The sequence below is a fragment of the Toxotes jaculatrix genome, chromosome 3 (genome assembly GCF_017976425.1).
Source record: "Toxotes jaculatrix isolate fToxJac2 chromosome 3, fToxJac2.pri, whole genome shotgun sequence".
Taxonomy (NCBI): Eukaryota; Metazoa; Chordata; class Actinopteri; family Toxotidae; genus Toxotes; species Toxotes jaculatrix.
The window spans coordinates 4,293,327-4,421,263 of NC_054396.1; the positions used below are offsets into that span (position 1 = coordinate 4,293,327).

Genomic DNA, 127,937 nt, shown 5'->3' on the forward strand with positions numbered 1-127,937 from the left:
GTCTTTCAGGGCTTTTGACCTTCTCTACTTTGGCTGTGGCTCTCCAAACCCCATGAGGGTGTACATTTTCATGAATATATAGTTTCATTTTTAAAACAGCTCGGCACTGTAGTTTTTAGCCAACAGTAATTAAATAGTCGTAAATAGTGCATTTACTGGGGACTATTTTCAGCCGTGGATGAACACACACTTGATGCTCTGGTGTGTTTTTACAGGTTTTACATGTGTTTGTGGGATTAACTAAATATAAACTTTTGAAGGAATATTTAATTGATTTGTTTTAAATAGTTTTTGGGCAACAATGGCAAAAATGGAGAAAAACAAGACACATCAGGACATGGCTACACAGACAATGCTTGTTAGTAAGATCAATTCATTATTGGTTTTGCTCTTTTTTTTAAATCAAATTTCATTTTTTTTGGGTTAAGTCCAGCAATTTGCATTGTCTTTCTCGCTTCAAGTTACGAATATGAACTTCTACCTAGAAAACAAAACGACATCATTTCTATTGGAAACATGTTTAAATATAGTACCTTATGGCACCAGCAGAATCACCTGTTTTATGGAAACAAGGTTTTAGGACAGCTCGAGTGGCCGAGAGACCTTTGAAGAGATTAGTGGCAGAGGTATTTCCCTGGAGAGAGAGAGAGAGAGAGAGAGAGAGAGAGAGAGAGAGAGAGAGAAACAGACAGAGACATGAAGAAGACAAAGAGGAGGCTTGAGGAGCTTCTGAGATGAGGAGACATAAGATGCGTTGAAATGCTGGTGAGCTACAGGCTAGCTGATTGAGAGGAGGACACACACACACACACACATCGACACTTACAGGAGATTTAAAGCCGTTCTGCTACACTTTCTGCTCTGAGGCAGGGCGCCAAATCTCAAGTAACGAACAGGAGACCCTTCAGAGCCTTCACCAACACATACACGCATAGATGGTCACCTTAACACATTTGACACACTAAAGACACACACATACACACAAAACCACAAATGGAACAAGAGGGACTCCGCTTCAGTGGGACCCTTTTCATGTTTTTTTTTTCTCTCTTTTTCAGCCACTACTTTTTTCTTCGGCTGCATTTCATTATTCACCCAGTCTCTCTCTCTCTCTCTCCCTCTCTCCTCTTCACCTTCCCGCTCAACCACACATTTCCCTCCTCCCTCTCTCCTCCTCCTCATTCTCCTCCTCCTCCTCCTACTCCCGCTGCTTAGCTCCATCCAGTCCAGTCTCATTGTCCTCATACACACCTCGCCGCTGAGCGTGCACGCGCGCGTGCGTGCATGTGTCTGTGTGAGGACGCGGGTGCAGCGGGTCATTTCTCCACCACCGCACGGCTGAGCACCAGGTTCCACTCTGAGGTGAGTGCATGTTGCCTGTTTATCTGGTAAACGCAGTTTTCACTGTTGTTAGTCTCTCTTTGAGTTTTAAAAGTGTGTGAATGCTGTTTTATTTCAACTGCAGAGACAGTGAGGATGGAGTGTGAGTGTGAGTGCATTACTGTGTGTGAGTGTGTTGTGTTAACAGGGGTCAAAGGTGCTGGTGGTGACATTTGGATGGCTGTGGCATCGGATATGGAGCTGAGATTGCGGCTGAAGCTTGTCCAGACTGCTGGTGTGATTGTGAGTGAGTGTGTGCTGATCCGCAGTTATGTGTGTGTAGCCAGAGGGTGAGCTTGGCTCAGTCTGTACGTGCTCTGCGTATGAATTACTGACCACGGCTTGAGTCTTACTCCCCGCTAGTTCACATTGAGCCTCCCTCCTTTGCTCTTTTCCTTCTATCTATATCTATTTTTTTCTCTCTCTTCCTCTTTTAACATTCTGTCTGATTTGAGTTCAGTGACTTAATTGGCATGCCCGCTCGTAGGAAACCACACTTCCAATGCTGTGTACTACATGCAAATTCTCAAACAACCAGCCAACAGTTTATATGTTCAATTTATCTCTTCTTCTTACACTCTCTTTTCCGTTCTTCGTTGCTCTTTCCCTCTCTCACACTCACACATACACGCACACACACACACACACATTCCACGGCAGATTTAAATATTTCCCGGCGGGGTTGGAGGGTGAACAGAAATAGATCTAATTCTAAATCAGGACGGAGAGCTCGGCTCAGGCAGTCTTGCCACCCTCCCCCCCGCCCTCCCGTTACAGCCAGCAGCTACAACACTTGCACTCAGAAAGAAAGAAAAAAGTTCAAAGATTAGCTGTAAATTTACCAGTTATATTATATGGAGTGAATATGCTGTGGCAGTGAGAAATAGCAATGTTGAGCTGCTGCCAAAACCCAAACCACTTTGGCCTCAATGCTGGACATAAGAGGCGCGAGGACAAAAGGGGTGTCTAGGTTTCGGAGATTTCGAAACAATGCAGCTTTCGACAATGAGGTGTTTTTTGTTTTTTTTTCTTCTTGTTGTTGATTTTTGCTGCACCACCCACAAAATAGCAATAAAAATAAACACAAGAGACGTTAAAGTGCCTGATTAGGCTCATAAAAAGTTGACTTTCGAAAGATGCTGAGAGTTTAAGCTGAATGGATTTGTTCGTTCCAGCTCTTGGATGCTACAGTAGATGGTTACACTGGGGAAAGCAGCCGGATTAAGCCCCTAAGACAGGAGTTAAGATACAGATCTGGAGTTGATGAGTTCTTAGCTGCCTGTCTATCTGCCTACCTGTCTGTCTGCCTGCCATGTCTGTATGTTAGAGCTGACTCCAGAGCAGAGATAGGAGATAGGATAGGTCACAGCCCGTCAGCTGCCTCTAGCGGTCCTGGAGAGGGAGGGAAAGACGGAGATGTGGAAGGGGGTAAAGGAGGAGGAGGAGGACAGGGGAGCAGGTTGAAGGAGTGTGTGGCTTCATATGTCAAAGAGTGAGTTTGTGGTGGCAGTGAGAGCGATAAAGTGGGTGGGGCGGGAGGGTATGGTGGGGGTGGTTGGATAAGATGTGCTGAAGGCTGGATAAGCAGCACCTGGCTTGGGAGAGAAAATAAAAGATAAGGATGCACAAAGAGAGACATGGGGATGTGGGGATGTGAGGGAGGGGGTTGTAGAAGTGGGGGACGCTTCCATTATCTACCTACAGTCAGGACGGACGTCATGTCAAGCCCCACGCATCCTCTACTCACCCCCCCCCCTCACACCCCGCCCTCCGTCTCCCTCACTAACCGCCCTCTTCCTCTCAACTCTCCTGTTTTTTTTTGACAATGAGCCGACAGCAAAGAACAAAAGAAGACATAATACATGCAAACCCTCCTCTCTCTGCAGTCAGGAAGGAGGAGGAGGAGGAGGGAATGGGATATGGATGAGTAAGGCATAACATGTAAGGCGATTGCAGTAATCAAATTATATAAAAAAAATAAAATAAGCAACAGTGGAGTTGCTCCGGAAAACTCAAACCGCTGTACTTTTGAAAAGAGTGGGTGAAATTTGGGATGCAAAATGGCGTTGAACATTAGCTGAAATGATTGATAATTACATTCTAAATTGTAGACGTCCAGATGAAGCTTTTAATGAGCTGATACATGTCAGTAGTTGTATTTCAGGTTCAAAATGTAAAAATAATGAAAGTATAATAAATATATAAAAGTATTAATAACCTCTTGGCAAAATGGCTGTAAAGCAGTTACATCTAAAACAAAAAAAAATACAATGTTAACACTAATACAATCAATTCAGCTATTTAAAAAAGATCTCTACGTAGTGAATCAGGTTTCACTGATTAACATATCACTGCAAATACATGATTCCATCAACTGGTTTGGAGTGAATAAACTATGCTGGGTAGCATTGTCAGAAGGTGGCAGTATACGCTACATTATTGTAATAAACAGAGTAGAAGTAGTAGAGGCCGTGAACTGAAAACAAAAGAAATTTCCACCTGCCATAAAAAATTTTTAAGAACAAGGCTGTGATGTCCTCATCAGGGCACATGTACCTGTTGCTATCAGCCATGTTCTTGTTCTTTACAGGAATATCTGCCGGAAGACCAGCTTCTTCTTCTCTAGAAGGAGAAACGCCTGACAAGCTTTAACTAGCTTTTTTAAAAAAAAAAAAAAAAAACTAAAACCACCTTGAGCAATCATAAATCTTTTTTGATCAGTTGAGGAGGTTTTCAGAAAAGGCTGATGCAAATGGAAGAATTAAACTTCCTCACAGTGAATGGTGGTGGTGGCAGGTGTTCTGTATTCTGACCATTTGTAACTGTTGCCCCATTGGATCTTAGCAATGCTGCGATTTTATCAGTGTTATCATAAACGATAGAACCAATGGCCGGAGCAGCAAAGATAAAGCCCAAGCTGTAATATATGTGATTTCTCCTTTTAGATTCAGATCAGTCTTTTTCTCTTTTTATAATGAAAAGATGGGTCATTTTGTAAGGCACTGACATTTGACCTATTTAGTTTGGAGGACTTGAAAGTAAAAGTTTACTTACTATTCAGTCTGATAAAGCAATATGGCAATTAGCTGCTATGTGATCATCATTATTATTATGTAAATGTTAAAAAACTATGCTCCTGCTCTAGCTGTAGAGTGGAATGACTATTAAAAAAGGGAAAGCAATTATGTTTACATACAATTTTAAATGGGTAATTTGCGGGTGCTGGGATTATATAGCATCTACAGGATTGCTTGGCTTGTCCCTTTGGCTGGCCTCACTTATTCAGTGTAGTTGATAATTAATGGTTGCTGTGCATTACACAAAGTAGAGCCACACACACACACACACACACACACACACACACACACACACACACACACACAGTGATCATACTCAGGCAGCGATTTCAGCTGTGGTAATTAAAGAAGTGTTAGCGGTGAGTGAATAAAACATGCATCAATCGCTCTTCCCTTCATTTGAACTCCCCTCCTCCATTCTCTCCTCTGGTTGTTTTTTCTCCCTGTTCCCTTCTCTTTTATCTCTTTTCCTATTTTTCTTCTTTTATGCTTTTAATCATCCTCCTCTCGTTCTTCTTCATCTTCTCTTTTTCTCCTGTTGATCCGCCTTTTCTCTTCTTCCTCCCTGTCCTATTATACTGCTTCTTTAGTCCCCTTTTCTCATTTCTCTCCTTTGTCACTCTTCCTCCCTCCTTCCTCCATTTCCTCCTTCATCATTGTGTCCCTCTTCTAACTCTTCACCTCCTCCTCCCCTCTCTCTCCATCCTCTCCTCTCCATCATTCCCCATAGGTGAGCCAGTGTGTGCAAGCTGTTGCAGCAAGGGCAGCGCTGGCGTAGATAGAGCGAGGATGAGCTGGGATGAGATATGCAGTGTGTGTGTGAGTGTGCACACTTGGAAACACACACTCTTTCTAGCACGCGCACACACACACACACACACATGCCTTGTAGACACTGCAGGTGCTGCATCAAGATAAATGAGCCGTCATTAGCCAATCAGGTCAGCCGGTGGGAGGGCGATGGAATACCAAGGAGCGAGATCAGCTAGTGGAGGTCAAGCCTCTGTGTGTTTGTGCTCGAGTGTGTTTCTGTATGAGTGTGTGTTGCACAGAGAGGTTGAGAAGGAGGGTTCCCTGATTAGATGTGAGCTCTCACAAAGTTTCTCCTCCTCCTCCTCCTCCTCCTCCTCTCTGCACGAGCTTCCCCTTTCCTTCCTTCCTCCATCGTTGTTTCTTCTCTTTTTCCCACCAGTGCTCCTCTGGGAAGCGGAGGAGTGCTGAAGATTGTTGTGCTGCTGTTTGATGGCCTAATTGGTATCTCCGGCCCGTTGTTTATCTCTTCATTGGCGATTCATCAGAGTGAAGGAGACAGAGGTTGAGGAGGAATTAAAAGTGTTTCAGTAGTCTAGTTTTCCAGCTCAGAATTTCGGCAAGAGGAGAAGGTAGATGTCATATTATGTTTTTTTTTTTTCTTTTCTTTAAGTTCCCTAAGGCACTTCCTCAGGGATAAGGCTATGAAACCAATTAAAGAGAAAGTTAGACTGGCATATATTCTCATTACAGCACTATAATCAATCAATGTGTGTGTGCGTGTGTGTCTGTGTGAGTGTGTGTTTGCCCTCTTAACATTTACACTGGGGCTAATGCAAATGGCTTTATGCATAAAGTGCTCATTCTCACAGCCAAGGTGCTGCTGGGTAGGAGGAAGGTAAATGATTAACACCATGGAAAAAAACTCTAATCTCCCTTGCTCTCTCCCGCTCTCTCTATGAATGTGTGTGTGTGTGTGTGTGTAGAGAGCTTTCAGGATGGCCGCTGGCTTTCTTTGATCACTAATCCCTTCTCTGGCCTGACTTTCTGTCCCTCGTCCTTTTTTTGCCTCTGCCCATCTCTCCGCTCTCCTCTCATCTCCTCTTCGCACGGCCCGTTGCCATGTCTGCATTGTGAGCAGCTTACAGGCAAATATCTAGGGCAGGGTGCCCTATCTCCCTCTCTCTCTCCCTCTCTCTCTCTCTCTCTCTCTCTCTCTCTTTCTGTTTCTTCTCTCTCTCCCTCTTTTGTTCTCCCTCTGCTGCTTGCTTCTGCTTTACTTTCCTCTGCTTTCCTGAGCACTTAAACGATAGGTTCATTTTATTTTCAAATCTGTTTAATGTGATACTGTTGTAAGTTGTAAGAGTTTTTGGTCACTACAATCATTCCTTCTCTCCATTCTGGCCCCGGAGCAATCCTCTCCCAACAATAACTTCACTGTAAAGGTGCGTTTCTGAGTGCAGAGCACAGAGCAGGTGTTATGGCTATTATGGAAATCCAGGGAGTCCAGAGATATGAGAAACTCATGTGTGAAGTTTGACTTTGTCAACATGTTGTTGATGTGCAAACAGTGTGTGACTTTGATTGTCAACTTCACATATTTCTGGCCTCTTTGGCCTTCAGTGTATTACTGCCTACAAAGTCTAATGGAAACCTTGTGGGTGCTAATAGGCTTAAAGTAGTTCTGTTATATTACTTAATTTAATTTAATTACTATTTTTAATACTGAAGTGATTAATGGAAAGAATAATCGAAAGGTAAAAAAAAGAGTCTGTGCTAAAGTTTGGTTGGAGCTATAACGTTTTCAAAGTTACAGTCTTTATCTGTGACTGTGTGACGAGCAGCCTCATACAGGTTTGTGGAAAATAATCCTATACGCTGAAGCCTTACATTAGCTTTAGCTGAACTGTAGCATCCTTGCTTTGTTATTTAAACAAAGCAAGGACGGTGGATTTTGTCCTCCATGTCTCAGAGTGTCGTCCCTCTAACTGACTCGAAATTTCCGAACCTTTCACTTAAAATGTATCTGCTGAGCCGAACATCCTTATTCAACAGTCTTTATTTCTCTCTGCTGACACTCTTCCCATTCCTCTTCCTCCCGCTCTCCATCCCCATCCTTCTTTCTCTCCGCTGCTCTGAGATCACTGTGACCTTTCTGTCCTCTTTTCTCTTGCTTTCTCTCACTCGTTTTTTTTTTCCTCCTCTCAGTTTCAGGTAATCTGTCCAGCCAGCTGAGGCGAGAAATCTCTCAGCTGCAGCGCACAAACACACACACACACACACTCTCTCTCTCTCTCTCTCTCTCATTCTGTCTCAGTCCTATCCGTCGCTCTCTCTCTCTCACGGTACACAGCCCCTCTAAGGCTCCTGCCAGTGCCTTACAGCGTTATTATTCAGCACGTTCATAACTTCACAGAGGAACTCAATGGTTGGCCAGACAGTTGTGGTGCTAGTGAGACCTCGTAATCCCTCTGCCTTCTGCCCGGGCTTCGTTAAGCCTTATTCCCCACTGGGAACCTGGAGGTTATAATTAACGTACCTCTTGTAGACCTCAGTAGCGCCTCATTGGCTCTCTGTAGGCCTGATATCACTCCAGAAGGGCGCAAGAGCAATAGTTACAGAAGCCAGCAGACAACACAAACTTTATTTGTCATCAGCCTCAGGGAAGTCAAGAGACAACTTTTCTAGTGTAGCAGAGATTCTGAGACTGCAACCAAACAACTCTATTACTGTGCCTATTTTTTTTATCCATAAAAAATACTTTAATTTACAGTGGATGTCCATGGACGGTAAGTCCCCACAAACTTCTTGTCAGTTTTGGAAAATCTGAACGTATCCCTCAGTGTTTCAGACATATTTCAAAGGTCCGACGAGCGCTGTGTTTGAAGCAGACTCACCCCATTACTCATTCAGCCCACACACATCAGTGCAGCAAGACTTTTACCCTCCAGATCCAATTTCTCTTTCACGCTGAAACAATTAGTGGATTGATCAGGCAGTCAGTTGACAGAAAAGTGATCAGTAACTATTTCAATAATTTGTTTGTGTCTGTAGCAAAAATGCAGCACACTGTTTTTTTTTTTAACATTCGAACGCGTCACCTTAGCTTCTGGGAATTTGTCATAGCCTTTTTGTGACGCTTCAGTGAATAACCCAAACCTTTTCTCTCAACAATAAAATACTTTTCACTGTCACTTCAGAATCAACGTTCAGTATGATAGTAAGGGAAATGAGTTTTAAAAATAGCTTTTTTCTCACATCACCTGTGACAAAATGGACATATCAGTGTTGAGTACTGGAGTCGTGGGGAGAGGGCAGATAGACCCAGGCGCACGTGGAATAGTGGCGGTTGTGGTGTATGTGTGTGTGTGTTTGTTGGGGGAATTTGGAGGTGTATGTGTGTGTGGTGGTGGTGATGATGGTGGTGGGGGGGACAGGCAGGCACAAAGCACTGGCCTGTGGAGAAGAGAGAAAGCTCCTGTGTGTGGCGTAGTCAATAAGCTCTTTGTTCTCTGGGCCTGGGAGACAGTTAGCCATGAGGACAGACTGAGACTCCAACGCACCGCAGTATACCTGAACACACACACACCATACCTAAGCCTGACAGGACATCATTCACTCCTCAATGTTCCTGCTTCACCTTCTTTACCACCTTTATCAGTTTTTCCCTGGCTCTCTCCTTTCTGCTCCTTTCTTCCTTCCTCTCTCTTTCTGTACATACATCCATCTTTCCCTCCCTATTCATCCATCCCTCTACTTGGCGTCTTTGTGTAGGAACAACAGAAACCGTTTCCCTGTTTTTTTCCTTTCAGCCCTCTCGGTTATCTAGGCTGGGGGGTTGGTGGTGGGTGGGAGTTTTTACCTGAAATCCAGACAGAGGGCATTTTGTGTTGAACAAGGGAGCGAAGGACAGCGAGAAGGAGAGGAGAAAGAGAGAGCTGGGAGAGGAAGGTAAAATGGGGGGGAGGGGGGACAGGAATGCAACAGATAGAGGTAAAAGCTTTGTGCAGGTAGCAGAAACAAGTGCAGGTATCCAGGACACACACTGGTTTTAATGTGAGTGAGAGTAAAGAAAGGAACTGGGTCTTAAAACCAGAAAAAAAGGATATGGAGACGGGAAAAAGAGCAGCAGACGATCTATGTATTCGACTTGAGCAGATAAGAGGCAGAGAGATGGTTTGTGTGTGGCCACCCAATGACAGACTGAAGGAAACTCAGAAAAATGCAGGATCGCTTCTGATACGGAGAATACAAGATGTAAGTAAAATGAAATCTACAGGCATTTCATCTCATCGTTTCATTTTTATGAGCTTTTCCTGCTTTTAAAAAGTAATCTGTGAATTCTGTGAGCTGTAATATGCCTCTAAAGTGTACCCCCTGCTTTTAATGACCTAAAAAAGCTGTGCATGAAAGCAAGTGCTTTGGGATTTGACATATTCGAGGCCATTGCAGAGCAGAATTTCTGGTTTATACCCCATTTAGAGTGTGCTTGTGCCTGCTTGATGGGTAATGTTCTGGACAGAGGTTTCTCAGTGGATACTTATATTCCATGAGAAGAAGTCAGGCACATGTCAGCATGAATCATGCTCACATACAGTGTTTCTGCTTTGTCTGTGTGTCCGAAGGCAACCATAGTATAAATAATGGATAAAGGTCTAATAAGCTTTCCGTGGAACATCTCTGGGCTGTTGACCATTGGGATCAGCGTTAGGATTCTGTCACTCAAACTCAAAGGCACAACACTCAGCTTATCTATTCCTCTACGCTCACACACACACACACATGCAAGTTTGAGTACACACACACACATGCACACACTCATATGTTCTCACACGCTCCCGCAAACATTGATCGCCTTATCTCGTCGTCCAAACAAGAAGATAACAAATAAACCGCATTGTCTGTTTCCACAGAGGATCTCGATAAGACACAAATCAGCTTACGCACACATACACAGACAAACGCACACGCGTGCATAAACATATACAAGTACATACAAGGAGGCAGAGTGCACGTTCACAGGGATGAGGCTGAAAAAGATGGATTAAAACAAGGATGGATGACTTTGACATTAATCCCACCTGCTTTAAACTCTCTCCGAGTGCCCCTCTTGCTTTACTCTCAAACTCTGCTCCTTTATCTCTCGTTTCTTCTTATCTCGGCATGTCTTTCCGGCCCTCTGACTTTCCCATTCCCATGCCTGTTGCTAGAGCAGTCTCTCGAAAAGAAGGGATTGCCCTCCAAACTCTAAAGCGGCTCTTTGTTCATCAGAAACCGGAAATATCCAGATATTGGTCTATATGTGTGTTTTTGCCTTTGATCTTAACAATCTTCTAGCAATCTTCTCAGCTAGCTCTCTCTAGTGATGGCCTATTCCTTTAATGGACATTCCCATAAGTTACACATTCTGTATACATTTCCCATTCCAAGAGGTGCATGGTATGCCAGTATCAGGCTGCTCAGTATCAGCCCAGTTATGGCCCGACAATTCAGAGACTCAAGGCATCGGGAATGAAAATGATTATTTGGCATGAAAATTGCCTGTTTAATTACGCGTAATGTGACATTGTGGAGAGCAATCAAGGCAGCATCTGGGACGCCTCACGACATTCAGACAAAGGTACCAGTGTGCCAGAACTTGTTTGCCTTCTCCTGCCTTAGTTTGATGACTTCTATGCAGTGCTCTGTGAATGGTGACCCCCTAGGATCTCTACAGAGCACTATCCTGCCAACAGCTACAAACACAGAGGAGCAAAATAGGGATGATGTTACTGTTGTTGTCAGGTAGAACAGTGACGTCGTTCTCTGGCACCTCCTGACCAATCAGCTGCGTACATCATGCAAGTCATGAAAGGTTGCAAGTCAGTATGGTCAGGGTCCAGTGTGTAGTCTCCCATGTCCCTTGGCTAAGTCACAGCAAGACTGTGAGTCTTTGCATGTCCAAAACACATTTTCCAGTTCTGTCAGGGCAGAGACAGCTCAGAAACAGCATGTAGACCACACTGTGACTAGAAACCATCTTATTAGAGAGAGCCGAATATAGTCGGTGCAGTCATAGGTTTTGGGCTGCACGCAGACAGTCCATCCAGGCCATAGCAGCTTGCTGATACTAAAAGTATAATTTGGGCACTAAATACATATCTTTGTCATATCTTTTAAAAACACTATTTAGGAATAAATATCAAAAATATTTGTTTACAATATTTATTTATGTAAAATAACATAGGCTGACCTATTAATCTGATCTATAAATCAGATTTTTTTTCACAGAAATTTCAAACTATTCAACTGATAAATAAGTAGGGCTTTTCTATGTCCAATTTTAGCCTATCACATATAGGCTAAAATGGCGTGCCCACACATCCTATCTTTCTGATTTTATGTTTTATAGGCTGCATTTCTATATATTCAAAACTTATTTACATATATAGATATATGTTTCTGTTGTTTATAGTGACATTAGTTGGCAGTGAAATCTGATTTATTTATTTTTCAAATGTAAAATGTACACATGTTGATCACAGCTCTTTATCGTCATCAGAAATGTTCATTCATGTGTTGGTGTTATACAAAATATCGGCCAGTACAATGTTATGGGATTATTTTAAACTCTCAAACATTGGTATCTGTGCCGGTCTAAATATCTAACACCGGTTGGGCTCCACATGGGACACTGAAAATCTCTATTGCCACCCATTTTAATACATTAATTGCAGGAGTGACAGCTTGTTAGAGCAGAATGAGCCACCCAGCCATTCAGTGGTGGGGACACTTGGGCATATCACTGCCTTGAGATTAATAATTTAAAGCAAAACTTTTATCAAAGTGCTAAATTATTCAAATCACTGATTTCCTTTTTCATTAGCCTGTATCATCGACCAAAAATATCGTTCTAACCCGAGTTTGGATCCCACCATGGTTGGTTCATACATGGTGCCATGCTGTACTCTGGCCTGTGGTTGTTCATTTATGTGTGTATTTGTGGATGCACGTGGGCTGCTTTGCCTCCCTCTCTCTGTTAACGTTGACTCATCCATTTTCAGCCAGTTAATAATTCAGAGGGTCTGCAGGCTGTGTTTTCATCTGTCTCATCTCTGCGCTCGCCTGTGAAAGAACCCCTAGTAATTACACACCACCAAAACAAGACACTGACTCCGATGCCTGGCAGCGTGGTTGGGGATGGAGAGCCAGCGAGTGGAAGAGGGGAGAAGAAGAAGGGAACAGGGTGAGAGCGAGAGAAGGAGAGATCGAAGGACAGGAGGGGAGGGATTGGAGAATACACGGCAGACAAGAAGGATACACAGTGGAGAGAGGTGTCTCAGCACTGTTGTAAATCCTCTGCAGGGCCTTGTAAGCTGTCAGACAAGCTGAGGGTGTTAAAGGCATGAAGTGAGAGGGCTGCACACACTCGCGGACACACACGAATCATTGTGTGGAGAGAAAAGTTTACTCCTGCCACCAGCGTGACTGGCTCGCTGCTGTGTTTTATGGCTTTCTATTCCTATGTGATTTTCTCTGGCATGTCACATAGGGTCTAAAGCCATTGGGTACAGAGTGGGAGATCTGCAGACGAGGATTAGATGGATATATGGAATGACAGAGGAGAGATAAAAGAAGAGCACATGGAGGTTTCATAGCATATATGTGCGCACACTCATGCCCGTATACACTCAGTGGCCTGAGGCGTTTTTGTCTCTGCTTGCAGGCAGCCCACAGTCTAGCTTGGCTAATTGCCCCCATATGAGACAGGTTGAAGCGCACATCAGTCTCTAAAGCCTCACACACACACACACACACGCATGAATGCAGACACTTTAGGTTTGGTCTGTGCCTGTGTTTTTGTCACCTACTCTCTCTCTCACTTGCACACATACACATACACACACACACAGACACACACACTATATACTCCCTAGCCAGGCCTGCTGGTGCTGCTGACTCAGGTTGGTATTTAATGAAGCTCTCAGTTTCACCTTGCGTCTCTTAATCTCAACACTCATTTGTGATTGGCTGCTAGCGCGCTAGCGAAAAATGTTAACGTTCGGAGTTTAGCAAGCCTTAAGACTACTTCTGGCTGTGGTGTGTGTGTGTGTGTGTGTGTGTGAGTGCAAGAGAGAGCGAGAGAAGGAGGCAGGGGAGGAGAAAGAGAGTGATTGAAGCACAAATATGGATTTGAAGAAAAATGTGAGAAGAAGTGTAATGGTAAGGGAGTTTTTCTCAACGTTGAGTGACAGAGCTCAATACACCGCCATGCCAGTCTTTACCGCAGCGTATGTGTGTGTGTGTGTGGACTGACCTATTGACTGGACCTCAGTAACTTTCTCTGCATTAAGTTTCTTTCCACGAGCACTGCAAGATGTGAAAGACGAGCACACACAGACCCTGTTCAGACCTGGCATTAACATGCGTCTCAGGTGATCCGATCACAAATTGACAGCTCCAGGTACATGGTCAGAAACGTGTTACCTTAAATTATAACCCTAACACATCCAACAGACCTTGTTCCCAAGCTGGCTCCTTCAACACCACAATCTGAAATTAAGTTCACAACTCAACTAGACTTGTGTAGTTTGAAGAGTTATTTCCAGGGTTAATAAAGTAAAGGTCATGTTCGTTTAAAAAAAAAACGTTAGCTAACAGACAGTTGCAGTGGTGGCTGAGGCTCATTGATGTCGTAGCATTAACAGCCATCCCCCAAACCAAAGTGATGGGAAAAAAACCCTGACTGTTCAGAAAGCTGAATTAAAATTGATGGCTACATAAACATAAACTTAATCAACATGTAAACTTAAGTGTAAGTGGGGAAAACTACTTAAAGAACTACCATGTTCTCCGAATTAGCCATTTCTATTACAAATCAAACATACACAGATGCACATTTTAAACGTTTTCATCCCAGAGATTTTTCACTAAACAGACCACTATCACAGCTCAGATTTTTATATATTTGGCTAATCAGTGTAACTAACCTATGGCTAACTAGTAATTAAGAAGACCAGCTCGACACGCTAAGCAGTTCAACTCAAGTTAAAAAAAGAAGTATGTCGAAAAAGTATGAATCAGTTTTAAAAATAGAAGACAATGGCACTCCATTAAACCCATTAATTCCTGTACAGATTCATGTTTTATTGAAATTTCAATGTTTCAACAAGAGAACAGCTACATACAGAGCAGCTGTTCCCAAGTTAATTTCATAACTCGTATGCATGTGAAGTCCTCATATATGTAGTTATTCCAGTCTGACATTTGTGTGTTCAAGTAGCCACAACAGCAATGAGCTCAGGTGTAAACACTGATGTCTGTATTGTACATCGAGGCACTTTTGCTCAAAGCATCCACTTGTCAAGTCAAGTCAAATTTATTTATATAGCACCAAAATCATAACACAAGTTATCTCCAGGCACTTTCACTTTAGGTGAGTTTTTTTAGGCAAACTGTAAAGGAAAGGCATTAAACCAAATGGGTGGAAATCTCCTCATCACAGGGTTCAGTTAAAAGTTTGAATGAAAGTGAAAATTCACTTTGCCTCAGTTTGCATAAAAGAATGAAAATCTTCTTTGATTCCAGATTTCTATGTGTGTTCAAAAGACTTTGGGAGAGAAAGAACTCCCCACGAGCGGTGTGATGTCTCGGCAGATTGCCAGATAAAGAGAAATGGAGAAATGTGTTAACACCTCCCCTCTCCTCCTCTTCCCCTTTTTCGCTTCCCCTCTTCTCTTCTCTTCCCTCCCCTCCCCTCCCTCTCCCTCTGCAGGTTTGCGTGGATGCTGTGCGTCAGATAGGCCATGCCCTTCACCTGTGCCTGCTTCTGTGGCCTGAACGGCTTCTGCCGTCGACGGAAGAAGAAAAAAAAGGAGCAAGAGGAGGAAGAGGAGGGTGAGGAGGTAGAACGCTACAGGGATCAGGAGACAGAGGTGTGACAGCAGTGCTGTCGGCCACACTCTCTCTTCTTTCACCGGGGCTTTATCCTTTAACAGACTGAAATGTACAGCCCAGGTTACTGTGCTCAGTACAGACTGTCTGATATTATATATGGGGGCTCTACAGTATAACAGGGATTGTAAAGGGGCTTCAGCATGCACAGACTTTTATTCAAAATTCTGGATTTATTGGACATTTTTGATTCGCCGTGTTCTCTCTCAGTTGTTGAAATCCTTGAACCAGATACTGTGTATTTTACAATAGTATCTGTGACTAAGGCTTCAGGTTTAGCTCCTTTTCTACTTTTTAAACTCTCTAATTCCCTAACTCAACAACCATAAAGCTGTCTTGAGCCATACTTCTCAAGATCAACCAGACTGATGAGCATAAAAGCCTGTGAACTCTTAGCTCATCCCCATCACCCATTTCTGCAGCACTCTAATTTTCCCTTGGCAGCTGACTGGGAACTTTGCTTCTGCTGATGTGATTCCAGAAAAAAAAAAAATTCTTATCCATTTGATTCATTTCTTGTCATAACTGTACTGTATAAGGTGTGAAGAGGCAACAGACTCTAGAAATCCATTATTTCTCTCAGTCACACCTTTCAGCAACGCCCCATCTTTTGCTTCTCCTCCTTAATCGCAGCTTCTCCACAGAGGCTGAATTGGAACCAAAGCTCGGAGGAGCTCTGCACCTCCCTACCTACCTGCTCATGTCAGATCAACTTAGTGAAAACTTCAGCCAAGTGAGAAAGTGTACAGTAATTTCCAAAGTCACCCATGGAGGGCCAGAGCCCATCTCGCTTTTCACGCTGAGCTGGGCCTGATCTAAAGCCGAGCAGCTGTCCAATCAGCAGCTTAGCTGGAGTGTGAAGATAGGAGTCAAGGGTCAGAATGAGCAACAGGATTTGTGAGGAGTCCCTCTTCTGATGCCATAGCATCTCTGTCTCATTAATAGGCAGACAAGTAATTACAAAACACACACGCACCGAAGCAGACCCATCAATTAATGTCCCCCGGTGGGAGTGGAGTGTCTGTCCGTAAATGCCACTGCGGTGCGCTTCCAGCTGTCACCTGTGTGAGTGTATGACTCCATAAGCGTGTGTGTATGTGCTTGTCTTTCTTCTTGGCTGCAACAATAGACTTTCAAACCTGAAACAAGTGGTTAAGATATCTATTCAGCTGCTGTAGACCAGCCTTTTCAGAATGCACATCGAGACACAAAGACAAAGACACACACAAACACACACAGGTCTCATTAGCGTGTGTGATTATGCATGGCACGTCCAGTCAGGCAGTGGAGATGTAATTAACCTTTTCCAGCAGGAAACAGATGCCTGGATGTCACACACAAACACACACAATGACATACACACACAGCACACACAGGCTCTCACACACACGTCTGCTGTCAGGGAAACAAAGCCAACGTCACGGTGTCACGGAAACAAAGCCCCAAAAGCGTCGCCTGGCACTCTGTGATAATCCCCTCACGCATATTTACATTCAAGGCTTAGAATACGCCTCGGTGCTGCCGTCTCCACCCCCCTGCCACACTCCGCTCCAACCCCTCCACGTCCGCCCATCCATCTTCTCTCTCCTCTCCGTCTACCTTTCGGCCTTCCACCTCATTCACCCTTTTCCTTCCACTATCTCCACTTGTCCTCCATCTTTTACATCTCTCCCAAAACTCTCCTCTTCAACGGGTTCACCTGTTTATTATCGGTGGATAGTACATGGCTTTGCATGGCAGCTCCCATAGATTAGCCCCCACTATCTCTTTGCTCTGCCTCTGAATATCAGGGATTTCTTCAGGCGGGCAAAAAGCTGCTTTACGACAGATTAATGGACGGCCCTGATTGTGTCTGTTGGTGTGTGTCTGTGCCTACGTGGAAAAGATTGTCTGTTTGCTCATTCTCCTACTACAAGCGGCGAAATGAGACAAAGCTAAAGCCATTTCACAGTGTAGAGCACCTATTATGATTCACTGTGTTACGACGCAGCACTAATGAGAAAGAGAGAGAATGAGAGGAGGGGCTGGAGGAGGATAGGAGTGGAAGAGAGAAAAAGACGGTAATGAGAGCGCGAGTTGGATACGGAAGAGGGGGGCTAATGCTAGACAGAGCAGTCATGCTAATTGGCTACAGTGGATAACTTTCTGAGGAGGGGGATGAGCGTGTGTGGGAGTGTGTGTGGTGGTGGGGGGCAGAGAAAAAAAACAGCCTGATCTGTTGGCATTATTCTCATTTAACGCTCCCTCCATTTCACCTCTTTAATGAGGGGAATATTCGCTCCAGTAATGGCGAAAGACTCGAAATTGGTAACGATTTGTTGCTCCCACACACACACACACACACACACACACACACACACACACACATACTTGGAGGTGGTAAAGTGGGGGGGGGGCTAGAGGGAAATGGTGTTGGCAGGGGTGGGTGTGTCTTTTCCCTCAAGCACCACAACCCAGTCCTTTATGGATCATGGCAATTTTCAGGGATTGTAACTCAAGGACAAACAGCTAAAAATAGAGGGGTGGTGCACGACTCTTGTGATGGAGGGGAGGGGTTGGAGGGAGGAGGTGTTTGGATGTGTGTGTGTGTGTGTGTGCATATGTGTGGGTGGGGACGGCGAAAACGAGTCCTGTCGCATTAGATTTGGGTCAGAAACGAGGGAAGAGCCGACGAAGCGGAGAGTGTTACAGACAGCGGGGAGATTCATCACTCGCTGCTCCCTGTACCTCTCGCTCGTCTCCTTCAACACCTCACCGCCCTCCCCCCTTCTCTCCCCCATTTCACACACGCACCTGCAGGAGAAGGAGCGGGGAGGGTGATGGGAACAAGGACGCCAGGAGGGGGGTGGGGGGTTTGGGGATTGGTGAGAAAAGATGGTAAACCGCTGGAAAGACAAAGGAGAAGTAGCAGGGCAGAATAAAAGAGAGACGTGAATGTATAATGTGAGAGAGCAAGAGACTGAACCACTGCTAGGTTAGATAATATTCTAATATTAATATATGCCATTCTATCCAAGGCTCTTTGCTGTATAATGAGTGCATACATAAATTCATACTATGAATGGTCCCAGTAGGGGATGAACTCTAATGGTAGAGCCTTGCTCTTACTTCTGAATTGAGTCAGAGGGTGTGTTCTCAGTTTGAAGGAACAGTTGTCTGTCCATAAGAATAGACATTTTTTGAAACATGCTAATTTGCTTTTCTGTTCAAAGTTAGATGCGAAGAACAAAACTACTCTCAGACAAGTAGAAATTGTTTATCTTAGCATAAAGACGGAAGCAGACGGAGCTCTTGGTGAGACAGCAAATGAGTTTATTGCCAAACTTTGAAACAGTTCCTTTAATTCAGAGGGTAGTGTGTTGGTCTACCCTCTGTATCACTTAAGCACCAAACTGAACCACCAAACCATGTCCATGATAGTTACTTGCTAAATGAAATTAAGGTGAAGGCCAATTATCATCAACGTATGAGCGGCAGCTACCCAGTCTACAGTTAGACAATTAGATTCATGACGGTGTTCGTGCCTTGCTTCAGGGAGTGGAACCCTCAACGCACACAGCTCTTTTTCCTGTCAGCACCTTCTCTCAGGCATCAGGCCCCCACCACCGAAGCTAATTAATGAAGACTGAGATGCAGAGCACTGATAGAATGGCGATAGTGTCAGGAGGGAAGCACTAACGCCGGCCGCTTAGACCTCCCAGCAGGCAGGGAAAAGGGTAAGGGAAAAGGGAATGCTGAGAGAGGAGATAAAAATGAGCGGAAGAGGAGCAGGAGAGAGACATATAGCGTAATTGAGACTGTAATGGGTTTTGCCAGGAGCACCTGTCAGGGTCAAGTTAAAATGGCTTTGGTGAGAGAGGAAGAGAGGGATGAGAGGATTGGAGGGGAGAGAGGGGGCCAATTGGAGTCAGGATCCCAGTGAGGAGAGGCCCTCATCCATGCCAGCCTCACCTGATTGCCAATTTGTGCCAGTTTACAGACATCAAACGCCAATACGAGCCTCTCGCAGACACACAAACGGCGCTGATTGGAGAGTGCTAACCAGCTAAAAGCGCCCATACACATTCAGTCACACACATGCGTGAACTCACGCTGACAACCCACCTACGCTGGCTGATTGGACACATCTAGCCGCTTAACAAGGTGTCCGCGGTGCAGACCTAAGCTGTGTGATTGGAAGATAAAACTGCCACCGTTAAATATCTAATTCTCCCCCATGTCTAGATGAAAATAAGGTGCAGCACTGATTAGATTGCAGCCTGCTGTGCCAACCTCGGGTCTGCGCCATGTTCATTACCAGCCCTCACCCCCTCTCCCCTCAACCCCAACCAATCCTATCTCTGTTCATGGTCTCCTGCCGGCCCCAAATGCTCTATTTGTGATAGAAAAGCAATTCTGACACCCTTGAGAGGTCGATGCCTGAGGAGTGATGAAATTAAGTTGAGTAAAATTTATTTATAAATCGATGTTAAAGCTGCACCTGGAAATTTAAGATGTTGACAGTTCCAAATGGCAGCGAGACATAACTGATTGAAATTTAGGACCTCACTACCAAGAAATTCTGTTGAAGTGGTGTCAGTAAATGTCCCACTCTTGGTCTGGAGAGATGATGAAGGGGTTCAGCCATCATCTCGGGCACAAAGTTCTCACTCGGTGCTGTTTAGGATTTCGTAGAAAACATTTGCTGCCATCAAACATTTTGATGCCAGAATTTCAATTAAACAAACAGTGAAAACCTCAACATTTTCACCTTGGCTGATTGGGAAGGTGTATGTGTGCGCCATGCAGCTTTAACAAATGTCCTTCTTACAAATCAAAAGCCATACATCAGATGGACAGCTGGCTTTTCTAACTACTGCGTGTTAAACCACAGTTCATGCTTAGCGCTCAACGGGGCCGTAGTCGTGGGGGACACTGAGGACGTGTCCTCGGTATTTGAGGGTTTAAGTAACCTAGGGGAATGTTACACTCTACTTCAGTGGATATTTTATAGGCTGAATCATTATATCCCATTTTGACTGGCCAGTCAATAAATAAAGCACTAATTATTTCTCCACCAGATTTTTTGTTCATGGGAGTGACTAGAATCAATAGGCAGTGAAAATCATATATCTCCTACTTAATGATTTAGCATTCCCTTATGGGCTTAGAATATAAATAAATCATTTATAAAATGCTTGTCATGAAGGTGGAAACATATTTTTCTTAGCTAATGAAAATGGTGGCGATGGAGTTAGATGGTTTTCATAGATCAAAGGCGTTCATGCTGGGAAATAACATTTACAGACACAAATGGTTTACTAAATGAGTAAAATGTTAAAGGGGCACTCAGCCGTTTATTACGTGACTTGTATGAGACACGCCCCCAAAACACTGGATGCTTCAGTTCCCATATTGCAACCCCACTATCGCAAGAGAGGCGTTTTGCATTAGACCCTTGTCTTTTGAGACCTACACCCCCAGTTTGACACTTTCTGTTAAAATTTTAAGTCTCAGGCCATGATGACATCAGTTGTAATCTTCATGAGTGCCCCTTTAAAAAAAAAATAGATTTTTTAAACTGTATTTTTGGTGTCAGGTCAGTTTCTTCTAGGAGATGAGGGATTTGGACCCAGATCTCAGTGTTTTTTTTTTTTTTTTCATTTTAAAATCATATGACCCACAGCTGAAAGACCACGCTTATGTCTGTGCTGTGTAATTAACCTATAAGCACAATCCCAACTCCGTTCACCAATGTCTAGTGCCAATTTTAAGTTTGCTGATTGTGAAGCAGAGTCTGTAAAATACTCAAGGTCTCTTTAATATGTTTTGCAAGTACAAATACAGCATCAACGCACCAAAAACGAACTCTTGATTTAAATCCCTCATGTCTCTGCCTGGCCTTCACCACTGACTGGAAAAAAGGAAGAAGATCTTCAAATAATTTGCAGAAAGGCTGTGGTGGTGTTTGCTGTATCTACAGTATTTAGTCTTCTGCACAAATTAGTGGGATATTACACCACCTCCATTACCTTGGAGTAACAGAAGGCTGCATTTGGTGGAACATTTGCTATTAATACTGGGGATATAAGATTTTTTTTTAATATTTCTGTGCACCACTTAAGCACATCACTGTAAATACTCACCAGGAATGTTACTGGGACACTTTGTAATATAACCTGGTTCACTGCCACAATTTGGGCTTCAGAGCAGTTTTGCTTAAATAGTATTTAGTGTCACAATTGAATTGGAGTAATGACAACATTTAAAAAAAAAAAAAAAAAAAAAAAAAAACTGCAGCAGAGCCAGCAGCAGCTCTGCCAGAAAAAAAGATCCAATTCATATGCAGTTCAGATGCTGAAAATCTCTGGGGGTCTTTGGCTCTAGTGGGCTGAAGGTTAAAGGAGATGCGCAGTGAGATGGACATTATATTTTTCTCACCATCTTTAACAGAATCCATAACTCTTAACTCTTACAACTGCTCCAGGCTATCTGAGCTCACACACCACTTTCAGCCACTGTAATGCCATTTTATATTTACCATGTAGCCTAGAAATGGAAAGAAATGGGTGTATATTGGGCTTGGATTTCAAGAAGAAACTAAGAGAACTTTTCTAATTGGTCAGGAGCTGTAAACAGGTCAGGTGTCCCACATATCTGATGCTGAATCGCCATCATCAATGGGAGATAAATCAATTTCTGCCCCCTTTTTTCCTCAGTCTTTTCACTTTATCCTGCTCCACCTCCTGTTCTCTCTCACACTTTCTCATCCACACACACTCACACACACACACACACACACACACACACACACACACACACACACACACACACACACACACACTTCCACTGAGCTGGTCAATACCGGAGCGGGTATTGAGCAGTAGCTGAGGTCTAAATGAGAGTTTGATTTCTCGGGGGGTGTTAGCCCCTGTAACCATGGTGTTGAGTCACCATCAGAGACCTCTTCGCCAAACGCTCATTGATGAAGTGCATGTGTGTGCTGTGAGTACAAGCTTTAAACACCTTTTGATTTAGTTGTGCTCAAGAACAATACTTTTCATTAGGGGCTGATAGGATTCATTAAGAGCAATTCAGCAGGGCTACTAATGAGCTGATCTGCTCTTGAACACTTCATTCTCCTTGAAAAACAATGAAGCGTGGCGTCACACAAACACACACATGCACAGACAACACTCGTTCCGATTGCATCTTGAGTCAATTCTGGAAACCGTTAGTTTCCATCAGAGCTCAGAGTAAGTGAAAACTATCTGGTCGAGTCTTTGTTTACGAAGCTCTGGCTTTGCTTTCTCTGGCATTGAGCCTTTCTGCTCAAACAGCAAATACACTTTGTGTCATTTGAGCCTATTCATAACATTTACTAAGCTACTGATATTGTCTAAACCAACACAAAGCCTGTGCCTTTGATCCAATGTGTGGCCAAAGCCACTGAGCAAATCACTCTGCGTTTTTCCGAATCCAGCCATTAATGCTGCTTCACTCTGAGTGTCCAGACTTTGAGTTAGTTTGACAGGATTTGTGTTTGCTGTCTGTAGCATCTTGCAAATTCTTTCAACCCCGTTAACCCTCTGCGCTCGCTCCCACCTAACATGCAATATACAACAACTTGTTTCTTTGGCGTCTGAGTGTGTGTAATGGAGTGTGCGTAACGCTATCTCCTTTTTCTGTGGAGGTTTTTTTTATTTTTTTTTATCCATATCTCTGGGCTTTTTCGGCGGGAAACAGGCGAGGAAGAGATGGAGAGTGACAAACTGAGAAGGAGGGGAGACCTTTGACAGAGTAGCATTGACAAACAGCTCGATGTAGTGAGATACATAAACATGAGGTCAGAGAGTATCGCAGTGGGAGACGGAGGAGGAAGAAGGAGAGAGGGCAAGAGAAAGAAAGTGTGTGAGAGCCAGCCGAGGAGAGACAGATATACTGCCTCAGAAAGGTTGTCTCTCATTGACAAGCTCTCACTCTGTTCAGGAAATCCACCAATCCATGCTTTGGCATGGCAGGGCATACACTCACGCACACACACACACACATATCAACCTGTGTGGTATTGTGTGTCTGTGTGTGATGAAGGAGAGGATGTGCTAGTGGTCTACGTGGTGCAGGAGAGTGTGTGTTTGTAATGCAGAGCACGTCAAGAGTCCTAGGGAGCTCCTTTTGCAGCAAAGCCTCATTAAAGAGACACTTGCCTTAAAGCGAGGATATACTGCCAGACCACACACACACACAGACAGACGCACACATACACACACACACAGAGGCTCAACACCAACACTAGAGATTCACTCAGGCTAACAGAAACTGACGCACACACAGAAGCAGCTTTGGACAAATCAAATAGAAATCTCAGAGAAGAAATAAACGTGGAGCAAGTGGAGGAATAAATGCGATGCAGTAAATGTCCTCCACTCCGGTCCTTTTTTCCATTTCCTCTCCTCATTCTCCATATGAATAAAGTTTAATTTATCCACTGGCCGCCCCTCCCCCCCATCTCTCACTAATATTATATTCATGTATATTTGATTGTGTCAACTCTGTGGAGATTGGCTATACTGTATCTTGTGTGCCTTTTAAAAATGCATCTATGAATAAATAATGTCTGTATCTGCTGATTGAAAAAGCCATATTGCCAGAAAGCCATGATGAAATGATAATGTAATATCTGTCCCTGTGTTGAATAAAGCAAAGCACCCTCCTTCCTTTCCCCTTTTTGTATTTCTCTCAGTAAATGAAACCTAAATCTCTGCAACTGCACCTTACACTGCCTGATGACATTCTCTTGTATGGTTTGCACTGCTGCTCTGAGTGTGTTTTAATAAAGAGAAAGCCTCTTTCTATACATCTGAGTGCCATGTGGTTGTTTGGCGATATTAATAAAGAGAAGCAAGCCGTTTCCCCGAGTGGCTCCCCTGCTAATTGACAGTGATAGCAGAGACTCGTCTCTTGGGCTGATGTTGGGAGCCTAATAAAGATGCATTACTACCAGGCTGTGAGAATGATGCAGATCGTGTGTGTACCCCCTCCCTTCACCCATCTTCCCTCTACTCCTTCCCCCCCTCCTGTCCTCCTCTTCATCTCCCCACACAGGCTGGTTAAACTGATAAACTGCGCCAAAAAGAGGGAGAGAAGGGGATGTAAATAATGAAATAGGAGCAAGTAAAAGGAAGAGTCGGTCAGGGAGGTGAGAGGAGAGGTGGGGAAAGAGACACGGCGTTGGGATAGAGAGAGAAATCCCATTAGGAGCATCTCTGTGCCTAATGAATAAAATGTTTGATAGTGCCTGCTTAATTTCACAAATTCTTAATTGGCTTGACATTTCAAGTTAAAAGCTCTAGCCTCTCTGTGACCCTGTGGTGTTAGACTGTAAATAAAACACACACACACACACAGACGTACACATGCACTTGACAGGCAGCCGCTGCCGCTCGTGGCTTTTATATACTCTCATTAGCATAGCAACAGTGAGCTGACCATCCACAAGGGAAACAGTAACCCAGGCAACCAGAGCTGGCCAGTCCAGCTATGGGAACCAGAGGCACAAATGGAGCTTTCCTCCCAGTCTCCATCCTAATGTATCAACACTCGCAGGTCTGAGCAAACACACTGCAAACATTTACACCCAAGGGTGGAAAGTAATGATTTGCAATTCTTATCGTAAGTGAGAAGAGGTTTTTTTATGTGCAATTCTAGAAACTTTCTGAATTTCATGTTGTAGTTTGATGAATTTTGAATAGCGTACAGTATCTGCGGGCTCTCCACAAGACAACAGAAAGTTATAAATTTACATATGATTAGAGAGGGCAAATCCCAAACTCACTTCGTACACTTTATTTCTTTATGCGCCTTATTTTGTTGTAGTCAGAGCTGGGTGTTGAATCTCATCAGTACTGTCCAAAATGCATCTGAACAAGTGAATTTCTAATATAATAGTATGATGTTGAATTCTCTAATGTTTTTGTTGGGTTTTTTTTTTATTACATCAAATTCCAACATTTTTGAAATCTTAAATATACTATAGCTAAGGTAATGTATTAACAGGAGGCAAATTTCTCTCCTTGGCTCTCTACCCTCCCCAGTGTCATCACTTGTGCTTTCTGCCTTGCCACTTATCCTTCCTGTGTCCTTCCTGGCACTGAACAATGATAATGGAGATAAATCCTGACATGTGGAACTGTCCAATATGCATGTAATTCCTCAGGATGCTGGTCTATGCGTGCCTGACAAGGACCTCCAGAGGCCATCTTGTGACTTTTGTCTCTCAGGAACAAAAGTCACAAGATGGTGTGATGTTGTTACAGCAGTGCAAAACCTTGTTGCATGGAGGTTGGGATGGATGGACAAAAGGATGTGAATTTGACAGGGAGGCCATTGTTCATAGTTTTTTGTTCAACACAACTCGGTTTGTGCTTGAAACAAACTAGTTCATACGATGTGTCGTACAACTGTCTGAAAGAAAAAAGCATTTCTACCTGTTCTAAATATCTATTTTCTTCTAAGGTCTTCCTAGCGTTGCACTCATTCCAACATGGTCTCCTAAAATTTAGGTTCACATACAGTGGAACTGCAAGAGCACATAGGTTTTTAGGAAACATATTTACTGGCTGGATTGTGCTCTGAGTGACCTGAAAGTGGATGGAAGTGATGGTGGGTGTAACAAGAGCACAACTACCAGACCAGAGACGGGTTCACATCCACAGTCCTATCTGTGGTTAGGTTTAGGCAACACAACAGAACATAATGGCTATGTGGTGCATAACAAATGTAAGGTGCGGGACTTTTTCTTGACTGGGGGCTGTGACTTTCTGAGGTTGCCAGGGACCCAGCAGAGGTATCAGGAAGCGCCTGATAAAACAAATTCCCACAAATAATCCTGTGCAAATGCACAACTTGATGTTGTTGTTTGCTCTCTTTTTTTGATTTTGAATGGTTGAAAGAAATGAGATGTAATGATTAATTAGTGAGCTTTAGAGGTCCTGGTAGGTAGATTTTGTTACCCTAGGCTAGCTGTTACCTCCTGTTTCCAGTCTTTAAGCTTAGCTAAGCTAACTGGCTGGTTTGGCTGTTAGGTTTGCATTTAACAAACCAGCATAAGAGCGGCACTGATCTTTTCATCTAACGCTTATCACAAAAGCTTCTTTCCCAAAATCTGATTGAAGAAACAAACTCCTCTCTCTGCTGTTCCTTTACTGTATAACTTTTGACAGTTAAGGTGTATCAGGGTATGCTCTCTCTTTTTTTTTTTGACAAGCTTTTCGTTTTGAGGCCATTTTGAAAGAGCCACTTCCTACTTTTCTTGAACAGAATTTTTCACCACTTTTGACTCCAGTGTTATTTTTATCGCCTTCTCAAGGGGACATTCCAGCCAACAACCCTTCGAATCGAGTGGGACATTGTAATAATCTCTCCACCCCTGTTTATACCCATACACCTCAAATATAGACTCTGCACTGGCAGATGGAACAGTGTCAATCTCTCGCCATCATTTGGCATGGAAACCTTGCAGAGTTTTTGAAATGCATATGGTGGATCCTGCACAGATGGATACCTCGCACTGGCAATTTTATTCCACCTGTCACTGTCTTTCCCACCTGCCTGACACATACACACACACACACACACACACACACACACACACACACACACACACACACACACACACACACTCACACACACACACACACAGCAGTGGAGGCGGTAGTGCTGTAGTTAATTAGAATTTAACATATCAAAATGCGTTTTCTCAGTACCTTGGTGTGTGGGGGGGTTAATTGTGTGGGCAGAGTGACTAGCTGCATGGTTGTTTGTGTTAACTCAATACAGAAACACAGGCTATGTATGGGAGATTCTAATAATAGAGACATGGACAGATTGGAAAATCCTCTGCACAAGCAGAATAAAAGCACTTTAACTACATCTCTGAGTAAGCAAAGAGGCAGAGGGGGAGAGAAGAGGAGGAGGAAAAGTTGAGAAAAAGGAGGAAGACGGAGAAGAAGAGAGGGTTTGTTTTTCCTCTCTGTTAGCTCTTTGTGATTGTGAAAAGTGGTGCTGCTCAGTTTTGGACGGTGTTGTGGTGATATAGCAGGCATTTTCAGTGCAGCGTTTCAGTGCGCTCTTTGTGTGGAGCCTTGTGCAGACCCTCCACGGGCCTCCCAAAGACACAACTCTTTAATGAGCATATCGATCAGTGTTTCTCACACCTTCATTTCCCCCACAGAGAAAGAGAGAGAGAGAGAGAAACAGGGAGGGAGGAGAAGAAAAGGATAGGGGAAAAAAAGCAATGAAGAGACGAAGCTTTAGAAAAGCTTTAGACTCACAAAGTGGGGCTTTTTTTTCTAAAGACCACAGGGGAGTCGGCTTTGTGCCTGTAAAATTCAATTTACCTTTTCACAGATGGGCTATACTGCAGCTGGTATTGAGGTGCAACTCATAAGCCGCTCTGAATGTGTGTGTGTGTGTGTGTGTGTGTGTGTGTGTGTGTGTGTGTGTGTGTGTGTGTGTGTGTGTGAGAGAGAGAGAGTTTGAGTGTGTGAGTATGTGTCTGTTTCTATTTGTACTGTACGCGTGTGCACACCCATGAATATGCATGCTTGTGTGAGTGTCTGCGTGTGTGTGTGTGTGTGTGTATACGCAGGTGTTCATGTGCTGTGTGTGTGTGTGTGTGCTGTGTGTGAGCAGAGAGTAAAGCAGGAGTGTAAGCCACCCTGGTGTGAACCAGGGTTTTCTTGCGGAGCTCCGTCTCGCTCCAGTCACTTCTCTGCATCACATTACCTCTCCACCTCCATCCACCCAGCACAGACAGAGAGGGAGGAAAAGAAAAACATCAAAGACAGCCAGTGAGCCTGCTGTAGCTGCTTAAATTGCTGGAATATGACTTCTTTGTTGACTTGAAGGAGAGAGCAGTTGTAATACTGTACAGTTTTCTGGAGTTAGGACTGTTGTTAACAATCACCCCTGTGTCTCCTGGGTGCAGCGGTGCACTTTAGCAAACACCACATTCAGTGATAATACGCTGTGTCAGCGGAGCGTCCAGCTCCACTTTGTATGCCACAGTAGCTCTTTCAAGTGACACTCTGCAGCAACATTTCCTCACAGAATCAATTCCTCTCAACACCTGACAGGCAGAAAGCGTCTGTGAATCACACGCTTCTTTGTGTTGGTAACTTACATGAGTAAATTAGTTGTTTGCACCAAAGAAGGGAAACTTTTCTGCCTTATTGATGAAATATATATAGATGCAGAGAGGTAGTTGTGTTCAAGTCCCACCCTACACTGTATGAGGCCACATGCAGAATAACTAACTATGAAGGAATTTAAAATACTTTGTAAATCTGCTTGATGAAGACGATCTTAGTCCAATAAAGTCTTGCAAGCTTTAATCTAGTCTTCACTATTTCACTTTGCAATAAATGTACTCATTGTATTCATAATAATTTCACCCTGCACATTGCAACTGGATTACAATTAGATTACACTTTATTGTTACATTCCTCGGAAAACTGTTTTGCATATATTAGAAAATAAAAGCAAGTATCCAGGTACACAATATTGCAGAGACAGGTCCATATAGCCAATCTTAGAACAATCTCACCCTTAAAGGGAAATTCCATATTTTTTTTTCCAATCCGCCCTGAAAGAATATTCCAATAGTGTCAGTTAAAGTCGTTACTGTCCACACTTACTGTCAGTCAACATCAAGACAAGAGTTTGAAATGATTTACGTAAAACTAGAATGTCCTGAACATCGATATACAGTGAGGTGGTGAGTGCAAAATTAGACTGATGCATAGTCAGAATGGCCACGAAAAAAAAACAGACAATTTCCTTTCTATGTTGTAGTCTGATGCTTTATGACACCACCTGTTGTTTTCTACATGTTCACACAATCAGACTGGTCAGCATGTCAGAATTTGCTATTGTCCTGTTTATCAGTGTCACCTCCTGGAAAGCAGTAGCTTTATCCCATTCACGCCCCGGATCAGCACATCCCAGCTCCTTCACCTTTGCTACAGCTTCTGTCTGTATGACACTTTTGGTGTGTGCTGAGGGCATCGAATGACAAGATGCTACATGACAACACTGGGGTGAGTTTGTTCCTTTCCATTTCCTACCTAACTGCACATTATCACTGACATACTGGGAATCCACTTTTAACAGTGTAATGAACTGAGTAATGTTTAAGTTATTACCTTGCTAACTTTTTTATTAGATGGCAAAAGCTAATTCCCAAAATGGCAATTTAATGCTATGATACAATGCTGTGATCTATGGTCAACATCTGATCAACAATCTGCATATATATTTGAATTAGTAACTAACTTTCACAGTGCTCCAGCAGTGTTATAATTTCCAGACACTGAGTTTTGCATATGTCCATCTTTGTAGCACGGTGCAGCGCAAATGAGCCAGAAAACAAAGAAAGTAACTGGTCACAGTCTCTGTGGCCAAGAAGTACAGTTTCACACTTACGTAGTTAAAATAGGGCTTTAAGAATAAAATAACTGCAGGTGTTTTTAGACATTGTCATGGCACACATGGCTATTCCTCCATGGCACACAACCTTTAGCAAAAGTCATAATGTTATAGCGTAGGCCTACAGCACGCTGATGCTGACCTCTCTTCGAGCTTTGGGGCAGCCGTGGCACAGCAAGTACAAGAATGCGGCTTTGGACTGGCCTGAGATCAGAGGATCGCCGGTTTGATCCCTCAACTAAGCACAATGGAGATGGTGCAGTGAGGGAGACACCCCCGCCCCCCTGCAACCACGGCTTTGGTGCCCACCGATCCACCCCAGCACCCCTGGCACCACGGTAGGCAACCCTCTGCCCCAGCGTCTCTAGTGCATGTGCATGCTTTGGGTGTGCGTTTCGTTCACTTGGTGTCAACATCCAAGCTACACTCATCATCTCACTTTTTTATATCAGTTTTTTTTTTTTTTTTGGTCCACAAATCTGTGATTGCTAAAGCCTCTATAGTTGTATGATCACATGGCTTGATTTATACTCCATGGTCTCATTACTTAAATGGAAACAGTGCAGGCGTTCTTTTAATAGTTGCAGTTTGTGTCCATTTTTCTCAGAGAAAAAAAATGGTAAGAAAAGTGGATAAAAGGAGCAGAGGTTTGACATAGCTGTGGAGGAAAAAAGCAGGAATGTAACAATGAAAAAAAGGTGGAAAATGGTAAAGAAACTGAGAGGATGAAGGTGGGAGGGAGATGAAGCAGAGATGAGATGAAAAGAGAGAGAAAGAGAGAGAGAAGCATGTGTGTGACTCTGATTGCACTGTCAGGCTCCGTTAGCTTGACTTAACCTTCAGTGTAGCTGCGTGTTTATGTTTGTGTATTCATGTGTGCGTGTGAGTCCATATCTGTGTTTGTGTGCACCTGCCAGGCTCTGCTCTTCTTACAAGGTTTTTAATGAGGAGGAAGATTCTCTCCTCGGCATCCCGAAGTCTCTGCAAACTCAAATATGAAAAGAGAGGAAGAGAGAGAGGAGTGGTAGTCTTCACACTACAATTACAGTGACATTCCCCCTATTTCTCTCGTAGTAAAGATACAGAGCAGCTCTGGAACAGCCACAGCAACTTCTTTGACGTTTCAAAAACAAAAAGTAGCTCACTCACGTCAACAGAGCAAACGTCACAGTTGAAAGGGAGTTACAAGAGCAGTGGAGAATCTGTTCCCCCGGAGTCTGCCAGTCTGTGTGTGTCTGTGGCTCTACCTGTCTGTCTTTTTATCACACATTGTCTCTGCACATTTGTGCTCCTATACCTGCAGGAACTGCCCACAGACTGTTTATTTCTAAAATATTTTAACCATATTGAACAAAATACCGATGCATTTAGTATGACACTTATGGTGTTAAAAAAAAAAAAAAAAAGCATGATGAAGGACACTCAGTGTCTCATTTTGAGGTACTCTAAAATCTTAATTTAAAAGAAGTGCATTTCAATAAACCATTTTTATGTACATTTTCAATTTGCACATAAAAAACCTGAGTGGAAATGTGAGGAATTCAAAAAAGAAAAAGAAAAAAAAATTGAAATATCACAAAATCGTTTTTACGCACGGCTGAGGTGGAAAAGTTGGTGGGGTGATAAAAACAAAATATGACTCAGCGCAATGGAAACAGACTTTACCGAATAAATCATGGCGTATACGAAGCATGTGACTTCGTGTCACTCATCACTGAAAAGAAGAAAGATGGCGGCAGATGAAAACATAAAAACAAACATTAATTATGTTATCCATCATGTTTTCCACATCTTGTTGCGCCTTCTTCTTCTTGACAAAGAACTTTACTAATGACTCATAACAGGAATCATTTTTACTCTATCGTTCACCAGCAGAAGGACACTCTCACAGAGGAAGCAACATCTTTAGCAAAGGATGGCACTTCTTAAGAATCTAGGCAGCACAAATTAACGTTGCAGCCATGCTGAAAGTTGTGGTTTTTCATATGCTAATAAAGTAAATATAGCATAAAACAGTTAAGGTGCGATAGCTCTGAAGATGCTCATTTATCTCAGAACATGGATAGTAGACCCAGGAGCAGGATATTTTAAGAAAGATCAATGTAAGAAACCCAAGATAAATGAGAAACCATTTTTGACAAACTACTAAGTTATGGTTTGGGAGGTTTTAGCTTTGTATAACAAAATTTTATAATATACAGTATAAAAAAACCCTTTTATTCTTGTGTTGCAGCATGACTTAACTCTACCATTTAGTTTCTCTTATTTTCCCAGAGACAGCTGTTAATTTAATGCCCTATGTAGATATTTTGACCAAAATGTATTTGAATCTGCCACAAGTCGTATTTATGACTTACAGACTGGGATGTTGGAACATACAAGCGGCACATTACACCAGCAAGACTCCTCCAGTAAATCACTCATGGGCAGCTTGAGGTTTGTAAATGAGGAACACATTTAGGACAATTTAATAAATACTGGCATTTTGGACTCACAGTGCAATCGTTTAGCTTCAAGGTGTTCACATCATGTGTTTGCATCATTTTTATTCACTCTTTGCCTTGAATAGAACTCCAACAATAAAGGACTTGACCATTTCTGGCTAAGAAACTGATACTGCACCAGATAATTTGACCTGTTTTGACATGAGGATGATATCTTTATGTTGTGAGATTGTCATCCCCAGAAAAACACAAGAATTGGACATTTGTTTAAATGCTGAAAACAATTTTTCTTGACAAGTGACTTCCTGCTGTCTCGTGATTAATGACTATCTTCTGTCAGCAGCAAAGTGAAAAGTCATGGGGATTGATGGGCACAGAAAGGGGCTTGACTTTAACACTAGAGACTGACGTCGAGTCTTCAACCAGAAGTCAGTGTTGGTTTCTGTTAATCATTGATCTAATGAAAACTGGTGTATTTGGCCACTCATTTTGTTGTGTTTCTGGCCACCTGATAAATGAAAGTCCAATGTTCAGTGTCTTTTTAGCTCTGTTTTTGGTCTCTACCAGCTCCTGAGGGAAATATCCGGCTCTCTAGCTGCTAAATGCACCACTAGTTTGTAACTGTGTCTGTCTACTGTTAGGTGCTGAGTAGGTAGTGTACTAGAACTTGACAGAACTTTTTCACTAAGAACAGCTGCCTGCTGCATCTGAAAACGATGATCTGAACCAGAATAGTAGCGTTGTGGGCTGGACAGCTACACAATAAGATGAAACTCACTATAAAGCTCCATAAAGCTGAGGGGAGCTGCAGATTCAGGTGATAATTGTCTTTAGGTTCATTAATATGAACGAGCCCTTTCATACTGTCACAGACAAGCTGTAGACACAATACTGACAAAGCTGATATTGCTACCATATTAATAAACAGTTCATTATTTTACAGTTAGAGTTAGCTGAAAGACTCCACATAAAGCTGTTCAGAAAGTTTGAACCCTTTTACAGCACAGCCATTTTATCCATTGGTACAATAAAAATATTGATTATAGCAGCTTTAACCAAATACTTTCATATATCTTCATACTACTGCTCAGGGCCATTTGGGATCTCTGTAACCTATTCTGTCGTTTAGTTGTGACAGCTTGTTGCCCTACCGGGGTGCTTGGTCCCCGTGATGATGGAGGTCCAAACACATACAGAGGAGAGGAAAATAAATCAAAAGGAGAGCTGCTGGGTTTCATTTAGACTTCCGGTCCATTCACCTGTTCCTCAGGCATACCAGGAGCAGAATGGAGAAAACCCCAACAACAGAGTCCACAGACATCCTGTTGATGTTACTGGTGGAGCAGGGACACCCAATGGCAGCTGGCAGTACTGCAAGTGACTCACACTCAAGATCCTCACACTTCACACTCATGTAATCAGGTTGAGTTAAACCTTCTGTGACTCGGGTTGAATAAAACATAATTGAAACCTCAAACTAAACCCATTCTTTGTCCTTACATAATCAACCTGCTTTTATCAAGCTTCTGATCAACTGTGTGTGTGTGTGTGCGCGCGCGCGCGTGTCTGAATGTCTGTCGAAGTCTCTTTGACTGACAGAAGTCATATTCCAGCCCAGGCTGCCTCTGTTCTCTGTAGGCTGCGTTAGCCGCTTGGGATTTTGGACAGACAGTGCTGTTACGTAGATATCCAGACATCAGGACTGAGGGTGTTCCCCTTGGGAGATAAGGGAGCTCGATGGGTGACTGCATCGCAGCAAGGCAATGGCCAGTTTGCAGCCACAGATAAGACGTCTGGCTGCAAATCGCTCTTCATCTGTAAAGCTGAAGGTCAAAAACTGAAGTTGTCTAGACTCACAGAGGGAGGTTTAACCAAAACGTGACTGACATGCACAAATTTAAAGCTGATTCAGCTTACTTCATTTTGTCCACTTATTAGACATATGGAGCGGAACTAAATGTACATTACATATTACTATACATGATCCTGTAAATGTATGTCTACAGTCAGCATATTCACCTAACCTTGTGCCGTAGATGTTGAATGTGAAAAGCATTTTGAGGAATATGTGATGGAAAATTAAATGGACTGGAATGTGTTGGCATATAAACACCATCTAATTTTCAGCTAGTGGTGTGGCCTAAGGACTCTCATTATCAGTCGGTCAGTTGGTCCACCTCTTCAGTACAGACTGATATGTCTCAGTAACCACTGGATGGACTGTCACGAAATATTGCTATAGACGTTCATAGTCCCCAAAGGATGAATCTAACTGACTTTGGTGATCGCCTGACTTTTCATCTGGTTCCACCGTGTGGTTCACGTTTGTGTTTTAAAGTAAAATGTCTTGACTTGTGGATGGATTGCAATGAAATTTGAAACATTTTCCCCAGTGGACGAAATGTAATGACTTTGATGATCCTTCATTTATACATTGTACCAACAGGACGTCAGAATTCAAATTTGTCCAATGCTTCAATTCATGATGAAATACCAGTTAATCTAATGCCAATCCCATCAACCTCAGAGTGTAGCATGCTACACACTGTGATAGGTACTAAAATACAGTATTTTTGAAGCCGATACAAGACTGATATTTGTCAGTTGAAAAATATTAATCAAAACATTTGCATATAGACAAATGTATTGTTTTGTGTTCTGTTTCCATGGAGTCATGTTTTTTTTTTTATAGCTAACACATTAAAATACAGTAACCATCAGACATATACAGGTACATATGTGCAGAAATTTGTACCCGGTCGCTTAATCTAAACATCAGATCCTCGGTAAGTCTACAGGCTGAGGACAAGGCCAATATTTGGATTTTATAGTGCCGATTCTCTCAGCATTGTGCCTACTAGATTTATTGGAATGTTTCACCACTCATTACACTGTGAATTCACACTTCCAAGGACATAAAAAGACGGAGCTGATAATGATACATCCCTAGTCTCACGGCAAGCAGACAGGAAGGAGATTTCACTGTCTTTCCAATTCTGATGCAATGTCTTATTCATCACAAGCCTATTGCAGCCTTTGGAGAGTCTCTCCCTCTTCTTTTTTAGACTCTCCAGGGAAATGTACATCTGATGTGGACTGGAATTGGAATTAATTTTTTTTTTTTAGGAGCTGACTATCCCTTGAATTGGTGTGTTGTGGTGTAGCGCGCATTTAATGCATTAAAATGATAAAGCTCCCTATGGAAGTAGGTGTGCACCAATACGCACAAATCCCTGGTGCTTCCCTCACGCCTGCTGTTTGATTTTCTCTTGTTTTTTACTCTTTCATCCTCCTGTCTCTGGTTCATGGTGTGTACCCCATTCTTCCACCCTCATCTCTGTTTGTTCTGATAACGAGCGTAGAGGCACACACGGCCTGCCCACAGAGAGAGCGACAGAGAGACACAGACACAGAGAGCAAAAAGAGAGAGTCGGAGAGTAGAGAGAGAACACTCTGTTTTCATAGGAGACTCCTTGTGTTCCACTTTTGCCATAATGGCCTATTTGTGTATGACAATCTCACTCCAACACCTCGCCTCTGAGGCCTGGTTTATTTTAAACAATGCAGCGCATGCTTCCCCAGACATAATTATGCGTATATATATGTGTGTGTGTGTGTGTGCATTTGTTTTAAAGCGTGTATGCATGCCTGCATGTGTGTGTGTTTTTCCAAATATGTGGGAGGCTGACTCCCGTGCCTCTCATCTGTCAGCTCAGCAGGGTTGCTATGGGAACAACAGAGGGCCCACAGAAGTAATGAAGATGCTCTGTATTGTTGAGAGATGACCTTGAAAAAGCCAGAGTAGCTTGATCTGAAGGATAGATGCATTACATACAATGCTGTTGATCCTTTACATGCTTGTAAACTTTTTTGAAAACATCACTGCTCTGAGTCATCGCTCCCACAATGCACCGCGATGCAAAGTGTATCTGTTGCTTGTCAACTCGCTGAGCTTACATACTTAAACTACCTTTGAAACACTCCAGAGACAAGTCAAATCGTCTTTTTGTTGGGAGCTGTTCAGTCATCACCAGCAGATGCTTTCTTCAAATATTCAAAATCCTCCTTGCTTCCATCCCGATCTGAGGCCCTGTTTTACACACAGGAGTACTGCAGATCACCAGAGTGCTGGTATTAACACTCGGCTTTTAATCAGAGGCTGATGGAGTGGCATGGAAGCCAGGTGGAGGCTCTTTCTGGGAAATTAGTGCCATTAACTGATCAAGTAAAGCAGGCAAAATGCACGACAACAGCAGCTGTACTCCCTAATGGAGAGAAACTGCTAATAACTCCCTGTCTGTGTGCATGTAGGTGTGCGTATGTGTGAGCGGTACGAATGTGTTGCAGTGTATATGTGTGAGCACATTCAGGTCTGTGTTCATGTGTGTGTGTGTTGGCAGAGGAAATGAGGAATTGAGGTCAGAGGGAGAGCAGACCTACTTTGAGAGATTCCTGTTCGTTTGTTAATGTCAAGCAACAACCATTTAACACCGATCCCACCTCCTCATTGTCTTCTTCAGGTTCACCTCCATGACACTGTCTGTGTGTGTGTGTGTGTGTGTGTGTGCACATGTTCGTTTGTGTGTGCATGCACTCGCTGCCTCCACACCAATCAACCACAGAACCGTTATTGATTGCGCTGCACTCTGTTCACCTTTCCACTTGTTTACTTGTTTTAGTGATTAGCCCGGCCCCCAACAAGCTGAAGCTCATCACGACTGCTTTCCAATGGAAATAAGGGGCGATCACTCCTGATAGGAAGGTCAGGACAGATGTGATGAAAAGAGAGGAGACAAGGTGATGAGGAAACAAAGAGGTGAGGAGATGAGGGAAGGAGACGTAAAATCCCATGATGGGTTCTGCTCAGCATCGTGAGGATTACCGCAACATCCACATCCACCGGTGCAGTGTAAGGGAGCGTTCCTGATATACACACCAGCGCTTTTCAAAATGAAATATCCAGCACTGGAAAGAAAACAGATGCTGACTTTTATATGATAATTACAGCATTTACATAAACCAAGGTTATATAAACACCTTACAAAAATAGTAGAAAATAGTGTGATCAATAACGGTTTATAAATATATTTGGAAGCTGTGGATATATGACACTTTGTATCAACTGTTCACTACTTTAGTAAGGTATGAAACATTTGAAATTGTGTGTACAGGAGTTTGAAGGGTTATATCGTTTTTTAGTGTTTTTCAAAATAAAAAACACAAGCAGAAGTGCAACTGAACCGATTAAACAGTTTCCATCTACATTCAGCGCACATTTTGACCAAATTTCCATAAAATCAGCAAAATAAAATGTGAATTAACGTGTGTTTCCATTCACTGCTGCTATGAGAATACTAGGAATTTGGCACATGAAGATAAATGGTTGGTAGTGTTAAATCTCCTGTTGGGTGTCATTATACTTAAAATGTGTCATGATTTATTCAGTGAGTTTATTTCCATCCCATTTTGTTTTGATCGATCGATCCACCAACCTTTGCAGCTCAGCCAAGCGTAAACACTTTTTAGTAATAGTTCACTTTTTTTTCCCCCCTCAAATTTCCATTGTTTCCACTCTGGTTTTTATGCAGAAAAATGTGCATTAAAAAGATGGATGTGCACTTACTGTGTTCACCTTGTCCAATTTAAGTTGCAAACATTAGTATGTCTGGCTAACTAGCTTACTAAATGCAGTGGTAGTATCATAAAAGTGTTACTTTTTTCCGTGTAATTGTTCGTTCATATTTCCTTTAATCATCTCCCTAAATTATGGTCTAATTTTTGTTTCAAAGGTTTTTCAGTTATGTTATTATTATTTTGATTTATTTTTTCCTAAAAACATCTCATTTTAAGCTAGACTGATAAAATATCAGAATATGTTTTAAAAAAAGAAAGAAAGAAAGCATGTGGAACGTGTTTAGTTGTGTAATTGTCCTCTTCATGTCACTGGATGGACATGAAGAGGACGGCCCTGTTTTGACATAGATTTTGTTGAGAAATATTCAGTGAACTTTATTTAACACGCAAATGAGTGCTTTTGAAAGTCGGGATCAAGCCAAACAGCAAAAAGACATACTGATGTTAGAAAATACTGTACATTGAGTACAGCTTCCGAAACACTCACTGATGTGGAGATGTCCGCTCTCTATTTTGCTCTTTACTTGATTCATCACTTCTTGTGGGCAGACAAGAGACCTGACATCAGAAATCTGAATTGGACAAGCAGGACGGTGAATTTCATAACATGTCATTCAGTAATAATGGGCACTCCTCTCTGTTGGAGCACCTCTTTGAGATGCAGGCTGATATTTTTACACGATAATCTTGTCTTGTCCAGTAATGGCAGAGACTGCGGTTACATGGTGCATGTTAAAAGATCAAGTAAAAAGTAGAATTGTTGCAGTTTATGAGAAAACAGTGATTTGAGGAAAAGGGGGTCAGGATGAAGACAACAGATGGTGACCAATCAACAGCACTGCATCAAGCTGTTTTAGTATGGAGTGCACACTAATGGGTTGAAGTATGATTAGGATGTGTGATGAAGCATCTTGGTCATTTCAAGGTAGCCAAGATTATTTCTGCATGCTGTGAACATACATGAGCTTGAAGGGGTTGCTCATAATGGACACTCTTGCGGGTACCCCACTGAGATCAGTTCTGCACATGACCAGCTGCAAGGATTAGACCTTCCAGTTAGGCAATGACATGATGGTGATGCACTGTAAAGACTGGGTGTAAGTGTCGATTGCTCTTGGTGAACAACACCAAAAAATGTAAATCTAAAGCCAGTTAAGTGCTACATTTTGTGCACTTGTCTATTGTGAAGTAGTTTTAGTTCTTTTCTCTCTTAGTCGTGGCCTCTTAGAGAATAACACTACAATGCTGGAACGTACCAGTCTTATAGCTGCGCTGTAACTACACCATCATTCTTTGTCAGGTTGTTTCTTTTTGCCTGTTTATTATATTTATTTCATTTTCTCAATGCTAATGTTCTAATGTATTTCTTATGTAAAACATTTTCAATTGCATCTTTGTGTGAAAGGTGCGATACAGATAAAGTTGCCTTGTCCTCCCTTGCCATGCCCTCAATGTCCTAAAATGCCAAATTGAAATTGAATGAAAACAGCTGGCAGACACAGTCAGAGACTGACTGGTGAACATAGCGAAGAATTTAGCAGCTAAAGAGAGAGACATTTCCTTCAGGAGCTGGTAGAGACCAAAAGCATAGCTAAAAGAAAGTGAATATTTTTCACCAGACTCCAAAACTGCCGAACATGTAAATAAGCAACTGCCAGCAAGCTCACGATATCAACCTGAAAGATGATGATATGCCAGTGTTGTGCTCACAGCTTGTTTCCACTGCCCCCAATTGGCCCAAAAATCAGTTGTCACAGCTTTTAGTATTTGAACATACAGTTTGAATGATGTAGATGTTATGTCATTCTGTTGTATTCTACTGTAACAATTATAGATTATGACAGATGAGTTATGAGGCTGTGTGCTTCCTCATACCGCCTTGTGAGAACAGCTAAAATCTCTGTGTATGCTATATGAAAGAGGTGTAGACAGCCAGACGGCTGCTGTGTAATGGAGGACATCAGATCCTCACAGGGACAAGCAGAGCAGTCTCAACTGTCAAATTACTTTCTCAAGTCAGATTGGAACAAAAGCTGTTTGACTCAAACTTGAAGGTCAAAGCTGAGGAATTTACTCTTTGTTTCATCTCTGTCTGGGACAGAACAGTTACTCCTGTATATTCTAATCTTGCTATGCATCCATGTACACTTCTGGCAAACTTCAAAGGATTCCTTTGAAAAACAACCCCCCCACCCCTCCCACCTCTATAACAAATTACCATACAAAAGTCTCCCAGCACACAACGCCACACTACAGTGAATCTCTTCAGACGGAGCTCCACTGGATGATTGAAGTCGAGCTCTCCTGAATTTCCTCAGCTCGCCTGTGTGATCAAAGTGGATGAAGGCAGGCGGTTAGCAAGATGGGCCCAGAAGTAAATCTCTGCCTGGGGCTCACTCTGTTCTGAGCATTCTCTGCCTTGTACCCTTCACTCTGTAGAATATGCATTGTCTACAGTTCACACATTGCATCCCTCGCCTCTCTCCATCTCACTTTTACTGATTGCTGTGCTCAGTATAGTTGAACTTCTATTAGTGTTTTAATGTTGCCCACACAGACAGATTATATATAGTGTATGGTGCTATAATAAATGTCTGAAGTGAATACATTATGAGGGGAGTTTAAAATGCAGAAAGCGGCAGTAAGGTGCCCCCTCCTGTCTCATTGTGGTTCAGCAGTGGTCCCTTCTGAGACATGAAATGTGGCTCTAACGTCTTTAAACATTTTATGATATTGATATTAGCATTCTACAACTTTGCAAACATGGTTTTAGCTTCTTGTTTAGTAATATATGACCTTTACTAACTAAATTAAGTGTCTTTTTCTACACTGCTGGATCTTTATTCTGTTCTGCAAGTTACACCACATGACCCAAAGTATGTGGACACCCACATACTTTGTACACCCACATATGATAGTTGCTGTAGCACAACTATAACAGCCTTCAGGCTCCTGGTTTCAGGATTTTCACCAGAACCTAGCTGCAGGAATTTACTCCCATTCAGCCACATGAGCATTAGTGGGGCCCACCACTGATGCTGTGTGATAAGACCTGGCTCACAGTTAGCGTTCCTGTTCATCCCAAAGGTGCTGGATTGGGTTGAGGTCAGGTACCTGTGCAGTTGGAATAACAGTAAAATAAAATCATAAGAATAGCATGAAAGCTCGGGAAACATATTTTGCTTTTAGCAAACCACCAACCCATTCAGCCAAACACACCTGTAGGAACTGCTTTGATCCAGTAACAGAGAGTACCTGAAGATGGAACAGGAAACACTGGCACAGACAGCTTAAGGTATAGTGTTTGTTGAAGTGTCAGTATTCGAGCCGGCGATTTGTCAGGGATAGATGGATCATTTTGTTTCTTGAGATCTCATCATTTAACAGGTAGGTTGACCAATGGAGCATTTGCTCCAAAACTGAGTTTTCCTTTGTCTACGTTTTAGCAATTGGTTTGCACAGTCTGAAAAAAAAATAAAAAATCAGCCTTGGCCTCATTACTGCTGCTGTTGACCTGGTATGAAACAAACCCTGCTGTAACACTTCCTGCCAAAACTCATACCTGTGCCAAGTACTATAAGCTGTAAGTTTTGCCAAGCAAAAACTGCTGGCTGTAGACAATTTGAGTCTCAGTTGAATTATAGATGTAGCAGTGGATTTCTGTCCCCGAGACCAGTGTTCTGCTCCAACGGAAACATCAGTGATAAAGAGTGACATGTCGACAAGCCAATTATGTGACTGGCCAGCTGTCATTGACAACAATATCTCTACACTCATCTCTTTTTCAGGCTCCGAGCCTTCAGAGAGCCCGAAAATGCAGTGACAGGAGACCACACAAATTCAAAGCTCTTAGAAAATAATAATGCAGTTGAAAAGGCATATTCAATGAGCTGCAAAGTACAGATGTTCATCGAGAGAGCATTGCCCCACACACGTGTGTGCGTGTGTGTGTGTGTGTATTTCTGTGTGTGTGTGTCCAGATCTAAAAGAGAGAGAATGATGGTGCTGTAATCAGGCTAGGTCCCTGGAGGGCAGAAAGCAGTGCTGACAGCAAGTTGGTACCCATCTTCAGAGCTGGATTTCTGGGCCACATTCCCTCTGTCTGGCTTTTAAAAAATAGCGGGGGGAGGAGGGGGGGCAGAGGATGTGGAAGCGCAGACAGGAGGCAAAAAAATGACCCGGGCAGAGAAAATAAGGGGAGCATGATTTTCTAGAGGCACTGACAGTAACACAAAAGCTGGACTGACAAAATCACACAGCCTAATTGACACAGTGTAGATTCTGGACTTGGAATGATGTGTATGGGGATGATAGCAGTCATTTCTCACAAGGCACAGAGCAGTAATTACAGACAGAGTAAAGTTCAGAGAAAGAGTTTGAAGTTGGACAAAGTGCATATATATATATATATATATATATATATATATATATATATATATATATATATATATATATATATATATATATATATATGTACATATATACATATATACATATATATATATATATATATATATATATATATATACACACACACATACACACACACTACTTGTTACTGAAATTTACATAGTTTAATGTCTCAGTGTTTCTGTTTCTGAAATAGAACAAACGAATACATAAGATCTTTAGAAAACAAAACCAAAAAATAACCAGGAATCATGGAATATTAAATCCTAAATTTAATCTAAATCTTTGACTCATTCACCCGCTGAACACACTCGTGACTTTCTTTCTACAATGGAAATAAAATATTGCTCAGAAAGTTCAAAACACTGCTGCAGGAGTTCTTATAAAATGTGCTGTTCTTTCAGGTTGCTTTGCTTTCACCTTCTGTCCAGTTCATCCCAAACCAGCTCAGTGGGGGTTTAAGTCTGGAGACTGTGCTGGTCTTCATCATGTTTGGGTCATTATCTTGCTGTAGGATGAAGCCCTGAACAACCAGTCTGTCTCCTCTGTTACTTGTCTTTGTCTCACTGTTCTGATAGAAACATACAGAGCTACTTCCTGTGGTACAGCACTGTTCTAATAATACATCAGAGGGTGTAGTAACAGTTTGTTCCATCACTGCCTTTGAACAGACAGAGGGTTTGTGAGTCATCAACAAACGTTGCTATTAAATTTACATGATTTTTCATTTTTTTGGTGACTCAAACGTTTTTTGTTTGGACATTGGACAGTTCACAACTGACCTTTGTACTGTTAAAGGTTATTTACTGGACTTGAACTGATGGAAATTTCAATAAAAACAACAAAAATTGAGTTGTTTTGACCAGTAGTATGTTAACTGTAAAAATGTTATACCGTTTTGGCTGATCATAATCACTGTCACAAACTTAACATAAACCCTGAATGGATATTTGGATACTGAAGACTCGAAAAGCAGTGGGGAAAGTTTATTCCTTTATATATATAAGAAATATGTCTCATTTACTCATCAGGTACTTTAATTAATTAAAATTTTAATCAGTTATTATTAGTGTCTCAATACATAGCCTTAACTAGCCAGAGTGCAGTCTGTGAAGTTTGGTTTTTACCTCTGGTTTGTAGTTCTTACAGATTTGACATGCCCCCCCCCCCAAGAATTACACATTTCTGTGGCCCAGTATTTTTGCACAAAATATGTAGTTTCTACATTTTGGCTGTGGCTGAGAGTGATGTGGTCCGTGGTGGTGGTTTGTAACTGAACAGAGCACAGTCTGTACAGCTTGTAATGAAATGTGTCGTCCTTGTACATTTATTAATCATTGCACTTGTAATGTTGTAAATGAATTCTTAGTAAAGGCCTACTTCCTCCTCCTTAGTCTGTTTCAATGAAGAATTCTTTCAAATAACAATATTAAGACTCTTATAGATGTTTTTCTAGTCATCTAATGAATAATTCATACGAAGGTGAGACTCATCAGTTTTGACTTATTCATAAACATTTTTTTGGGTTAATTAGGTCATTTTAAACCAACATAGTCTGTATGGGTAGGTAGATAGAGATACAGATATTCACAATAAATGATGGCATTGAATTGCAGGGAAAGGGATCATAGAAGTGAATACGAGGAAGTAGATTTTTAATAGGTTAGGTTAGGAACAGTAAACACCATCTGCACCATCACCTGCACTGTGGCTGTACTGGGCACATGGTAGTTTTAAGAATAGACAGTCTACCTTTAAAACTCTTTCATACTAATCGACAAGCCCACTGTTCACACTGGACTCTCTATGGGGACTCTGTATTAAGGGCTGATGCTCATTGTCATATAAATGAAACTGCTGGCTGTCACCTCTTTTGTGATCCAGTTTTTCATTTGCTCACATAGATGTGTATGAATCATACGGAGATATGAGCGAACAGGTTTCTTATCTGACATTTTTGCAGGTATGAATAAAACCAGGATAAGTCATAACAGGTACTCTGGTGTGCAGGTTAAGGTAGTAACAGACACTTTTCTCAGCAGACATTTTGACTTGTCTTAGCAGGAAAAGCACAGCTGAAATAATTAACACTAACAATGGCTCTGTGAGCCAGCTGTACAAGAACAAAGCCTGGACAAATTAATGTTATGAACTCACTGTCACCTGCGCTTTTCCTGCCATGACATATCAGAATATCATCTTTGACAGAGGACTATTGACAGACTATGTGTTGTTGACACCTAAAGAAAATATTAAATCATTATGACAGTTGTAAAATATCACTATTAAAACACCAGTCCTAATATGCATCAGTGCAGGCCCATGTCAGGCCGAAGACAACAAAAATAATTCTCTGACAAGATCCATAGCTCTGTATTGAACAACTAAGTCAGAGGAGGATATGCAAATCTTCTTTTTCACCTGGATTTAGGTTTAATCGTGTCAAACCTCCCTGTAACGCTATGGGCTTGAAATAATCTTATTTATAACACAGCCTACGTATTGGCACTGCCACTTCAAATCAACTGCAAGACAAATAAAGATCCATTTCATTTCAAAGCATACCTATTTCAATTCAAATACATGAAATAGTGTCAGTGGGCTCCCCTTTGCCAAATATAGGTTACCACAACACACAGGCTCTCTCCATCTCTCTCCGGATTGTACCATCGCAGGGATGAATTTTAACTTGTGCGATGAAAGCAGGAGATGAATACTTCATCTCTGACCCACATAATGGCGATATATCAGGCTCGGTAAGCGGAGCCCTGTCGCGTTACAGCCCGCTCCTCCGCCGTGCGCTCCCGGTGCGGCGGCAGCTTCTAGCAGCGCGGCTCGCCGCCCATCTTCCTCCGCCTGGATCCGACTCGACCTCCTCTCTCCATCTCTCTTCCACAGAGGGGAGAGGAAGGAGTAGGAGAAGCGGCGCACACCGACGGAGGGGCGACGGAAAGGGGGAAAAGTAAGTAGCTGGAGAGGGGAGATTCAATGGGGACGTACGGCTCTCTGTGTAAGAGGCGAGGCGCTGCATCGGTTTACCTGACTCCTGTCTCGGCTGAGAAGTAATGCTGGTACTTTAGCTGAGTATTTCGTTACTCGTTACATGAGGCTGCACGGTGGCTGGGAAACATCGAGAAAGTTGGTGTTTAAACTCTAAGTTCAGCCAGTTAATGAGACTGATGTACACGTACAGTTAAGCTAGTTATGTAATAAGGTTACTGTACTGCTAACATGAAAACTGCTGTTAGAGAAGGTGACTGTTTTGCCTTATTGCTAACTGTGGTCACATATTATACTAAACCGTCACTGTATCATGAGGCCAGCCACTATTATAAATGTTACTCCATTTATTGGCTTTGTATGTAACACTGTCATAATTGTATCATAAAATAAGATGGACTTGTCTGAATGGTTCTGTCCATTCTGAGGAGCATGGACCTACAATAACTATCAATTCAATCAGTTAAACAGTTCAGAGTGATGGAGATAAATGCTTGAGGGAATATCTGTGAAGTGATAATGGACAATACCACAAAGACCCAGTGAGTGACACACACCACAGCTGCCAGTGTATTAGGTCCACATAGCTAAAACTAATGCAGTCCCTGCAACATCCGTGCTATAAATCCTCCCCTCACAAAGGTTCAAATGAGTACTTTGTGCGTAAATTGTTTAATATTTAGTACGTCCTTACTGATATAAATGGGGTCGACAAAATATTAGAATCGTCTCTTAGAACAAAACCACACATTTTCACAGCACCACAAATTTCAGTGACCATCTAGTTAAATCAGTGCCTTTCTAAATAGTTTTTGCAAAAAAAAAAAAAAAAAAGTGGGCATTACTTTAAGCTTCATGGAGGCAGGATTGTTGCATTAGATTTCATTAGTTTAAGCTTGGTCTTCCTCATGAACTGGCAAACGAGTTGAAGTCTCTGCTTGAATAGTTCAGTAGGTTTTTAAAGTCCTTCCCCAGCCCGTGGAAGGATGATTGATGATGATGGATCTATTGTTACAGTCTTATGACAATGATGACAGGGAATGTAAAGACCATTCAGGCCTTATCTGAAAGGTCACTCACTCAATATTCACCACAGTAGTCTGTCTACAGTCTGTCTAGGGTTCAGGCTGAGCACAAATGTTCAGGAGGAAGAATGACATTTCCTTCTCCTCCCTTCTCCCTTAGGGACTCTGTCACTCTCTTCTACATTCATACTTTCCTCCAAACTTGGAAATTCTCAACCTAACCTACACTTGCATTACAATAGAAGTGCTTCAGTGGTCCTCAGCAGTAAAACTGAGAGAGAAACATGGACTCCAGACTTTGCTCAAGACACAAAATGTTTCATGTGTAACAACAATTTTGTCAGTGATATTTGGTGAAGTTAGCTAACTATTTATTTAGACTTTTAGCAGCTAAATGCAGTTTGTTTTAAGCTCCATGAATCCATTTTTGGCCACTAGTTGGCGGGCATGAAGTCCAAAACAAGATGACAGACACACAACCAGCTGTTACTGCTGATGTGTTGGTAAACAGTTGCCTAATTATGCATGTGCCTGACAAACAGCTACCTTTGCATTCATTTGATGTTGTGTTTCTGGCCACCTTATGACTACAAGTCAATTATTCACTTTCTTTTGGTCTCCTGAGGAAAGGGAAATATTTGTTTGTTTATATGCTTGATTAGATTTTTTTTTTTTTAAGTTAGCGTATTGTTAACGTTGTTGTTCAGTTCTGTGCAGGTATGATACAGTGGTTTTATCAGGATTTTTTTTTTTGTTTTTTTGAACTGCTTTTTTAAAAAAAGCATTAGTGCCAGTATACACCTCAGATCCTGTACCACTCCAAATGTATACTTTGAGACATATGAACACATTTTTCTACAACACCCTGTCTGAAGACTAGCATCCATACAAGACATACAGCCAAAATTAAATACATTTATTTATTTAAACAGGCAGAATTCTGGTTTCAATGAGAAACAGTCTGATCAAAGAATAAATAAACAAAAACAATCTGATGGCAGCTTTACTTGACAGATATTGATATGTGCTTTAGACATTCTGTTCTGTACCAAAAAAGAATTGAGATTCTGTAATGAGCCAATATATTGAAACTGCTGGCCACCAATCCAAAACAATGAGCTAAACGAGGCTAAAAATCTCTGTAGAACTGCTGAGTTGGGTGGTAAATCTCTGTGGTGTAGAGTTTTAGTGCTTTCTTCTTGAATTCACAGGTAACTGAATTACGGGGCTGAGAAATCATCTCCTGCCTGGGGACTCCAACCTGAAGGTACAGTGGTGTCATTAATTTTCTTCTACACGAAGAGCCTCACCTCCTCACCTCCTATCCCCATGCTTTCCTTTCCACTCCCCTCCTTCCCATCTCTGCTTCCTGCCCTCATCCTTTCTTGTTTCAGCAAGCATTGATTACTTCCTTCCACACACACTCTCATAAATACCATTTTAGTCAGGTGCTATGCATAGCGTTCAGCGGCTATGTTAAGTCGATGTGGTTCGATGCCGGCCTCAGTGTAGCATTAGCCTTCTCATTTGCTTGTAAGACAAACAGAGGATGGAACTCCTTCCTGTCAAAGTTAGGAGGAAGTTTAAAACTGATATAGCACGTGTCTGTCAGTCAGGGCTGTTGGGATGATGGACCGTCTCCTTCTGACAAGGCGACTGACATTTTAGGATTTTAAACTGACAGCGGTGCTCCAAAGTAACACTTTGATTGGCAGCTGGTGGCACACACTTTGTATTGTTTTGTCTCGGTACAAAACAGTGAATTATATACATTTCTTGTACACTAACTAAGGTGCACTGTTTGTACATTGTGTCTACTTTATAGCAGTGGCAGGCAAACAGCAGCTTGTGGGCGTCTGCAATAAAAAACACACCAGACAAATAATATGAAAAAAAGTACCCTGTCAATTCAAACACATTTTAATTCCACTTCTTTTTAGCCAACTCCACCATAACAGATTTGTTTCTCACAAACACAAATACATGGCAGTCTGACAGAAATGGTATGCATGAAGGACAACAACAGCCTCACTTTCGTTCAACCGTACATGGAACATGTTACTGTTTGTTATGCATGGATGAACAATAAATTACATCTCTAGTCTCATCTTGTAGTGCAACACAAAGCATAAATTCATATATATAAATCATGTTTTGCCAAATGAGTATTGACACAAACTGCTGTAACTCTGCTTTTGGATGTTATCCTAAAACAAACAGTTTGCAAATCCATTTAATTTTTCAGTAAATTGAAAGAAATAAACAAACAAAACGTAATGAAAACACAAAGACCTACATTCCACTGCACCTGTGCAATGTTGACCCCAAATAATCAGTGCTGAAAAAAATGGCCCATGGTTCAACCTAACTCCTGAATCCAGCTTCATAGTGAGCAGCTCTAAGAGTAAATATTCTGAAACAGCATGTGATGATGTTTGGTACAGATAATTCATTGTACAGATTTCTAATGGCAAGGTTTAAAAAAATAATTGTCTTCATTTGAATGATCCAATATCGATTAATAAAATCACAAAATCAATCATTTCATATTTACCTTTTACAGTATATGGCCTTTTGCCATGGACGTGTGAGGCTTTAACCATGTTTGTCTTGCATAACCAGATCTCATTGTGCAAGAACATGACGGGAGCTGCTCCACTGAAGGCCTAACTTAAAATCTTTATAATAGCCTGATACGTGGTTAATATGTTGGATTTGTTTACGTATTCAGGGTTGTTGTTGTTGTTGTTATTGTCTTATCTTGACACAGTGTACTGCCTGTGCACTACACCCTCTGCACTAAAGAAAGCAGCTAATTTCAATAATGCACCAGGTTAGAGGGTTCCCTATACTATTTACAGCAGTAGTTCTCTGGGAATCTCTTTTATATCAAAATTCATATCATAACTGAAATATCCCAAACTAACTGAATGGAATCTTAAATAGAAATGGATTGCATAATCAGTCCTAATGATGATAACAATAAACTTACACTAAACTACTCGGATGAGGTGCTGAGGTAGCAAGAACTAAAAATATATATGGAAAATATGATACAGATACTGTGTAATGTCCTGTTTTCCGAGCAGGGATTACTTTCATGTCTGTACAGAGAGCTACAGTGGAGGGCTGGGGCCTCTGCAGCTAAACATAACTGAATGGCTTAGAATTTTTTGGTTGCTCAGCAGGTCCAAAAATAGGCCTAAAGTCTTCAGGTCATTCCACTTAGTTTGGATAGTCCCAGTGTCTTGCTGTTGTTTAACACATTGCATGCTAAAGTGTTAGCATGCAGCACTGGATCTAGTAATGTACAGGGACACATAATGTTGGTGTCTCTCTTCTCGTTGCTTAACAATGCGAATGTTTTCATAGCAGAATGAAGGCGAGCAGCCTGGGTACTGCGTATCTGTAGGGTGGGTAGATAAAAGCAGCCTGCCTGCTGTGCTAAAGGCCCGGAATACACTGTCCAGACCTCCTGCTGTCTTAGGATCCGCACACAGAGCAGGGAACCACACATTTTATGTATTCTAAGAAATCCTTTATTCATAAACACACCTCCGAACCTTAAACTAGCTCTGTTATAGACATGAAGCCGGGGAGAAAAAACATCATAAGGCACAGATGCTTTCGCTCTGAAAGTCCACTGCTGAAATCTTAAAAGGGTAGGAGTACAGGAAACACACACACACATACACACACACACACCATTTGGCCACAACATTAAAACCGGTAACTGGTTTTAATGTAGTTGCTGATTGGTGTAAAAGCATGGTGCAGGGAGGGAACCGTTAGGGAGTTAATTCCAATTCTGCTGACAGTAGATAGGTCTTACCGTTCTCTCTCTCTCTATCACATAGTAATTACTTATAAGGCCACAGGGATTATGATGTCCCCAACTCCCCTCTGTAATAGAGCCTGTGCTCCATATAACCCTTTAGTTTTGCTACCCAGTCTCTATCAGCCCCTTCATTAAGCTGTCCCTCCCTCTCATTATCCCCTCTATGTAATATCCTCCATCCATTCACTTAGCCCACTTCTCCCACTCCTCAGCATTACTCCCCCTCCTCTTTCTGCCGCTCCTCCATCTTTCCTGCCTTTCCTTACGCTTCTTCCTCCTCTGCTCTTTTCTCCACTCAAGCCTTCACAGCACTGCCACACTGAATCAGCTCACTCTAATTTGACTCCTACACAGCAAGCAGTGAAAGGGAGCAGAACCACTATGCACTGAATATATGGGTGTTTGAGCTGGAGAGGGGGGTATGCTTCAGGGACACAATACAGTGTAGTCGTATGGTGAAAATTGAATATACATTGTTCTCATGCAACCAGGCATGTTCTTTGTTGCCGGCACATCATGTCCGTGCATACATCCAGCTTCGTTTTCTCAGCTCTGCTAATGTTTGCTTTTTCCCGGACGCCAGTATCTATTTCTGTCTCGTCTCCATGGCTCCTGGCACAGCAACATGCAAAATGTAACCACGGCTTCTGATTACCTTTTCTATGGCTTCCACTGCCTCCAACTCTCAGATGAAAACTCAAGATGTTTGTGCATCAAAGAGCATGTGTTTGTGTAGGTGCACAGCGTATAGTTGCTTTTCAAAAGGTGACCTACAAACACAAGGTGATTAAACTTTGACCTTAACTCCGTGATCAGCACGAGGGCCTCTCAAAGAGAGACAATCCGATTCTATTCATGAAAAAAAAATTGTGCATTTTCTTCTTAACCTATAGCACATATAGGCTTCATACTCGTAATGCTGGGATCAGCACAACAGCGTTCTCCTGTGACTTTAGAGACAGATGTCCCCTATATCTGATAAAATCACAAACATAAAAAAACAAACAGTGCAAACAGGAACTGCGAGTTTTCATGGTGCACTTTCATGGGAGTTAATTCAGATTTCACAAAAAATAAACAATAATAGCCAAATATTGTCATAGTCCACTATCTGACTGCATATTTGCTGGAGCATCTCACAGTCTCTCTGAGTGGCTGGATTTTGCTCAGCTGTCTTTGAGATATCTCACTTGTCATCATGCGATGACATGATTTTTGTTTTCTTCTTGATCTTTCTTTGGCCATCCATTGACTTCCAGTCAATGACCTTTGACCTTTTCCCAGTGGATGCTCTGAGTTGTTTTGACACAGCTGATGTCTATTTCCACTGTTCATTCAGTCTCTTGTCCAGGCGCCGTAATACAGAAATTCCCTGTCTTAGGATAAGAAGAGCATGAGATTTAGATACAAGATATCCGCAGTTCAGGAGAGATAAAAGAGAGAGTGGTCTAATATAGCAGACACAGCATCACTGCCATTACTGCGGAGGGCACTAAACACTGTTCAACTAAACACATTTACTGTGGAAGCACAAACTCCAGCCTCCATGATGTTTTTGCATTGTATATGGATGACATCCTTCATTTAATAGAAATGGGAAACACACAATACTGATCAGGAAGTGTAAAAGAGAACCAGCTAGCAAGAGATATGTGGGGTGGTCGCTGCATGTTGGCTCAGTCACTTGGACTGATCCTCAGTCTTTAGTGTTCTCTCATTGGTCCTCTGTCAGCATCGCGTGAGACTGCAGTAATGGTGACTTGTTTACTTATCTATAAGCTAAGGGAACTTGGCTCAGGTGTTGCCAACAGGTAACTGAGCAACTCCATAGCAACATTACACTTCCATCACCCAGTGCATGATGGGTTTGGAATTGTAGTGCTAAAATTCAAGGCAATTCATCCCAAATGAGAAAACACAAAAACAAAAAACTGACACTGACATGCTAAATGATGGCATTTCTGAGCAGTCTAAGTTAGGCTTAGTAGGATGTCATACTTTCAGATAGCTTGTGTGAAAGCCTGTTAAACTTTTTAAAAACTTGTGAAGAGCTCATCATTACACACAGCAACTTGTTGATTAGAAATTCACCTTTTTTAAGTAAGATAAAGACATTGAACTGGTGGGTCATCTCAGATTAGGTGTATTTTTGCCAGTGGGACGTCTTTGTGCTGAGAGGTGTAATGGGCTGACAGAGTGACATGAAAACCAGAGCAGGGGAAAGAAATAAGTGCTCTGTTCTTTCTTCTTTCACATGACGACACACTAGAGTTGCTACGGCGACAATGTTCTCACTTTTACAGCATCTGTCAGCTGAACACACAGAGGCACACAAATAGAAGACACACAAACACACATAAGGACATCCACGCCACGCCAGAAGGGGGGGGGGGGGGGGGGGGGGGGGGGGCAGAGTGAGTTGTTTGCCTTTTAAAGGCAGATAAGAGAAACGCCAACTGCTCCGCAACAGCTTCAGCCAACAATCAGCCACAACCGATTTATTCTCAGCTCTCTCATTACAGGACCTGGACCCTGTGCTGCCAGATTTAGCCTGCTAATTTACTTCATCAGTACCAACACAGACACAGGAACAGCTGGGCTGGAGCATTTTGCCATTTCAATCTTGTGTAAAATATGTAAATGACAACATTCACAGTGAGGTGGCCACCAGCAGCAATGGAGCTAAAAGAAGCTCTGGTGACAGCAGCAGGTAATATTGGTGCTCCAGGGTTGTGGCAACATTATTTGTCTGCATTGTTACTTCTCCCCATAGAGTCTTTTTGTCTGTTGAGGGTGATTTATTATAGAGAGCACACGCTGTGTTTATGTGTGCACAGTAGAGATAAGATTAGCAGAGAGAGCAGCCATTGGCTCTCTCTGCTCTCTGGAGGCTGAGGGATGCCGTCTCTCCCTCTGGCCTATTGATCCAGAGGTCAGCTCAGACTCAGAGGAGAGTCTTGGTTGTGCAACTTTCTGCAGCCCACGAACCCTCAGACTTTAGCTTACTGCCCTGCTCTGTTAAGGCAGCACATGCACCTAATCCTGCCTGGACCATTAGATCAGTCAGAGCTGGGCAGCCAGGTAACCCAGAGCTTCATTTAATCTTTGAGCTGACCGGCGGCAGGATGTCTGCAGCTGCTGCTGGGAACAAGGTGGTGATTCAGTCAGGCTGAGTGGAGCTGAGCTGTAGATCTGTCGGTCAGAGAGGCTGAATGTGTTCACATTGGAATGTTCTCAATGTTCACATGGCGGAGAAGAGCTCTCGTGCCTTGAGCTGTTCCAGCTAAGAGGCCGTCTAAATGTCAAGTACAGTGTATTGTGTAAGGCTGAAGTAAAGCAGAGAAAACGAGGGCTGCTGTCGTGCAGGTCCTACCCAAAGCAATCCACAAGTTCCACCTTTACTTTGTCTCCAGCTTTTGTGCTCCTCTCCCTTTGTTGTGGTGTTTCTGCTCCGCACTTTGCCGAGATCACCTGTCAATAATGCTGTGTGGGTAGTGCTTCGTTTTCTTTGCATTTTCTTTAGAAGAAGTTTGAGCTTCTTTAGGTTTCTTTACTTCAGCCATGGTAGCCCTCACTCTCTGTTCTTCTTCTGTTAATTCCAAAGAAGCCACAAACTTAAAACTATATATAAGTATAAGTTTCTGTGCTTGGGAAAAGAAAAACGTGACTATATCTTTGGAAAAATACTTAAGAGTCTAGAAGCTTTTAGGGACTGACAGGTGTGGTGCTGCAGTTGAATGACAGGGAATATGTAACACTGCTGGCTTCATGAAGTGCTAAAATGATGGCTTATTGACATTTAGAGAGATGTGTCCATTACTCTATGTAAAAGTTCCTTATGACTTTATCCAGACATGACAACATTTACACAAATGACACAAATTACAGATGATGCTTGTGCAATATTTGGCAGCTAGTGTGTTAGAGGAAGCAGAGAGAAAGACGTGTGTGGAAATTATGTGAAGGAACAAAAGTGTTTTCCATTCTTTCACAGGCTGCATCAGTGATCGATTCGAAAAATTATTTTTCTGTGGAAGCATTAATTAACGAAAATCTCAAGCATGAGGGACACTCCTGCTTTTCACAGTGAATCCCCTAATATATTTTCCCTCATCAGTTTCAGCACTTGTTAGGCAGAGAGTTCTGCTGCTTACTTTATAATGTCAGACAGTGTATAAGCATTAGACACCAGATGTTGAGTTGGGATGCATGTGTTACCTTGTCCAGCTGTAGTCTTTGTGTTAGGCTGGGGGCATTCAGTTCAGACTTGTGCCGTGTTGAAAGTGATGCTGCTATGTTGGACCTAGTGTGGTTATGCTAAACAATGTGTTTGACCGATGTCTCTATCAATTAAACAATGTCATGCTCAAGCTCACGTCGGGATGGTGTAGACCTTTTTCAAAGCAGACTTTTTAATCTCTTATAGCACGAGAAACATTGGTATAATTAGTAACAACAAGAACGGTTCAATTCCATTAACATTACATTACATTCATTTGGCAGAGCTGGAGCTAGATGTCATCCAAAACTGGAAGTGTATCTCTTCTAAACCACTGACTAAAAGCATGTTCAGTGCTACAGTACAAGTGCTTTAAAGAGATGAGCGACCACAGGGTCGTCTGAGTGATGGGATAGCTAAGGCGCCCAGAGGCAGATGAGCACAGTGGTCAGTCTGCTGCGCAGGGTTTGACCATGGCTCGGAGGTAGGAGTGAGCAGTTTCCTTCACTGCCATTTAGGCCAGGAGTTTTAAACTGGATGCAAACTGCAACAGGGGCCGTTGTGGTGAACGGAGAAGACGTGTGGTGTCGGAAAACTTAGGAAGATGACAAGCACCAGGATGACCACATGGACAGTCTCACTGGTGAGGAAGGGACGTGTCCTCCTGATGTTGCAAAGGAAGAGCCGACAGTTCATCATCCAGGGTCACTCCCAGGTTCCTCACTGCCTGAGCTGTCACCACCATGGCGTTTTCAGTGGTGATGGACAGGTCTCGGTGAGGGGACGCTTTCCCCTGAAGGAACAGAAGCTCAGCCTTGTCAGTTACTGTTAAGCGTTCTCAGCGAACTATTCCAGCGAGCCATCAGGCACAGTAGTGAAATGTAACCATCATTAATGTTATTGAATACACCTGTCTTTTTTCCTGCTATGACACGTCAACATGTCTGCTCTATTTGCTATAAAATTACTCACGTCAGCTAATTAAGAAACAGATGGTGTCACAGTCTGCTCCCTCAGCTTCCCTTCGGCCCCTGTCTCCAGCCCCTGCTCACTTCACCCAGGCCACGTTTACCCCTTCATCTCCCAGACCTGTTTTTCTCCATGCACCCACCAGATGTCCCCGGACTTTCTTCCTGTCCCCATATCCATCTGCTCACCTGTTTCCCATCTTTAATTACCTGAGACGTTAGCTAGGTGCTAGCTACACACCTGTGGACGGAGAAGCCGCTGTTCCCCACCTACTGCAGAGCATGCAGCTCAGACAGCTGTGTGGCCTATGAATGGGACATGCTGGGTCTTCTTCTGCAGTGTGGACCGACGCTGTGTCTCTCTCCATGTTGCAGGAGAACCTGTGAGCGAGTGGGGTGGGGTTTGCGTGCAGACACAGATGGAGAGTGGGTTCAGGGTTGTGCGGAGAGTGTGAGAGAGGAGAGATGCAAACGCTGGCGTGGCTTCACAGAAGAAAGGGATTATATAATGCTGCATCAAACTATATGGATATAAACAGTACTGTCTCATCCTGTAACTCATCTGAAAATATATCGAAATACCTTTAAAAAGTCTAAAAACCACTCATCCCTGATTTATACAGAAGAGAGGTGAACACAGCAATGGGTAGTTATTTTATCTGTATGGTTTAGTTTTCTTTTTTCATAGAGGAAAGTAATGAAACATTCATTTACATATAAATGTCGCAGGTCATTGAGGAAACTGTAGCGATAAACTGCTGCATCCTCACTTTCCTGTGTATCTTTACTTTGCAAAGAGTTTTCTTTTTTTTTTCTTTTTCCTGGAGTTAAATGGATCTGTATCAATAGCAGGTTGTTGCCATGAAGTAGCCAGCCTGTGCTGAACTTTACCAGATAAGGCTTGTTTGAGCCAAAACAGTAGTGATTGTATCAGACTCAGGGAGGTGGAACTGCTATTGGAAGCTCTGGGGGACGAATTCAGCACAGTTAAAATCAGGCCGGTGTGAAAAGCTGTTAGTCTGATAAAGCTCAGGCACCTTCCTCTGCATTTTTATACACTTCTGCACAAACACAACTAGATAAGGGTGCACATGCCTGCACACACGCATGCACACACTAAAAAAATTTGGCAACTTTGGTGTACTGAAGTCAGCTACAGACTGCGGCACAGATGCGCTATTTGAATACTGCAGACTAATTAAATACGAGTCAATAAATGATCCCTTGCTGATCAGGCTGCATTCACAGAGAGAGAGAGGGGGGGGGGGGGGGGTCAGCTGTAGACCAGAATAAAGCACACCAGGCACTTTTCCCAACCTCTAAATAATGAAAAATAGGTTACTGCACTAAAAACAACCTGGTGCAGGAGGTTACTGAAGCCTTTTACCAAATCACAGCCAAACCTGGAGGACAGACTTGATAGGAGGATTAAAGGAGAGATACAGGGAAGGAGGATGTTTTTAAAGGACTCAAATCACAGAGCTGCTGTATTCATAATGTGGTGGTAAAAGCAGTTGGCAAGATTATGGTCCTTTTCATCAGTGATTTCAAACCTCAGTGTATTGTTGAACACTACAAGCTCAAACAAACGTGTTAATGCAGATTGGGCACAGGAACGTCATCATTTTGGCTCTTGTTTTGGCATCACATCTGGTTTTCACATACTCAGACCAACTCTTCTCGCAGACCAAATCGCAAACAGCAGCTTTTTGGATTTTGTGGGATGTAGTGCCCTCACTGACCTTTCCAAAATACCAGAAAGCCTTTGATGTGCTGTGTATTGAGTTTTTCCACTTTCTCTTTGGCAAGCATTTTGTGGTCTACATAAGGTGTAATCCAGCGTTTTTAGTCGTGCACGTTCATAAAGCTAGGAGATTCTCAGGAGTCCAAATAAAAAGAAAGGTCAAAATTGAATCTGCAGGGGGTGATATATTCTGACTTTTAGTTTCTGGACTTTATGGCCAAAAATTTGATCATGATGAAAATTTTCATACCAGTCGATATCGATAACTAACACGATAAATGTCAAATCATTATTATTATCTCCCAAGTTTAAAGGCTGATTTTTGCTGAAAACCTGATGGTTAATTGAGGGTTTTAAACTATTAACTACTCTTTATGCTCAGAATATGACAAATCAGCGATAAAACATTCAGAACAATTGTAATAATAAAACCTTTTTTCAAAATATGCATTGGTGTTCAGGACCAAGCAGTCAAAGGACAAACAGGCACAGGTCAGGAGGAGACATATAAACTGGCCGAACAGACCATTAGAAAAAAAAGGGGAAAATAACATAGTAACCAAAACTCAATACAGAGTAACACCCCCATGCTGATACAGCTTATGGTCTGGTCCAATTCTTGGTCCTCTGGATTTAAACGGGCTCCACCCTCATCCACCTCCTTTGGGCAAACCAGGAAGGAGGACTGCCACAGGCTGTGGCCCACACAGTAGACACGGTAATTCAAAAACAAAGAAAAATGTATTAATGCAACTCATCCACAATGATAATGACAGAACAATGCAAACCAAATGTTTCTGCCTCATTTAGAAAACAGTGAAGTGTCAAAACGTAGCTATACAGTTCTCAGTTGAACAAACAGTTGCTTTGTTTTACCTTAAACGACTACAAAGAAATCTAACAAACACAGTGGTCATGATGTGAGAGAGTGTGTGAAACCATAAACCTGTCTTTTGGAGTTGCATGTGGTAAGAGTGTGGTGAGACTGGATGAATACCGCCTCATTTCTAATTCAGTTGTGTGGTTGTGGCTACAGTCATTACAGCATGAGTAAAATTTGGCAACAAAACTTTACATTCACAACCCCAAACCTTTTGTACAGACAGTTTTGAACCATTTTGTTGGATTTTAAACAAGCAAAGCCATGACCCTACAAGTTACAAGCAAGAAAGACAAGTCTGTCTAGTCTCAGGTTTTAAAGCTGCCCTGTGACGGCTCACAATGTTCCCTCAGAGCCAAAAAAAAAGTCCTCTGAGGGGGAAGCTGGAGGCAGGGATACACAAGTTTCAAATACAGCTTCATCATGCTTTTAATCACTGTTTGACTTTTAAGCACAAAGGACTTAAACAATAAAGACAGTCGTTTATTTGATTCTTCTTTGATTAAATTCTCTTTATTATCATAGTCATTATTGTTAATACAGCTTTGGCAGTTCACTGTAGGACTTCATGCCAGTAAAGCTACATTTAATTGAATTGTACTGAATTAACGATACAATAAAGTTGGCCAAAATAACGTAATTTACTCTCCTCAAGAACGCAGGCCATAACTTACTATGGCGATGTCCAAAACACTGAAGCTGTCTCCGTTTGTTGAGTGGAGTGGCCTTCACTGTGCTTAACCCACTAGCTGTGATACATACCTGTCAGTCTTTACTCGGCACCCAGGAGCAGAGCGCTTCAGTCATTCCTGGGGTAATAACTTTGTCTTTATGGTCTTCAGGAAAGTAAGCTGCTTGGAGGTATTTGCTCTGAAGAGTCCATTCTTTGTCTATAAAGTGAATAGCGAGGCTCATATAAGGCTCTGATGTGCTACGAGACCATAAATCAAAAGTAGTGGCGAACATTGAGACAGTTTGCAGCTGACGCTCCACTGTCTCCGTACCCTCTGCATACAGCTGGGGAAGTGCAGTCAGTGAAAAATGTTTCCCAGCATGTAGCTCATATCTGGGGTCAAGGACTCTGATGAGCTCCTTGAATCCTTCATTTTCAACAGCGCTAATGGGAAACACGTCTTTTGCAATGCAATATGCAGCTGCATTTGTGATGTCTTTGTTTTGTGTGTTTTTTGTTTGTTGTAAGGCACAGTGTTGGACAATGCTGAACAACACTTGTTTGGGCTGTAATTTCTTACTGTTTTTGTTCTAACGGATGATATTGATTCAGATGATGAAATGGATTTGTGCTGTGCCTGTTTTTGATGACATGTCTTTGGCACAGTTTGCAGTGCACCCTGCTGTTTTTTGTAAAAACTACTGTAGTCGAGAATTTACAATCATAGGCACTGCTTTTTCTTCTGTGTTGCTAAAACCCCATCAGCTGACAAAGAGGTAAAAAATACTTCTCATCGCCTTCTTCTCCTGTGTTTATTGGCGGATACCAAGCTGCCAAACCACCACCTACTGTTTTGCGGAGTATATGTAAACAATGGCCTGAATTTAGACCTCTCATGGTGCAACCTAACTTGTGCTAAGGAAATTAATTATATCAAACATTTGTTATATTTCTATAGAGGAAAATTATATCTTGATAATTGTCGTTTCATTGCAGTGCTGCTCAGTAGGCTCTTTCATTAGACCCCTTCTGCTGGATAAATACCCACGTCTCTCAGACTATGAGCAGTTTTTAATGCAGGCTTTTTCTTATGAAGTCTCCAAGCGCAAACCAACATTAACAGGGTTTTTTTTTTTTTGACTTGCAAATATTTGTTGATCACACCTTTGTGCTTTGTCATTGTTCACCAGTGATTACACTTCTGTACAGTTTGAGGAAATTACAGGCTTGAGACTGGCTTCAGACTGTGGGCAAATCTCCTTTTTCGATTCCAGTGTATTGGTCTGGCTTTTCTGATTGTTGTGTGATCACATCAGATTTGGTTGTTCAGGCGTCATGTAACTATCTACACTGGCTGCTGTGGTAATAACCTAGATGTGTGTACGTAGTCGAACTGTTGGTGTAATTTTCTGACAAAGAACAGAAACAACAAAGCTGCTGTCTAGATGGAAATGTGTCCTCTCAGTCTGTGTCACAGCAGTATTTTATCACAGTGCAGGAGTCCTCTACTGAAACAGACAACATCAGGGACAGAGGAGACGGATACACTGTGTTCACCCATGTTTTAGCAGTAATTTATGAGCTAACTGCAACCTGGATGTTAATGTTGCTGTCTTTGTGTTACAAGTGATGCATGGGCAGCTTTAATAGACACTGAGTGACCAGACTTGGGGAGCTGTTATGTCTAACCTGTTAAAGTTACAGTCTGTTGTGCCCCATATATTTGATTGGTTTATAAATAGTCTGTATGAAATTGAACCGGGCTAGAGCGAAAATCCAACAATGTCTCACTTTTTCCATTGGTCCGAACAAAATGCACCAAACTACAGGTGTGGCACCCTGAGACACATCTCTTGAAATTTCATTTGAATCACATTTCAAGTTGCATATGAATGTGGATTACATTTATTTGCATATGAATGCAGTTTGTCGTACCAGCACCATGCTCACGTTATGTTGTACAGTCCATAAATATGAGCAACTATGTGGAGAAAAAACCTTTTTGTTGATGTAGGTATAACTACAGTCATGTGATACAATACTGTATCTCCAATGTGGCAAAACGAATCATGGAAGTGTCAAAATGGAGCTTCATGTTTGTTCAGACAGTGCACTGAAGCTGTGCTTTCATTAGCTGATTGACATCAGCTGCTTTATTCATGCTTCACAACCACAGGCTCATTCATGAGCTGATAGGCTACCACATGACTAATAAGGTCTAATCATATTTGAACAGCTCTGCCATTACAACCTTACTTCTGCTGGTTAGCTCAAACCTACGCTCCACCACCTGTGGGGCCACAAAGACTGGCTGTGTCTATAGTATATGTCTTTTTTTCCATGTGGTAGTACCAAAGGCGCATTTATCCTTAAATTCTTTCAGTGTAGCTAATTCAATAACATTTTGAGTCAAGAACACGTATTTGGAAAATGTTCTTCATGATACATCTGAAAACAACAACATGAAAAATGAATAATATGAAACTATAATTGTGAGTTAATTCAATCTGACTCCCTAATGTGAGTTTTTCCTGAGGAAGAGTAAAGCTGGATTTCTTCCTTCCAGGTCTGATTAATAAGGGATTAACTCACATGGCAGTGCAGTTGGATCCAGTTTAGTCATCTCAAATATTCCAATTTGTTGTATCAAATGTTATTACTGCCTGGATTTGTGCCTTGGCTTCAGGTTAGCTTTTGCAATCTTACTATTTGCATATTCATGTGTCTGAGGTCCATGAGCAGAAGAACCAACAGACTGAGTTCAGATGTTCCACCTCCACTACAACCTGTTTATCATAAATCATGGTTATTGTCATTCAGACTTGGAAGGTTGATAAGACACTAATCAATGATAAGACATGATATGAAACTACCATTAATTTCGTTATGTTTGTTTTAATGAATTTATGTTTCCACTGCTTTACACTTAGAGACGGTCCCTGCACAGAGGGAGCAGGGGGAGAGTAACTACACAACCTAATTAAAAGTTTCAAGTTGGAGGCATGCTGATTGTAAATGACTTTAGATGATGCTGGTGGGTTTACTGTTGATCTCAAGCTGTTCATGCAGTTAATTAAAAAAAACGATGTGGCGAACCAAATCGGTTACAGATTGCAATTAATGCACTTTGTGAGCCGGGCCGGGAGAGAACTATCCTGCCTCGTTAGCAAGTGCATGCCTGCCGGGGTCAGCCTATCGGAGAGCAACTGCTTTTATTTGTTTTTCATCCTTTTTCATAAGCCATTATTAACAGCAAACCAAGCGATAAGCAATCATGTGCAAAAGAAATAAGAAAAAAAAAACAAAAGCTGTGCCTCTCGGGAAAAGCTTAACTGTTGCTTGGCAACCAACCCCTGCACATTAAAATGGGGGAGACTTTGTTTGGAAGGACAGTCCTCTCTTTATCTTCACCCTCTGTCTTTTATTCCCCCGTCTGTGAGATGATCAAAGGTGTGACAGGTAGATAAAGCGTGGCAGTGAAACGGAGGGAGACGGGGAGAAAATGGGGAAGGGGGGGAGGTTCGGGAGGTGGGAGGGCACGTGTTAAAAAGAGATGTGAAGCTTAAAAGGATAAACCGCTGATCTGCTGGCTGTTAAATCACAGCTAGGTAATTTAACAACAGTCCTATTTTCACTTAAATCTACTCCATTTGACCTCCTCAAAACACACCTGACTTTGGCAGTAATGGCAAGTGTTATCCCTCGCTGTGTGATGCATAAGGTTGTGATACACGGTGCATTTAAGGTGATTTGGTCTGTGATGTAGCCAGAATTAGGTTTGCAGTGCATCGTGGGTTTATTCTGGATGCATCCTCCCCCGTTCCTCGCTTGAAACCGTGCGCAGGCAGGAGAAGTGGGTTACACGTAGGAAACAGAAAGCTCCTGGGGGATGACACAGGAAAAAACAACAGCGGCGCCCGACATCACAACGACAAGGATGGAAATTTAGACATGAGAGATGCCGCATCCGTTCAGTTCCACTAGACTACAGCTGCTGCTCCTCAGAGGAGAGCGTGGAAGAGGAGGCTGTTTAGATCCAGTTACAGCGCACACACTCAAAGTGATGTAGTGCTGAAAGGTGGATAGACTGTAACTTGTAGTCAGTGATTTTTCATACTGCGAAGGTGTTTCATGAGAAGCATGTTACTTTGTGGCGTTGCACTTATATAACAAGACAATCCAGTGTGTTCACAAAGCAATTAGCATCATTCTCTAAGTCAGAAGAACTTATGTAGCTTTAAGGCTGGAGGATTCATTTTAATGAGACACGCATAAACCTGCCAGATCTGTTGAAGACTCTAGTTAAACAAATCTGACCAAGCAAATGAACTTCAGTGATATAAGAAGTGAATATTTCCATGTAATTGGATATACACTGTCATACACAGAGTATTCGCAGTGTCAGCTAAACTTTCAAGCTATTGATTTGTACTGGACTTTAATTAGGATGATACAACTACAATTTATGAATCTTCAGCCCTGTGAATTCAGTTTTATTTATGTAGCACCAAATCATGACACGCATGATCTCATAGCACTGAGCAGAGTAAGTTCAAGACCTTACAATATTATAGAGAGAAACCCAACAGTTCTCACCTTGACCAGACACTTGGTGATCACGGAGAGGAAAAACTTTAACAGAAAAACTCCTCAGACAGAACAGGACTCAGGGTGGGCGGCTGTCTGCCTCAGCCGGTTGGGTTGAGAGGAGAGAAATGGGGGAGAGAGCGCTGTCAGACTGGTTGTTATAATGGTAATATTAATACTGATTCTTATTAATAGTGATACTTGTAGGCATGATAGAATTATTGTAATAACAGCAGCAATGATAGCACCAATTAATAATAATAAAAAATGGTAATAATAATAAAATGAATTGAGATCAGGATGAGTGTTGAGTAGTCGTGGCAGATCTTGGTCCTGCACTTCCAGGGTCAGAGAGACCTGCAGAATGAGGACAGGAAGAGAGAGGACAGAGAGGAAAAACACAAACTACAGGAGAGAGAAGACTCAAAGTTAATGAAATGTAGTAGTGTGATATAAATTCATGGGGAGAGAGAACAAGAGAGAAGAAGTGCTCAGTGCATCATGAGGGTTCTCTCAACAGCCTCAGCCTATAGCAGCACAACTCAGGGATGGTTCAGCGCTCACCTGAGCCGGCCCTGACTGTAAGCTTTATGAAAGAAGAAAGTTTTAAACCTTATCTTCAATGTAGAGAAGGTGTCTGCCTCCTGGACCCAAACTGGGAGCTGGTTCCACTGGAGAGGAGCCTGACAGCTGAAGGCTCTGCCTCCTGTTCTACACAAACTATAGAAGCCACAAGCAAACCTGCAGTTTGAGGGCTGAGTTTTCTATAGGGATAGTAGGGAACTATGAGCTCTTTAAAATGCAGTGTTTGGTCAAGTAAGGTCAGGTAAGCATTTTGTACGTAAGGAGAGGGTTTTTAAATTCTGTTCTGGATTTTACAAGCAGCTAATGCAGAGGAACAAATATGGAAATGATATGATCTCTTAATCTAGTTCTTGTCAAAACTCTGCCACATTTTGAATCAAGTGGAGGCTTTCCAAAGAGATAATTTGACATCCTGATAGTAAGCACTTACAGTCATCCAATCTATAGGCAACAAATGAATGGACTAGTTTTTTTGGCTTCCTTTTAAAACAAGATGTTTCAGGTTTTCTCAGCAAATGATAGCATGACTAACATTTGTGCACATGGAAGAGTCATTGTAAACGTGAACTGGAATCTATCAGATGAATGCGATATAAACCAGCCTAGCATGATCCCTTTAATTCCAATGGTTTGCTCCAGTCTCTGTAATAACATCCTGTGATCAGTGATGTCAAATGCAGCACTGAGATCACCCCCAGGACAAGTACAGAGATGAGTCCATTGTCTGAAGTCATGAGAAGACCATTGGTTGCTTTAACCAGTGCTGTTTCTGTGCTGTGCAGTGATACCCTCTACATCCTGACTGAAAACCTTCACACATGCCATTCCTATGCAAATAATCACAGTTTGCAACAGGTTTTTCAAGGATTTCAAGGATTTTAAATAAAGAGGAGGTTGGATATAGATCTGCAATAGAACATAAAATAAAAGTTGATTGTTTAGATGAAGAAACTGTTGAAGTTAGTTCAGAGAGATCTATAGAATAGAAGCAGTCTAAATATGAATCATACGTTACAGCTGATTCTAAGACCACTGTACTGGACAATACATCTGTTGTGGGAAAGGAGGTGATGTATTTTCTTTCTTTATTAGGCACAATTTTATTTGTAAAGAAGCTCATGAAGTCATTACTACAGAGAGTTAAAGGAAAACATGGCTCAGTAGAGCTCTGACTCTGTCAGCATGGTTACAGGGCTGAAAATAAACCTAGGATTGTTCTTATTTTCTTCTATTAATGATGAATAATAGCAGGTTGTGGCATTACAGAGATATTTTTAATATTAGATGATCTTTTCAGGCTTGCTGAAATTCTTCTAGATTGGTGGAATACCACTTCCTTTCCTGCTTTCATGATGTGTCCTTTAAAACATGTATTTCTGAATTAGACCACAGAGCTTCCTCTGATTCCCTGTCTTCTTTTTTCAGAGAGACAACAACAGTGGCAAAAGTCAAACTCAGAAACCAGTACTTTGGATGAGTAGCATTTCCTCATATTCAACTTGCATCAGATTGATATTTACTATGATTTGAACTCTAAATGAAGTATTGTTAAATTGGTAGGTAGCACTGATTTTTCAAATCAGCTGCAACGAACGTATTTATATTCTCATCCCTATTCCTGCCTGTGCTATTATTATGCTGATGAGGTGTTGCAGAGGAAGCATTCAGAGTCTTGGTTCAGTGTCTCTGGCTCATCTCTGGTTCGATGCCGGTACAGGAGCATTTTCAACAAAACTGAATAGAATTGTCTGCAGAAAACTCTTTGTTTGGTTTTAGCAGCTTTGACAAAAGTGAAGCCTCTTATGATGATATGTAATCATGCAATTAAAATTTTGTATAGAGATAAAATCTCATCACAGACACATTCTTACGGAAGTAAATATATAATGTTTTAATCACTTCTCTGATGTTTTTTGTAAATTTGTTCATAAATCCTCCTTGAACAGGCTTCTCTTACTGTTCGGGGGATCAGTATCTAGAACTCCTCACCAACAGATCTCAAAAAAGAGTTTTGTAGTTGTGAATGAACTGATGCTTGTCATTGAACTTCATAGTAATGTTATTGTATAATTGTTTGTGTTATATGTATTGTCTTTTTGAATTGTGTGTATTTGGATAATTGCCCATCTACAACACCGTAAACTAGTGGTGTGTGGCACTGGCCCATTTTACATACTTGCCCCCATAAAAATAAAAATGAATCTATATAAAAATAGATTATCAGAATAGTTGCCATCAGCTCATCAGTCAATTTTAAAGTTGTATAAAATAAAAATACTCTAGTACCAGAAACTATACTGAAATACTGGAGTAAATGTCCCTGAAAATGTACACACAGCTCCTCACTGAAATTCTTAAAATCTGATAGACTTCTTCATGCTCTGCTCTGCTGTATTTTTCACTGCTAAACTCATTTTCACCTCATATCTTCTCCAGGGCCCAGCTCAAGGCATCACGTCGTCCCCAGGGAAGGAGAGTTCAGCTTGGACTTTAACTGATCCAACACTCCCACGGCTTACCTCCACTTCACCCTCCCAATAAAGAACTTCCTCTTCACCCTGAGGCCCTGACTCCACATTGTTCCAGCTCACTTACACCTCCATCTTCTCAGCTTCCCTTGATCCATCCACCTCCAAAACTTCCCTGACTCTGGGCCTCCGCCTCCCTTTTGCCTCCTCTCCCCAGTGAGTCTCTCTTGGGGTGATAAGGCCATGGCGGTGCCTTCAGCCCATGAGTTTCACTGGCAGAGCTTGGCACGACTGCCCAGCGGCCGCGTCTACCACACTCTCTCTGAAGTTGGGGGGCAGATGTACATGCTGGGGGGCTGCGACACTGCAGGGAGGCCTTGCCCCGGTCTGGAGCTCTATTCTCCTGAGGTACCAAGCTAATCCAACCTGGACACTGTATCTGATGTTTAATTTTTTCACAAGAAGGAACAGACAGTGCAGGAATGACAAAGTGCTGTTAGAAGTGATGTCAGTGCAACAATAAACTGGTAAATCATTACTGTAAAATCACAGAAGAAAGTTTAAACAGCAAACAAAATGTTTGTCAAAGGTTTAAGTCCACAACAAAAAAACTAAACTAGGACACACATGATTTTTTAAAACATAAATTAAATTTAAGCTCCCTGAAGACATTGTCACAAATCAGTTGATTTATATCAGAAATAAACCTGCTCTACATATAAAGCAAATCCTGGCACTTTTACAAAGATGTAACTGAAACATAACCAGATATATTTTGGCATCTGACCTGTCCTTTGTGGGTTCATATGTAACTGCTATGTCTGAATGCAGCTCCTTGTCCCTGTTTGCAGGGGGACCGGTGGATAAGTTTGCCTCCAATGCCCACCCCTCGTGCTGGGGCAGCTGTGGCAGTTCTTGGAAAGCAGATCCTGGTGGTGGGAGGAGTGGGAGAGGACCAGAGCCCCCTCAAGGTGGTGGAGATGTATAACACAGAGGAAGGGAGGTGGAGGAAGAGGAGCGCTCTGCGGGAGGCCCTGATGGGTGTATCCATCACTGTGAAAGGTATGGATTATAGCATATTAACTCTTAACACTAAACCCAGGGCTAATAAGTTGTGTCCTAATGGCACTCTAATACTGTAACATTTAACAGCTTAAAAGCTGGTAATAATTAAACTGAAAAGGTAGAGCTAAATAAACGTCATTAGTTATTATTAGTTTTATTTTACTTACAACGTTTTGTATGGCATTCTGGGTGAAGAGCAAAGTAAGAATTTCATTGTACAGGGAAACCTGTTTCCTTACTGTGCAAATGACAATAAACCCTTTGAATCTTGAATCTTGAATCTTAGTGTATGTGATAAATATTAGTTTGGAAGAACTTATCTGTCTCTTATTTATCTACAGCTCCAGACAGAACTGAGGAGAAACAAAGAAATCTGTCCACTGCCCTGTCAAAGTATCTGATTTTACTCAGTGGCTTATTCAACAAACTCCAATTTCATATGCATAAAAATATCAAGCTTTAACATGAACTTTGTTATTGCAGAATATATTTTATTTTATTTAAGGGCCCCAACGGACATTTTTTGTTTAAGTGTGCACACTACTTTTTATTTTTTTTGATAGTTGCGTTATTATTTTGTATTCTGTACAAATCAGGCAGTCTGTTCACTGTAAAAGAATATAAGAGTGGCTACTCAAGTTATTTTTGTGTCCGCCTCATCGTTGTTGCTCAGTGCAGTGGCTCCTCACGAATCCGGTGCCTTCTGATCCTGGCCCAAGTCTTGTTATTAGTTACAGGAGATATTTTACTGTAATTCACTTTTATACCTCTAAAATTGGTTACAGAAGTGGCGAGCAAGCCAGGAGCCATTCGAATTGAGCATCAACATTGACGTGATGACCAGTATGGATTTCATACAGAAGTCTGGTGTCAAAATTCCAAATGCAGTTATTGTCAGTGGGACAACTCAGGTAGCTGAACAAGATGAGCAGGTCATTTACTTTCTTAAAGAGTATGGTAAAATTGAAAGGATCCTTTTAGTTGATGATTCACTGTCCGAGTTCTACCAAAACCTGATCGTTGAATATCCCAGTGGTTCTGCTTTAGAAGCTTTAGAACCTCACTTGCCATACACGTGCACAGCACGAGGTGACCCCACCATTGTCTATGAAGTTAAGACACTCAGTAGCGTGTACGCTATCAACGTTGGAAGTAGTGTTACCAAGACGTACTTAGCTGAGCTCAAGCAACTAGCTAAGCTGAGTGGTAAAGAATATGGTGAGGTGTTAAAAGAGATGATGACTCAGATTGGGGAAGATGTTGAGGCCATGCAACCTGCAACTGGAGACTGCTCTCCCGCACTTGTGGAGGCCGCTGACTTACCTTCACCTGCTCCGAATGAGCAACAGCTTCACACCTCCTTTCCTGAGGCCCCACCAAGCAACCATAGTGCCACTGATCCTGTTCCCCTCACTAATGGAAAGAGAGCACCGTCCCTTTCAATGAGCGACATAAACCCACCTGATATTCAGGTCGTGGTCAAGCATATTGTACTGAGGCAGGACTCTGTTTCACACATGCAATCCCAGGTGAGACTCCGCTCCTTCTCCGGCAAGACTCCCATACCGAATCATGAAACTGATTACGACACATGGTGCACCCACGTTGAGTTGCTCCAAAATGATCCTTGCATGTCTCCCCTGCAAATTTCCAGGAAGATTCTTGAGAGCTTGCTTCCACCAGCAGCTGATGTAGTAAAGGGCTTACAGTCTGAGTCACTGCCTGCAGCTTACCTATAACTCTTAGATTCAGCTTTTGGTACGGTGGAAGATGGAGAGGAGCTTTTTGCTCAATTCTTGGACACCCTTCAAGACCCTGGTGAGAAACCATCTACTTACCTTCATCGGCTCCAGCTAGCTTTAAACCGAGCCACGAAAAGGGGGGGAGTTACACCTGAAGAGGTAGACAAACATCTTCAACCTCAATTTTGGGATCTCTTGCTGATGATTCACTCTGAGGAAGATCGGCAGCAAGCAAAATGCAACCGCATGAAAAACCATATTGGCGCCACCAAGCAAAGAACTCAGGTGCAGTTCCATGGTGCATATGTTTGTGAACCAGAGAAGAAGGATGAGAGCAGTATCAGTGCTATTGAGGATCTGAGAAAGCAGGTGGCAAGTCTGCAAAGCCAATTAACCACATTCATGTCACAGAAAAAGACAAAAGGGCCTAGCACCAAGGGATCTGCAGGGAAGCCCAATAGCAGAATGTCAAAGCCGGGTGATACAGATACAAGCATGCTAAGACAGACCAAAAAGAAACTTATAGACTTATAAACCCAAGCCCTGGTACTGTTTTAATTGTGGCGAGGATGGGCACATCGTGCCATGCTGCACCGATCCTGCCAATCCCCATCTAGTGGCAGAAAAGAAGAAACAGTTAGAGGAAAAACAGCACCAGTGGGAAGCACAGAATGGTTCAACCTTACCTTTAAACGGCTAACAGCTCCTGTTGAGGGACAAACAGGGGCTGGGGGAAGTCAACAGCGTCCCTCAGACGTAAACAATGAAGACAGACCTCCTGTTAAGCTGAACGAAGTCAATACACCAGCACAGACTGTTAAAGCTCAAACATGTTCCAGCCTACAGCATTCAATCAAGAACCAACCGTTCTGACTCCCTAAACAGCTGGTTGGGACCAAGAGCACAGCTCAAGTGACCGTGGGAGGTGAGGAGGTCAACTGCCTTTTGGACTCAGGCACACAAGTTACCACTGTACCTGAGTTGTTTTACAAGCAGCACCTTTCAGAGCAAGAGGTTGAGCTGCTCCATGACCTCTTAGAAGTGGAAGGTGCAAATGGCCAGCTAGTGCCTTACCTTGGCTATATAGAGATGACCATAACCTTTCCAAAGGATTTCACAGGGGTTCCAATAGACATAAACACACTTGCCTTAGTTGTCCCTGACACTTCACAGTCTCTCATGCTCATAGGCACAAACAACTTACTCTGAGACTGACTTAGCCAACCACCGGTCCCTACCGCATGGTTATAAAGTAGTTTTCAAAGTCATTGAGCTCAGGCGGATGCAGGCAAGTAGCAACCACCAAGGGGTAGTGAAGATGCAGGGCAAAACGGCTCGAGTCATACCAGCCGGTGAAACTACTGTGGTGGAGGGAATAGCCCTTGTCAGTGGTCTTCAGGATGAGAAATCCGTCATCATTGAGTATCCATCATCGTCTCCCTTGCCAGGGGGCCTGTTAGTAAAAGCTGGTCTAGTTGATTTCCCACAGTTACGGCCCCATAAGCCGCCAGTCGTCATAAGCAATGAATCTGACCATGACATTGTCATCCCTGCTAAGTGCACTATTGCAGAAATCAGTGCTTATCAGAACATCCTGTTAAAAGAGCACAGTATAGCTAATCAGTCAGAACCCTTCCAGAGATCCCCTGAGACCCAGTCGTCCCAAGAACCTACCTTGAACTTCTATTTCGGTGATTCCCCAATCCCACTGGAATGGAAGCAACGCATCACTCAGCAGCTCAACAGCATGCCCGATGTGTTTGCGCATCATGACCTGGACTTCGGCTGGACGGATAAGGTGAAGCATCACATAAAACTCTCAGATGAAAGTCCTTTCAAACTACGTGCCCGGCCAATTCATCCACAGGACATTGAAGCTGTCCGGCGGCACATTCAAGAGCTTCTTGATGCTGGAGTTATCAGGGAGTCAGAGTCGCCATTTGAGTCACCTATAGTAGTAGTTCATAAAAAGAACGGCCAAGTCCGGTTGTGTATTGATTACAGGCGTTTAAACCGCCAGACCATAAAAGATGCCTACAACCTTCCAAAGCTGGAAGACACATTCTCAGCCTTCAATGGTTCGCAGTGGTTCTCTGTCCTCGACTTAAAGTCAGGGTACTACCAGGTTGAGGTTGAAGAAGCAGACAAACCAAAGACAGCCTTCATGTGCCCACTCGGGTTCTGGGAGTTCAACAGGATGCCTCAGGGTGTGACGAACGCTCCCAGCACGTTCCAAAGGTTAATGGAACGGTGCATGGGGGATATGCATTTGAAAGATGTGTTGGTCTTCCTCGATGACGTGATCACGAACGAAGACTCATGAGAGTGCTCACACGTCTCAAAGAGTTTGGGTTGAAGTTATCCCCAGAAAAATGTGTTTTTTTTCAGACATCGGTTCGTTATTTGGGCCATGTAGTCTCCAGAAATGGCGTCGAGACAGACCCTGGGAAGATTTCAGCTCTTACGACATGGCCTGTCCCCAAGACCCTACGAGAGCTTCCTTCCTTCCTTGGTTTCGCAGGGTACTACAGGAGGTTCGTTAAAGGCTACTCTGGCATCGTAAAACCTCTCCACAACCTTACCTCTGGCTACCCACCGTCCTACAGGAAATCAAAAGTGAAACCCACAGACATAAGACAGACAACAAATCACTACCATGACCCAAAAGAACCCTTCGGAGGGTGCTGGACACCAGCTTGTCAGCAAGCCTTCGAGGCAGTCATCCAGAGTTTGACTACAGCACCTGTCCTAGCCTTTGCTGACCCCCAGAAAGATATATTACACATTGATGCTAGTACCACCGGGCTCGGTGCTGTGTTGTATCAGGAGCAAGAAGGTCATCTTAGAGTCAGTTACGGAAAAGTTCAGTGACTATCTTTACGGCAACCACTTCACCATTGTAACAGATAGTAAGCCTCTGACTTACATCCTGACCTCAGCCAAACTTGATGCGACCAGCTATAGATGGCTAGCAGCGCTGTCCACATTCTCCTTTGACCTCCGCTATCGTCCAGGAAAGCAGAACGGAGATGCGGATGGATTATCACGCAGACCACATGAGATGCTAGCAGATGATCTGAAATCACAAAAAGAGAGAGAACGCATACAGCAGTTCACGCAAGATCCCCTCTCCGATCCAAAGAGCATTAGTGTGCTAGATCAGTCTGTTGTGAAAGCGATCTGTGAGAGACAGCTCACTTACAACATCTGTCCTGATGATGAGGGAGAGGGAGCTACAGATCGTGTTGCTTTAGTGGAGACTCTCACTACTGCTGTTCCTGACAGTTATGAGCAAGAAGAACAGTTTGGAGGTCTTCCAACCATCCCCCATTTATCTGAGACAGAGATAGCAGCTAAGCAAAGAGCTGACCAGTGTATAAAACATGTTATCACCCAGATTGAACATGGGGACATGCCACCCCCCACCTTACGCACCCAACTTCCTGATCTCCCGCTCCTCCTCCGAGAGCTCAATCGTCTCGAGCTTCGTAGCAACATCCTGTTCAGGCGACGCCAAGTGGGGTCCAAGACAACTTACCAGCTTGTCCTTCCAGCTGAGCTCTGCGACGCAGTTCTCACCAGCCTGCATGACCATATGGGCCACATGGGAGTCGACCGGACACTGGACCTTGTATGGACCAGATTCTATTGGCCGAGGATGGTTATGGATGTGGAAAGGAAAGTGAGGACATGTGGCTGGTGCGTGTGAAGGAAGGCACGACCTGAGAGATCAGCCCCGTTGGTCAACATTAGGACCACTCGACCTCTTGAGCTCCTATGTATGGACTACCTGTCCCTGGAGGCTGACAAAAGCAGAACCAAGGATATACTAGTGATCACAGATCACCAAATTTGCGGTTGCCATCCCAACACCCAATCAAAAGGCCCGCACAGTGGCGAAGTGTCTGTGGGAGAACTTTATGGTACACTATGGTATCCCAGAGAAGTTACATAGTGACCAGGGTCCCGATTTCGAGTCCTGCACAATCAAGGAACTCTGTCGAGTGGCCGGTATCCACAAGGTTCGGACAACCCCATATCACCCTAGGGGCAACCCGGTTGAACGATTCAATTGTACCTTGCTTGACATGTTAGGCACTCTCAAAAATCAAGATAAGTCCTGTTGGCGTGACCACGTGAGACCCGTGGTCCACGCCTACAATTGCACCAGGAATGAGGTGACTGGCTTTATCCCCTATGAACTTATGTTCGGGCGCCAACCTCGCCTGCCAGTTGATCTCGCTTTCAAGTTGCCAGTACAAGAGGGTCAACATTCATCTCATTCCGAGTATGTGCAAAACCTCAAGGCACGCCTCAAGGAGAGCTACGAGATAGCTATGGAAAAGGCTGCAAAGATAGCCCACAAGAACAAAACCAGATATGATAGGCATGTGGTGGCCTCAGACCTGGAACCTGGAGACCGAGTATTGGTCAGGAATGTCCGCATCCGGGGAAAACATAAGATTTCAGACAAATGGGAACCCTCCGTCCATGTGGTTGTGAGAAGAGCAGGCCCTCTCCCAGTATACACTGTTAAACCTGAAAACGGGGATGGTTATATTGTTTATCAAGACTGAATGGAAAACTATATGTAGAACAGAAACACACATCAACAAGTACTGAAACATAAAAAAAAATCCAGAGCATATTATTGTAATATCTCTATAGGAACTTAACACATCTATCAGGTTTAGTTGGTTTACATTCTTATATGTAATTTTGTTCACTAATATGGGATAGTAGTATGATTATTTAGGATTTTTCTGTGTTAGCACTGCAATTGGTGACTTTGTTCAACTTTATATCCGTCTGAAACTATCATATAGTAGCGTATGATCTGTTGTAGCTACTCAGCACTGAGTTAATAATGTTTCTCTCAGGTGAATCTGTAGAACATTATAAGGATTATCACTCAGTGTGTCCTGTCCAGAGGGAAGACACTTGTCTGTCAGTTGTCACAGATGCTGCAGCAGTCAAAGCATCCACATCAAGATCACTGCACCCAGTGGCAAACTAGAGCAGTGAAACTGGAGGCCCTGGCCCCCGACAAAGGTTTTCTCTTTTATAGTTTACAGTAAAACATGGATTTCTATAAATCTAGTGTAGATTGAAAACACAATGAAAACACAAAGGATCACGTACGTCCCAGAAAAAAATTGTGACATCTAATACTGTCCCCATGTGAAAAGTATGTGCCATTCAATCAGACAAATGACATGGACAAATAAATATAATCTACATATATAACATACTTTGTTACATAAAACAAGTACCGTATGAATTCACACACAGCTTTACAATGATTCCTCAGCTTGTTTAGCAGCAGTACTAAATCACTGGAGTATCCCTTTAAATAAAAGTACATTTTTTGCCCCATTACACGTTTTGTAATTACCTCTCTAAAAACACATTTGGAGGATTTGACAGCTTGTTTGAGATCACATCTAGAGCTAAAATTGCAGCATTTAGTTTGCTGTAAAAAGAGAAGTTCAAAGATATTTAATCAATAAGTACATTTGTGTAAAGTGCAAAGAAAATGATCAGAGTAACCACACTCCGCAGTGAACTTCAGATAACTTCTAACTTGAACATACTGTACGAACAACACCTCAGCGTACTTTCATTTCAGACTGAGCAGTCTTTCAGGTAAGTTTTCCAATTTGATTTCAGTGGAGCAGTTTTTGGGGGCCCTGACGCTCAGATTTGTTCTCACATTTTGGAATTTATCAAGCAGTCTAAATAAATAAACCCTCTTTTCAGAGAGCATTTCGTCAGCCATGGATGAGTTTGTGTTCAGTCCAGTGGTGCATTTATCAGTGTCTGCAGGAACACAGATAGATGCTGTGTACACGCAGACTTATTGGCTGCATATGGGCTTCATCGTGCTACTCTCTCCATCTCCCTGACCAATCTTCGATCCTTGGCCCTTTGCTTGCAGTTTCATCCCCAAACTCATCCCCAGCAGCTGCAAAAGAGACAAATGGTCTGACAAAATGATCGATAGGGCCAAATTAAAACAAAGATGGTATTTTTAAATGGATAGTCAGTCACAGAATTGACAAAAGTATGCCATTTTTATTGACATTTGTAGGGTCATTATTTTCCCGATATTAGATAATGAACTTTGGTCAATGATCTTTTCCCCAAAATGAATATAGCCTATTTGGAAACCTGGGCTGTATATTGAAAAAACATACACATACGATTATGCAAAGTAGAAACATAATACAATTCCAGATTGTTTTTGCTTTTACTCTTCAGTCTGATGATTAATGCTGTATTTTCTTTTGTTTTAGCACCATCACCCACATCCATTCTTATGCTAGAGGTGTCATGCTAAAGTGCCAGACGTGGACTCCGCATTTTTATTCTGCTGCTGCGCTCCCTGTCCTCCCCACGTCTGCCACAGTCTCCTGCCTCGTCACGAGCTAACTTCTCATCCAGCCCTAAAGCCTTGGAGATTTTTAGCACTTCATAAAATAAAGTACCAGTGGGGTGTTTCCACCAGCTGGGATTGGTCTTTCACAAGCTGATTACTGTTGAGCGAGGTGTTATGTTCGAGTAAATTTAGCAGCGTTTTGGGTGATGGACTAATATTTCTCAGGCGAAACTTAAATCCTAAAATGCATTTTATGAATACTGTGACCTAACTTAGCTGTAAATGATGAATATATAAAAGTCCTGTGATAGAAACTCTGGCTCTGTGTGTGTGTAGATGGACGGGCTCTGGCTGTGGGGGGAATGGGTGCTGACCTGCTCCCTCGCAGCATCCTGCAGCAGTATGACCTGCGAAAGGATGTGTGGGCGCTACTTCCTCCCATGCCGACCCCGCGCTACGATGCCAACACACATCTGCTGGGCAACAAACTCTACGTGGCAGGTACAATCAGACCAGTGTGTCTGTGTTTGTACTACAATAGTTTCACTTTGTGTGTTAAACCACAGAATTATCTTTGCAGTTTCAGTACACACTCTACAAGCATCTGAAGACTAATAGTACACTATTTGCTTTGCCTAATCTTTAAGGTGGCCGTCAGTGTAAAAGACCGGTGAAGGCCTTTGAAGTGTACGATGCAGAGACGCGTTCTTGGACCACTCTACCCATGATGCCCTGTAAACGTTCATATGGTGGTGTGATATGGGACACAGCTGGGAGGCTGTGTCTGCTCGGAGGACTGCGTCAAGGGGGAGGACACCAGAGCTCCAAGTTCACCAAGAACGTCAACATTTTTGACACTAACCAAGGTACAAACACACACGCACCAAGAGGCTTGATTAGACATTGTTTTTATAGCTTTCTATTTATTTTAAACTCATGATAATAGTTTTGATAATAGTTCTGTATTAATTTATAATTTAGTATTTTGGTCGTGGAATTTTCTGATCTTGCTCATGGAGTCAGAGCAGTGACACCTCTTTTAATTCATGAATTAGGACACAGACACATGCACACACAACACATGCACACTCTGTGCCAAAGGGTTGTTCAGAATTTTATTTTTAAACTCTTAAGTATCTGAAGATGCCACATATGCGTCAGTATAGTGCAGTTTGAATATTTTACGTAATGTAAGCAGGATGTAGCTTCAGTCAGTGAGAGTCGGCATGAGGACAAAATGTTGACGGGTTGAGGACTTAAAAGGCATGTATACATATTTCTGCTGCTTATATGCAGCTCTGTATCCAAAAGTATTGATGTGTAGATTTGTTGACTCCTTTGGAAGGTGTAGTTTGCATAAGCCAGAAAGACTTTTAAAGGAACAGTTCTATATTTCAGGAAACATACTTACTTGCTTTCTTTCTAATGGTTAGATGAGGAGATTGATATCAGTCTCATGCCTGTGCATTAGATACAGAGTTGGAGGCAGGACAGAGTTAACTTAGCTTTGCATGAAAGAGTGGAGGCAGGGGTAAAGAGTAAACCTGGCTTTGTCCAAAATTCAAAAATGCATTCTTCCGATCAAAGCTGTCTTGCTTGTTTTACTCATAAATATGCAGAAATATAAAAAGCAGTTTGTAATTTTAGGGGAGTCCGTTGCTGGAACTATTTCCTGATGAACATTTTATTCATTGGCACAGTACTTCATAGCAATTTATTAATTGGTATGAAATGCGGGAACCTCATTGTGACGATAGGACAAGTCTCTGTTCCTGGGTGTTGCTCACCAAGAAATTTCCAGAGAGAAGTTCCCACCCATTATTCATATTCATGCAAACACAAAGTTTCACATTTCACATGCACTTGCTGGTTCAAGAAGCGACATACACAACACTGAAGGTGAACTACACCAATTTTACACATCAAAGTGTGTTTACAGGTCTCAGGGAGGACTGCATATATGAGAAAAGGGTTGTATAAAGCCCTTTGTGGCTCCTGAGGGAGCAGCATAAAATCTGATACAAGTTCAAAAATAAAAAATCAAAACAAATTTAGGGGTAGGGAGGGGGTAGCGTACACTGGGTTCTCTGACCAAACTGTCTGTGGTCACGTTGCATTGTGGGTATAATGTACAGTACCAGTCAAACAGAAACCATTGAATGAGAAGGTGTGTCTTTTGACTGCTACTGTATGTGCCAGGTTTTGACAAGAAAGAAGAATGTATGGAAGAAAAGATGATAGAAGACAATATCTCTGTTTCTGCTGCATTGATATTGATCCTTTTTTGTAACTGTGCATTGTGAGTCCTACAAAATAATAGGAGTGAAAAGCTAAATTGGTAAGCTAAATATGTTAAAGCTATGCTAAATACTTCCTGACTTTAATTCCATACATACGCAGACTGGAGACTGATGTCGGTCTTCTCATCTCACTCTAATGAGTAACGTGGATATTTCCCTGAACTATTCCTTTAACATCTTTTAAGGAACAAAAGACCTGTCTATCAATTCTGCAATCCAAAAATGAAAGTCATGATATTAGAAGTGGTTAATTAAGAGATTGTAATTAGACATCACAGATTATGGGTGTCTCACACAGACATTTTATTTTTTGCTATCAGTAAATGGCTCATCATCTCTTTTTCCACTGACAGCATCCATCATCATTCTGACTTCGCCCTCGTACAGAGTAGCCATTAATATCAATCTGACCATGATGAGGAATGGTTTTCTACTCAAACACGCTCATTCCTTTCTTAATTCTGTGCACACTGTGTCCCACAACATGGCAAGATGACTTATCCCTCTATCCGACAAAGACACCCCAGAGTAACAGGTGAACAAATTGAGGAGGGACCGGAAGGAGCAATGGAAGAGCAAAAATCGATAAGTCATTTTAGACAGCGTACGGTCACACATCGGGATCGGTGGGATGGAAGCCAAATAAGGCAGAACATGTGAGTGATAATGTTAATGTATGATAATGGGGAGAAAGTTTGCCTTGTGTGTGTGTCTAGGACAGATAAAGGAGGAAAGATAGAAAGAAAACGGCTTCCAACACACACAAACGCAAGCGTCCACATGCATACACTAATGCACATCCACACGCACGTGCACACACACACACGTACGGAGAAATGTACCCCGTTTCTCCAATCTAATTTTGGTTGAGATGAGATGGGAGATGAGCTGCGGAGGGAGGGCTGGGGATGAGGAGCGCTTTAAATTACAAGATCCAGAAACAGATTGCTTTATTATCCATCTGCGGTAATATCTCTCCACACACACACACACACACACACACACACTCGGTCATACAATCTGCTGTCACACAGTGATATTCTATTACTGTTCCATTCCATATCGCCAGCATTGAGACGCACACGCCTGTTAGTGGATGTTTCAGCATTGTTGACAAGCTACAACAAGTACAACGGAAAACACAAAGAATGGAGTTGTGAAAGAAAATTAACATGAATAATGAAAAACTGTGGCTTTAGAAAATTATTTACGGGGTCAGTTCACCCAAATCACTAAAAAAAATATTTTCTCTGTTTCGTCCAGAGGTGTCAGTCTCTGAGATACCTGCTTCCACTGCAATACAATGGAGGTTTCAATGCTGTTAGCACCAAAACATTTCCATTCACCTCACCACTGTATTGGGGTTGAGGCAGGAAACTCAGAGACACATTGTTAGCAGATCAAGCTCATTAAGCACAACTATTTTCAGAACACAGGACCATTGCTTGTATTTTGATCTGAGGAACTAGCAACTAAATTTATTTCTATTTTATCCTGCTGTGGAGGTAGTATTTTCAGATGGCCTCAAGGCAGCTACAATTAGTGTACATCTTTGTTCATACATTTTTTTTTTTTTTTTTAAACTGACATTAAAACAAAGTTATACATAGTTTGATTGCCTGAGACACAAGAATGAGCAAGAGATAGAGATCAGGACCGTGAGAAGCAGTGAGTGAACAAGAGAGGCAAAACTTAGTTTGCTATGTGACTAAGCTTATGTAGTAGTTTAGTGCATGGGTTTGGTTTATTAAGATGAAAATTTGTGATTAAGGCATTAATAATGTTCTTAAAGTCACATTCAGTTTTCTTCAGCTCTGATAATTTCTGATAAATACTGTTATATGTCAAATCTTTATTGCTAGTGTTCTTCTCAGACTGCAGCAACCTCCTCCAATAAGAAGGGACACCTTTTGTACTGCTTGTGAGACGAAAACTAGGTCAAAAACGTCCACAAAGCACTCGCCGCTGGTCATAAAGGTTAATGTGCTGAGCACATGACAGTAATTGAAGGGGTGAGAGTCAGGTGAACCTAATTTTTTATTCTTCCATCTGGATGAATTTGAGTTTCTCTGACACACCTGCATTGGATTCAACATTAGCTGGACCTGTTATAAACCACAGCTAAGCTAGTCAGATGCTAAGTGACAGAGCAACAGCCCTAATGACTGTCTTGTTGTTGTTGTTGTGTGATAATTGCATCTCACCGCATTTGTTTTTTAATCTGTTGTCAGACTAATTTGCCTCATCTTCATGGTTTTTCAGATGCTGTGGAAACAAACAAAGGGACCTTTTAGTTTGTGGGGGCTCCTTAGTACCTGGGACTGTTTGGTCAAAAAGAGGGTTTTTTTTGTGATTTGGGTGAACCAGCACTTTAAAATTTCCAATTCAGTTGCTTTTATTCTCAACTACATTAATGAATTCTGCTGCTATTACTGCATCTAACAAAGAAACACTTCACCAGTCCCTCATGACTGAGCAAGTAGAACTCAGGCAACAGCAACAACCAGAAACGATGCGGCCCTCCTGGGGCCAACTAGTAACCAACGTGCTCCTGTGGTGTGTATTTGATTTATGTCATGCTTGAGATGGTAAAAACTGTCCAGAAGACAACGAAAAAGCAGAAGGAATGAAGCAGAATTGAGAATTGTTTGGTCCATTACTGTGGATCAGGTTTTAATTATTACAACCTAATGGCGAGCTTCTGTCTAAAAGGATCATCTGTGTAGTCAGCAGCGTCTGAGATTTTACACGGGACAGACAGACAGACAGACAGAATCCATCAAAGACAGAGAACCAATCACCATTCTTTTCTAGTTTTAATCATGAGGGACAATTACAGAGGAGAGCTGTGGACCAAATTACCACCACACAGACTACAAAGCCTGGTCTTCAGAGGATCCCCTCATCTCCTTCATTCTATTGTCGCTCCCTGTCTGTCTGTATTCACTCTCACTGCATTTTCTCTGTTGCTCCATCTCTTTATTCTCCTCTGCCGTCTCCCACCAGAGCAGAATAATGCATGCTGGTGTTTTTCCTGCATCTTACAAAGGAAATCTTGGTGCAGAGTCTTGTGTAATCCCTCCAAAGCAAATATGAATCAGGCCTGCAGTTACAGCTCAGTCTCAAAGGACTGAACCATAAATCTGTAGCGTGATGTGTTAACACAACTGTAATTTAAAGAAGAAAATCCAGCCTGTAACACTGTAAACGCTCTTTACAAAAGAACGACCGGCGTTGTAACTGGCATTCTGCTTTCACTTTTTCAGATTAATTTTGTGTTTTATTTTCTATTGGTTGATAAATGGAAAAAAAAATAGATCAAAAATAGACATCACAGTATGTTTCCAACATGTAGTACAAAGTGAAATATAAGAAAGAATATAATGTTGGTGTCAGAATGATCTGTGTTTTTTTCCGGGGCCAGTTGTTTCAGGGTATTCAAGATGTTAGTTTATTTTGTAATGTTTGCATATGGGAAAACGTCAGTAATCAATAATCAGATATTTCCTAGTAATCAAAGTTCTTAACAAGATCACAGCTTAGAGAAGGACTTACAGGCGGCTGGTGTGCACTTTTTTTCAATACCTTACACAAAGAAAATATACATAAAAGATGATGCTTTTCGTACCTGATGGTTTCAGGTCTTCGAGTTCAATAGACTGTTCTTGACCACATGATACCTGCTGGAATTGATTGAGCCTCACAACCTGATGAGACACGACAGTGAAATTCATGACCAGAGGATTTTCCTCAGTGGAGAGAACGGAGCAGAGCAGACAACCAGCTGTTATCTCTGCTGTGTTCTCTTCACTATAACTTAACCAGGCTGGAGAGGAGGACACAGCTCTTCATCACACACTGCTGCAACATGCAGGAAGGCTCACCATCTGGCTGCTTATCTTTCTTTTGCTCTACCTCTGTTTGTTTCGCTCGACCTTGTTGACTCTGCCTCTTGTTTAAGAAAAAAAAAAAAAAGAACAAGAACTGAACAGAACTGGAGGCCAGAAAGCAGCACTCTTCATGGCATATGTAGCAGAGCCAAGCTCTGGAGATGTTGTGCAGTAAACTGCGCCAACCACAAAAGAAGAGGGTGGATGGATAATGTGGATAATGTCTGAGGGGATGACATGCCTTTTTCTAAGAGCAGATGAAGATTATGGATCCATTCAGTAAATTCCATAGTGTAGGGAAGTGGTGATTTCTCACCATTACTGAGGACTAATTCATTGATGTAACCATTGGGGCTCGAGCTACCTAGACTTCCAGTGTAATTGGGGACAGTCATTTCCTCACTGTCCCATTGCTAGCCTCCTGTCATACGTGTCTCATGTCTTGTACAGTTTGTTTATAGTAGCTGTCAAATTTCTTTCACATGTGGCAGGTTGTAAAGTGACTCTAATGTTAGTGTGTTACCAACACACTGCTGATATTGTCAGCAGTGTGTTGGTAACACACTACTGCTGATATTGTCAAACCAGCAGAGGATGGACAGGTTTTTGTGACTCGGCTCGCTTCTGTTAGCTAAATGTTTATTTGAATAGCAAACTTAGTGGAGCAGTTTTCATTCAGAGACCTGATGATTGTACTGATGTCAACTATTCTTAGCTAACATTTCACAAAATGTTATATTAACATGTAAAATGAAAGACAAACAGGTCTAACTCTGAAATGGCACCAACAGTTGACTCTTCTGACCAGCTACCAAAGCGGTTTTTCCCCACTGAATTCATGCCCACCCATCCAATGAGAAAGAGGGAGAGAGAATGAAAAGAGAATAAGAAGACTGGGGGACAGAGGGGGGGAGGCAGAGAAAGAAAATGGAGAAACAAGTATGAGAAATTATAAGAGAAAGACAGAGATCCAGAACAAGTAAGAAGACAAGAAAATACACAAAGATAAAGAACAAGACATTTTCTGGTACTTTTTCTCTCTTGTTCTGTCTCTATTCTTCTCTCTAATTCTCTCTCCCTCCCTCGCTCCCTAATGAAGTTATCTCTCTTCCTCTGTCACGATTCTCTCCAGTCTGGGTTTTCCTTCAGATAAACAAGACTTGGCAGTTACAAAACCTAAAAGAAAAAGAAAACTTCAGGAGAATCTACTGGGGAAAGGGAGACATTATTTTGATGGATATGTTTTCATTTCCTCTACTCTCAAGTACACTTTTTATCATGTGGAGTGCCGCCGCTTTGAGTGTGAAGGAAATGTCACCTCTACACTGCATAAAGTTTGTAGAAAACAGTCTTTATTGTCAGTTTTAAGTGTCAGCTAATTAGGGAGATTAAATTAAAATTGTAATGTCTTCCACACCTGCGGCTCAACTTTTTCTTTTTTTTCTTTTTTTTTTCTGATGTTGTTTGGGGATTAAAGCTGCCAGTGGCTGTTTCGGTGGTAGATAAGAAAAAAAAATAATAAACAGTTGCTCACCACTGCACCTGCGTTCAATTCCCAGCAGTGGGGTTTCCATTTTGGCAGTAGCCATGTTCTGGGTGAGAAACATTTGAGGGGTCATGTATGCTTGACTGTACCAGCAGCTCCTACTGGTTGGTCGGGATCTCTGTACAGAAGGGTGGGACCTACGGGAACAACGTGAACAACTGTGTGTGTGTGTCAACAGGCCTGCATTAAAACAGCATGGGGGGGCTGCTTTGGTAGGGGGCATGTTGTTTAGGTGCCAGTGAGACAATGAAATATGATCCAGGAAGTCCAGCTGGAGTAACAGATTAATTCATTGAAAGTCTTATCAGATGCCAAAACACTGCGCAATGGTTTGTAACACTCTGAAGTACTAAAGTTAGCACAGTGGCAGCTTGTTTATCTTTCGCTAGAACATCACAATTGGGACAGAAGTAATATAGTATTCATCTTATAAAGTTGTCAACAAGGGGAAAAAAAGTTGAGCCAGGTCGAATTTTTTTGCTAGACCACCCAAGATTTTCACGCCCAAGGTCTCTACGTTGAAATCCTGGCTGTGCCGACAGACTGGCTGCATTCAAATGAATGTAAGGTCAGGAAAAAAATACATTTTGGAAGCTGTGACACTCAAATAAGAAAAACAAGACAAGCCAAAACAATCAGTTTGCAATTACCAGTCTAAAGTGTCTAATGACTCACAGGAATAAATTCTGTTGTCGGCAGTGGTGAACTGTGACCACTGGGGCCAAGACCTGCTACTCATCCTCCTCCCAAAGTAAAGCACACAGCTCAGAATGAACTTAAACAAAGCCACCTACAATAAAGCTCAGTGCACTGAAGCGTAAACAAGCAAACTGATGCCTAAAATACTGTGAGCAACATGTTTTGGTTTCGCTCTGTGGACGAAACCAAACGTGACTGTGTTTGAATTAAAGCAGGATTACCAACACACAGCACATTAGCAGCTGTCGTACAATGTATGATCACACTGATCAACATGCAAACATCCACAGCTTGTTTGGTGACTCTAAGTGTTTAATCCACACAGAAAATATTTTTAGAAGCATTGCAGACGTATGTCACTCGCCCGTCTCACAGAGCAGACACGTCTCCCTTTTATCAAACGAATCACTGCACACTGACTCTGGGACATGTGCGTCACCGTGTCATCTTTTTTTTTTTTTTTTTCCCCACTGACTCTCTTGCTTAAACATAATCTCCACACACAAATCTGCTTTTTATATGATAAGAACTTATTAATTTAGATCGAGGCTGCCGGTGTCACTGTGAGCTTTCTGGTTTTGCTATAGGCAGATCCCCAGCTCCGCCCTCTGGAGGATGAGAGGAATCAATAAATAAAAACAATTCTGACCGTTCAGTAAGACGTTTGGTCACTGTCCTCTCAGCTCCTGACAGACAGGAAGCTGGTTCTGACGACCGGGACAGCTGAATGGAGGTCATACACTTTGAACATTTGCGGTAACTCAATAGCAGAAGCAGAAAGTAAGCAGTAAGAATACATTCACATAACTTTAGGAAGCGTAGGAAAATGTGTAGCTGGTGTAATGTGTAGTATTAATAATAAATAAATACATAGGATTTTACAGGAATTTAAATTTGCTTCTTCCTAATTTAGTTCAACAACCTTCACACTACTGCACATCCAGTTTTACGGTGAGCCTGGTGTCTCTGAAGGTTCTCAGGTGCGGGCGTCCCGCTGAATTTTAATGCTGTTGTGCAAACATCAGACTTCAGAGATCAGAGTAGTCCACGCTCCACAGGAGGCAGACTCAGAAACAGAGCCGTTTGAAGTGACCCTGTCATCACCAGTGTCAGTGTTGGTCTCCCATTATTCACCAATTCAAATTTTGTCATTGAAGTTCAGTCATGAAATTGATGTGCCAGCAGGCCAACAAAAGAATCCTCACTTTCTCTCCTTAGGAGTAGTCTGACCTTAACTCCAGCCTTCCTGTCCCCTCACTGTATATTTGCAGTCTGTGTACGTTTATAACCTTTGTGTGTCCTTGCCTGGTGTGTGTGTGTGTGTGTGCATGTTCATGTTCTGACTGCAGCTGCCTTGTGGATGACCTGTTCATGGAGGTCACTCTCTGAAAACAAGCTCAGCAGCATCCTGTCCAGCTGAAGGTGGACCACGGTGCCACTGGACTTCACCTCAGCTACTTTAAAAGCTCGCGCACACACAAACTCACACATGTGCTCATGTTAAAGTCTTATCAGATCTCGTTTCTTCTTCTCCTTCTCCTTCCTCTGTAGGTGCCTGGTTGAAGTCAGAGGAGACGGTGGTGCTGAAAACAAAGAGAGCTGATTTCGCGGCTGCTTTCCTGCGTGGCCGGATGGTAGTGGCAGGAGGACTTGGTAAGAAATACAAACAGCAAACTCAAACTTCTGCTGCTCAAACATGTTTGTGCTGCATTCATGTTGTATGATTCATGTCAGAACAACTTCAGAGATTAAAGCACAAACAAGTGTCCATATGGCTTGTTTGAAGCAGCCAAGACGTCTCAGCTGACAGCTTCTGTTCACCTTGGTTTCTCCTGATCATCTGTTTCAGCTTTTAGGATAGCAGTTTAATGGCTCATGTTAACTCATTCCACCACTGGGCTGTGTTCAGGTACAGAGTGACATTACTTTAACAACCATTGTGAGACAATAGACTGCTGTGTCAACCCCCCGGCTGTGGCCACAAAGCACAGGGGAGACATCTGTACTGCTCCAGGGCTGAGTGATAGCCAACTTCAGGGTTAATCCTTGTTATGAGACTCAGCCACTGGTAAACAGAACACTGTTGTTGTTTTTTTTTTTTTTTTATTAGCTGTAGCATTTATTTATTTTCTGACAACAGAACATTCACTGTTACTGACTCCACTCCAGCATCCAGCCTATGTACTTTAATCAGCCGCACCATCTCTCTCTCTCCTGCACATTCGCCACACATACTACACTGAGCATTTCCAAAGAGGCTGCTCTACTTTGCTGTGTTCCAGCGGTATTTACATTTAGCTTCATTTTGTCTGTGCTGTGTTGATTGAAGCCAAAGTGTGCCCACGACCGACACGGCATCTTTTCCCGTAGCAGCTCTTCCTAATCTGCACCGGCCCCCAGCTCCATCTCTGCAACAGTTCAGCCATTTTATCTTTTCAAGTTACATCAGACACACATGGTTAATTACATCACTGAAAACTGCCGAGTGAAACAGCGTCTTTTAGATTTACACTTAGACTTTAGATGAAGCCACGGCGAACTCATGGTTCATTTCATAAGAGAAGAGAAGAGAAATATGTTGTACTTTTGAATGGATCTATTGTCAGTCAAAGAGTCAGGATGTTGGTTTTAGTAACTGATCGACCAGCCCTACACAACAAGACAAAGAAGAAATTCACCAAGAATGTGACACACAAGCTTAAAAAGAGGGGAAATGGTTGCATTTGTTGTATTCAGGGGTTAAATTGGGCCGGAGCCCGCTGGAGCTGAGGTCTGTCCCCTGACATCCACATCTCACCCTTACAGCGACCACAGCGTCACCAACTCTCACACCTTTGGCTTTAAATGTCCACTCTCATCACACTGACCAAGCAAAGGTTGAATTTCTTTGCTCTACCACTCAGCAGCAGGATTGATACATGTGTCTGTATATAAAGATGTGATGTTGGGATCTTGCTGTAGCCTAGGTTAGATATGCTTCTCTGCAGAGCATACAGGTAAGCTGTTGTACATGTTTGGCAGTACTGGGAACAAAGTGGCCGTGTCCAGGATGAGTCCAGCACCATCAAAGCTATTACTCTGTGTTTATTTTCAGCAGAAGTCCAGATATCAGTTCCTCTGGAGAGTCGCAACATTTGGCATTACTGCAAAGAATCTCATCTCTTACATAAAGAAAAAAATAGACAGATTGTAATGAACCATAAATTCAAAAAAGAATTGTCTGTCGTTGGCAGTGTCTTTGGGTAAAGGTCTACAGAGCTGAGTTTTTCCCCACGGTTTTCATTGGAACTACTTTCTACTGAAGAAATAGTCCCTACAAGACAGTTTACTACCCTCACTGGACAAATGCTCCACCTCATCACAAATCCCAGTGTCCTCATGAGAAAACCTCTGCGTTCCAGCCATTATAGTGGGACAAGAAGCAAAACTGATATACTTTGATATGTCTGGTGTGACTGTGTGTGTGTGTGTGTCTGTGTGTGTGTGTATGTCCTCCTGTATTGTTTAGGTCATGAACCCTCAGCACTGGACACAGTGGAGGCATTTCATCCTCAGAAGAAGAAGTGGGAGAGGTTGGCTCCCATGACCTTCCCCCGATGCTCCGCCTCCTCCATTGTCATCAGAGACCGCCTCCTGGTGGTGGGAGGAGTCAACCAGGTACGGCAGGGCTCAGTTTAACAGGGAAGGATACACACAGTGTTTACAGTTAAACAGGACATAATAAGAGTAACTCACCAGTTGAACAAACCAATGTGGCCGATGCTCACTGTGTGTCCCACTGTTTACTTGTTTATTTTTACCCTCTCTTTAATGTGAAGGGCCCTCTCCAGCTGCTGAGTGTGATTTCATGTGCAGTGACACACTGTAGTGAGCAGGGATGTGTTTAGAAAAGGCCCTTAGCTGCCTGTCTACCTGTTCACTGCATGTCTGTCCATCAGCATCAAGCCCACGCAGATCTGTCTTTACTTTACACACAGCACATGACAGTGTTGGACAGTAATGTCTGACTTTTCCCAGTAATGAGCAGTGTCATGAAATACCCTCCAATTTTCTGTAATAATAATAATCTCTGCTACACAGTTAGTCCACATCAGAATTAACCCTGATCATTCACAGTATTCAAATGGGATTCAAATCCTTCTCCAGCTGTAACTTTTCTGTCTTTTGAGGGAAAGAAGTGTCTTTTATGTCTTAAGTCTAAGTCTCTCTTATATGTCCACTCTCACAATTGTTCTGTGGACTTAAAGACTGAAGCAGTGACAGCTTCCTAGTGAGGTTTATATAAAGTAAGGAGCATTGTACAACATGGTGACCCAACATAAGTTAACAAGGACACACACATTAATTCAAAGCACCTGAAACCAGGCCCAAACACCAGCAGAGCCAGCGTCTCAGCCATCTCAGAGCTGCATTTCTGCTTTTCTGGTCCAACCTGCACCACCTGTCGGCCAGACAAGCCGCGGCATCAGCAGGTTAGAATATTTGGAAAACAGTCAGAGGAAATTTTGTAGCTTAATGCTTGAGTTCTCATCAGGAGATTGAGTTTCTTCAGCTGCCTAGAAGCTGCAGATGTTTTTGTGGTTCTCAGAGTCATGAATCAGTCTGCTGATGAGGACTGTGGAATATCACTGAACAAACAAGTAAGGGGACCTTTAGTCAAGGTTTTGTTTTGTCACTTGTTGTTGAACTGTCAAACTCGACGTATCTTTTGTTTGTTAAATAAAGTTCACTGTAGACAGGCCACTGCAACCACAGACCGTTGTGACAAATCTGAACTCCTCTGTTTCATAATCAAGTGCCTGAAGTAGCTTAATATCAAGCCCAATTTATAGAGAAATTAAAGATGATTAATTAACACATTTTTCAAAACTCACATTTGGTGCTTTACAGGCTCAAATTAAATTGTATTGGTATTCGTTTATTATAGCTATAAATTAAATTAAATCAGTTCAAGTCTGAAAAGCACCTGAAACCAAGTCTGAAAAACAAAACAAAACCCAAGCTATTTATTTGTGAGTTTAACACAAAACAAAACTCAGCTAATCTGCTTCATCAAGACTGGGTGGATGTTGTTAACATTTAACATTTGATTGATTCAGTTGTTAAATCTTGACTGAGGCACAGGGGTGAGATATGTGGCTTTTTCTAACTAAGCCCTGTCCTGTCAAAAAGAACAGGAAAAAAATAAAATAAAATAAAAAAATAAATAAATAAATAAAATTACGTGAATGTTGCCAGAAAATGAGGCCATCATAAGAACGTGATTCTGAAAATTTGTTTTCAGGTCCTTAAATAATCACTGATGTGAGAAACAGAACCGTTCAACCTCCATATGTATAAAGACAATGAATCACTCTCCCTTTCCTTACCCGTTGGTGTTAACAGAGTGAATGAAACTCATCAGTGAGTGACTGAACAGCTCCCCCTGGTGGAGAATCTGCTGCATAATTCTTGTGTCATCGCCACTGTGAAAGGAAAGAAAGTGAGACTGTGTGTAGATGATTTTGTCTTCAGTTAGTTAATCCTTTGGTTAGGTTAGTTTCTGCAGTTAACTGGTTATGTTTTGTACTGTTGATATGGTGCTCACCTACTATAGTTAAAATAATATAATATAAATATAATAAATATAAAAACAGCGGTCACACCACTGACTATGTTAACTACTTTTCATTTATTTAAAGTATCAGTGTTTAATTCTGGATCAGTGTGGAAATATTTCCAGCCTTTGTCTCTCCATCTTTTCTCTGTCTCTCTGTCTCTGTCTCTCTGTGTGTCTCTCTCTCAGGTTCCCAGCTCAGCCCATGAGATCCTCTATGTAAAAGAAGAGGAGTATCTGTAGCCTGTAGCGACTGACGCCAGATGAACGCAGGCAGATGAGATTCCACATCCTCTTCTCTGTCCAACCCTCCTCAATCAGACTGTAGTGCGTTATGTAGGAAACACTGAAGACGGTCAGAGAGAGATGGAGTCTGGGTGAAAGTCCCTGACTTGGTCTTGTCATGTAACAGATAACACTGCCCCCTGCTGGGCTGTACTGACACTGAGACCCACGTATAAGCACACACATGCACAATGGAGGAGCTGGCTCTTTCTTTATACAAGTGATGTTTCTTGATACTTTTAGTATGTTTGACTTCTGCGTTGTACGTTGTAGTGCATACTGGGAGAGGAGGACATTTTGTAGCGACCATGTCTCGTAATGTAGACAGAAAATTCTATATATAGAAGAGCTATTTTATGGCATATATGCATTTCATGTTGGGTTTTTGCGTCTTTGTTTTTGTGTTTACTTGCGTGCAGCTTGCTAACTGCTAACTGAGCATATGTAGATAGTGTGATTTCCACTTTTAAGATTTTTACTTAGTTTAATGACATGACATGCAGTATAACATAGCACAAGAAGTCATTAAATATGGGAAACCTTTGCTAGTAAACTGTAGTGTAACAAACTTTGCACTAAAGTAATTAACACTTTACCATCAATAATTTCTAGTGTATTGTAGTAATTGCACTGAGAATGCTATATTATCACTCTTCTGTGCTGTAACAGTGCATATTTGTGATTATTATCATAGATCTGTTCTTATACATTGCATATATGAAAAGAAAAGATGCATTAAATGACAGTGAGTTGTTTGTGTAAGTGATTAGCAGAGAGCTGGAGCAGGCAAAGAGGAGGACTCTCTCTGATTCTGACTGATTGTACACATTTTATTCCTGAAGCAATACAAATGTCTTTTCAGTGTTTCATTTGTGCGGCCTGTGCTGAGCAGTAACCATTATCACTTAATAACATTTCACTCAGGTTGTTTTTGTGACTTCAGAGTTATTCTACAAACTGGAATCATGCTTGCTGTCACTACGGCCAACTCCAGACTCTCGTCTCTTTGGCTCACATGAATAAGCGGTGCAAAGTTTTAATTGTGCTAAGAATTCATCTTCTGAAGATTTAATTTCATCCTACAACACGATTCATTTTTGTTCTGTCCTACATCCAGTCATGTTATGTAATATGGAGAATGCGAGCAGTTATATCCAGTGGAATAAATGGGATCTGAAGTTTGTATTGCACCTGTTTTGCACTAGATGGCAGTGATTACATACATGAGCCCAAACATTCATGACAGTGTGAGGTTCTCCACAGGAAGCTACAGACTGACAGCATGTTATTACATAAGCAGGTATGTTGTTGAAATCAGTTGATTTTCTTTATGTTTGAATAGAAACACTTTGTTGAGCCAAAATTAAAAATTGTATTAACTTAGTATGTACATTATGATCAGTGATAAGGAAAGAAAAGTAAAAGCCTAATTTATTTTCTGAAAATTGAATTTTTATTTATAAGTGGCTGTAATGATAAATGTTAGATATCATGAGATGAAAAAAACAAACGAGACAGACTGAGAGCTTATGAGGAGGTTAAACTGCACAAATCACAAAGGTAATGTGTGGGAAACATCCAATATCCCAACATGATGACAAATCTTTGAAGTGAACTAAAGTAAATGGGCAAAAATTAAAATTGTACATTGGAAAATTGTCTACACAGGACGAGGGTTTTATTTTGAAACTCCAGATTTGCTGTGAAGTTAACACTATAAAGGGTCCTTGACTGTTAGAAGTGATTCGTACTCAATTAATGTGATATAGCAATAATGGCAGCAATCAGAATTTTACAGTCAGGTTTACTAATGGTTGTTGAGGCTCTTTAGGTAATGCTTATGCACTGCTCACTCTACATCTGCACTGATTTCCTCTGTGAGGCTTTTTCTGCTTCCCACTAAGGATCAAATTTTACTCTATAAATGACTCTTGCCCACACACACACACACCCATTATAGACATCACCCAATCTAAAACAGGCTGATTGGATTCAAGTGAGGCTGGCTGCGTGTTTTCTCTGCTGTATTCCTCTCCGTGTTTTTTCCACATTAACTCGGTCAAACTCGTTTCCCTGACAAAGCAGCAGAGACACGGGGGAGGGGGTCATTAGCTTAAACTAGTGACACTTGCCGAACCGTTTAGGTAACAAGAAGATTAACTACGTGAAAATTGTCTTTAATGTTTCTTTCACTCCAGTGTGAAATAAGGTATCTGAAAAGGGAAAGAAAACGTATGTGTTTCAATCATGAGACCTCATAAAATAAAAACTGCTGCCTCTTGGCTTTTTTTACACTGAGCTAAATGAGGCTATCACTTACTCAAAACGTTAGGTTAGCTTTTACTGTTTATTTCAAATTAGTTTTATCCTCTGAAGAGATAAAGGCTCAAGAAGATGTTGCATTAGAGATCATCAGTACGCTGAATAACAACCAGACAATACTGTCATTGGTTTATTTGCAGAAGGCTTTTGTGTCGATGTTCTTGGTTAATACACACATTTCTTTTTGTTATGTTACAGGTAATTATGTGTTTACCTGGACACTTCAATCCCTGCATACTGCAGTATCCACACCAACAGCATTCATCAGTGTGAGTATGACAGAGGAGTTTAAAAGAAAGAGCTGAAAGTGCACAGTGTCATCAATCAGATGTCGTAATCTTTTCCTGGTTGTTTGTCGGGGGGGGGGGGTCATATTTGATCTGGTTTCTAAACCTGTTGCATAATTTATGGGTGTAAGTGTATTTGTACAGTCAAATGCTACTACATCCTGTGTGTGTGTGTGTGTGTGTGTGTGTGTGCGTGTGCAGTGTGCAGTGTGCGTGTGTAGGATTTGTATTTAATAATAAATGACTCTCCTGGAGTCAGGATTTCAATATTCAATAGTTGTTCACAGCCTGTTTCTTTACTCAACTTCCATTATAGTGGAAGTTGATGTAACTGCAGTGAACTACATAAAGTCACTGCTGTAGTTTGTACATATCTGAGCATCTCTCAGATCTTATGTGGAGGGCTGATAACCTTTGGGATTTTGAACTATTTTGTCACAAACACTGGTAGAAGACCTCCCGCCTAAGTGGAATTATTGGAAAGTACACATGCAAACAAGTCTCCTGTGCAGGAGTGTATCTGTAATGTGCTGCCTTTGACAAGGTCAGACAGGGGGAGGCAGCTCATCTGGATCTGTCTAAAGTTAACAAAGCCTTCAAAGATCCTTTATTAACGCGTCCAAGTTGTGAAAGCTGTGGTTTTGGGAGATTATATCCTGGACTATTTCTTGGCCAGGTGCACTCCTGCACCTAATCCCCTGTAAAACCATAACATTTCATTTTTTACACTGTGGTTGTTGTAAGATTGTACAACTAAAATACAAAGTATTAAGTGAGATAAAGGCATCTCCAGGTGCTGGTACCTGGATTCAGGTACCCTTTAATGTGTTAGCTGTTTGAGGAGGCGTTAACTACTTTAATGCTGTTAGACTGTTTAATGTATAATCATCCTTCGCATTTTGTTAAATGGTCATATAAAAATCATAATCAGCAAAGTATCTCATGCTGTCAGATATAGGAGATGTAGTGGAATAAAAAGTACAATATTTCCCACAGAAGGAAAGTGAAGGAAGTTTTCTTCATCACTTTTTTTTCCTCATTCATCTTCAAACAAACCGCAAATCGCTATATGAAGTTGATTTATCATTATTATCCTCATTATTCCACAGTGATGCAAGAACTTCCTCTGTTGCAGAAAATGGTTGAGTCTGAGGGAAGAGACACACACACATGCACAAAGATAAATAAATTATAGTCACATGGATGCACACAACTATGCCCAACAGCAGCTGAGGTTGTCCTCCACCCTTGAATCAGCCTCCACTTGCTGATATCATTAAAGGATAAATCTAATGTTTTTGTATATTTACATTACCACCAGCCTTTTTCCAAACACAGATGTTTTTCTTTGTTGCAGGAAAGCCAGTTTTAGTGTGTATGAAAACCTTGAGTTTGAGTCACACACTTTAGAAACCCAGTCTGGCCCAGCACTGTGTTTTGCTGTGAACTCTGCGTTGTGTTTGTGGACGATGAGAAATGAGGAAATTTGCTGTCTTGCTAGGTATAATAACATCAGTTAAGCAACTTCTCCAGCAGGTTTCCTCAGCAGGTCCTGCTGCCAACTGACCAAGTGCCACTAACACATTCAGACTTCAGTGAAATCAATAAAACAAAATACATCTCATTCTGATTATATAGTTATATAGTTATATAGTTACTGTTACAGTGTCCCTTTAAAAGCTAGTTTCCCACTTTTGTATATTATACACAGGGAAAACAATAAAATGTGGACAGGAATGGCTTATTGGTGCAGTGTAAACCTTTTACATGAATAGCTTGGCTACACATGTACTACTGTGTTACAATTCAAAGCCAAGTGACAAAAATAGAAGCCAATGAGACATTCATTGAAATGGATCACCCAACTCAAGCAAGTCCTCGCATACTGATTTTCTTACTGCAGTCTAATGAATGGAAACCAATGTAATCCTCAAGAATATGGAAAAAAAAAATAATAATTTAGACTCTAAAGCACATTTTGGCAAATAAGTATTGAAAACTATGCAAAGATACGTAGCAGCTGGGCATTGTATTAAAACTTCAAAAACACTGCTGTGCCCTTTCACGGAGGCCCGGTCTGCTCCACACTGCCCTCTGACCTCAAACAAAGTATTTTTGTCTCCGTTCTCCAGTTTCCATCTCTCCATGATGCGATGATGATGTCTGTTTTGTTTAATGGGTGAACCATGTGCTGCCTGCAGGAGGTTACTCTTCACCCACCCAAGCACACGGACACACAGGCACATAACAGCAAACCGGGGATGTTCGTTACTCTCTAACTCCTTTCTGTCATTTACAAAAGGATTTTCATGCTGCAGAGTTCACTAACTTTTTAATCATCACACCGGTTCCTCCATGTTTGACACACACACACACACACACACACACCCCTTCCCGTCTTAAACGCTGGGAGTGTATTGTACTTGCTGGTACTGGTCACAGCTCTTTCATTACAAGAGCCCGGGGTCACAGGTCAGGACATCCACTTTCCATCTGCACTCCATGATGAGTTGTTGTAATGAACGCACGTCTTTGCCCTCGCTGTAGAAAGTTGTTGGAAATTAGCCGTCATCTGTCTCCATCTGTCACATGTGACTCACCTTGGAAGTCAGTAGAGGTCTGCTGAGGTTAGGGTCACATGACAGACAGAGACAGATGAAGGCTAATTTTCAGTACCCTTGTTAGTTAGCTAGCTGGGCTGTTTGTACTGCATGAAGGTACAGTATACAATGGTGACATGGTAACAAAAAATGAGTAAAGCTCCACCACAAACGCACTAAACTTCAAGTCTTTTTACTTCTGTTTAGTTTTGGCAAAGCACTTTGAAATGCAATGCCACATTTTCAAATGTTACAATCATGATTATGACTTTATGTTCAGACAGAGTGTGAAGCGGATTTTAGAGACAGAACAAAATCACCAGGAGCAGCGGAAACTGACACCCTGAGACGTCCACGTAAGTTGTGGTGTTTCTATTTGAGCACAAAGTTCACTTGTATCCTTGGGCTTTAATCATTTGCTTTACATGCACAGAGATGAGAGGAAACAGGAGACAGTGGAGGGAAATAACAGAAGGAAGTGGAGTTTCTGGCCAATTCAGTGAGACACTGAGCTGAACACAGACACATGGACACATCACCACGGACACAGTCGGTGCGTCCATTGTTTGTCCTTCTTACAGTACACTGGCAGCTCAGGTTCTCCATCTGACATAATTTGAATGATTTTGCTTTGCCTGCTGATTTCAGCAGTCAGCCTGTTGAGTACGATGTTATTGTTACCAGGAGGAGTGTTGGTTCTAAATGTCCCTAAATGGCCTTTAAGCTAATTAATGTGATGGAGAGAAGTGACTGGATGATGTTAGTGACAGCGCTCTCACCAAGGTATATAATGACTCACAGGAGGAGCGAGCAGAAGAAGAAGTGAACACTCAGACTCGGGCCTGTCGCAGTTTTCTGCTGCAGCTCTGTGTGTAGAGGAGGAAGGCCGGAGGGGATGGGAGAGAGAGCGGGGGAGTGTGTTCGGTGGACAGCCATTCATCCTGAGCTGAGGGAAGGTTTCCAAATCTCCCCCCTGACATTCTTCTGGGCTCAAAGGAGCCCCGGCACAGAAGTGGCCCAAAACTGGCACAGACCGCCTCAGCGTTGCCAGGGACAGCCACTCTGCCGAGGTGTTGCTGGGGCCCAGCGCTGTTTTGTCTTCCGTTCTCACCTCACTTCCTGGTTTGGAAAAGGAGGCTGTAGGATCATTAACCAGCAGAAGGACTCCATACTGCACCGTACTGTATGTCCACATGTAACCATGTTTCCATTCGGTTAGCTATTTCTCCCTTCGCTGGCAGTCAGTGGCATGGCCGTCATTTTTTCTCTCTAAAGCAAACATCCATCCAGTGTTGTTGTCAGGTAGATTTCTTAACCTGACAGAAAGATTATTCATATCTCACGTAGTTACACGGACCAGTTGCCAGATGAGTAGGGTCATACTGTTCCATGTCCTGTGCGTGACTCTGCAGCACAGGACATGGGTTAAAAATCTTACATTAAGTCTTCTCACTGCATGAATCCTGTCTTATCAACCTCATACAACAAAGAAGTGATCTGACTCTTATTTTATCTTTTAACTTCCTGTCTACACAATAAGTGGGAAAGTGTCGTGTAGATTCTGATCCTTGTAATCACCTTGCACCTTAGTTAAAGGAAATATCTCACAAGTTTTGCTAAATTACATACAGCACTGAGGACTGTTAGCATTGTATGTTACTTTGTGTCAAAGAGTGTCTTAAATTTAAGAAACGTATAGAATCAAGGTTACGACTTTTGATTAGTATTTGCCATGATCATCAATAGCAACAGGAAGTTAAGAGACAAAACCTGAAATGGAAAAGGTCTCATCACCACTTAAAGTCAGTTCTGATTTGATGGCAGATTTTCTGGTGTCCTGGCGATTCTTAAAACACTGGTAAAATTTCCCAAATTCTGCTTCTCTTGCTCTGATCTGGAAATGACCATTGGTTTGTTTTTTTCCAGCAGATGTGGAAACACGTTAACTTCCATGTACCAAGCCAGAGCCACAGTCATCTCGTCTTGTCAAGTACTGTATCATGTGTACAGAATCTAAACGAATCCTCTTACCTCCTGAATCCTCTTAAGGACAACCCGTGAGTTTCCATTCTCCACTCCTGCATTCCTGCAGGGCCACGGTCAATGTGTAGCACCGAGCCAGTGCAGCATCTGGAAACACACGTACACAAAAAATTCCTATACATGGATAAATTCATCAACTCCTTGAAGATCATTAAGAACCCTTATAAAAATGATATACCACAGGAAGCTAAGACATTTAGGGAGGCCCTGGAAAGAGCCTACTTACATGACTAAAGGACATTTTCCACCCAGAAATCCTTTTTGAAATGTCAGAGCAGGAAAAGCACAGGTGTAAACAGTAAAATGAATGAAGGCTGAGTTCCATGTAGCTGCTTCAGTCTCAGGGTCCTGGTGTTGTACACGCTGACTCACTGTCTCACACCGTGAGACATTTCAAAGAACTGGGCCATCGTTAATGTTATTAGTAACACCTGTGCTTTTTCTTCTGCAGCAGGACAAAATGTCTGCTGTGAAAAAGGTCCTCAGTGCACTCTGATGGGTCCAGATGTACTTTAGAAAATAATTTGGAAATAAAAGGATAATTATATCAAAGTAATTTCCTGTAGTGGATTCACCTGGATTCACAACAGTTACAGTGGATTCCAGAGATCTTCCTATTTTCAAAATATTCCTCAGTGGACAGCTCTTGTTTTTACACTAGTAGCAAAACAAAGATGTGGATTTAGTCATTTATCAGCATAATTTAATAACTTTAATTTGAATTTTTGAATAATTTGAAACTTTAAGAGAGATAACCAAAAAGCTCTGTTTTGGTTTCCATTAACTATCTAAAATATCTGTCTCTTTAGCTGTGAAATGCTGCACTGTGTTCACCAGCTAGTCTCCAGTGTAATCTAGACAATATTCTGTAACATGCTAAAAGTTGTGGGTAGAACTAAGGAAAATTGCATAGTAGGGTGGTTTTTCTGTGTGGGTTCATTACACAATCCAGTATTACAGCAAAGTTAAAATACTGATTGGTGCAGGTTTAAAGATTTCTTCCAACCCCTGCAATGTAAGAAAGTACATGACAGATGCCATTCTGTTCTCATCCATTTTGCTGGATGACTTCTGTGGTAGTTACACATTAATTCAGCACTGTACTGCTCCTGTTTGAGAGGAAATAAAAAAACATATTAAACTACAGTTAGACTTTGAATCATTGCCAGTGAATGGATGTTGTAACGGTTTTGGTCGATCGTGCCAAAAAGATATCCTGTCCAATCAATGAATGACAGAGACGCTCAGCTCAAATTTGGCTGTGGCTTTATATTTACAAATGATTGTGAGTGTGTGTGTGTGTTGTGTGCTAGAGAGACAGAGAGAGATTGTGGGTGTGAACTGTATGTGAGTTTATATATTAACAACAGAAAGCAGATTTAATGAGTGGAAAATAAACTTAGCTTCGATGTTGTACAATTGTATTTTTTCTGCATTGTTGTTTTTTTTTCCCTAAATAAACGAGTCACTGTAATGCTATTTTCCACTAGGTCCTAGATATTTTGCAAAGTAAATATTAGTAAATAAATGCTGTTCAAATATAACAAAAAAGGCTGCCAAAGTAAAGCCATTAGTATTTAATGGTAAAATCTAACATCTTTTGATTATACAGAGGCATCTTACAACAGCTCAAAAATACAAGTGACAAATCAGCGTTTTACAATTTTGCACAACATGCAACACCCTCAGATCAGATAAGAAACAAAAACTACCCAACAAAACCGTTAACGTGGGGAGTCTCGAGTTGAGTAACAGCGGGGGCAATCCCTCCACCAAGATAGACAGACATGTGTCAGATGTATGTAAAGTGTGAATAGGAACATCAATAAAATGAATATAAGAATGTATATAGACAAACACTACTCAAAATTTTGCCTTTTGAAGTACAATTGTCAAATTCTCCTTCATAGTAAAAGCTTGCCTTTATGTTATTTTGAATTGAATGTAAGTTAACGAGCCTGAGATGTTACAGCCAACTGATTTCAAATATCAGAAAATGCAATGAACACTGAGTGGTTAGAAATAAGAAATTAAAAACACCAGGAATTGTCCTTTAAGAATTCCTGAATGTACCTTTTATGTCCTATAACTGTTTGATTGACAGCGACAGAGAGAATGAATCTGTAATTTGACTCTGCTGCAGTGTTGTTTCTTTCCTGTGTGAACAAATAACTGTTCCAGGAAACAGTCTTGCCCAATTATCTGGAAATCTTTGCTGCTTAAAACCCAGAAATCGCAAATGTAAAACAGGGTCGTAGATTAAAATGTTCCAGATTACGCTCAGCGAAATTACCCACAAAGCTGAGAGAACTTCCTGCGAGTAGACGTTTTCTAGAGAAAATAAGCCTTGGTAAATTCACAGTCACGCTATAAAGCTTAGAGACTATTACATCTGCAAATCAGAGCAATAGTAAATATTTACAAATTTAAAAAAAAGTGGGGCATAAAATAAATGAATAACAAGCTTAAGTTTAGCTACGTGTCTGTAAAGGATGATGATTTATCGCAGGTTTTATCTCACACATATCCCATGTTTTTATGCCAGTTTGAGAGCTGCAGTCTGATTATGTCTTTCGGGTCATCTAGCGAAAAAGCAACTGTGCAAAACGCTTTGAAATGAATGAAAGACATCAACATTTTGGGAAATGCATGTATGTATACATGTTTACTTTCTTGCCAAGAGTTAGATGAGTTGATTGACACCACTCTTGTGTTTGTCCACTAAGTACGAAACTAGCGCCAGAAGTCAGCTCACTTAGCACAAGCACAATAACTAAGATGAAACAGATAACATGGCTTACAAGTTCTAGCAGGTGTGGCAGGCTGTGGACAGAGCCAGGCTAGCTGTTTCCCTCTGTTTCCAGTCTTTGTGCTAAGCTAAGCTAACCAGCTGCTGGCTCTAGCTTCATATTTACAGTACAGACATGAGACCGGTATCAATGTTCTTATCTAACTCTTGGCAAGAACGTAAATACATTAGCAAATATATTCCCCAGAATGTCAAAGTAAATTGAATTTCAAATAAACCTTATGATCCTTATTATGCTTAGTTACAAAGAATGACACATCTGCTCATTCCCTGCATTTGCAACAGGATAAGTCCATCAGTGTCTAAATGTTCTTGAGTAAAACGCTGCACTCTAACCTGTTCCAGCAGCACATGTTCCTCTTGTGGGTGGACTGCATCCTCTGCTCTCTGGGTGATGCTGGGGCTGCTGATGCTGAGCTGAGCGGCTGTGTAGCAACAGGCAAACAGTACAACAAAGCTGCAGGTCCTCTGGGGACATCGTTAGAGCTGCTGCTCTCCTAGGAACAGCATGAGGAGGCAAAGGGAGTGTGCAATTTATCTGTCAGATAACACACACACTGTGCAATCCCTAGATGAAAAAGAGTCCCAGTAGTACATCATATTACGTGAACATTACAGCTAATCAAAAACCAGAATATCATTTTTTTTAAAAAGGAGAAAAAAAAACAGTAAATCCTCACAATGACAAAAATACCATCAAGTTGGGGAGACAAGGTAAATGTTTTTATACAGCAGATTTCAAACAAAAAGACAATTCAAATGCGTTTGCATAAAAAAAAGTCAAAAAAAAAGTCAGTGTAGCATAAAATGCAAAATGCCCCTTTCAACACATTAGATGCACTTAAAAAAAATTAAAACCATAAACAGAAATAATACAAAAGCCGCTGCAATCAATATTTTTAAATTGACAGTGGATCAAATGACTGTGTGTGATGTGACAGGAGTTGCTCATACAGAGAAACCCACAGGAGATTTTCCCCAAACTGTCACCGGACGCATCGACTTTTTCCAGCAGCAGCTCTGAAAAACCCCATTCTTCACCAAAGCACCAAATGGCAAAATTAGTCACTAGCTGGTAAACATACTGGAGCATTCAGTAGCGAAATAATGAGATACTAACTGGTGGAGACCAAACTAGAGCAAAAAGGAGCCTGAATATTGGGCTTTTTGGCAGGTGGCAAGAAACATGACTCTGAATGCTGCTCTGTATCTGCAGGATGTGTAAAGAAGCAACTGCTTGCTAACATATTCAGCAGCAACACATTCATAACCTGTTAAAATGTCAAAGATCTCTGGCTTGGTTTTTGGTTTTTGTGGACTTGGTGTGTAGAAGAGACACCAAATATAATAATCTCTGTTTTGTGTATTCCATTCAGCTGAGGAGCGTTGAGGCAGATCCAATCACTGGACTGTGGTCACTGAGGACAGAGGTGGACAAAGGTAATTATGGGGTGTTGTCTATAGAATTATGATTCTGTTTTTTTTTTCTTTGCCTAATAGTAGCATACCAATGGGAAATATTGTCTATTGTCCTTAAGGATATGCTGGAGATCAACAACACCATATATGGTGGTTCAATTCAATAGTCAGGAAAGGTTAGGGTCTCCTGTTGCATATAAGCACTCATTATAGGTCCCTAAATAAATGCTGTGCTAAATTCTTTTAGGCATGTTTTTGTTTGTTTGATCGTTTGTTTGTTTTTTTTCAATCAATGAACATAATTTTATCTTTTTTTATTATTCGGGACCCCTGTGCATCTGTTGTATTTTCTGGTGACTTTGGTGTAATGTCGCCACTGACTTATGTAAGACTTGATTTTATGTATGCTCCGTGTTAGTGGATGAGTGACTAAAATCCACCCCAGTTCAGTTAGACAGTGCCGATATGCGTGTGTGCCCATTCATTCAGAAATCTAGGCCTATTGTTAAATTAAAACCTGTATCTCGGACCCCTGGTAGTAAATTAGCAGGCTTGTGGAGGAGACTGGCACCGCACGGGCACACATTTCCACACACTGGAGCAGAGGGAGGGGACGTGCTTGTGCGCAGTGGGGACAAGGGGTGGGAGGGTGGTAGAGGGGGGGTAGAGTATCGTCAGCTCAGAGTGTGGAGGGAGGGCCCGCCTTGTGGCTTCCTGGCCCCCTGCGCCGGACGGGTGTATTATAGATGCGCATCCAAGCAGCCGGGCGGCGGGGGCCACTGGACGGGTGCAATGTGACGGGGTCGGGACAGACTGGGACACAGCCTTTAACTGCGCGGGAGGGAGGGTTTAACCATTAACCACCATTAACCATTAAGGCAGCTGTGCAGAGCCGGTACCGTACATAAGGCGTGCACACCGGCGTCCACGCCTCAGCCTGAGCGCGTTACCAAGAGGTGGAGGATACATGCAGCCAGCCACACGGAGTCCTTGTGCTCTCACTGATCACCATCATCATCATCATCACTCCGGTTGGTCCGCTTCTCGTCTCTGTACCGCTGACACTGAAAGGTAACCACCGTCGCGGAGGTTTTTTTTTTTTTTTGTTTTTTTTTTATCTGATTACCTGCCGGATGTTTCAGCTGTAATTTCATAAAAACAGAATGAGCGACCGGCTGTGAGAGTCACGTAACGCCTTAATCTAACGGAATGTGTCACTTGGCGACTCAGACTGTCAAAGCCCAGCTTCTTCCTTAGGTCTATATGTGCGCTGATGATCGAGAGTGGAAAATTATGTTCTGTTCGCATTAATTTTCAACGAGTTAAATACTCGTGGTGATAGTGGCAGTGACATGGGCTCCAGCCCGGTGCTGGAACAGAAAGCCCTCTGCCCTTGTTTAAATGAGCAGTAGAATAGAATAGGAGGGCTCGTCTATTCAGCCCTGACCAGGGGAGCACTAATTTACGCCTTTGCCATGTTGGGTTCGGGTGGTATTGGTCCTGACTACTAAACAGAGGATTGTTTCAGCGGGGAAAACCAAAGTCTTGTGTGCGGATGTCGCAACATGCAGGCAGAAGCAAGGCTGCGTCAAGTCAGCGGCAGTAAGACAGGAAGCTTGGAGTTTGGATTTCAAAATAAAAGCGTTTATGTAATTATTGGTGTACAGCTTGTGGGAAAATGTCAGAGTTGTGCTGTCGGATCAGGTGCATGCGGTATTTAAATATAAAAATGTCAGTTATATCTTCCTACATCATAGAACCGAGTTAATATAAGAAGGTTTTTCTGTGGTTTTTCTATCGTGTAACGACTGGAAACAAGAAACGGGAGGGGAAATGTTCCTTACCTCCGCTCCGTGTGGGACTATTAAAATGTTGTTTTCCCACATCTGTTTCCATGAACAGGATTACCACTTCATTGGACACCTCTGCTGCTTAATTCCATTTGTAGAAGTCAGTGATGTTGCTCTGTTAGCCTGTCAGGCTGCGATTATTGAATAGAAGGCAGATCAGGTCTGTATTTATTTAAAAAATATTTGAAATGTAAATTAGAAATATTTGGTATACATAATGAAAAAGCATTCTTAGTTGAAAATGTCAGATCAGATGTAAGGTTTTTTTTTCACTTCTGTAATTTAGTAAGGAAGCCTCTCTTGAGTTTTCTTAAATCAACCTTTTGTGTGTGCTGTACTTTGAATTCGAGACTGATGTTTTGCTCTGACTGTAGGCTACACTAGTAAAAGGACGGAGGTTGTTTATTTTGAAAGGTGTGACAGGAATTATTGTCTTTGCACTGCTGGCTTGAAGGTGGAGTGAGACTCCGTTTCCAGAGGATGTGAGCAGCACCTGTGTTAATGGTAGAATATTTTTAGCCGCCGGAATGAACTTTGGCGCTAAAGGAAACTGTTTTTAAACTCACTGCTGGCTTCTCCTCAGTTCTGCCATAATGTCTATGGACAGTACAGTGCTTTTTGTAGGGCTTAGATACTGTAATAGTCTCTTTCTCTGAGATTTCTGGCACTCAAAAGGAAGCTTTATCATCCACACTAATATCACTATATGTATCTTCAGGACTGTAGCAGTAGAATTATTGTGATGTATAACAGAGAGTATTATTTTCTGGGATTAGCTATAATATTCCTGTAACATTATGAGAATTTATGTTTTCTGTAAAATGTCCATATTAGCCTACATTTATGTAGGGTTATTGTTTACTAATAGAAAAAGGGAACAAGACGGGTGCCTGAAAACCACTATACTTTACATTTTTGATATATGGATTATTTTATCATAGTTACACTGGTAGGAAGCAGACTTGGTCAGGTAGCTGCTGATAGTTGGAAATGAACCTGGAATGGGGCTGGACAATGTTTACATTAAAGACCGTATAATCAATGAATTTGTTCTTTTCCCAGGTGTCCGTCCACTCTGGTTGGAGAGGTACTTTTCTGCAGCCGGTAATTCAATCCTTGTACTGCAGACTTTAAATATCTCCCTTGCAAACCTCCCAGCAGCCACGTGGTGTAAGGTGAGACATTCCCAGTGCGGTACACTGACCAGTCTGACATGATCAGTGGACTGAGAGCGTGAACAGTCTGTGCTGCAATCTGACCGCTTCAGACCTGTGATTTTTAGCTTTTACTGAACCTTAAAGGACTGTACAAGTGACTGGAGGGGATTTCTGTGGCACGTCCCCGAGCCCATTGTTTCCTTCCTCTTCAGTGTTAAACCAATATGCTTTCTTCTTTTTTTTGTCGGCCTACCTTGAGCACCTTGCAGTGAATGGAGAACATACTGGTTCTGCTCCCGAAGCACCGACAGGAACACGGACTCTGCAGACACACGGCTGCATGTGCCTTGCTGCAGGCTTTCTCTTACAGAGCAGTTTTCTCCTGGTCTTTAATAGCAACATCCACTCCCTGTAAACCTCTTTAATGGGATAAATCAATTGGACTGATCAGGTTCAAAACCAGATCAGGTAGCAAATTCCATTCTGACTTCCCCAAAACTGTTAGGCCGAGGCACGCTGACCTTTCTTTGTCAAGCCTACTGTCTTCCAAAGGCTTCCGCATGGTACTTTGGTTGAAAGAACAAGACAAACTCCCCGACATCGACATGTCCTCCGGGGCCATTGAGATGAAGAAGGAGGGAGACCCGCTGACACCGGCCTTCCTCAACTCCAACTGCACTGTCCACCCGGTAATCCTCACCAAGGGCCCTGAGGAGGTGAACCCTGCGACCGAGGGCGAGTTCGAGCTCACAGAGGTCACATCTTTCGCAGAGAGGGCCAGTGAGACCGGGGAGGATGAGGAGAGGTCGGAGATTGTGGTGGCGATGGACTGCCGGGCCAACGCCAAAGGTCAGCGGGAAGAGGATGCTCTCCTGGAGAACGCGAGCCAGAGCAACGAGAGTGACGACACCAGCACTAACCAGAGCCCTGAACCACCGGCACCGCTCAAGGAGACCTCCTTCTCCATTGGCCTGCAGGTGGTGTTCCCCTTCCTGCTGGCCGGGTTTGGGACAGTGGCAGCGGGAATGGTGCTAGACATCGTCCAGGTTAGTGATCCAAACACATTCTGTAATGGACATAGTGAGCACATAGCATCTGTTTATGAAAACTATTCTTGGTTTTGTAAGGTTCTAATTAGAAACTGTGTGGTTAGTTCTTCCCTGCAAAAAAATATTCCTCATAACAACAAAGTGGGTCATGCTCGTATAAAATCCCGAATCCTGAATAAAAGAAGTTATGGAAAGAATGACTCAGATGTTTTGGATACTTTGGAAGATAGTGGGAGTGGACTAAAACAGTTTTGCTCCAACATAGAGTAATTTATTTATTTGATGTATCACATGTTTACTTGGATTCAAAGATCCAGACACTCATTTAGACTTTAACCTAAGTTTGTTTAGCTCCACTTCAGTCCCATTCCTCTGTCTTATTTAAACCTTCAGTAGAGTTTGTAGACCATGTGTCCTGAGTCACACTGAGGGATGGGCTTGCCCATGAAGCATTTGAATGAACTGGTTTAGCGAGCCCTGTTCGCCTTGGCATGTGTCTGCTGCTGGCCTATCTGATGGCATGCCTTTGGGAATGGGTGGATAGGGCAGTTGTTACACACCATGGGGGTATTTACATAACCTTTTTCTCCTCTATGGCCTGCCTTCCTGTCCCCAGGGCAGGCACATACCGGTGCACACTGTGTCTTCTAATGACCTGTCACATCTTTCTATTTGAAAATACTTTGATACAAGAGAAACCAGAGAGCTGCTGGATCCGCTCTGCCTCCAAGAAAAGAACATAATCAACTTATAATTCCTGTCCTTCCTTCTTTTCCTGTTGACTCACTATCGCTGCTGTCTTGCTCTGAGTATATGTAAGTGTGTAATGTAGAAATGCAAGCCAGAGTCATGCTGACAGGTCATATATTCTTTTAAAGTCAGCTTGAGATGCAGATAAAGCTGGAGGGTGTCAGGCTGCCAGGAGACCAGTCCAGGCACATTGTGTACACGCATACTGATGCCAACATGGTGGACCCCAGGAACTCAGCACACAGAGGAGGGGGACAGGCAGGGGACTGAGTGTAGTTTCTTTGAGCACCTGAAATGGCAGCACACTACAGTTGAGCTAGAGTCAGAGTGAAAAAAAATACAATGCGGTGTCAAAGCCTCCATTACCATGTGGTTAGGTATCCTCGCTAAACCAGGAATGCAGAGGTTTGAGGTCAAAAAGTTTTCATGCTGCCTCAACTTAGGCACCATGCTGCTGCAGTTTCTCCAATTTCCAAAACACTCAGTGCACCATTCCTTTAGAGGTGAGGCAGGGAAACAGGAGATACAGATGGTACAGGGCCCTATCTTTCCCTTTCTGGTCAGCCATGCTCACAACTGTGGGCGAACCTTGAAGAAATGCTTGCAGTGAAATGCAGAGGGAGGTGACTGTTCTAGTGAGTTCGGCTGAGCACCTAGCAGGTTGTCTCACTGCTTAATTCCCCCTCCATGACACCGTGAAACGCTAACTCAGCTAATCCTCCCTGTCCTTGCAGGAAGGTAATTGTCAAACTCTCTCTCAGTCTCTCTCTCTCTGGTCTGGTCAGACTGCGCCAGTTCCTTTGCTAAAAGTAAGCTTGAAAACTGTAACGTGCTCGGGCCTTTAGTTAAAGCGTCTACCTGGCTTGAGTTTAAAAAGTTGCGGCTTGGACCGGAGCATGACTTGGCTTTTTGCGTCACACTCTATAAGGCCTCTTTGAAATGTGACCTCTTTAACATTGGTCACTTTGATCTGCAGCACACACACATGCACACAGAGCTTCTGGCCTCATTCCCACTCGAGGTTGGCCCAGAAAGGACTGTCCAGGCTGGTATAGAGGAGCGAGACGTCTGCATAGTTCAGCTCAGTGACTTGGTAGCAGCAGTAGCTGGATGACCTAAAACTGTCAGTCTTTCACTGCCAGGGCCAGAAGCTTAGGAGTTTGAGGGTGACCGGTGCACTTGGACTGAAGGTTACACATGGTTTGTGAAGTTTGTGTAGGGCTAGTTTTAGTTTCTGTCACTTACAGTTCCTTTTTCTGTGCAGTCTAATCTACAAACTAAGAATACTTAAAGAAATTGTTATTACAGTTGACTGTCATAATCATCTATGTGTTTATGTCTGCCTCAGAGTCTAGCCATCTGTCCTGCACTGTGGTATTCGTAGACAGAAATTCAAAAATAAAGCAGCTTCGGCCTAAAAAACAGTCTAAAAATACAAGCACCAGTAAACAGGAAATCGTGGTCGACACAAAGGTTTAACACCAGCCAAGCCCTCACTGCCCACCAGACACCATTTTGTTCCAACCACATCCACTTGTCTGGTTTTCACACAGGAACCACAGTGAAACCAGAGCGTGGGCTTATTCCCTCCAACCAAATCATCTTCCCAACTGCTGGCTTCCATCCCCAGCTGCTGAATCTGCTCATGCTCAAATGTGTGCTACTATATTCTATTTCTTCCAGGATTTGTCTGCGTAGTGCCACCAAAAAATAAAAATAAATGCACACTATATTACACTGATGGACTGCTTCTATTCATAGTCAGTTTTTTTCTTCTGATAGCAAAAGATGTCATACCCTGACAATCATTAACAACATATCAGCTCACAGCTATTAACACATGACAACATCCCAGTCAGCTACTTGGTTAGGATGTGAGTGATAGAGATTGAAAGGATTAGCAGGTTAGGCTTTTGTGTTGCACCAAGCCCTGGCTAATCTTTCACTTTGTCAAGGATCCTTAGGAATCTTTGAACACTTCCAGGATGCTTGTCAGCAGTTCCTGAGGTCAGAGAGTTCAGGTTTACCTTCATCTGGTGCTTGGATGCCAGCAGCCTAGATATCAGGATTATTTTTTTGTGTACACGTGGGGGAGCTTCAGTTCTCCTAATGACTCCTCCCACATTAAATAATGAAAAATCCTCTGTGTTCACCCATTTATTGTCTTTTTGTACACCTATTAATGTTGACCAGGGCTATGTTAATTTCACCCTCTGTGGCGTACGTTAGCACACGAGGCTGTGACGCTGTCCGGGTCGCTTTGACATTGCATGCCATCAGGTTCAGCTTCCCACTCAGTACAGCAAGTACAGTGATCACAAATAAAATGGGGCCATGTGACTCAACTGGGCAACCCGACCCTTGTGGGGCTTGCATACCAGAGCTCCTATAGGTCTGTACACAGAGGTGCTGGGGTCGTCCTGTAGAGTTCCTAGAACCGAGGAGGTGGCCGTGAGGAGGGAGGGCTTGTTTGGCTCAGAGCCAGTGTTCCATGGAGACAACAACATATATCACCACGGGGAGGCAAAGAGGGAGATAGGGGAGTGAGACAGAAGTAGAGAGAGAGAGAGAGAGAGAGAGAGAGAGAGAGAGAAAGCTTGAAAACATGCGGCTGTGAAAGAAGAGAGGAGTGCTCACAGAGGTGCTCACAAGGCTGCTGGGTTGGCAGAAGGCAGTGAGCCAAGCTGAGGGGCTGGCTGTTGGAAAGGAGCTGTGCTTGGCCTGATGACAGCAAGTGGATAGACAGAGGAAGTTTAACCCACACTGGAGTTTTGGTGCCACACCTACTGACACAACACACACTCAACTGTAGACGACAACCCCTTATCGCCACTGTGCATCTGAATGCACAGTGGCAGCAACACTGTGAAACAGAAATGTGAGCTTGCTCGTGTGAGAAGTGCAGGCTGACAGTGTTTGCATGTGGCTTCGACGTCAGCTACTCCTCTATTTTCTTCCGTTCGTCTATTTTCTGCTCTCCCTCTCTTTTCTTTTTGGTGTCAGCCTCAGTGAATATTGATTCAGCTCAGGGCGGACTGGACTGTAAGTGCTGGGGGCCTGTGGGACTGGCTCCAAAGATAAGCACTTTCACTGGAGAAAGATCGATGGTCTCAGCCTCAGCAATAGCTTTGTTTCTGGCCACAGTAGACCACAGACCTGCTATCACTGCATGAACTCTAATGGAGGCACAGCAGAAAGAGGCACTTCACTACAGTGACAGGCCCCAAGACTCACAGGGAACCTGCCTCTCAAGGACTGGCCAGCAGCCAGGGAGGAGGTTATCGAGGGTCAGGTCTAATTATACTGTAAATTTCATCGAAGGCCATCTACTAGGATATGGAAGCATAGCTGAGGGGACACGGTCTCTTGCACATGCTAAACATGATCTTTGATTCTCTTAAGCAAAACCACCACCTGCCAAAGTTCTCTTTTAGACTTACCTGCTCTTTCCTCTACCTGACTTTGTTTCACACTGAGTCTGGCCAGGCAGTGTCATTCTAGACCTTACACTGAAGCACTCTGATGTAGAGTGTTTAAATATCTTACCTGTAAAGTGTGTCCCGCTCTACTGGATTTACTACTGTTTTGTATTTGTTGATAAACCGGACTCTCCAACACAGTGGTAGCATCTTGCCATTTTGTTTTATTTCATTCATTCAGCCTGAAATTCTGTCATTATTAACCTATTTCTGTTCAAGATCAAGTCAGCTCATAATTTTCAGTCGCATCGGTTTCTAGGAACGTGTTTATGTTAAAAGAAATAAGCTGATTTACAACGACAGAGTGTTGCGTCCGTCTCATCCTCTCTTGTTGCCATTTGTTTCTGGCAGTGTTCTTCACGTGTGTCACAAGGTAGCGTGGTAGGAATATAATGTTCCCATTCTTAAACCTACAAAGGTTACTCCAGCTGGAGAAAAAGTCATTGATGATAAAACAACAGCAAATATGTGGTAGGAAATTCAGCGGCCTGGAACCAGGCCAGATCCTCTACACAACTCTAAATTTTACTATTAATAAAAATGAATTATTATAGTTGCACCAAAGGCCTGATTTGATTTTGGAGTACAGTGAGGTATACATTTTAATATTAATGGTTAATATTCAGAGTTCATATTTATACCACCCATATGTTTTCAAAGAAATGTTTGTTTTACTTAAGTAAGCAAATTGTTATCATAACTGGTCATGTGTACTCTGGTGATTACAGTGCGATATGAGGTGTCCTTGTGTTTAGTAGTAGATGAAGAATGGTGAGTAAAGGTAGAGGAGGGGAATCACAAGGGAATGGAGAGAATGAAAGTCAAAAAAGGACAATAATAAATCATTTCAGCATGAAGTCCTGGTGACCTTGTTCATGTTAAAGGAGAGCCAACATGATACATAGTGTGTAAGGTCTGTAGAGACAGACTGTCCGGTCCATCATACAGGTCTGGTTTCACCACTGAATCAATGTTAAAGAACAAGGTCACAGATACCCGGAGACATTCTTCTCCCAACTGAGGATTAATCCTACCTATGTAGGTGACAGTGTGCTGCGTCTCTGTGAATCTGATATGTCCCGTTTCTATTTGGCAGTGTATTTACTATGTTGATGCTGTGTTACTGATACTACATGTCTTTGTTGCAGCACTGGACAGTGTTTATGGAGGTGTCAGAGGTGTTCATCCTGGTACCAGCGCTGCTGGGGCTCAAAGGCAACCTAGAGATGACGCTGGCCTCCAGACTTTCCACAGCGGTAAGATGAGTGTGTGTGTGTGTCTTTGTGTGTGCGTGTGTGTAGTTGAGGTCTAACCTTTATTGTGGATACTTTGTCACCATCCTGAATTAACACATTTACAGTATGTCCTGCCAGAAGTGCTTTAATTTTTCAGTTCCATTAATCATTCTACCTGTGTTGTAGTTACATTTGTAAATGTTTTTGTTTTAATGTGCTCTTCAAAATTACTTGTCTGATTTTAGCCTGGAGCATTGTTTCAGCTCACTGTGGCTGTGTAAAGTGTTTCCCCTTCAAAAGTTACCCAATCTGTCTCTTTGCCTCTGATCTATAGACTATCATACTTGTTCATGGGGTCACAGGTCATATTGCCAAACATGACCTGGGTCTCAGACAAACTGATAAGCAACATTCCTGTCCTCTTCTTTGTCTTTTAACATTCCTGCTGACCCTATCCCCCCTGTTCACCTGACCACACGGGTTGGTTTGCTGTTTAATGCCGAACTCAAGGCAGGTTGTCTGAAGTTTTCATCTCCAAAACCTCTTGTCTGAATATGTTAATTATCTGCTAGGTATTAAATGCTGTTTTGTTGTAGTTACAGGTAGTTACACAAGTAGAATCTGATGCTAAAGGTGCCTAATGTCTGTCACTTGTTCCACTGAGCTCTTAGCTATAATGCTTCTTTCTGAGGTAACAGTACCATTATCCGTTGTATAGTCTGAGGGCTCAGTGACCTAGCAGCATTGCTAACCAGAGGTTAGCAGCACACGCCTTAGTTATAAGGTGTAAGAGAATTAGCCCAGTATTGCTCTTAAGTGCACCAGTCCTCACATTCTTTCCACTGGCCTGGTGGAAACAGGTGACGAAGCTGATTAGCATGGCTATCAGCAGCCCATCCAGCATGGACAGCTCAATTCACACTCACAATAAAAGCCCAGTCCTGTTGAATATTTGATGACAGACCCCTGATGTTGATTTTTTGTTAAACGTTTAACTGTTTTTGGTTAGTGATTTTGAGTTTTGTGTCAATATTAATTCAGAGAGCAGAGGTGACAGCGAATCAGTGTCAAATTCAGGAAGTTGATACGACAATGTTTTACCAATGCTTCAACACTGATTTACCCGTTTGCAGTTACTACGTGGCCGTATCGTATTTAGAATTAAGAGAGAGAGAGAGGTATAAATATAAATATAGATGCATATGTGGAAGCATTTAAGCATTTGTCAGTCTACGCAGTTTTCAGCTCAGCAGAAAATGATTCTCACATCATCACAAAGTAGGCCAGAGTCTGGTGTTTGTCCTGAGACATAACTGTTAGCTCTGCTGGCTGGCCCCAGCAGGACCACGTTTCTTTCCACGCCGCCGCTAATTATGAGCAGATTAAGACCACTGTAAGTTTCCTAATGCGCTTATTACTGAAAAAAATAATGTAATCCCTAGTACTGGCTGGCTGTAGGAGTTTTCATTTCACATGACCGTGTTTCCTTTTTGATTTTTTTTTTTTCCTTTGGTCTTTTTAACCTCTTTGTCTTTGAATATTTTACAGAAATGAGGCTTGTCCTTCTCTTTCATCATTTTCCTGACTAAAGGAAATAAGTAGTTGTTTGATCAGTTCTGCCTCAATCCGTCTCATGTTATTGAGCTTAATTGATTGTCTGTATTTGGATAAGGATATTGGATTTTGTGAATTGCTGGAACTTGGCAGCACCTGCATTGCAACTGTTACCAAGCTGCCAAAAATACAGCGTAATCGGAGATTACAACAGCTACAAAGCCTACTATATCCTCATTTTATGTGTATTGAACATTTCAGCATACACTCCATACATTTATTCATTTATGTTTGGGCTCCGACCTCGTAAACAACAGATATTCGCTGTAGTTAACCAGCTGAAAATGAATGACATTATTTTTCAACTGGAAAACATAGTGATGCTTTTGAATCTCAGGGTGTTTCAGCCTCTCATGCATCTTATGTCATCCATGAATCACTTTCACAGCGTTCACCATGCTCCATCTCTGCACTGATCCAAACACCACTAATCCACCCGCCCACACACACACACACACACACACACCGCAAAAGCTGAGGACTTGGCATCATATTTACACATCATCACATAACACCAGACGAAGCTTATGTGAATTTCTGAGCTTCATCTGTGTACTGAATCAGTTTGCATGTTGTTGTACTAAAAACAAATTTTCCTAAAAGTTGCAAAACCTTTTTAACCCTCATTGAATGAAATTAAAGCTTCCTGTATGAACTCCTGGAGATAAAAGTTCTGTCTGAAAGCAGCTATATGTATGTATCTATACAGTGCCCTCAGTGTTCTTATCTGGCTGCCTTAAACCTTCTTATCGGTATTTGTGGCAGTCTGCCCCCTCTGAGCAACAGCATGACTGGTGTTGCAGATGGCACCCATGTACACATTTACATGGTGGGCGAGGAGTATGTTTGCGTAGTTGTAAATGCTGTGTATCTGGCAGATGCACAAGTTGTGATGACGTACGGTCCTACACACATGATCATCTTGTCAGTCAGAGTTGTGAGTTTCTCCTGTCATGCTGCCAGTTATATTCATCAAGTGGAGATGGTGCTAGGTTGTTAAAGACTCACTATGAAGAGAAAAGACAAACACAACTTTGTTGAGCTCTATTTTGGTCTGTATCAAACTCTGTGAGTAATATGTGGCTGTTAAGCTGCTAGATATTTAGTATTCTACACCAGCTAGTTGTAAACATTGTCTGGAGCTGAGCAGGTAATGTACAGTTGGTCTAACACTGTTTGTGGGAAGTGACAGCTGGTGGGTTGTGTTAGGAGCCAATAAATTTGCTGTAAAACTGCAGTTAAAAATAAAAAGCTAAACGTTCTTACGAAGACGCTAATAATAATATGCTAAAAGATCTTTAAGAGCTCAGTGGAGTTGTTGAGTTGGTTGATCATTTTTGGTGACACCTGTACTTTAGTAACCAGGTTACTGGTTCAGCTTCGACTGGTTTACACTGGTTTATTCAACGTGATGATGAATCAGATACTCTGACACCATGCAGACATGTACGTGTTTTCATGTGTCCAGATGTTTCCCTTCCCTGCATATGTAAATGTTAGGGGACAGAAAGGAAGAGAAGATCCTCTCTTTGTGTCCTCTCACTGTGGATGACCATTAGGATCATTGCTCTGGACACACAGTAGCCCACTGTAGCCACAGCCACTTGACGCTTGAGACCATCAGTTTGTGTGTACGTGTGTGTGTGTGTGTGTGTGTGTGTGTGAAAGAGAGGAGATGAGATAAGTGGAGTCGGCCGCAGGGTGGGGGATCAGATCAGAGTGCCTTTGTCCAGAGAACTGACATCTTATTGTTCCAATGGGACCAAGAAGCAACAGCATATGCATGCACACAGTCACACACACACACACACACAGATGATAATATGCTGACCTTGTGTGTTCTTCTGCCTCTCTCAGGCTAATATTGGTCAGATGGACACAGCCAAGGACATGTGGAAGATGATCATGGGGAACTTGGCCCTCATCCAGGTAAATGAGACACAGCAGTACACTCAACTCCAGAGTCACAGAGTATCTCTGACTATGCACTTAACAAACCAGGATACTGGGAGAAATCAGGTTAAGACAAGAAATCAGATAATGAGTTTGCATACACTTCAATGGTCAGTTAGTGAATAATCAGATATCTCATCATTATTGTGGATTTGATGATGCACAGCTACCAGGACTGATGTTCTTTCATTCAGCCACATTTTTGTCACTGCAACCTGATCCTTGCCCAGGATCTTTATTATACACATGCACAAAAAACACCTGATTACAGTTTTACATGACCAAATAATCAAGTTTCTCCAACAGAAACGGACCTAACTTTCTCTTAATCCATTCATTTGGACAATTGGGTTTCGTAAGTGCACTGTGTTTACAGTAAACACAATGAGCGATCATGACTGGGCACAGTATGACAGCTTCTGAACACTAGCTCTGATCTGAAATCAGAAAGCGAATGAAAGTCTGTGTCTGACTCACCTCCTACTTACTGTCTGATCTCACCACACCTTCAGAATAGTGAAATTATGATTGTCATGGGTGAGGCAGGAATCGTTGAAGTGTCAGTCAAGTACTGTCTCAAAACGAGACACTGTATCTGGTGGCAAAGAAACAGAACTGGCAGGAGATGGTGTGAGCGGGACATTGAAGAAACATGGCAAACTGAGATAATGTCAGCATTTTGTAAATTATAAGTACACACACACACACACACACACCAGCCTTGTCTTCTCTGCTGCTTGTATTACTCCGTTTAGCAAGAAGAATATTAACAAACGAACAGAGGTGGCTGATTGGAGTAAAACCTGATGTGACATAACTAGTGGTCTCAGTCAGTCACCTCTCCTGCGGATCTGCCATTTGAAGTTGGCTTGTAGTTATGTAATATTTGGCAAGTCCATAGTTTAAACCAGTGCTGGCCAGGTGCTGGCACAGCCTCCTCTGCAGGGTCAGCTTGCACTCACACTGGGTCACACTGGTGCTCTATGAAGACAGTTGTAGTGGCGATTCCATACATGTGACACTGTGTTTAGTTATAGTGACAATGTTAAATAAGTGATGGAATGGATGAGAAGACTGCATTCAGTAGTTGCACAAACCGTTTTAATGTGTGCATGTGTGTGTGTTCAGGTCCAGGCCACAGTGGTGGGGTTCCTGGCGTCCATAGCTGCCGTGATCTTCGGCTGGATCCCAGAGGGACACTTCAGGTTGGGCCACGCAGTGCTGCTGTGTGCCTCTAGCGTGGCCACTGCCTTCATAGCCTCTCTGCTGCTAGGTACGATTTAATTTCACTTTATTGTCAGTGTTTTCTGAAGTTTGTCTCACATCCACACAAGGTGATCACTGCTTCACACACGTAACAAAAACACAAAAAAACCCAAACGCTGCAAACATATGTTACAGAAGACATTACAAATCTCAGTCACTCACTTTCACATTCAGTTGGCCACCACACAGGATTTGAGATATTCATAGTGTGAACAGCTACTCATCAGGCCTGTCAGGGATTCATCTGACTCTCTGTGCTAAAGTTAGCAAGCCTGAGATACTACTTACGTTAGCTACTGTTTCAGCTAAATGTGACCTAAACTAACAGACTGAACTCATCAGTGTGTAGTTATACATCTACTTACTATCATTCAAGTAACACAGACAGAATGCTGTGATATAGTAACTATATTACTGTTAATACAGTTAATATCAAAACTAAGAGTTTACAGCCATGCTGTAGTGACAGTGGTGCTTTAAGCTAAATACCAATCACAATGACAGTGATAAGTAGATGTTTGTCAGGTATAATGTTTGCCTTGCTCACCATCATAATTTAGAATGTTATATTAACATTGGCAGTAAAGCTGAGGCTGATGGTGCTTGGTTAAAGTTAAGGGATCACAAAGGTGATTTCATCCTGATGGGCACATGAGTGTATCCAGCAAATTTCATGGAAATCTGTCCAGCAGTTGTTGAGATATTTCCCCCAAAATCACAAATGTCAACCTCATGGTACCATTAGATGAAAAAATCAAGGGATCACTGAAGTCAGTAAAACTCTGAAGTCCATGAGCATTTGTACAAAATTTCATGGCAATCCTTTCAATCATCCAAAATATGTTGAGTTATTTCTTGTCTGGACCAGCGTGGTGCACCAACCAACCACTACGTTCATTCCTAAAACCATGGCTAAAGGCTAAAATTGATCCTGCAAAATTTCAGGCCAAAATCTGATTATAAAAAGTGCAGACATCCTGTAGCTTTAATTATGAGTAGCTATTTATTGCTCCTTACACTTGTTTGATGTTGTTAGTCGATAGGACGCCAGAGCCCTGATGTATGGTTACTGCAGAGCATCACTTTTCACACAGAGTATCATATATTAACATGTGCAGCTGCACGTGATCGTGCCCTCTGATGTCCTAATGCTGTGACGTCTGACGTGAAATCTCTCAGGGCTCATCATGATCGGTGTGATAGTCGCGTCCAGGAAGGTCGGCATCAACCCCGACAATGTGGCCACGCCCATCGCTGCAAGCCTGGGAGACCTGATCACCTTGTCCCTGCTAGCAGGCATCTCAACGGGACTGTACAAGGAACTAGGTAATATACTCACACACAATATAATTTTATTCATTTAAGGCAAATTGCCATCAAAATGTTGCTGCTCGAGCAGCTTTGTTCAGATGTCAGGTACAAAGGTACATCTATGTCAGGAAAAGGAATAAATGTACACAACAGTCTGAACTCAAGCTTCTGATTAGTTACTAGCGGAATCTGTGATACAGCTTCAAAGGTCTTTATTACCTTTGAAGATGTTATCCTAAAAGGGAGCAGCATGTGTAGAAATATGTGAAATGGGACTCTGTGTCCGGCTGTGCGTGGTAAATAAGGATGAAAGCCGCCCACACCTGTGTTTTAGAATGAGACACTCCACAGCTATTTGGCTTTATGATAGTATCTTCACCACCGTCACACCCAGCTCCAACAAACTCCCCGCTGTTCCATCGTTTCCACACCACAGACAGACAGACAGACAGACAGACAGACAAACACTGACACACACAGGAGTGACGAAACCATCCTGACCAGAGTATGGAATAATGACTCTTACATCTGTCTGAAAGTACACATACTTTACAGTCTTACTCGCTTTAAATGCCACAGTCAGTTGCTATATTTAGCTTATTTTGGTTATTTTTCCTCAAACACGCAACAACAGAAAACACAGCTGGTGTTTGGGTATTGTGTGCATACATTGTTTGTCTACTTAAACCCTGTGTTTTTGGTGGTTTGTAGTCTCCTGTAGTGTCAGCTTAGTAGCAACACTGCCTCCTAGAGACAAGACCGCTGTCAGTCCAAATCCAGTCCTGTTCAGTCCTCACAAGCCCAATAAAATCTGAAACTATACAGTCCAGACCAGTTCTTGGACAGTAACACATCTTCCCTGGTGATGCTCTCCCAGAGCTCCTTCCTCCACCTTCAGCTCTTGCATGTTGTGGAGTTTCTCTGCCTTCGGTCTGGTCTTCAGAAAGCAGACTGCAGCTCAGTCAGACTGAGATCAGGTGACTGACTCAGCCAGTCGAGGATGTTCCAGCTCTTCACCTTGAAAAGCTCTTTGCTTTCTTTGGCTTTATGTTTAGGATCATTGTCCTGCTGAGTGATGAAATAATCCAGTGAGCTTTGATGCATTTGGCTGAATCTGAGCACAGAATGCTCCTGTAGACCTCTGCATTCACAGTGTCCCAGTCCCACTGGCAGCCATACATGTCCAAGCCATAACAGAAGCACCACCATGTTTGACAGAGGAGCTGGTGGCTTTGGATCATGAGCTCTTCCTTTCTTTCTCCACACTTTCCTCTTTCCATCATTTTGATAGAGGCTGATTTTTCTTTCATCCGTCCACACAACTCTGTTCAGAGCTGCTTTCTCTCTGTGTCTGTGAACTGCAGCCTGGCCTTTCTGTTTCTGAGCTTTACCAGGGGTTTGCATGTTGTGCTGAATCCTCTGAGCTTATGCTCATCAAGTCTTCTCTTGAATGTTGACAAGGAAACATGTCTGCCAACATCTTGGAGAGCATTCCTGACTTGTTATGTTCAAAGGTCTTTGTCTGCCACACAGTTCTTTCTGTACTGATGTAAACCTGCTCAGGTTAAAGCTGAGACTTTGTGTAGTATCCGTTATTTTATTTGAAGTTAAATGTGCCAAAACACAGAGCCTGAAGAGCAAAACGTGTCCAACTTTCCAAACAATGGTCGTGAGTGTATAAATGATTTTAAATATATATATATATATAATGTACAGTATAGCACTTTTACTATATACAGTGCACAGTAACTAAACCATTGTACTACTAACTGTATATGTTTCAGAAATGTGTGGTGTAATTACTGTACACAAAAGAGACAGGTGCTTTCTACCTCTTTTTCCTTTGTATGACACATGGCAACAGGAATTATGGGAAATGTGGTCTTAATTTGGAGGAATACTCATACCGTTGCTTTAAGGTCCTGACCAGTTCTCCAAACATGCTTTTACGTGTTGCTGCTCATAACAACCAATAAATACAGGTTTTAGGCAATGGTAAAGTGGATGTTAGAAATGTTCTCTGTCTTTCATAAAATAACATCAGTGCAAAAATCTTTTGCCGAACTGTGTGTGCTTAATATTTAGCTCCTAGGCAGAGATTTCAATATGATCCTTCTGTATGTGCTTAGTGACTAAATACACCATCTCTTCTTCTATACAGAGTACAATAACTATGCCAACCCACTGGTGTGTGCGGTGTTTGTGGCCATGTGCCCTCTGTGGGTGCTGATAGCCAGGAAGATACCATCCACCAGAGAAGTCCTCTACTCCGGCTGGGAGCCGGTTATCATCGCCATGGCTATCAGCAGGTACGGCAAGCAGCAATCATTGTCTTTATTTAACCTTTGTCAAATCAAGCCAAGAACAGTCAAACAGAATGCAACACACAGTTTGTATACAGATCTGTACATATCTGTACATTTGAGTTATTCCCTCTCTTCTGTCTTTTAGTGTCGGTGGTCTGATCCTCGACAAGACCGTCACCAACCCGAACTTTGCTGGCATGGCTGTGTTCACCCCGGTCATCAATGGTGAGGGCTCAGAAAACTTAAAACCACTGTCAGATGTAGAGAAATGTAGGCCAGAGTAAGCATATATCTGTATGCTAAGTGATCTTTGTGTAAAACTGACAGATGGAGGCAGCACATTGTTCTTTTTTAATATTTAAAAAAAAAAAATACCATAGCTGGAACTTTTGTTTTTATATCAGGCTCATCACAGCCATGTTGACAGTGTTTTGCTCTCATTCCATGTTTTCACCCTGTGTGTGTGTGTGTGTGTGTGTGTATCAGGTGTGGGGGGTAACCTGGTCGCCGTTCAGGCCAGTCGGATATCCACCTATCTGCACATGAACGGTCTACCCATGGGAGATCCCAACCCCACCCCCAGGAAGTGCCCCACACCCTGCACCTCCTTCTTCGGCTCCAGTAAGTTGCTGGGCGGCTGTGGAACGTTCCACTGTTTCTCTCCTCTCTAAATAAAGATTGTTCCATGACGGCTTTTAGTTCCAGCATCTGTCCTTTAAAAAACAACAAAAAAAACAGCCTTACTTTCTTTGAAATGCAGAAGGAACTTAGTTACATCCTTTTAATACATGACTCTCTCTCCCAGCTGTGAACTCTCGTTCGGCCCGTGTGCTCTTCCTCCTGGTCGCCCCCGGTCACCTCGTCTTCCTCTACACCATCAACTCCCTGAGAGGGGGACACACCACCCTGACACCCATCTTCATCACCTTCTACCTGGCTGCTGCACTGCTCCAAGTACACACACACACACACATACACACACACACACATAATGTATGCATACACTTTTTTCGTCCAAACATGCAGTTGAGGGGAAAGAAATATCTAAAAAAAAAAAACCCAAGTACAGTTTATATTTGAAGCTACACTTTTTGAATCATTCATATTGCTGTAAATGTTGTTTTGTGAGATGATTGTCTTAATAAATACACATTAGTGTATTTAGTTAGACCAGCAAACCACAGGACAAGTTTAACATCAGATCTGCTGCCACAGCAGCAGTTCTTCTAAAACTTGCACTAACGTGAACGACCACCTCTGTCTTAACTTACAGCTGTAAAAATATTTTGACTGTTCAGAGAAAAATCATGACATATAAGTTACTTATACTGCTTACTGAGAGGAGCAGAGCCTGTGTGGTTTCAGGAAATAAAGTTTGCTTCTCCATCTTCCTCTAGGTGATGATCCTCCTCTACCTGGCAGACTGGATGGTCCACTGGATGTGGGGCCGAGGCATGGACCCCGACAACTTCTCCATCCCCTACCTGACTGCTCTGGGTGACTTGCTGGGAACCGGCTTCCTCGCCCTCTGCTTCCACATGCGCTGGTTCATTGGGGACAGAGACTCTAATGTGGGCAACTGAATGCATGCACAGACACACGCACAACAAAACAAAACAAAGACAAAGAAAAGAAAAGCAAAAAAAAAAAAAAAAAACTTCTCACACTGTACGTTTGCACGCACGGACAGTGACGAACATCGCCCGTTGTCTGAAACTGGACGATGTCTGCATTAAAAGGGCTAATCTCCTGTAGGGCTCTGATTGTTGATGTAGTTCACTTGTAGGGCAGTAGCGTTTCATCTTCAGGATATCAGGACACTGATGCACCACAGCAGCAGCTCAGAATCCAGACAGTATCTGTGGTTCACCTTAGAAACTTTGGAAACACACGTATTTCCACCTCAACCTCCCAACAAATCTCCACTTGATGGATCCAGCCCCATAGACTCCACTACTCCTCCTTTATTTTACTTAATAACTGAGTCCTACTACTTTTGTTGTTATTATACTATTGACAATGATTATTATTGTTGGTAAAGAATGCATTTGATATGAATCGATATCTGTTCTATGTGAAGGGCTAGTCCTCATTATTTTCAATGGGGACTTTTAGCCCCTCCCAGTTTTAAAGATCAAACTTTTAACACTTGAAACCAAGATGGCAAAAGACAGCAAAAAATATATATCCAAACAAGCCTAGAATGCTTAATCACCAAGTGCTGTCATTCAAACAGAAAGAATAATATGAAATCTAATGTGCTTGTGTTAGAATACAGTAGAGCTAGCTGTTCTCTCTGTTTTACTTTGGCCTTGTGACAGTAGGAAACAGACTTGGGGGGGTGGGGCGAGGTGGGGGTTACTACAGGGGCCTGGACCACAAACATAACAAGCTAAAGCGCTTTTGGCTCCTATCAGCGGATAGCTTAATTTGAGTAAGAACAGGAGCAGGAAAACGAGGTTGTAATTTCTGTGTTTACTCCCTCGCAACCCAGGGCTCGAGAATTGGGAATCAGATCTGGGATCAGATCACAGTCTAACAAACTCTTACGTCAGCCACTACAAGAACAGATTTACCTCTGATTCTGTTGGAGATTGAGAACCATCTATTTAATTGAACTATTGAACAGTTTCTGTTAGTGAGTACTGTGTGTTCATTCACACAGTCGGCTGTGTTTTAACCCTCAAACCTCCTCTAGACTTCACAAAGGTTACATTACTTTTTACCAGTTCTACTAAACATCACAGTTGTGAAATGTCCTGAGTCAGACAGTAAAATGTGAGCAAACACACAGAAACAGTGGAAAATAGTATGTGGAAAATGACCAGACAGCTGTGTGTTAGGAAGGAAAACGCACACACCATGTTTTGTTTTTTTTGTTTTTTGTGGATGCCAAGAGGTTAGACAGGTCTTATTTTGCCATGAGCTGTTCCAGGTGACAATAGCACCAGTCTGTCCCTGTCTGAAACCATCTGCCAACTCTCTACTGGAGCAGGCTAGTTGTTGTTGTGTTGCCCAAACCAGGCTTATAGTAAGTGACAAGAGGCTCAACATGCTGCAGCGGACTGGAACAAACCTGCAGAGCTTACCCAACTGAGCAGCACTGTGTTCACACATGGTACAGAGTGTGAAAGTGTGTTAAGTGGCCTTAGCGTGCTCACTCGGGTTCAGCTGGCACAGTCTGATTCCAGGAACTGGAATTCAGGTACTGATTGCTGATATTTTGTGCGGATATTAGAGATCTTCACATATTTCATTTTGATTCCCACAAAGCATTTAGACCACTGAATCTTTCTCATGAAAGGCAGACTAATGACGTTCTTTGAAGTCGGGTAGTTTGGGAAGTTGTGGCAAATCTTTTTAGTACTTTAGCTTTGGTACTGGTTTCCATTTTGTAGCCCTGAGACTTAGATTCACATAAAGATCCGTGCAGGGATGCCACATCTGTAGCTCACCTGGTTAAGAGCCTACCATCTATCAAGTCTGAGGCCTTACCGCAGCAGAGATTAATTTTGGCTTGCCGATTCGGACAGCTGACCACTTGCAAACCAGCTTGACTATGCTGACTATACAGGAATGCGATGCTAGCTGGCGTATTAGCTGTAATACTGCTGCAATAAATTTTATGCTTTCTGCTGTTTAGGAATATAAACTGTCCGCTCCACAAAAGAGATGGTGTCTGTGGTGAGTCGTTAGACAGAAGTTGACTGGACGAATGTTTTCTTTTTAACTGTACCTGGTGTCCAGACTGTGTCCACACACATAAAATCATTTTGCTGTGGTAGTTTCTGGTGTGACAGGGGACTGAGGAAGGTTTCAATATAGGTTACAATAAAATTCTGGGGAATTGTTTTTATTTTTTGTCATACGTAAAAATAGAATAGAATAACTTAAACAACCCCCACACTACACACACACACACGCACACACACAATCTATCTCCCACCAGACTCAGCTGACCCGAGCTGACTCACTTTGAGGGCTTACAGGTGAGGAAGAGAATGAAAGAGGAAGTCGTGAGCTGATTTGACAGACTGTACTAAGTACAGACGTTGACCTGGAGGTGAAGCCCAGTGTCTTAGGAGAAACCTGCATGTGATTCTCGAACTTATCCGGCACTTGTCAGACTTCTGTGCTGTTTTGAAGGGGCCAGCAGAATGCATGTACAGGGCACATAGTGTGAATGTGCAAAAAAACTTGATTATTTTATCTGTCAAAAATGGTTTTGGTCTGACTGATTTTTTTTCTTTTTTTTTTATGTGTCGATAATGTTACAATTGTGATTTTTTTTTCTATTCCTTTCCTCCTTTCCCTAATCTTTTTAACTCTTGATAATTATTGTTTTGTGTTATGAATTTCATCAAGCAAACAACCACTGTAAAAAAAAAAAAAAGAAGCAACTTCTCTGACGCTGGTCAAATGCACAAGTACTGTAATCTCCGAAATGGACAACAGAGGGAGACACAGGGATTCTCTTAACTCTACATCCTCTCTGTGTATCTCTGTGTCCCCTGGATTCAAACCCACACATCTCCTCCCTAGGTGGAATTTATTTTTGTCTTCTTTTCTACAGTATGTGCTGTCTTGTAAAAGTTGCATCCTTCCACCTGTTGACTCTCCGTCTGTATCCTCCACTCTCTTACTGACCAGGTGCCAGCGTTCTGCCTCTATGTCAATGGAAAGTTGTGAATACTTCTATAAGGGGGCAAGTAAGTTTGTCTATTTATTTTTAGAAGCACACAAAGCAAATTGTACATACTATATTTATTCTATATATAAGGTTGTTTATTTTGTCATTTCATTTTGGTTCAGTTTCTTTATCACCATGTTGTTGTCATTCTCTTCTCTTTAAATGTGTTTTTTCTTTCCTTGCAAAAGGCCAGTAGAGCTTTTTGTCACTTGCCGCAATAGATTGGCGGTGAGGCTAATGAATAGCACAGTGCCTAATACCAGTCTTTACACACCTCACACATATGCACACACACCCTGTCTCAACCAGGGAAAGCATACTTATAAGACATAGAAAGGCCTTAACCTATTGGAGCCAAGCTCGACTCAGAATAACCAATCAGGAGCTAGGTTCACCACAGAGTAGCGTCTCTTTAATTAGCTTTGATTAATAAAAGATGTACAGTAAGTTGATTATGATGTGTAATGTAATAATGACTTTATATGATGATATATGATGTCTAGTGGTGGAGAGGAGGGCTGGTAGCATCAGTTACAAGCTTTTGTTCACGTGAATCTGTAAAAATGAGGACTAGGAGAGTGACAAACCAGCAGGTTGGACTTACAGGGCACCTGAAAGGTCTGGAATCAAGTTAATCACCAGTAGAAGTAAGACATCAACCCACGAACACGACAGAAAACCAGTGAAAAATGACAAAATACAGCATCACACCTTCTTCTGATTCCAGATGTTTCCCCCAGTATGCAACACACCTTTAAAAACCCTTCACCCACCTACTGCCTTGTTAACCTCAGTGCTTCAAACCCTTGAGCCCCTGAACTCACAGGGAACCATACCGATCCTCAGGCTCCCAACACCCACATCGAGATCGAGGCTTTGATTCAGACTCTAAATGTCCACCTGTCCCAGTCAGTTACTTTGCCTTTAAAAAACTGGAAAAAAAAACTGATGTAAAAACATGTACAGTCTTACTGGGGCTGAGGTCTTTTGAGTTCTCTGTGTGTTCATCTTGTAAAAGCTCTCCCTCTGTGAGGCTGGAGGAGGGCTTTCTCCCTGCAGGACTTTGTAAATTGCTGGAAATAAAGGACTATATTATTTCATACCATTCCCCCGTCTTTGGGTCTGTTTTTGGCAGTTTTAACTGTAAATGTATCGTTTACTAAACTCCAGCAAACCTCCCTGTAATTCAGAGAGCAGTGTTTTACTGTCACTGAAATGCTCTGCAACAGGTTAGAAATTATGACACATATGCTATGTCACTTATTTCCTTACAGGGAAACACTACAGTCATGATTTTTTTTTTTTATGAACTAAACTCTTTCAGTGACATACATCATGCCACCTGCCTGAGTCCTTTTATTGACCACAAGGGATGGTGGAAGGCTCAGTCAAATAGTTCCCTGTCTGTCTGTCTGCCTGTCTGCCTATCTGTCTCTCCACCTGTCAGTCTGCCTGATTGCTTGGGAGTCAATATGTCTGAATGCTGCTCTGCCTTTCTTGCTGTCCACTTACATCCCTGCCTATAAGAGGACATTTTTTTCTTTTTTGACTTTTTAAAAAAGCTTTAGGCTGCAAGTCACATGATTCTGCCCCTTCTTTGAGAGATGTGGGGGCACCATTTTTAAAGCCTGTGGAAGTTACCCTATATGGTTCCTTGCCCTTTAAAGGGTTAAGAAGTAATAAAAGGGAAGGAAAATGTCATAAAAGTGGGGAATAGAAATAGAAAATTATCCAGTTTGACTGGATACTCATGTTATCCTGTGGGGTTAATGTTGAATTTGACATTATCATTGTGCTGTATAGGTGGAGTTATCCCAGTTTATTCAGTTATTAGTTCATTGTCTTCCTGCCTTTGCCGAGAATCACTAACTCTCTTATTATGTCAGACTGTCACACAGAAAACTCAGCTTCTTTGATTTAATACTCAATGAACCTAAACATGCAAAACATTTCTATCTCAAGATTTGATGTCTTCTCCTCTCTTGCATCTCAGCATTGTGTGTTAATCTTACCAAAAACCAAGATGAATCATGTATGAAGAAGACTGAGAACTGGATGAAACTAAAACAGTCTGTAGAAAACTAAACAATGGCTTCTTGTGAAAACTTTAAAAGACCTTGTGAAAACATTAAATTAGGAAACAGTACAATAATAATACAATGTGACTAATGGTCCGCTTATCATGTTTTAATGGACCTGAGTGCAGTAACACTGTAACCCATGTGTGAAACATGAATACCTTTGAGTCACAGTATTATCAGGTTTGTTTTCATATCAAAGTTCGTTTGTGTGACGCTGCAGATAATTCACCTGTCAAACGTGGTAGAGGAAGTATTCATATCCTTTACAAACACTCTACTTACTGAAACAGTAAGTAAATAAAAGTAACAATGCAGTGATTTAAAAATACTCTCACTTAGATAGAAGTATATGAGTAATACTGTTTATGATTAAGTAGAACTATAATTCAGTCAGTAAGTTTCAGTGTATAATCTGATTTTCTCAAACACTAACCCTGTACTTTGCTCTTCCACGGTGTCTGTGTGGAAGATGAGACTTTGGTTAATTCTGCCATCTCTGATCACAAAGCTGTGCTCTTCTCTCCTGACCCTAAACCTCCCAACTGATTTGCTCCTGTGCAACAAAGCAAGAAACTCTTATATTTCACAGCTGACTGCTGAACATGGCCATAATCCCAGAATTCTGTTTAAAACCATAAACTCTGTGTTCAGTCCATCATTTAGCCAGTCAGCTGAATCCTCCCCAGGAGGATGTGGAGTATTTTTTTCATTACTTCTTTATTATTAAATCTGTGCAATCCTGCTTTGTCCAGCTGAAAGAAAAGTGTATTTGTCATGACTAGCCCCTAAGGGGGCTGTTTAGTGAACCCTTTTTCTTTTGTTTTGAACTCTTTTGTGGACATTGGGACCTTTTCAGTCTTGTTTAGTTTAAGTTTTGTTTGTAGTTCCTGTTTTATTTTGAAATCAGAGCCCTTGTTTCCCTGTGTCCTTGTCAGTTTGTCTGTGTCTGTATCCAGGTTAGCATCTGTGACACATTGTGTCTTCGTCTGTACCTAAGTCTGCCAGCGTCCCTGTGTTTGTTCGTGTTCCTGTACCTTGCGTTTTCCTCTCATGGACTTACCTTGGTTTCCTTTTTGTTTTCAAGTAAGGACTTTTTGTATTTTTGTTTAGTTTTGTTCCTGAGTCTTTTTCTCCATGTGTGGATGATTTTTGGTTGTTTGAGTTTTGTTCCCTGGCCCTGGACTCTTCCAGTGATTTTTGGTTTATTAGAAGACTTTAAGTTACTCCTAGCCTGTCTTGGGGGTTATTGCATTTGGGTCCTCTCTTCCCTCGTGTTCCTGGTTGCCTTGGTTGTGACCCCCTGTGACAGTATTTCCCAAAGAAAGAAATGATGATGCAGAAAATCCAGAGAGTGAAATTTGACAGTCACGCTGATTTTGTTTCATCTTGACAAAGTTCTGTGTATCAACTCTTACACAGTTTGGATAAAAAATATTTAATTGTTCAGATGAAATAAATACAAAACACAACACTAAGAGACTGAATAAAGTAAATAAAATTAATCTTTAAATACAATGAACCAGTTTCAAAATCTGGGATACACAACTGGGAATCTTACATAGGTGCAAATGAGCCAAGAATAAAATAAAGTAGAGGAGAAGGATGATAAAGTACTGCAGTAACAGCTTATTTAACAGGAGATGAGCAGAGGGTTGGGACTGCTGGTTTGACACCCAGAGGACGTAACCAGGAGTTTCTCTCTGCTCTCTTCTCCTCCTCCTTCTCCTCCATCATCCCCTCTGTCTCCTAGTAGATCGCTGGAAGATAACTGGAGGCAGAGAGCATCAGCTACCTGCAGGACCCTGGAAGGGCCTGGATAGAGAAATTGAAATTTATCATTAAAAAGTTTAGTAACACTAAGATGTGAGAATTTGGTCAATTTGTAAGATGTAGAACAGACCAACCATCTCCACTCCTGCTGCAGACATCCAGGGTGTCCATCACTATCTTCCCCAGGGCCCTGCGGGACATGTTCTACAGGGAAAAGACAGGCTTTTGACTTATGATGAGACACTGCATCGAAAAAAAGGGAAAAGTGTGTGACATTTTTTGTCTACATATCTGCCCCTAAGCTATGCCTGCCAGGCACCCTGCTAAAAGCATGATGGGATACGCTCCCTGAACCCAACCTCC

The 127,937-nt window shown here is 42.1% G+C and overlaps 3 protein-coding genes across 3 annotated transcripts in view; 2 read left to right on the plus strand and 1 right to left on the minus strand.

Annotated features, from left to right (window-relative positions):
* The first annotated feature begins 66,324 nt into the window (after positions 1–66,324).
* klhdc8a (kelch domain containing 8A) lies at positions 66,325–89,541 on the plus strand. Its single transcript, XM_041034575.1, has 7 exons — positions 66,325–66,489; positions 66,933–67,143; positions 75,604–75,768; positions 75,915–76,133; positions 85,254–85,355; positions 87,211–87,359; positions 89,488–89,541. The coding sequence occupies exons 1-7, from the start codon at positions 66,325–66,327 to the stop codon at positions 89,539–89,541; spliced, it is 1,065 nt and encodes a 354-aa protein (XP_040890509.1).
* Positions 89,542–101,882: 12,341 nt separating this feature from the next.
* slc41a1 (solute carrier family 41 member 1) lies at positions 101,883–120,713 on the plus strand. Its single transcript, XM_041033757.1, has 11 exons — positions 101,883–102,134; positions 103,976–105,116; positions 110,497–110,604; positions 114,055–114,126; positions 115,279–115,423; positions 116,596–116,742; positions 118,889–119,036; positions 119,179–119,258; positions 119,520–119,654; positions 119,839–119,987; positions 120,431–120,713. The coding sequence occupies exons 2-11, from the start codon at positions 104,631–104,633 to the stop codon at positions 120,614–120,616; spliced, it is 1,656 nt and encodes a 551-aa protein (XP_040889691.1). The 5' UTR covers positions 101,883–102,134; positions 103,976–104,630; the 3' UTR covers positions 120,617–120,713.
* A 6,524-nt stretch (positions 120,714–127,237) lies between these two features.
* si:ch211-112f3.4 (EF-hand and coiled-coil domain-containing protein 1) overlaps positions 127,238–127,937 on the minus strand; it is a 5,718-nt gene continuing 5,018 nt past the window's right edge. The window contains exons 8-9 of the mRNA XM_041033028.1: positions 127,709–127,778; positions 127,238–127,616 (exon numbers count right to left, since the gene is read on the minus strand). Of these exons, the coding sequence (XP_040888962.1) occupies positions 127,435–127,616; positions 127,709–127,778 (252 nt within the window). The 3' untranslated portion in view covers positions 127,238–127,434. The remainder of the gene's footprint in view (positions 127,617–127,708; positions 127,779–127,937) is intronic.

Coding starts and splice junctions, on each gene's coding strand:
- klhdc8a (XM_041034575.1), top strand. CDS start 66,325: ATGGCGGTGCCTTCAGCCCATGAGTTTCACTGGCAGAGCTTGGCACGA. Junction 66,490..66,932: donor TGGAGCTCTATTCTCCTGAG/GTACCAAGCTAA, acceptor CCCTGTTTGCAG/GGGGACCGGTGGATAAGTTT. Junction 75,769..75,914: donor CAACAAACTCTACGTGGCAG/GTACAATCAGAC, acceptor CTAATCTTTAAG/GTGGCCGTCAGTGTAAAAGA.
- slc41a1 (XM_041033757.1), top strand. CDS start 104,631: ATGGTACTTTGGTTGAAAGAACAAGACAAACTCCCCGACATCGACATG. Junction 114,127..115,278: donor GGAACTTGGCCCTCATCCAG/GTAAATGAGACA, acceptor GTGTGTGTTCAG/GTCCAGGCCACAGTGGTGGG. Junction 115,424..116,595: donor CATAGCCTCTCTGCTGCTAG/GTACGATTTAAT, acceptor GAAATCTCTCAG/GGCTCATCATGATCGGTGTG.